Genomic DNA, 125,280 nt, shown 5'->3' on the forward strand with positions numbered 1-125,280 from the left:
CACCAAATCTTGTTCAGTCGACACCAAATCAAAGAATGGTTGTGAATTTAAGAATGATGTCTGTGGTGTGAAACATTGAAAGCTAAAAAAAACAAAACTGCCCCGCCATGATTTTAATTTAAAAATAATTTCTATGCGACTTGAGGGGGTAATGAAATGGAAAATGTCAGTTCCACTCTTGACCATATGGTGGCACTCTTCCAGCTTTAAACAGCTCCAAGGATGTTTCCCCATTGGGATCAAGCGCTGCCATACCCACTGAACAAAGGCGAGCTCACGCGGTGATCTCATCCTCCATATCATCAGGTGATATATCTTTTGTTAGGTTCCAATTTACACCATGCTTCTTTTAGCGTTTTCATTGTGACACCCACTAAACCAAGAGGGGCAAGCATTCTAACCTGCATGACAAAAAAAAAAAACATGAGCGCATGTGGTATTGATTCCTTAAATTACTTATTCGTGTCTGATAAAAACTGCCAACACAAGCAAGTGATGAGGCAACATGTTGCATGTTATATAATTATATATTTTTTTATTCTTATAATTTTTTCTTTTTTTCTGGAGAGCTCAGTATTGTTCTCTTTTTATTTTTTTATTATTTTTTTATTTTTTATTTATTTATTTTTTTTGTTATTTCATTATATGACATCATGACATTAACAACTCGCCATTAGCTAATGCCAACTGTAGAATCAGAATGGTACTTATTGTCAAAGGCTAAAACCCCTCTTGCGCCTGCCTAGCAGGGGCCCCCCGCCCCAGCCTCATACCACACCCACTGCGTTGACTGTCAGCAGCACCTCCCCTCCTCGGCCCTAATGAGCCATCTCCTGGGGCAGGGCTTTCCTCCCGCCAGGGCTAAAGAGACCATCATGTTGCTCATCTAAAGACGACACATAGCCATGACTTCCACCTAATTGTGTGCTCGTGTAGGCTCATTTGTTTTCCTCATTAGAAAGAAAAAAAATCCACCATAATTTGCCCCACCCCTCTAACAGAACGGCTGTGAGCAATTTGGAGGAGCAGAGCGCCTCTGCGACAGAAATGCCCCAAACAAAGGCAGATTTCCAACAATGCATTTTCTATAGCGCTTGTCCTCATAAGAGCTGCAGCCTATCCCAGATGATTTGGGCGACAGGTGGGGTACGCCACCTGGACTGGCCAATTGCATGTCAAAAGGCGGACTTGTAAAATACAAGTCACATTCACATTTTAGATGCAAACACACTCATCTTACACAAACACGAACAGGCACACAATAAGGATCTCCCCTGGGATGGTTTGGGCGTGTGGTGAATTTCAAAGTAGTAAACATCAAAAGCAGACTGCAGGTGAAGAGACCTTTTGCTGCCACATTGAATATTGATGCAGGAAAGTTATGCAGATTGTTTATTGATCAGCACAACAAGAAATGGGGTAAGGATGAAAAAAAAATCCTGTTTGGACAGCTCCACCCCCCTTAAAATTACTTATATTTGTTTTTTTATTCAGAAAATTAAAGAACATAAGGTGGCTTGCTTAAGCGTGTCTCTTTATTTTGCATAAAATGGATTCCATGAATGGCATGGTGAGTGTTCAACCCTTAAATCTCACACAATTAGGGCCTCTTCTCAATCAGTTATCCTGACTGTGACATTACCCAGTTGGAGTTTTCCTTGAGCATATTAATAGTATCCTGTTTATCTGAACTGAATGTGCTTACAGCGGAATCTGTAGCATTTCCATCCTATGCGCGTCCAGATCAGGGAACTATTTCTCTTAACGGTGCCAACTACTGTAAAACTGCTCAATTAATGTACATGGTGATTACATGTAGCTCCCGGGGTCATACAGAACATATAGAATACACCACCTACTGTCAAATGGAACAAAGATGGAAATTAATCCCAGTGTGTTTAATCATCAGACTGTTTTACAGCCTTTGGATCATTCATAGGGTTCAGACTTAATCATTAATGCTGTGCACAATCTGAATTAAATTTACTTAAAGCACATTAATTTGAATGTTAATGTAATATTCACAATATAATTTGTGTCCGCTGTTAGACCTGGAGCATCATCTATGAGGTAAAATCCAATTTGGTTGAAAGACTTTGCATTAAAAACAGTGCAAGCAAAACTGTGACATGAAATGTCAAATTGGGGGGGGGGGGGATTGGGCAGCTACTGGCAATGCTACCAGCATTAAGCAGTGATCTAGGATGTCTTGACCTTCTGCTCATCCAAGCCGCCCAGTATGGGTATAGTGCTGGCAATGTGCCTAAACCATGTGGTTAATCCCTTGATGAAATGTAAGTGCCAGATAGACCTACACGTTTGGCTCGGTAGAGGAGTTTGACAGAGGCACGTCTTGTATGCCGCATTTTTCAAGAAGTGCTGTCATGATAAAAATGGAACAAAAAAAATAAATGAATAAAGAGAAAGACAACAATACAGTGTTTTTGCCTCAGGTGAGACACTTGTTACTGCTTTAATATGACAAGAGAAACCCTGAGAAGAAAAAAAGGGCTTCTCAAAGCTAAAGTAGCGTGCCCTCTCCAAACTGTCACCACAGACTTGATTCAAAGTATTGTTAAAATCAGTTTTTCTTGTTGGAGGTACTGAACCCCATCACCGAACCCTTTTTTATTGAAAAATAAAAAGGGATTTTTAATTCAAGATAGGTATCGCGTTTGCTGGCGAACACAATGAATAGGGAGAGTAGTCTCTTCACCTTGAATTGAGAGAGTGTTGAATTCTTGTATTCCCCATCTCCATGCAACTTAAGGAAGTGTTCATTTAGTTTTGCTAGACAGCTAGTTGTGCTGGACTACAATTGCTCAACTTGGCATTGAAAATCATGCAGTTAGGAAATGACACCCATCATTCAACTCAACTCTATAGAAGAAGAACCAAGACGGAGCAGCAGATACAACAAAAAAAGTAGAGGCCCCAGAATTGAACTTGCTAGCTTTAGCACCCAATTTCGCAGCTCATAGATATCCTAAGATATGTATAAAAGAAATGTAAAACTATGTACTTTTGAATTATTTTTGTACTAAACATTTAGTCACATGCTCAATTTTTATGGTTTCCTAAGAACAAAGGGTGGCTCAACTTGCCCCCATGCCAGTGTGTGTCAAATATTTTTTCTTACGCCCCACCCAGGAAGAAGATAGACCCCCAACCCCTCAATCCCACCCGTCCCACCTGAACTGAACTCTCCGCCACGACTATAAATAAAATAATATCATTCATCTGTGAAATTGTTGTAAGTTCACCTCTGCAGAGAAGCTAATCGTCCATGTGTACTCTCGCCACCGCCACCTACTGTAGTGGATGTGCAATTACTCTTTATTCTAGTATGGGTGGGTGGGGGGTATTTTGGGTGACCCCCCCCCCCCCCCATCCCCTGGCATCACACCCACATCAAAGCATCCAAAGAGATTACTGTGGAAGCTGCCATATAAGTAAGTACTTTACATGAACTGCAATCATTTGTGATCGTACGTACAATATCGTGATAAAACCAAATGGTGAGCCTTCAGTATCGTTACATCCTTACTGGCAATAATAAGGTATTTTAATGGGAAAAGCTGGGGTTGCCTGATGAAACTTTAATTTCGGTCTGCGATAGAATTGTTAGGAAAAAATTTGGCCCTGGTTAGACCAACATGCACTTCCAATTATACTTCAGAAATTCCCCCCAAAATATTGCTGTAATACATACAGCCCAAAAAAAAATGAATATTCGCAGCAAAAACAAGTTTGTGGCATATCCAATAAATGCCACCCCACCAGAGTATAAAAAGGTCATTGCACCCCCATTGAAGACAATTTGTCCAACAGAATACTGATATCTTCGGTAATGATTGCAAAATACAGCAAGAGTCAATTAGTGGCTGCTTTTTTTTACAGACGCTGTGTCTGTCCGTACCTACAAGGGACGTGTAAGGGATGGAGTGTGACTGAGCACGTGGTAGGGGGAGATTAGTACGACGGTGTAATTGGCATGCAGGTGGAGTGCACGCTTCAATGAGTGCAGCAATATTCTTGCAGCAACCCTACAGACGAGCAGGTGGCATTTCATCCCTCCTGCTCCTCTGAGCATCGAACGATGTCAAGTAAGCTGGCCCTTCTCGAATCGAGAAGCACACCATGCACACGTCTAACACTACATGTATGTGTTCAAGCTAAATCAGGCTAAATATGAAGTAAGATGCAAACACGGAAGTAAGATGCAAACACGGCAGCTTACAAGTTAATATTCGCTGACTTCCTTTTTTTTCTGGAGAGCTCAGTATTGTTCATTCGGTAATTTTACCGATTTGACATGTCATCATCATTGCGCTCTTTTTTTTTTTTTTGGATGTGGGTGAGAATGTGTATGTGCGTGTGTGCGTGCGTGTGTGCGTGCATGCGTGCGTGCGTGCGTGCGTGCGTGCGTGCGTGCGTGCGTGCGTGCGTGCGAGGTACCTGACTTCCTGCTGCTTTAGCATTGTGGCTTCAGGTGATTTTCTTTTTTCTTTTTAAGGGTTAGCTACCAAGTCACCTCCTCACACCTCCAGCACCTCACAGCAGTCTAATGGAAAAATAACATCAGAGAAAAGACACTCAAGCCTTGAGGGATTGAGAAAAGTATTTTTGTCAAATATACAAGCACAGCATATTTTCACCATCATCTTTGCTTTGAGAGCATGAACATTGTGTGAGCACATTTTAAATGCACACCTCCACTGCCAGACATAATCTAACACCTTTAATCCTGTTTATTGTCGTCCCTACAGCCCCCACCCCCGCCTCCCCCGCATTGGTTTTCAGATCACAGAGTGACACCTGACCCAGCGTGTGCCACAAGTTAACACAAAACGTGATGTCAAATGGACAATTTTGAAGAGAAACACATAGAAGAAAGAAAGTCTGGGCCGAATGACAAATTGTTAAAACACTTTTGTATCCCATTTATTGCGAGTGAAAGAAGAACATGGGTGACATTATGACTGTTCATTGTATTGACGAGTGATATTGAGATGCTTTTGAGCCTCCCTTGTCTGTGTATAGCTAAAACCAGATGTTTGAGATTTTGTTGAGATCCAATTTTTTGTCCTTTTGGATCAAAAAGTTGAATTCCCTGTTTGACAGTTACATGTAAGTGGTAAATTGTCAGTTCTTTTGATGGTATTCAGGCCAGCAAAGACGACCGTGAAGGCCATGAATGCAATGCCGCTGAGTGTTATTTTCTTGTGCTTTACTCCGCTCCCAGTCTCGTTTGTGCGCAACTCCCACGCACACAAAAAAATACTTTCAGACATAAAGATATTTGTATGTGGGTGTTTGTATATCATGCCTTTAAAATGCTAAGGAATACAGCAAGTAAAGTCGCATCACCTGTCAACAAAGCTGACAATGATGCAGCTTTATAACAGAGAAACTGCAGGGCAAAGGTATTAAATTTCAAACACTATAGCGGCGTTTTGAGGCCATTCACCTCAAATGTAAGACATTTTTAGGACCTACAACATTATAAATAGCTAGCTAAACCAACATAGTGTTGTTGTTAGCTTGCAGTTAAGTTAACATAGTCAATTACATTTATAGCATGTCAGGGTGTCACTAAAAATAAAAGTATTTTTTTTAGCTCACCAAGCTAGCTAGCTTTTTTGTTTCAGTTGCCTTTTCTGGAGACTGATGGAAGTATTTTAATTAGGTTATTGGTTACTCTTTGTTTGTTCCAAAAGAAAATGAGGCACTCATCTGTCAGCATCAGGTGGAGGGTGCACATCAAAATCACTTGCACTAAAAGCCAAGGTCATGACAAGCCTGATGTCGTCCATATTCCATCTTCCACAAGGTCATGATCCTGTCAATGTCAATGACAAATGTCAAAAGTCAAAATTTTGCTCACAGAGCAGCGTGTGATTTGGATATTGAGCCATCTGTATATTGGCCATAAGGGTCATGAACAAGACTGTTTTCACCCAAGCAGCGTCTCACTATGAACTGCTTTTGTACATAAATTCCAGTGTTAAACATAAAACTGTCCAATAAAGCGCATGAAAATGCAAAATAATCACTCTCCCTTTGCCCCCTTTTGATCCATCCATTTTCCGAACCGCTTATTATTTTGATGTCATGTGAGGTGCAGAGTTTGGTCCCAAAGGCAGACAAGACACTGAAGTTGGGAAACAGTCTTTGTATAAAAAAAAAATAATAATACAAAGTAACAACAGTGAGCAGCGCTGGATTCATGGAAGCAACCTCAAACACATGGATGAACCGCTTGCATGCTGTTGATAAAAGAAAAGTGACTAGTCACAAACTAAGAGTGACTAATATAGGCGCATAAGAACTGCATAAGAATTGACCACATTATCACCTTAACTCTTTGACTGCCAGACGTTTTCAGAAAAGGGATGCCGTGGGTGCCAGCCGATTTAAGCATTTTTGACTGATCTTTCAAGGTCCACAGAAAATTATGTGTTTGGACTATGGAAACAAACATACTACCAAATGAAAGATTGGACTCTCATCTTTCATCAGAAAAAAAAGTTTGTTTCTAACTTATTCCGTTTTTCAGTAATCAACAATAGAAAATGGTTAGTTTCACCGCTGTTTTGAATAAACGTCTTTTAACGTCTTTGGCACTCCTCCATAGGATTTTACTAAACGTTATATAACGTTTTTGGCAGTCAAAGAGATAAATAACATAGTAACTTATAGGCAACTGACAACATCAACATAATAACTAAATGATCCAACCCATAAAACACAATCATAACAAAACATTTTCTTTTTCTTGGGCATGATAAAATCAAGATTTTTAAGAAGTCGCTTCAGTAATATGGTGGCAGCTCCACACTTCTGTGTTTCCATACAGCTTGGTCCAGATGAAAGAGTAATGGAGCCTGGCGTATGGGAAAGATGCTAGCCGCGCAAAAATAATAAGTGGGATTCACCGCACATCATTTCACACACACACACAGTGGCTCGGAGCAGTGGGAAAATGTTAAAAATGTTGTATGTGCACTTGCAAAGCCATGCATTTACACAGGCTCAACCTTTGCTCAATAGGGAGGGAGATAGTGCTGCGACCCATCCATGAAATGAACCATTTCAGAGACGTGTTTGCTTAAAGGAACCAATAGAGCTACACACACCTTGGGTTACAATTTCAGTTAACCTCAATGTGAACATATGCAACACGGCAAAAAGGGCATCGCTGTTCCGAAGACACAGCAAACTGTACATGCTGAATTTTTTATTATCTACACACAAACCCACAATTACTCATTTCTTTATTTCTCCATACCTCAGCAGTCATTCACTCAGTGGAGCCCAACATCAGCAGGCTTGAAGTTACAAAAAATATTGTTATATTGCTGTCCAGTAGTTTAGCTATGATTTTGAAGATCAAATGCTGCTTGTCAACGAAAAGTCTACTCAGCAATTACCCAAAACACTTCAATACACAAACATAAGAGCTGACAGTAATCAGCCATCAGCCGACCGTGCCCCATCACCAACACGTGTTGGTATTGCGGCACCCCATTAGATATTCGACTGAGCCAAGACATGTGAAAGGGTCAGTTTTACTATGCAAAGGCTGTAAAGCTCATTTTATGGTGACTTTCATGAGCTCCTTGTCTCTCTGACACTCTTTATCCACTTAGTAGCAGACAGAGAACAGCTCCAGCACGACCTCTGATCTCACTCGCTTTTGCATGGAAGTCCAGATGGAGTCCAGGAAGTTCAGGAAGCTCAGTATGGGCTTTGAAGTCTACTGCGATTAACACATAACAAGACATTTATCCTCTCCTTTGAAAAAAATAACACTTTAGACCAACTGGGTACAATAACTGAACTTTGACACCCATTGAGAAGGTTTCACTTGGCAGCAATCTGGGAAAAGGGCTACTCATTAAAACTGGCTGCTGTCCTGTGAATTTATAGACCTTGCAAAAAAGACGTTATTGCTCACAAATGTGACTAATGAGCACGAGGTGAGAAGTGAAACTTGCTATTACATCAAAGTAGCAGAGAGGTGCAAGTTGAGCAGGTCAAGTCCAGGGTGAAAAGAAAGAACGGTGATTGAAACTGCCAAGGGAAATTTGAGCTATGGGTTTGTGATTAACGCTGAAAGGACAGACCTGGGCCCTCTATCATTTAACGCCTTGTCTACCATGGCCCCCAAATGTCTGACTGCTTCATCAGAGCTCTTTGTCTGCTAAGAGAAGCCCGTTTTGTCTTGGACTCTTCTCCAGAGACTGCAGGAGCTTTCTCAGTTGATAATTTGTGGAAGCCTTTCAGACTTTCTCAATGGGAAAAAAGAAACGAAAAAAAGACGAAATCTGCAAATCTATTGTGGTATTTGGTGTCCATATAGCCCTATCTATATTAGTGCTGTCAAAGTTAAAGCGTTAACTCATAAAAAACGAGATGATCCTTTAGCTTGACAGCGGATTGTTCCGTTAGAGGTAGCACAGGTTGTGTTTGAGCTATAAACATAACTGCATGCACTAAAGCAAAGCATTTAAGAAATGTTTGCGTATGACATTCAGATTATTTGTTCATATCAAACTACTGGGGTCATTTTTTTTTTCATTTTAAATCATGCTAATAATTAACTGATAAGAAAAAGTGGAGGATGAGAATGTGCAGTGGATCCATTTTTTTTTTAGGTCTCCCTAATTTGTTGGAATTTAGATGTTTCTGGGGTTGGTGAAAGACTCTGGTTGGTAATGTCTGGTCGGTGCTGGTTTTCACTTTCCTTTCTTTTCTTTGATCCTTCCTCGGGTCTCCTGACAACCTCACGACTCTAGCTGGATACTGAAGTATTCGGTTTAGGTGAACGGTATGGGATTTTTAATAGGTTTTAGGGGAACTAATGAGTACACACTCACACGCACGCACACATGCACATACTCACCCACATACAAAATAAAAATAATGAAAAAATAAAATAAAATAAAATAAAAAGCAATGATGATGACATGTCAAATCGGTAAAATTACCGAATGAACAATACTGAGCTCTAAAGGAAAAGAAAAAAGAAAAAAGAAAAAGAAAAAAAATTTTTTTTTGAAGACGTCTCATGACTGTAACATTAAAGGTAGAAAGAATTAACACATAACAGGCGCGTTTCAAATTTGGCGGGCAAAAATATGTTGATAAAAAGCCTTTTTAACTAAGTGATTAATCGTGATTAATCAAAATTCAAAGATGTGATTAACCTCATCAAAAAAATGTATCGTTTGACCACTCAGATAGATAGATAGATAGATAGATAGATAGATAGATCGATAGATAGATAGATAGATAGATAGATAGATAGATAGATAGATAGATAGATAGATAGATAGATAGATAGATAGATAGATAGATAGATAGATAGTTAGATAGATAGATAGATAGATAGATAGATAGATAGATAGATAGATAGATAGATAGATAGATAGATAGATAGATAGATACGTCCACACCGCTAATAAAAACTAGACCATACATGACACGTTTAGGACGTTCCCATATTCTCATTAAAGTAAGTGTAGAATTCGTGTGCTACTATTAGCATTCTCGGCAGAACATTAGGCACACTCACACACACACACACACAAAAGACAGATCCTGTTAAAATGTTCCTGAATGAGACAGATTAAAAGGCCATTTTGAAATGAGTCAGGGAGCACATTAAATCTGAATGACTTCTCCTTTTCATGCTTTTGATAAAATGACTTGCAACTTGATAAGAGGTTATTGGGGTGGTCACATCAAAAAAGACAATAACTATTGTATTGCCTAGTTCATTTTTTGGAAAAGGATTCTTGAGTGACGATTTTCAGTGTCATGGAGAAGTTCTTCCACGCGCTCATGGTAATGAGATGCTATGAACATCCAAAAATAAAGGTATACTTCATGCTTTTTGTGTCACTGGTGCACATGTTGATTGTTTTTATCACCCGCGTACATAAGGCTCAGACACCCTTTTCTGTTCTCCACCCGGGAGGCCTGGTCCTCCCAGTGACCCCAGTGTACCCAGTCAGACTAAACAATGATGTCGGGTCACCTTTTCATGGCCTAAGACAGATGGCTGGCTGGCCACCATGGCCAAGGTCACCCCACCTCCCTCGAAGCGCTCCGTGCACCTGCACCCCAATGCACCGCCATAATCTTTATTCCTATACAGCACCTAGCACATGCGACAGCGTAAAACCTCCCCCCAAACACAAGCAAGAGGAGAAAATTGGCATTCTACTGGTGTATCAAGGCACTCCAAAGCATCCAATCTGGATAAAAAAAATACACCACAACCACCTCGGGTCAATAAAAATCCATTAGCTGTATTCAAGGGCTTGCTGTAATTTCAACAGTCTTCACTAAAGAGGCCTTTATTAAAGAACATTCTAGACACACAAAAAAAATGGGAAAACAAGCTTTCCCGACTAACACAGCACGAGTTGACTTGTGATCACTTGCAACAGAGCATTCAAAAATAACCTTGGACAATTAACCACATGCTGCATCACTATGCCCAAAGGCAGACTAATATTAACTGCTCAGATGTAGTAGTCTATTCTGGTACGTTCGTGTGAAACTGTAAAAAGGAATATGTTCATTCAGTTACTCTCTCACATTCATTTAAGATGTTTGTTCTTATTTTCTCTTGTCAAATTGAATCTAATTTAGTTTATATTGGTGAAACTTGGTGGTAAAATAAAATTCCAGAAACACAAGATGACTGGAGCTGGGATTGAAACCCGCAACCACGTTATCAACATAAGGAACATAGTAACTGCATAAGATGACAGCATAATAACCGCATGAGCATACTACACCAACATCATAACATAATGACCCCACCCAAAACGCAATCAAAACTGAGTACATTAGTCGTTGGACAGATCAAACTCAATCTCATTGGAATGGCATGAATAAAATAAATGTACTTGATTTTCTTCAAATTATGTTTAACGCACGAAAACAACTAATTTAATGGAAAAAAATACACCCATTCATTTTCTGAACCACTTATCCTACAAATCATGATTACTTAATATACGTTAATAGTAAGATCGATACTACTTTTTTACAGACCAATACCAGTTCTCAACCCTTGAGAGGTCACCGATACCAAGTAACAATACCACTAGTACTTTTGATACATAAAATTTCCTGAAAAACAATGACAGATCAACCCTTGAGAAGTCACCGATACCAAGTAACAATACCACTAGTACTTTTGATACATAAAATTTCCCGAAAAACAATGACAGATCAACCCTTGAGAAGTCACCGATACCAAGTAACAATACCACTAGTACTTTTGATACATAAAATTTCCTGAAAAACAATGACAGATCAACCCTTGAGAAGTCACCGATACCAAGTAACAATACCACTAGTACTTTTGATACATAAAATTTCCCGAAAAACAATGACAGATCAACCCTTGAGAAGTCACCGATACCAAGTAACAATACCACTAATACTTTTGATACATAAAATTTCCCGAAAAACAATGACAGATCAACCCTTGAGAAGTCACCGATACCAAGTAATAATACCACTAGTACGTTTGATACATAAAATTTCCCGAAAAACAATGACAGATCAACCTTTGAGAAGTCACCGATACCAAGTAACAATACCACTAGTACTTTTGATACATAAAATTTCCTGAAAAACAATGACAGATCAACCCTTGAGAAGTCACCGATACCAAGTAACAATACCACTAGTACTTTTGATACATAAAATTTCCCGAAAAACAATGACAGATCATTTTAAAGAAAGACTTATAAACGGTACACCATTATAATATTTTTCCTTGAAATTGCATGAAAACAACAGCATATTTCCCTTCTTCTAATTTTTTAGTTCCTGATCGTAAAACCGGCCACAACATTGCCCATCCCTCTGCCGTATGATGGATCCTTTGTGACAATGACAATTCATATTCTGAATCCGAATCTAGTTAAATGCACTCACTACAAGGTGGGCCAAAGAAAAAAAAAAGACAGCAACATATAATGGCAAATACAAAACAGCCTCATCATGTGTTAAATTATTCCTCCCCGGCTTTATCCCAAATCAATTGGCACTTGTGTCATTGAAGCAATGCTTCACAGCCAACCCCCAGCCAGGGGGCGAGCTATTGACGAGAGGCTGTGATCCATGACACAAGCTACCTGTCACCGTCACATGCGTCCCTCCCTCGGCTATTCAATAGAGAAGAGCATCAGATCAATGTTGGGAGACATCGTCCTCCCTCTGCAAAACTAATTATCTGAGCATTTTATACCGGCCAGGCACAACCACGCTTTGTTTATGCAGGTTGCAATTAGTAAGATGGTCAATAAAAACCGGGGGTTGGTCCCCATAAAGGTGGAACAATGGCAGAATGTGAAGTTATGATTGCACACGGGTGCGCAGCATTTTTGGTTAAATATTCGCGAGTGAATGTCCCCAAGTTTAACGCAGGAAGAGCAACGTGCAAAAGTACGCAGATCTGCTGCATGAATTGCTGCCAAATCTGCTGCTGCTGGATCTTAATATCACTTCCACATGCACAATTAAGTCACAGTGAATATTTATGGCAGCTTTAAAGACATCTTTCTCAGTCCCCCAGGTGTCACAAAGTGGCTGTAATCAGGATTCAGAGGTGTGTCTCCCTCTGTCGATAACGCGCTTATCTATGGAGTCGTAAAATCCGCCGCTCCATTCGGCTTCTTATAGTGTGCTGGAGCAGCAAAAAAAACTCACACTCGCAGGCAGCCGATGACATTTCCGAGATGGTGTCTCCCGATTGTGGCAAATCAATGGCTACCTAAAATGTTCTTAAGCCCTCCCTAAATGAATTGGTTGTGTATTTTTGGGGGGAAAACTATCTACTGTATATTAGGGGTGGGAATCTATGAATGTCTCACGATTCGATTCGATTCCGATTTTTGGGTCTGCGATTCGATTCAGAATCGATTTTCGATTGAGAACTATTTTTGATTCAAAATGATTTGATTGACAATGATTTTTGCTTCAATCTATAGATGTGCAAGGAATTGTGATGATCTACTGCAGTCTGACTAGCTACAGCTAATTAGCGCGCTACTCGCGGCACTTTTATCACTCAAAAGAACGTCTCCACACTGCAAAAAAAAAACTTTTATTAGAATAACTTGATCGTGACTTTTTCCTTCTACTCTCTAATGTGGCTACAACTTAACAGGGTATTAGGCCACGTGGAACCACACTGCCCCTCAGTGGCCAAACTGGATACAACATGAACAGCGCTCCAAATAAAGGCACACACAGACAAAGGCAAGACAGTATAAATTAATTTAAATAAAATCGATTTTGGGACATTTAAAATCAATTCTAAATCGTTCTGAAACATCTATAGCCGTCAATGGCAGTGAATGAGTTAATGTGAAGCTTAATAAAATATTTTCATAATTCTTCTGATGAAACATCGACTTAAAACTACTTGAATGGCCTGAGGGTGTTTATATCAATTTTACCGGCGCTAAGCCACTTTGAGGAGGATGGTTGGAACACTGCCACACAAAAAAACTACAAATGTGCTGCTGACTGCTTCACGGCATACGTCAAAAGCGCCCCCGAATGAAAGGACTGTCAACGATCGACATTGGGCCGGATTTCACTCGTTGGAGTGAGCTAAAAAAAAAAAAACGACGAAATGTGCTTGTCCTCATGGGAAATGTGGTCTTCCTTCAGGCATAACATCACCGTTTTTGTCCATATGATGTCGCCATAATCAGCGTAAACTGAAAGCTTGTTAGCGTTGCTTTATCTGAATCAAGGCAGAGTGATTAAAAAACAGACGGTATTCTTTGATGTTTTCGCCCAACACTTTGATTTTTGTTAACCTTGTTAACCCTGAAAATGATACCGGTTTATGTATAGTTTTTTTGTTGTTGAAAATGATAGACTCTTGAAATAAAAAATAAAAAAAGAGAGCAATGATGATGACATGTCAAATCGGTAAAATTACCGAATGAACAATACTGAGCTCTCCAGAAAAAAAATAAATAAAAAAATCCTCCTCTTTTTCTAATCAGTTAATTACTTGCATAATTTAAAATGGAAAAAAATGACCCCGGTATTTTCACATGAACAAGAAGAAAGAAAGAAAAAAGAAAATGATAGACTTACTTTTTGCATACAGTTTTTTGGGACACTGTAGACAATGTGTACATATATTTTTGGTTAAATTTATAAAAGTACTTCATGTGTTTGTGTACCATATTAAAATACTAACTGTAAAAAACACTTTAAGTCTAATGATGACTTTAACTTTGACACCGTATTGTATTCCTTTTATATCTGCCTATCCATGAAACCTTGTGACGCCCCTGCGGCAAATAAACAGATGAAGAAAAAAAAAGTAAAAAAAAAATGTACGTGCTGTTTAACAAATCTAAAGTGATGCGAAGTCATGTCCATCAGATAACGGAAGGACGCCGTCTGGGTGCCTTTTCACGCCATCACGATTTCCATGTTAAGAGTGGAGCGGCGAGCTACGAAATGGTCCTCCAGAGGGCTGCCGGTCCAGGGTCACCAGCTTGCAGGGCCTAAAGAGCCGCTCATTGTCGTCCTTTGTGTGCGCTCTTATCTTTAATTAAATTAAAACCTTGATTTCCCTCAGCTGAGAGTTGATTTCCTTTTGGTACAATTACAGCGCCGCGTTGGTCACTGGCAGATGATCCGTCCGGACGTATTGATCCCTGACCGTCATAGCCAAGCAACATCTATTACCTTTATCATGAGACGCTCGACACGAATGACGAACAACAAGCTCTGCGTGTGGATGCTAATCACATATATCAACTGTCCGATATTCTTTAGGGTTTAGGCTATATATTTTGTACGTTAATTAGTAAATAATGAACCTAAATTGAAATCTAGAAACACTACAAATGATTATGTAAAATCGCATATTGATATGTTGAGATCTGCCATGTGTAAATTTGCAATGTTAACAACCGAAGCCACAATCCTCTCATATTGACCGTGGAATGTTAAATCAAATCAATACCATATCAAGGAAGATTTGATGAACTCATCGTACAAATACATCATCGTTGTAATGAAACCTATAAATGCTAAGAGTTACTTCCACTTTCACTATGCATCGTTTTTATGTTCACCACACTTAAAGCCAACAATCTCAATTCCTCCCTTTCTTACTTTGCTCAGACCATTATACAAGAAGATCAGAGACAAAATCGGCGTGAGGAAAACAATGTGACAATAAAGTCAAAGCATCGCTGCATAGACTCGAGCTGTGTCGCAATGCAGGGGAGGAGGCGGCACTTGAAGGCTGAAGACGTCGTCAATATGACACATGAAAGTTGTCCATCAAATACGCCTACCTTTTTCGCAGGATATATCACAATTTATCCATATCTCAAAATAGTTTAGGTGCAACTGCTCACATCTTAACATTGAACCAGCAATGTAAATATTGACTTTTAGCTCACAAGCAGATATGTTAACATTCTTACAATTGTATGTTCTTCATATGTTGTAGGTGCAATAATCTTTATAGAGATGCAACGATTAAGCCACAACTAATCGATTATCAAATTAACTGATACATTATTTAGATTTTTTATTTTTATTTTTTGTCCAAATACTGTGAATTTCAGTTCCTCAACAGCAAATATTCTCTGATTTCTGTAGTTCTCCATGAAATCGGACTAATGACCTTTATTTTGAACCCAAATAAAACAATTGCTTTTACTTTGGAAAACAATCATCAACATTTTTATCAGATTTCCTCACATTGCAGACCAAACCAGTAACTGAATCAATTTGAAACAATGTCCTATTTATTTGAGAAAGGGATAGAAATTTAAACTTTTTTTTTCCGATTCATTAATTAATTAAAGAAAAAAATCGACAGACTAATGAATGACTAAAATAATTGTTAGTTGCTGCCCTACATTTTTTTTGTGGGCGACCCGACCAAAACTTTGACAATTGCCTCGTACCTGGTGATTCGATTCGTATCACGATTCATAGGTCACGATTCGATTCGATACCGATTAATCCCGATACGAATCTAAAAATGTATTATTGTGATTTTTTTTACCTAAAATTTAGAAAATACTAATCAGTAAAGATTTTTTATGAAAATGTATTTATTTATCTGAAAGTTCAGGCGTATAACTGAGCCACTGCATTTAACAAACAGGTTGCAGTCTGTTTCATGTTTGAACAGCACTGAAATTAAATATTAAGGCTCAATGTTCCATTAATAGAACATTCTTCCATGCTTAATGTGTGAATCCTAACCCTAAGTAAGATGTTTTGTTAAATATTCCCATAAAAATTGATGTTTAAAAAGGTAGTAGTACTTGCGCTGCAATATCGCGATTGCCAAATCAATTTTTTTCTAACACCCCTATTGTTCATGGTAGCAGGGACATGGAGGCTGTTCATATTAAGTAGACAAATAACCGTTCACATTATAATTAGTGTTGACTAAACGCGTGTTGCCATGTGGAAGAATGAACTTGGTAACAGTTTTGCATATTCAATTTATAGACAATCTCAAGTCTATGACGAATGCCTGTTACTTTGTTTTTAACCTTCCTCCTCCAAAAAAAAAAAAAGACAGTGAGTGAACAGTATGTGGTTAGCGGACTAACTTGCACTGCTCTACAGGCATGCAGACAATTAGGAAAGCCTCCGCGCTTGCTATTATAGCCTGCAGCTAAACTGCTGGGAGCAGGAGAGTGGTTCTGCCTTTTAATCAGCACAGGACGTAGGACGCTCCCTTGTGTGACTGAAGCCCCGCCTGACAAACTCAAATGAGTCAAGAAAAAGAGGCGCTTTCTGTTTTTGTTGTCTTCTCTCATTTCTTAACCTTTCCCGTGCTGCTGTGGCATTCCGTCTCTTGGCAGAGAGGGAGAAAAGATAAGAGGAATATACGATTCCATCTTGGGACTTGACGAAGGATTCATTAGAATTGGTTTTAAATTGCAAAAATTGCTTTAAGACATCTGGGAGGATCTGTATCCCTCGATTAATTGTTTATAAGTGAGCCCACTTCATCAACTAAGCAAAAGTAGAACAAAAAGCATATTGCACAAGTCACCTGATAATCTCAAATGACTTTTTTTTTTTTAGTTGGTTGTCTTCCCTCACACAATCAAAAGTTAATTAAAACAGTCCATTTGTTTCGGAAGCCAAACAAAGGCTTTCCCATAAATTCCAACAGTTTCCCGGCTGACGGAGGCATCCTCCCCTTCTTCCTGCGGGAAGACGTTCTTTGTTCTGCGCGCCGGTGGAATCGTTGACGGCATCAAAGAGTAGCGGGGCGCTTCCCCGACCAGCGTGCTAATGAGAGACAACCATCCTGTGCCGGTGTGATTACAGCTGCTTCATTAAGAGGATAAGCTGCTATTGCGCGTGGAATCTCGGGCGCCGCCGCCTTTGGGAGAACTCGCGTTCGCTCAAGATCAGCTCTGTCAGCGATGAGCGGCTGTGCTAATACACCTCTCTGATGACTTTTGATCCAATGCGATGAACGCATCCTATTGTGAATGCTCAAGAAGATACGTCAAAGCGCATTGAGAGAGGGTGACGTAAAAATAACTACCCAACAAAGGCTGACAGAAACTTCCAAGCTCGGGTGCAAGTTTTGCTTGGGGTGAGAAAATCCTGAATGCAACAACGCTGACACTGTTTATCATCGCCTCCAGAGCTGTTCACTCAAAAACAAAAGGGGACTTAGTTAGCAATACATGTCAGGCAATGGAAAACTAACTGATGATGAGAAACCAAATGAGAGCACTTCCGAATTTTATTCCTTCACATTTGGTATTTGTGAGTTAAAATGGAAGTCAACCCAAAAATATTATTTACAATAATATGTTCTATGCAGGCCCACTAGTGTTGTGATTAACATTGTGTTTGTGGGCGGTGCTGGATTTCACTTTCCTTTCCTTTCTTTGGTCCTTCCTCGGGTCTCCTGACGGCCTCACGGCTCTGGCTGGGTTCTGAAGTGTTTAGTTTAGGTGAACGGTATGGGATTTTTTTAATAGGTTTTAGGTGAACTAATGAATACACACTCACACACACATGCACATACACGTACTCACCCACATACAAAATAAAAATTTATTTTAAAAAAATGAAAAAAAAGAGAGAGCAATGATGATGACATGTCAAATCGGTAAAATTACCGAATGAACAATACTGAGCTCTCCAGGAAAAACAAACAAAAAAAAACATTGTGTTTGTGGAATAAGATAAGATCCACTGATTGTCACACCCATCTAAGTGGGGTGAAATTTGTTCTCCGCTTTTGACCCATCCCCTGAGGGAGCGGTGAGCAGCAGCAGCGCCGAGCTCAGAAATCATGTGGTGATCTAACCTCCCAATTCCAACCCTTATGCTGAGTGTCAAGCAGAGTGGCAATCGGTCGCATTTTTATAGTCTTTGGTATGACCTGGCCGGGAATTGAACCCGCGACCTGCCAGTCTCAGGGCGGACACTCTAACCACTCGCCCACTGAGCTGGTCGGATGGGAATAAAGCAGCAAAATCCACACATTTTTATCCATCTCAGTGGGCGGCCATTTTGCCTGCACTTGAAATGACATCACAGCTGCTCAGGATTCAAGTAACGACCAATCACGGTTCACCTGTTGTCTGAGTTTGATCATGCGACATTCACAAGCTGAGACATGATTGGTCATTACCTGAGCCCTTGAAATGCGACGTCATTTTCAGTCGACAGCGAAATGGCCGCCCCCGTGATGGATTAAAAATGGGTGGATTTTGCTGCTTATTTCATATTCCACAAACGCAATATTAGTCTCAATGGTATCTTTAGACTAGTTGGGCCGCATACAACACGTTATTAAGGGTTTAGTTAATTTGGACTGACTCTTTACGCGGCAAAAGCCACCCGTTTTTATCCATCTCCAGGCGACAGCCATTTTGCCACTAGCTGGCGACTGAAAATGACATCACAGTTGCTCAGGGCTCAAAAAACGACCAATCACAGCTCACCTATTTTCTGAGTTTGATCATGTGACATTCACAAGCTGAGCCATAATTGGTCATTACCTGAGTCCAGAGAACTGTGATGTCATTTTCCATTGACAGCAAATAGCAAAATGTCCGCCCGCTGAGATGAATAAAAACAGGTGGATTTTGCTGCTTAATTCATATTCCACAAACACAATAATAATCAAAAAGCTGTGCTTAAACTATCAAGGACGTATAGAGCATATTGTAAAGAAACATTTTCTTTAGATTGACTTTCAATTTTGCCGCTTCTGCCTTTACAGTTTTTCCACAGTGCATATACAAGGTTATTGTTATGGATTATTCTGTAAAAGAGGGAATTCTAATTTATTGTGGTTTATGGTTAGATTAATTGGTTGACCTTTATGGGCACATACAAGCAGTGAGGAAAAAGAAAAATACACAAATGTGATAATGTAGCCGTTTGAAATGTCTTCAAATCGAATCATTAATGATTATCAGATCAAGCTTGCTGACCTGGAATAACTGCAGTGCACGGAAGAAATTAAATGTAGCATTTTGATGTGGAAAACACAACAAAGCTCTTTTCTCCCCCCTGAGTGAGGGTGAAAGATTCACACCTCCCACTGAGCTCAAATTATTTGAGTTGCATTAGTTCTCCCATAGAAATTAGCAATGTTTTATGGTAATTCCGTTTGAAAAATCCTGTTGCTGAGAGAGATAATTACCTCAATTATTCATTAATTCTCATACCCAAGATGCATAGGGCACAACATCCCATTTGCTCGGGGCTGTTCTTCCCCACAAGTGGAAATAATTGAAATGTGGCAGATGTTTAATTATTGCTATTTCAAAACACAGACAACCATAATGAAGAGTCTATCTTTCCAACATTACCTTGTATGATAATCGCACATTCATTCACGCTGTGTGGATTATTATTTTTGGTTGGAATGAACGGAGCAGTTGTGAAACGATTATAAAGGTGGTGATTAACAGCAAAGAGGCGAATAACCAACGCCTCCAAAGCCAAGAAAAGCTGAGGGTGAATGTTTCTTATGAAGACAATGTTAAGGAAATGTATTACATGTCACAGAACAGTAGACCACACACAATATTATATCTCACACATGATGATGTACGATATGTGCAAAAGCGAGGTTACATGATGGATTGGTAGCCGCGTTGCAGGAAGACTTTTTTCCAAAAGGGCACCAAAAGGAAACGTGCCGGCCTGATATGATCTGGAATTCTCTTAATAACAAGAATAAGCACAAGGGCACAAGGCTCAAAGGACACAATCTATTATTCATTTGGTGATCTCATGAATAAACAATGAGATTATCCCACCCTATAGGTTTGAAAACGGAAGCGAGAAAACTACTATTATCACTAATTTTGCACTGTAAAAACAACAGTATGTTCACAAAAGGTCATATTAATATTTAATTTCATTTTAAAATAAAAACGAGGTAAAGATGTCCTGTCATCTCAAATAATCCTGCACGGAAAACCCACATTGACCAAAATGTTGACTCAATGAAAAATGGGCTCACATCATCAGATTTTTTAAATCATAATTTTAATAAGCTAATCATAAAAACATAACTGCATGCAGAGAACTGATCGTGTCTGTGATCAACACGTTTTACTGTTATCTGTAACTTTTATAAAACAACTGTGATATCTGCTGCCATAAACTGTTTATAAATTTAAATTAAACATAGGCCTTCATACTCTATAGCCTCAAACTTGATACAATAAAACCGCATCATCCATTGTAGGGTATTGCGTGACCTCTGACCGGAAATGGTAATAATTTGTTCGTGAGCGTAGGAAGTGTAACCTTGTCTTCTTACTGCTTCACATAGCATCCCTTGAAAAATGCACACAAAGACAATAAAGAAGACATGCTCGACAGTTAAGAGCTCTTATTTTGAAATGACAGGAAGTAGATCAATCAGGAGGAGACAAAAGGAAGAGGAAGTAGCAATTAAGCCAGGGAATTTAGCTGCTGTGCATTCATTGGTTCAAGGAACTCCCAAAAATGAAACTGTTAACCAAGTGGAATATGAAGATCTCATCGTACAAACTGCAGCGATAACGCTTTTGAGATTCAGTTTGTCTTATTGTACACATGCTCATGCTATTTTATGCTGACTTGTTTAAAATGTTTGTTGTATGTTACACTGGCTTTTAGTTTTGTATGGTAATGCTAATGGGCAATGCTAGCTGCACGTATCCTAGTTTATTAGCCTAGCTAATGCTAACATGCGAAACTTCTATGACTTTCAAATGTTCAAATGTTAGCTTAACGCTATACTCTAGCTATTGGCTTATCAATTAGCTTATTGTGGTCATGTTAGCATTAAATGCTAATTCTCAATACAACACATTTGGAGCCATATCAGCCTTTTAGTTCAGCTTGTGCTTCTGCCATTTGGTTATGTTAGGGTGACCAAACGTCTTCTTTTGCCTGGACATGTCCACTTTTTTACATCCTATCCTTGGGGCGAGGGGTTATAAATTCATGAAAAGGACCAGTTTTCATTGTTTTTCATAAGAACCATTAGCATGTGTTGAATTTCTTTGGCTAAATGGAAGTGCACCGTGTTGTGACCGAGACTCGTAGACCGCGTGCTCCCAAGATCATTGCGAGGGGTCTAGGAGGGGAAAGGCGGGTTTTATATGTACTTGTTATTATTGTTATATATTAAAAAATATGTTGTTTTTTTAAAGAAAAAAGCCGGTTAGCTTTTTATGTTAGTAAAACCTTACTTCTTGAGTGTTTAAATAAGGTGCTGAACTGCAGCAGGGAGGCTTAGAATTTTAGCTTACTGATAGCGTAGCGGCATGCGTTGAAACAGTTATAAGGTATAGCATATTTGAGTAAACTTTCATTTAAGTATCTCGAGGCCGAGTTTTGCAAATTTTTTGGTTGGGCTTTAGATGTTCTGCTGTACTTTATTACCTAGTTATATTTGAGAATGGATGGTTATCTAGAAGAGTGAAGGACAGACACTCACACATTACATTAAATACATTGAAGTCAGCTTTATGTATCATACACTTCATCACGAGGTCACCAACGCAACATTGTCATCTTCATAGTAATTGGCACTAAAAGACCTCATATAGGTGTCCATCTGGCTTTGCGCTTGCGGGGGCAGATGCCACCGTCCGCCCTGGTATCGAGCTCTCAGCCTCCCCAGGCTGAAGCTGGTCGTTTAATTAAAACATACCAGGACTGTTGCACGTGTGCCACTTTCATTAGAAGAGCAGGTTGGGCCCAGCATCAAGTGATGAGCCTGCCGGGACAGAGAGGAGGCCCAACAGTACTTTGGTACAAGGTGGAGGGACACATAGAGAGAAACCGCCATTGATTATTTCATGCCCCCGCCCCCCAAAAAAAAGAATACAAATTAGCACTTAGCATGCACTGATCTCCACAATATCCTTCTGTTTTGATATAAATCAAGAAATACAACCATCAATATATCATCACTACAACGTTTCATGAAGAAATTGCTGGCTTCAAGCTCTTCGCATTGTGATTGATTACAGCGGAACCACTGAACACACAGTCAGGGAGCTAGTCGACCTCAGGCTTGTTTGAATTCCCAAGAAAAAAAATATTTTCCAGAGTGAGTCTGTTGGCATCAGAAAACTTTGTGTTTAGTGATATTTTCACACTGTAAACAGTTCAAGCAATTGTAAAAAGACTAAGCTATAATAAGTCAGATTGACCATTTAGCCTTGAATGTGTTATTTGATTTGTTAATGAAGCAATTTAGGCAATATAATGTGAACTACTTGGTTGCAGTGTGGATTTAGTCTCAATTTGTTTCAAACTTTTTTGTATCCCAGGCTAGTTTTACGTAAAGCAATACTGTATGCTCTTCATTAATGATTATATTTAATGGGAGCCGTGTTACTGTCATTAACAAAAATCCTGCTTCACAAAGATATGATTTTGGTTTGGTTGCAATTTTTAAGTCACCATTGGTTTATTTGTGAGCCTTATGTGGCCATATTACGCAGAGCGGGATTCGTTGGGACCACTGGTCTAATGAACAACAGAATTTAAAATAAAGAAAATAAAATGGAAATTGTTAATCAAGGAAATGTTGTGAGAAGTCTTTGGCCAATTGAAAAGTAGTATATAAATGGGCGAGTACTGATACCAGCTCTGTACCTTATTCAAGGTATCAGTACTCGCAATAGTGGTCGATACAAACATCGGCTGCACTCCTCTGGCCATTTTACAATGAAGAACTAGAAATTAAAAGAATAGAAAATTGCCGATCATTTCATGCAATTTTAAGGAAAAGTGTAACATTGGGATTTAGTCTTTAAAATTTTCTGTCATTGTTTTTTTTTCTTTTTAAAATGTTTATGTATCAAAAGTACTAGTATTATCAATATTTATATCCGTGACTACTCAAGTATATAAAAAAAAGGTGTTAATTATAATGGTTTTGTATAATGTTTTGTTCCACCTTTAGGCTGTTACAATTATACTGTATATTCCAATATATTAGCTAAAAATCAGAAACCCCCTCAACCTTGTCAGAAACTCTTGTCTCAGCTCGTTCTCAACTACACATGCATAAAAACAAACTGCTTTACGTCTGCTATTCGACCCTAATTAAGATCCGTTTTCATTTGTTCAACAATTCGTTGGTGCTGTTAGCTTGTCAGTCCACACATGGGAAGCGAAGGCGTTCTGTCATGTTTTAAACATTTCCATAGCAGCGACAGCCACATGTATAGTCACGCTGTCATGCCCTGCAGCTCTCTGCTTCGCTCATTAAGAGAGAACATCCTCAATCCGCTAGAGTGGCGGGCAAACTGCTGTAGTGGATGCGCCGTTCGAAATTGTAACGCAATTCTCAACAACAGTTTTTTAATTTGTAGCTACGTTTTGCACGTGTGTGAATCAGAGAAAGATGATCTGGCATTTGCATTAAAATGCTCAGATGAGCAAATGAATTGCACATGGGTTGGCTTTATACTGCAAGTGCATATGGCAAGAGATTGGGTATGTGGGGTTTTCTCTGGAGAATACAATTACGGCCCACTTTACACTACAGAATCTTCTTATGTCGCATTTATGTTGAACAACACGTACTTGGGTTTAAATGAAGCATGACGATGGTCTGTGTTATGAACATGCAAATGTCCACCATATGCTTTGGCTCGTTCCCGTTGGCTATCAAAGGGAAATGAGAGAGAGTCTATGTCCCTTGTGTTCCACTTTTAGATTTGTTTTAAATCCACTTGGCTTAAAGAGATCACTCCTAATTGGGATTGTTGTTTATTTTTTTTTATTTGGCACATAGTTGGTGCATCTTGTTAGCAGAAGCGCACTTGCCATGTACTATATGTGCAACACTGCGTTTTGGTGTCCCAATACTCCAGTAACACTCCTTCAGTTGAGCAACTGAGGTGCTACTGCGTCTACAAATACCATTTAACAAAGCCTGATGAATATTCAGAGTTCTCTCATCCGGGCAGGAAAAACCCTACCAGCTATTTTACAATAGCCCATAATTAAGCAACCTTGGAAAAAGAGGTCTAAAGTCCACTGTTGACGGAAGCCCTCGAGCTTTTCATTAACTAAATTACTGCATAGCTCAAACCTCATTGATTACTGCTACAGGGCTTTAATGTACGTAGATACATGGCTGAAGGTGTGAAAGTGACACGCTACAACTAATTACAAAAACGTATTTAATGGTAAGTAAATCGAGTTTTTTAGTCTGACAAAATACTATATAATAAAGTATGAAGGATAAACATTACACCTCAGTTTGAACGCTGTGATGTTACGGCTGATTTGTGGCTTTTCTTTATAATCGCGACAACACATTACAGTGAGACTAATAGACCACATTTTACATAGCCTACTGTATGGCATTATCAAAAGAAGATACAGTATGAAGATAAAAATCCCATGTGGTTCTCTTAATTTTGTGCTAAGAGCAGAGGTTGCACATACTGTATCTGATAACTTACTCAGAGATCACTGGGATCACTGAGTTCATGTGTGACCGCGTCTGTCTTAAGTTAGCTTAGCAATTAGCATGTCTTCTCCATCTTTTCTCATCATGCCTTCATGAGAATTGTCAGAATTATAGCGTATTCGTCGACTTGTAGGTGATAATAACTGACACAGGAGAGAGTCCACAACGTGTTTAGCCACACTAGTAGCTTGCTAACTAGCTTGTCGACGACCCCATGCGTAGGTGACATAAGCGTGTTGCGGTAACGCTAACGTGTGCGTCCAGCCCAACGAAGCTTTCTTGGAAAGTCTCTGCAGTTCGGAAAAATTTCAAAACTTGTGATTCTCAGCCTTGTACCAGTCATTAAATTCTTCAATGCCGTTTTTTGAATTAAGAAGGGAGTGAGAATGCTGACGCTAGTACTGCACTGCATCACAAAAGCAAAAACACCACTTTGAGACATTAACCTTCATGGATTTTGACTTTCACAATAGGTGGTAAAGCTGAGTAGGCATCAGTATTTTTTTGTGAGCACATAAACTGTTTATTTCTGCTTTTATATGGCCGCATTCAGAAACAACATCCAGGCTTTTAGGCAACATCTGCGCCTCTGTCTGACCACCGTTATTTTTGTTATCAAAGGGAGCAAGCGGAGCAGCTGTAAGCGCACAGCACCTTTTGTGACATTTAATAGTTGGGCCAGTCACAATATTGCCACCACAATGACATTCAACCTTAAGCTCCAATGTTACGATAGCCCCCCCCCCCACTCCACCCCAACCCAACCCCTCGGTTCCTCCCATAGATATGGCACAGGCGGCTGGTTGGCACAAAGCTGCTGTCAGACTGCCACAGCAGAATCTCTCTCCCTCAACCAGCCGATGGGCTGCAACTGACAGGACGAGCTCCTCGGTGCCAGACAGCTCGACTCGGCGCAGTAAGAGAGCCTTCAGCCAGTGCTGATATATTCCGTGGCCCACTGCAACAGATGGAGATTTTTACAGGTGCCGTTTGGGGCAAAATTCTTAGCTTGAGGGGACAGCATCTGGTCCATCACAAATTGGGATGGTGTACCCCGAATCCCCCCACCTTCCTTCACAATCATAATCAACCTAAGCCACACCCTTTATTGCAAAGCGGTGTGTAAAAAAAAGAATACACAGCATATTATTTGTTGATTTATTTTGACCTCTATTATAGTTCCTAACATCATCAGAATCAACAGCTATCTGCAGTTTTTCGGGTTATTCACAATCCCTCCACCCCCAAAGGGAATGACACAGTGTTAAATCTAATTTCCGCAACAACATGAGGCTCGCAGACCACTCCCCAATCCTCCATCACTCATGATGCACTCAATAACCTTGGACTCATATTTCTCTGCCGGTGATTTAACGACTTGCAAAATTACACTGCGGCTGGTTGAGCCCGCGTTGATGTTGATATCTCCACTCTTTACTGTCCCGTGTCCCGTCAATCGGCCGCCGTTATTTATCGTGACTCACGCCATGACGCACGAGCGGCGCCCGAGCTGCCATTCATCTTCCCGTTAAATATAAATGTGCCAGGCCGGGTCCACATCACGGGCGCAAGGTGAACTACGAGGTTTTGAACACTGCAGCCAATGAATTACGGCCGTCAGTGAGTTGCTGTGAAGTTGTGTCACTGGGCGCCTTGCAAAGGCCTGACAGGCTGTAAAAATGAATTTACACGTGCAAGGCCGTTAGTGTGGATAGATTAGTGTGATGCTTGAACCTCCTGCTGGGTGGATTTATGTGTTTGTATATTACAGAATGCAACAAAATTACCCTCATGTAAATTACATAGAAATGCTTAACCAAGGAAAAAAATGTCTAGTATAATACTTTTTACTTACTTTAATTCACAGTGCCCCAAGTGTTAAGTTCTTTGCATGAAATTTGGAAAAGGGGGGATAATGAAATCTATATTTGAACAGTCTCCGTGCATTTTAAGCAGACTACGGGAGACTAAGCATGCATATTACAATATTGTTTGAATTATTAACAATTCAGTTTGTCTCTGTGGATGAGAAAGGGCAAAAGTTACTTGAAATGTTAACTGTATAAAAAAAAAAAAAAATCCAAAAACAAATGTCTGGTTCGATGTTATTGTCTCGAATTAGATTTCTTGAGTAATTCACCACAGATGAAATCCGCTCTTGATCTGGACCCGGACACTTTTCTTTACAGACACACGCTGATTAACCGGTGCAATTATGTAGAGCACGGAGGACAGATTACAATGATTAATTATTAAAATTGCCACGTGAGGTAAGGATTTTGGACCCAAACGTAGGTAAAACACGAAAGTTGGGAAATAGAGAGTCTTTATAAACAAAAATATAAAGAAACAGAAAGCAGGGCTGGATACAGATGGCCTCGAAGAATACTCTTGACGGACAAACCTTGACTATGAGCCTGACACAATAAAAGCCTATATGATCAAATTAAGGGACATAAGGGACATAGCAACTGCATAGCAACTACAAAATAAGAGTGACTAGACAAACCAAGAGTCACTAATATAGACACATAGCAAACTGCATAGCAACTGATCACATTATCATCATAAGTAACAAGTAACATAGTAACTGCATAATGATAATACATCCACAACACAATAACTCCCCGTCCTGCATAAGCATGATAACTTATCATGAGTGTGGCATAGTAACTCCATAACACAATGACCCAACCAAACATAGTCATAACAAAAATAATTTATTAATGTAGGTTATGAAGTACAGTATACCTTTATTTAACCAGATTAAAAAATCTCTTTTACAAGGGTCACACATAATTAAAAGACTAAACTATATATACAATAAATTTAAATACATTTTACAAAGAATATAAGCAGAAACTCAAAATATTCTTATGCATATAATTTTATTCCTCTTTCTTCATTGTTTACTGTATTTAATTCCAGTTTCAAGCACTCACGGATGCCTTGTGCGAAAACCAGTTTAGATTTAAATGCAAACTTCAGTTAACATAAATTTGAAAACTGCTTCATTAGAATTTTAGAGTTCAGTTTTGGAAAATCAACAAACATTTACAGAATTGTCTTCATTTCGTCAACAGGCAAAATATCTAGGACTCAATAATAACGCATGCTACACATGATGGTGTTCCGAATTGAGGACCCACTGTTGCGTCTGCGTCTTCCAAACAATTATTCCACATGAGAGAACATATTTTCAATACATGAAAAACCTTGTTTATCATTGGGGTACACCCCATTTTACTAGGAGCATTTTTCCCCAGCTAACCCTCCCCAGTGAAGATTTATTCACAAACTAATCGTAATTCAGCCAGCGCCTGCTCCTGCATGGTAATTACTCCACGCCGCACACTTCTGCTAATTAATTCGCTGGAAATGCGGCTGAGCAGCACAGAACATATGAACATGCAGAGCTCATCACATACTGTAAACTGTTTACATGAAGTAAATGAGTTTCTCATCAAGCAGCATGATTCAACTGTATGTACAGTAAATGAAATAACAACTTTGTTGTTTTAGTATTATCGCCACGATTCTAGATGTAAAACCAAATATTTAATTTATTATCATCGTTCAAAAAAAAAAAGTACAAATCAGTCCAGTTGTGGTCCTATGAAAATCTCTAGCAAAGACAATGGCAGTAAAATATCTCGAGTCCTTTGTAATGCACGATGACAACACGCACAATGAGATTAACGCTGATATGACGGCAAGACAATCATGGCAGACAAATGGCTGGTAATTCAATCACTGGTGCAGGACATGTCATGTCAGCCAGTCGATTGAGTGTGACGGGCTGCGGGAGGTGCTGGATGACTTACATTGACATAGGGCGCCCAAAGTGCTGATGCATCATTGTGTAAATTGGGATGAGAATGGTCTAAAGGCCTGGGAGGTGAACACAATACACTAATGCTGATGTGAGACAACATATTCTTCAAGCAACGTGTGCCACAGCACTATAAATAAAGAAGACGCGTGTGGTCGATTTGCCTGTCTGTCTGCATTTGTGACCCGCTGCGGCTAAAGGATCCGCATGTTGCAAAGATTAGTTTTGTACAGACGCTCCCCTACTTACGAACATTCGAGTTACGAACAACGGTACATACGAACATGTCTGCGCGCATGCGCGCATGTCAAAAAATGTTCGGAAAGAGATGCTGTAAGTTAGATTTTTTATTGCGCACCTTTTTCCGAGTACTGTAGTGCTTCTTTCCGCCGCTAATGCCGACGCTTGGCGCTGTGAGAGCTCACCCAGCATTGGAGGCTCAGCAACGTGTCGAGGAGGAGGAAGAAGAAGAAACGCCTGTCGCTCATAGATAAAGCCATCGCACTCTTCGAGCAGCAAGACCCAAATATTGAACGTTGCACAAAGGTTGCAAATCAATTGAATGATGCCATACAGTGCTACCGCATCATTTATGATGAAAAAAGAAGAAAACTGTGCAATCGTCGTTAGATCGCTTCTTTCGGCCAGTTTCTAGTAAATCCTCCAAGGAAGATACTCATCAACCCTCATCATCTTCTCCGCGACCCTCAACTTCTTCCTACATTGAAGTTACGGAGGAGGAAGTAACTTTTGAAGCCCATTCCAGCGACGACGAAGAACCTCTCATGATATAAAATCCTCCTCTTCCTCCTCCTCCTCTCCTTAAGCATCGAGTACATCTTCCAAAAGTAAGTTAAACTTAATTTTATTTATCTTATTACGTACATGTACATACTGTGTGTGTCTCTCGCTCTCTCTCTCTAACATACGTAGTACAGTACTGTACGTATTCTCTTTAAACATAAATTATAATACAAAATATAGCACTGAAGCAACTTACGAACAAATTCACCTTACGAACGATCGCTCGGAACGTAACTCGTTCGTAAGTTGGGGAGCATCTGTAATTGCCACAAAAAAAGAAGAAAAAAAATTTTTGATTTGGGGATTTCACCAAATTTTTATTTCCCAGCAGCCCAAACGTTACAGTTGTAATGTTCCTCACCTGTAACGTCATTTCACAAATTATTTATATATATATATATTTATATATATATATATTTATATATAACCAGTAAAAGTTGAAATACACCAAAAATAGAGATCATCTTTCATTAACGAGTCTATTTCTCCTTTTAATTTAATGTATTTATTCACTAAATGAAGTCGCCATACAATCACGAGGGAGTTAAACGCAGTTTTAGTGAGCCGGGTTAAAGTGGAAAAGTTTTGAAATGCCTTGTAATGAACTAATATAATGCAAATAATAAAATGTTTAGATCACTCCTTGATTTGTCAATTTCATACGACATCGATGAAAAGATGATACGCTACATCATCGAAGCACCACAAATGAACCCTCTGTCCGAGTTATAACTATCACCGCCAATTTCCACTTTATGCTAGAAAATGGATGGATAGATTTACAGTACTTGAACTGTCGAACACAAAATAAACAAAAAAGAAGAATTGCACAAATAATAATGTAACAATATAGGGGGGAATGGGGGGAATTTGTGCCAAGGGGAAAGTAATTCCGCCCCTGCTATTTAGAAAACCATAGAAGAAGTTGGTCATGTGACCACATATTTTTGAAGAGACATCCATTTCGTTCATCCTGTAAAAAAGGGAGACACATACAGTATACGTTCAAAAAAAACATTATTTTACCCTCCAAAATAAAAATTTCTATGATCAAGGTTTTTTGATGGCTGTGTTTGAACAATTATAGACAACTTTGAAAACAATTCACACATGTTTTAGTGCTTTAGTAATTTAGCTACATCAAGGGTCTATATGGTTAGCATGATGCTGGCTCAAAACAGCTGGGGGGTGCATTTTCTTCCAAAATAGTGGCCTTAGGTTAAGTTGTGCCAATGGTACAACTTTCCCTAAATTATGATTATTTACTCTATATTACTTTATTGTATATTATTATTGCTGTAAACTGTATTCTTTCATCTGATTACTAAAAGTATGTGCTATTTTTTAATTTTAACTCTTGAGGAGTTAAGCAGTGAAAGAGGGGAAGAGATAAAAATCTGCAGGATGGCCGAGGAAAAAATATATAGGGATAAGAAAGAAAAAAATGGCTCAGGGTTACACCCCCGCCCGACCCCCCCTCACCAAATCCAGCTGCTGTTCATTAAATAATTAAAGTCCGACTAAGCTGAACTTTGATTTAATTGATCTGGGCAAGGCCGGTGGAAAGAAAATTGATGGTCCACAATGTTTGGATCTGCTTCAAAACATTCGAGAGGATCAGTGTGTGCTGAGGATTTATTGAACACATTACAGCAGTAAGCAGTACCAAGCGTCTCCCACCAGCGTGACTAATACCATCACAAAACAAAAACCTCTGTTTGTGTTTGCCCAATTACTGCTCAGACACAGTGATGAACCGGGTAAACACTGCTCGTTCTCCATGATGTGGCGAGCACACACGGCGCCGATCCGAGCGAGTCATTCGAGCCCCGTTAGCAAATAAAACGTGTTCTATCTGGTTCTTCCCAAGGTGTGGCTGAGATCGAACTTCAAAATGGAACGCTCGACAGAAACATGTTGAGCTCAATTGAGCTCTTCCATGGATTTGATTTTTGCTCAAGAACACACAAATGTGAGAGTACACAAAAAACAGAAAGTCGGATAAGAGTGGAGGTACAACGCGAACGGTGCGGCATGAAAAGAATGGGATTAAAAATAAAATAATAATAAAAAAAAATTGAAAAAAAGAAAGAGCAATGATGATGACATGTCAAATCGGTAAAATTACCGAATGAACAATACTGAGCTCTCCAGGGGAAAAAAAACTTAAAAATAAAAATAAATAAAAAATGAAAAGAATGGGTTGCTGTGTGTGTAAATTGGTTGAGGCTGCCTCCTCTTTGCCAGATTAACTCCAGAGGGCAAGGACGCATAGGAGGGTGGGAGCATGTGGGTGGGGGTCTGACTGCAGTCCTTTCATCAAAGGACTTTTTCCCTCTTCTTTCTTTCTCGGCATGCCAACCAGGGCGAGCACTTCCATTCCATGATTGCACGATAGAAAGGAAATAGAAGCACGATGTACTACATGGGATTCATATTTTCCTTACATTTCCACTATTGACCATAGACCAGCTGGAAAGCGAAGACCCCCATAGAAGAGAAATGGAATACCAATGAATGATATGCATGATCCCCCTGTGACATTATTCTAATAAGAGTCTCTCTGTCCTGCATTTGAATGTGCTCTGTCCAAGGCCTATGGCGAGGATGTTTTAATCTGTTGTGCCTGGCCCGAGGCCATGAGAGCAGCCCTGGACCCAGAGAGCTACACGTGGGTCTTCTGACGCTCTCTTGCTCGTCATTGTCAGGCTGTCACATCCCTGCCGGCCTACTTCTGTCTCCCTCTCTCCCCTGAGTGGATATAATTACATTAAGGAGTCAATCCAAGCTGCTGCAGTAGCAGACCACTAACCCAATGCATGTTTTGGTATTAGCACATCCTTAATCCTGGCCTCGAGACCTATGTTCATGAGAACAAATCTATTAATTCCATGACTTGACTTTTGCCTGTGTTTTCCAAATATAACAACAAAAAAATGGTCCCACACAAATTGGGACGTCAAGTTCTTAGATTCTATTTTCTCTCTTGAAAACAAATAAAAATTATTCGATTTGACGCAGCGTGTCAAAGGAATGACTTGGGGCCAATCACAAGAAGGAGTCATGCCATATCTACGATGAAAAAACTCATTAAATTCTGCATCCCCATGTGTGTGGTTTCTTTCAGCACACTGCGATAGTTTGTTCTAGCCTTTTCCAGAGCAGTCTTTCGGGTGTGCTGTCTCAATTTATAAACACAATTATATGCAGAATGTGCGGATATATTACATTTTTTACGCATTCTTGATGTGTTCAAGCAAACAAAACGTGGCTTTTATTTTCCTGGCAATTTTTGAAGTGATGGATTGCTTTTCTGTAAATCAGTAATGTGTTTGTTTGCCTTCCACAAACACTTCCAATTCCATCACTTCAAACTTAGTTTTGCGCTAGCGGTTCTCTGACAAGTTTCCTATGCTGAAAATAATCTGAGCTAGTTTATTCAGCTATGCCTAACTGCCCAGCTGTGATCAAAATGGCTCAAAACCATCAATCAATAGTCCTTGAGAGAGTCTCTGAATTGAAGAATACAACAAAGAAATGTTGAGGTGATTTAATTTGGAAGATTATAGATTTATCCCCATTCTCTCAATCTAAAAGTCCTTCTCAATGTTTAGAGGTTGAAGTTCACCATTGTGATGTGATTTGGGAATATCCTCTCATCTTAATAATTGCTTTAGCAACCAACCTGCACTTGTAATTAAATCACTTTAATATCGGCATTCGGCAACCGTTAATCAAATTTGGTCAGACGTGGTTGCACATTGCTCCATGTTCTCTTCATTGCATTACAGGCTATCATTTTCAGTAAATTCACCATTATTTCTCTGGCCTTCAAATGGATGATTTCCTGGTGTGGGAATTCCCGGAGGAAATCAGAACTGATCGGTCATGAAACAGCAATCCAAAGAATGGCAACGTCAATAATTAGCCAAGCATGTACTATTATTATTGTTCTCTTTTCTTTTCTTTTTTTTTACAGTGGTAGTAGTAACTGAAACAAATGTTTTTTTGTTACAGGCAGAAATAGATCACCAAGTGAACTGGCGTAAAACTACAGTGAATACGTTTAACTTAGCTCAACTTATAATGGCCTAGTGTTATTTGGTGGCTAAAATTGCCGAATGCAGAAAAAGACTTTGATATTGTACTGTAAAGTATTAAAGTCGTCAGCCTTGTATTAGATCATGTGTCAAACTTAAGGCTCGGGGGCCAGTTCTGGCTTGTCACATTCATTTATGTGGCCTGCTAAAGAAAATCTAGCTTGTCAGCTACTATGAAAAATCTGTACCAACATGTTAAATTGTCGTTTGTATTATTTATATATGATGTGTGATGATGTGTATTGCTGCTGGTAGTGGTAACGCTGTAAATTTCTCCACTGTGGGATAAATAAAGGTGTATCTTATCTTATTTTTCTGCCACTAGATGGCATTATTACATTTGTTAGACTTTGGTGACAGGTCAGTGCATTTTTGTTTTCATATTAGGAGCTATCTAAACTTTAACATGAAGTAACTTAAAATTGTAAAATACAACTTGACCCCAGTCTCTATAAATATATGCATCATTATTAGATTTATTACTGCTAAATTTTGACGTGGACGTGTCCGCTGCGTTGCAACTGGAATTGCCTAGTACAAGCATTCCAAGTTCCATTAATCACGCGTTAAAAAAATCAGTGGCATTAAAGGAACTTTAAATTAACTCAAAATTAACGCAACACAATAATTTTGACACCGCTAATAGATTACAAAATAATTATAATTTTCACCTCATTAGAAAAGGATCATCAACTTCACTGATATTAGAAAAAGAGAAAAAAAATCTTCGAGCAGCATTGCTGAAAGGAATCTTCACTCCTTTCAGATAATCTTATATGTATCCATTCCCTGTCTTTGAGGGTTGAAACTATGAATTTTGCAGTGCTTCTCTCAAGACAAAAGTGGCACGTTTGTGTTGGTAGCCAAGGTACTGTGCTGCCCCCCAGAATTCACTGCAGACCCCCTGCAAAGAAGCTCATCTGAAGCGGCTCTGAAGAAGAGAGGAGATGCCTGCCCGCCTCATCCAGGCTCGGCTCCTCCATATTCATGTGTCGATTTCAGCGAGCCAAGCTCAAACACTAGAGAAATAAAAAAGGAAAAATTTAACTCGGGGCAACTCTTTTTTTTTTTAGGATGTGGGAGCATGTTTGATTTTTGTACGGGAACATTGTCGGAAAAGAAATACTACAAGAAGTATGTTCTTTGCTGTTGTACTTTTATGATTTCAATTGTCCGTCAATCAGTTTTCTATTCTATATTATTACTGTTAACATTATTTATTTAAGACTTGCTGTCAGGCAACAGTGCTTGCTTGCAAGAGTTTTCTCCACGTATTCTGGCTTCCTCACACATTTCAAAAACAGGTTTCAACTGGCTCGAAAATGGACCAGCCGTCCCGAAGTTCCCACTGGCCAGTCCGCCCCTGGGTGAGGCACATTTAAAAACTGATGAGAGATAAAGTGAATAATTAGCACGATGTTACAAATGTCCTGGCCTTGTGAGTTTTTGGCTAATTAGATTGGCATTTTGAGTGTGCAGCCAGCTGAGGCTGCATTGTGAGCTGACCGCGGCCCAGCTCATTTCCCATTAGCGGTGATCTCGCTTAAATAGAGGAGTTTATGACGCAGTGCTATCGTGTTCAATATGTGGCATGAGAATACACATGATGTTCACGTGTATCGTAAAACCAAAGTCGTAAAGGTTCCCATTCGACAACATTGCAGATGGTTAGAAGGTCTTTTGGAGGAAACAATGCGTGTGCGCGTGTTCCAAAACTATATAACAAGACAACAATAAAAAAATAAAAGAAATCCCCTTGTTGACGAAGGGGGTGTTTTTCAATTGTTTTCCATCTAATGCCAGAGTCATTCATTTTGCATCAAAGCCATTTTGCCAGTAAGTGCAAACACACAATTGTCACATGGCTCTTTTTGAGTTATGACCGACTCTATTAAAGAACAAACTAATCATTAAATCAACAATATACGATATGTCTGTCGAGAAGTGTTTGTCTTCTTGACTTGTGCCAGTTGTTATCGTGATACTTTCTTCATCAGAACATTTGGAGGTTTTATGGTGATGTGATTTATACTGGCTTGTGGCACGTTAATGATGCCAGGGAGCCTTGCCTGCAATCCATATTCATGAACAACTGTGTTTGTGGAGCCGTGGCGATGGAGGGAAGAGGGGGGGGGGGGGGAGGCTGCATGTCCGCCAAAAGTCTCCCGAGTGCACAGCCTGGATAGTCAAGGCATTGGGTTCACATGCCTGCAGGCACGGGCCCACCTGTTCATCCACGCTCGTCACATTCCCCAAGAGAAGATCAACATCAACCAAAAAAGATTTGGAGTTTTTTTTTTTTTAGAATGTAAATGCCAAATAAATTTAAACCTTGTTGTCGTGTGCAGCAGTTGCAAATAGCAGGCATGGCCAAGTCAATTTAGTAGCAAGTAAACCCTAAAAAAATAACTAAGAAAACGAAATTGGTTGCAAATGTACCCTTTTACACACTGGTCCCGTTGGAGGCAGTATATTAACAGTTTAAAAATATCATATCGAAACTATAAGCGAAACTGAACAGAAACGACGGAGAGAACCGTGTTGTGTTCGTCAGCTACGGTATACCCCATAAAGGTTTTGATTAGGGGTGTCAAAATTAGTGCATTAATTTTGAGTTAATTTAAAGTTGCTTTAACAGCACAATTTTTTTTTAACGTGCAATTAATGACCACGGCGACCGCCCTTTACTTGGAAAGCCTGTACTGGGGGAATTCCAGTCGCAACGCAGCAGACACATCCACGTCAAAATTTTGCAGTAATAAATTTAATAATAATGCATATACTTGTGGAGACTGGGGTCAAATAGAATTTTACAATTTTAAAAATGTCCAGAATTTAACAAGATACTTCACATTAAAGATTAGATAGATTAAGAAAAATGCACTGAGCTGTCACTGTCTTACAAATGTAGTTATGCCATCTAGTGGCAGAAAAATTACCTCAACACAAATCAATATCACACTCGTTTTTTTTACAGTAAAGTACATATTTTTAATTTTAACGCAAATTTATGAATTATTATGAAATTACTGTATCAATTACTATAAAATGCAGCCATATTTCTATTAGTTTAACATTTTTTCCAGTTATTTTTTTTGTACATTTAGAACAGATATAACATTTGTAATTAATCATGAGTTAACTATTAAAGCCATGCAATTAATTATGATAGAAAATAATAATTATCACTTAATAGTTTTGATTATTTATTTATTTTTTCCTAGAAAACCAAACAACAAACGTCATCTAAGGGCTAAGGCCCCAATTTCTAAGCATCTGACCCCTTTTCCCTTCCATAAGAAGGTGGACCCACGTTACCATGAGTGCAACATGTGCTTACCCCACCTTTGTGTCGCAATGAGTGAAATTGAGGTCCATATATCGTATTCATCATGGGAGATCAATTAAGTCACTACGAGAGGTGCTAGCTATCAGCTAGCTCATAAGCTAACTGGAGCTCATTTTGGCCTATACGAATGGGCACGCATGTCGTAATGTCTCAAGAAATAAATGCCTAAATTCACTTTAAAAGCTGCACTAGCTAGTGGGTTGGGAGCCTGAGCTTTAGCCTACTTAGCTAGTGCACTCATCTCATTAGCAATCACGGAGTCGAGCACAAGGCTAGTCCTCACGGAATGACAACCATTACACTTATAACTTCCCCTTAAATTAAATGTGAGTTTATTCTGTCGGCTGCTCCACTGAGTAAACTGTCTGGGTCAGAATCATTTTACTATCCTCATGCATATGACTAGGCAAAACTTGTTTTTTGTTAGTGATGGAGAAATGAAGCTTCATGAAGCACTTGTGATCATGTTTTAGTCCTCTAGAGGGCACTCTTGGTTTAAAGATTTAGTGGAAATGTTATCAACTAGCCTTTATCATTAAACTAATCATACAAGTACTCAGTGCCTCAAAATGCATCATCCCTTTGGAATTCTGTGAGCACCACAAGTCAAAATCATTAGATGTTTTCTCACAACAGCTAACAAAATACAATTATATATAAAACTAAGGGGGAAAAAAGGATTTTACAAGAGCAGTATTCAAAGTTTGCGGTTTGACATACAGTCTTGCAACCATTTTTATTCACACAAAGTTACTTACACATTAGAGTGCAACAAAAGAAAGTGTAAGCCAAATTCTGTATATTTATGAAAAACTAAAAGAGCGTAAATACTACTGTAACACTTTTACTTTTACTAGCCTTCCCCCTCTTGGCCATCATCCTCATTCTCTTGGGCATCCATACGCTGCTCTCTGTTTGGCCAAAGGTTTTCATCTACATCGCAGCGGATATTTTCCTTTGCAATGCTGCGAGGGGGAAAAAAACGGTGTGAATGTCTCAACCATCCTCTACACTGATCCCCTGTGATATGATGGACTCATGTTGACAATTGAACAGATGATTTTGCATATTATGACTTACACACTGAAATCCTGCTGACATGTTTTGTGCTAACTGTATGCTAAATGTACACAAACATTTGCACAGATCCACTGAGGCAATTGAGACATGTACGAATACAATGGCAATTTGATGTAAGCAATAAGAAATGCCATTCAGTTGAAACAAATAGTAAGGTAGTTTAGAGATTTGTCCATGGTATTTTGAAAATGTCATCTCAGTTTCAAGAAATGTGCCAAACCTATGGAGAAAAACTGTAATATAACACAGTGAAAATCCAACACATCTAAAACACTGCCATTATGCATTTGCCTATTCAAGTACTTAACAGCAAGCAATTTAAAACCATCATTCATTGCAGTCTGGAGAGAAGAGAGCTGCACGTCCTATTAGCAATCATGACCTAATCAATGAGCTGTGCCTTAAAACGGCTGACAGCTAATTACGAGGGCAGCTCGCTGTGTGCCATTCAGGTGGCCGGTCGGAATTAACAAAGGACCAGGTAATATCTACTGAATCGCGTCTGTAGCCAAATGAAGGCAGAGAAGGCGAAGATTACACGGACCATGTTAGGCAAGGCCTAATTTGTTCCTGAGCCAATCATGGAATGAGCTTCATTCGTGTTGCCATGGCGCAACATACACTTAAACACAATGGACATTACCTTGAGGAAATTGGCACGAGGAATAATCTCCTTGCTGCTATTTTGAACGATGTCTTGCTGCTTCTTTTGGAAGCAGGGCAGAGTGTCGTCAAGGACGTTTGTGTTTCGTTCAATCCTCGGAGGTGTCGCCAATTCGCTTTCCCAAATCACGAGGGCCAAAGGCAAATTACTTTCCGGTTCGGTGGTGGGAGCAGACCAGAAACATCCACTAAATATTAAAACAGTTGTGTTTCTTTTAAAAACGACAACTAAAGCAAAAGTTTGAAAAGTAGGCTATGCATGATTATATTTCTCCCTGATATGAATACCTTTGGGAATCTGTAGAAATTTTCTTTTCAATTTTGTGCTCCATAGAATCATATAGCGCAGGAAGGAAATAATTAATAGCAGCATCCTGTTGTATAAGTATCATCCAGGGATATTTACGCTTGTTCTTTATTGCTTTCTAAATTGCCTACTGCAAATGCAGAAAAAATAAATTATTATGAAAGAGGTAATCAAATATGTCATTCTGTATTTAATCAGTGTTTTTAAGAGAGTGAATTTAAAACGAAGGTTGCTCTTGGAAAAAAAGATGTATTGAACGTCTGTATAAAAGACAAATGGTTCTATTTTGCCAGTTTTAATGAGGCACAAAACAGACATGAGTAAGAATGATGTTAGCTACTACTAATTCACAGGGGGGCGGGCAAAGTATCCTCTCCACCTTTTTTGGCTTAATAATAGAGAGGCTGATTGTACCCGCCTACCAACCAACTCCAATAGTCAAACACAGATGCACACTTCCTGCCAGACGAGCCACCATCAACGTAACTGTTGCCACGGCGCGGGGCTGCCAGCCTACGTTTGATTAGGCAGTTATCAGGATGTGATTGGCACCCGCGTGGCTGGCGAGGCGAAGGAGGGACCTAAACATTGTGTAATTAACCTCTGCGCTTGTATGTATTCCACTTCAGGCATCGCGAACACTGACAGCCTCCTGTCAGCAGCCTGCACCAATCAAGTGTGGAGCAAGGAGATAGGGGGGGATACAAAGGCTGGATTTGCTCTGTCAGCACTGCAGTGTGCATGAAATGGTCTGATGAGACAATGCGCCGCGTCTTACTGTGCACTAACAATGAAGAAGAGCCTTCAGTGCTGCAGTGGATTGTTTAAAATCACGAGTGTAATGAAAGTAACTCAATGACAAAGTGAGCAAGAGGGCACGGAAGTTTAGCAAAGCACATTTAACGACCAGTGATAAGCAATAAGAATTGGGTTGAAAACTGAAAAACACAAAACTGAATTCATCTTTTACGTGTGCTGATACAGATATCACCCTCATAAGAAGAAGATATCCCTCCAAAACCCGTTCAACATGTATGATTTTGATCATGAAAAGCCAGGCTGCGGTCCTCCTTGCTATGACTGGGTTTTACCTATGTAGAAAATGCGGAGGCGGCCGCCACCACTTAATTTGCTCGCCGCCTCCAGCCTGAGCGACTGATATCTCTCAACACAGCCGCAGCGCTCCAGCTGTGTTGCTTGAGCAACGCATTTTAACTGCAGTTGCAGCGTTGTGCCATTATGGAGGCGCTGTATCAACAGCAGTACACAGGAAAGACTAGAAATAATAGCCGAAGAAGAAACAGTTTTTTGTCAGTAAGTGGGGGCTTTAGGACCCAGATGCGGGAAGGCAGAGGTGCAGTCCAAAAAGAGGTTTTAATTTCTAATCAAAAAAAGCTAACTTCAAAATACAAAATAAACTGAACTAACAAAACATGAAGCTAAACATGACAAAACAACTAAGGCGAGACTAACAACATGACATGGATCCTGATAAGGCAAAGAGGTCAGCGTGACGTGGCGAAAGACTTACGACAGTGGCAACAATGAACCGACACAGACAGGGGGGAGACAACCGACTAAATACACCAACACTAATGACATGACAAGACACACCTGGCTGAGGGCACTGATTGGATGACACATGAGGGTAATGGGGAAAGGTGGACACAATCAGGGTTGCCACAGACACCACACAAGGAAGGGCAAGTGACCTGAAACGAGAGGAGTCAGACTTTTCACAATAAAACAGGAAATGACACGACAAGGGGAACACACAAGGAAAACAGAGGCTAAACATGACAGGGACTAAACAAGACTGAAAATAAACATGACATTTTTTTTGTTTTGCTTTTTTAACTTTATTGTACCGAAGAAGAAACAGATCACGGCGCAACCATTGCACACGCCCACTTCCTGGTTGCGAAGCAGAGGACCAGTGGCTCCAGCCATCTACAAAAATAAAACACAGTATATACAATAAATATTATGTTTTTTTACAACAACGCTGAACTATATTTACAATTTAATATGTACTAGTGGATGAATTTTTAATAATTGTAGTAAAAAAATATATATATATATATATTAAATGGGCCATCTAATTAAATAAGCTTTCAGCCAGCCACGGTACGGAGCCTCACCCCAAAACCCCCCCCCCCCCCCCCACCCCCCTCAGCATCACTAAACACATAGAGGAAGAGGCCTCAAACAGAGTTGTCATGATGTTAGCTAGCTAAAGCTAAAGCAAAATACGTATGTAAATGTATGAATGTAACTAATCACAAATGATTTGTCCCAAGTTGGCCCCATTTCCCAGACCACTACTTTTCTGCCAGCTGTCCTCATGACAGCAACCAAGGATGGATGCGCATTGGTGACTACAAAATTGGCAAGATTCAATATATGTTCCCATTGCTCAGTGGGAATATTCAGTAAATTATAGATCTATACATTCTGCAGTGTATCTTACTATAGGGCTGCACAAATTATACAGTGTAGAATAGAAGCAGCTTCATAATGCCATTAATGCATGCAGTCCATGTTACTTCTGTAGCAATTGATCCACTTGTTCTGTTCAGGGTCGCACAGTTAGTTTTACCCATGAGTTGACCGCAACTTCCTGGTGTCCTTCAGCTATGTACCGTATATGCGGGCCCCTTCAAGAACCACACCGCCAACAGATGGCTGTAACCACTGCTACTGGGAGCCAGCAAAGAACCTGCCCAGTGGCCAGTGAAACCTAAATATTCAGCAGGGGCTGATGAAGAAAACTCTTCAGACAAACTCATTAAAAAGGTCTTCTCCCTGACGCATGACCATCTGTTGGAATTGCTTTCCTGTTCACTTTCACTACTCAATTAACAGCTATATCTCAGCAAGTCATTTTTTTTTTCAATCCGGCTATGGGAATAATGGATTTTTACGGAAAGTCATCTCCTGAGTGCAATTTGCTGATCTTTAAAAAAAAAGAGCAGAAGAGAAGTCTCATTAACCCGACTGTAGCGTACGCTAACCCTCCTAACAACAGGGATAATCAAGGACTTTGTTCAATTATGTTGAACCTTTGAAAAAAAATTGAATATTCATAACTGCGTACATGCATCATTATTCTGAAAGCATTTCAAATGGCCTTTCTAGGCTGAGCAGCAACGTCCATCAGTCCTCCGCAATATCCAAACAGCAAGGTCGTGCTCATTACTCTTTGACAAGGTCAGTAAATGGTAGACTGACCGCCATTATAAACAACCAGCGTGCTTGATTTGCACACTGAAGTCAAGTCTCAAACTTACAGTATGTGAACAAAAATGCATTTATTGAAGGTCAACAGGCACGACATTAGACCTCTGTCATTATGATACACATCAGGAAGGTTACAAGTGCCTCAAATAAAAATCAAATATCAAAATTTATAGAAACATGGTCTACGTATATAGAATTTTTTAACCTAATGCTGGTTACTTAATTCTGTCTGTTAGCGAGAGCCACTACATCGTGATAACTTACATTGATGTTTCTGCATTTGGCAATTTATTATTATATTATATTATTAGTATGGGATTTTTTTTAATGGGCTTTAGGTGAACTGATGAATACACACACGCTCGCACGCACGCACACACACACGCACATACACATACTCACCCACATACAAAAAAAAAAATATATATATATATATATATATATATGTGTGTATATGTATATATATGTATACATATTTAAAAAAAAAAAAAACATTTATTAAATTTTTTTAATTTATTTGTTTTTTTTTAAAAAAAAAAGGAGAGCAATGATGATGTCAAATCGAATGAACAATACTGAGCTCTCCTGAAAGAAAAAAAAAAAAAGGAAGGTTACAAGTGTTCATTACAGATTGTTTTAATTATCTCATACAGTTAAATCTTCAGTGATCACTGCCCTCTAAAAAGGCCATTTTCATTTTTATGGATCACTTTGGTCTGATTGATGGCCTGTAGCATTACCTAAGCCCAGTGGCATGTTGTTTGGACTCATATATGTGCCACCCAGCCTGAGAATACACAACATACTGTATGTTCTGTGTGGCTTCAGGAGTTCTTGAGGTTTTTCCGTGTGGGCGCAGGACTCGACTCCGACGCAATCTGTTTTGGGGTTAGAGGCGTCAATAGTTACGACCTCCCTGAAGCACGACCACATCTCACATCTCTCGCCTGGCCGCTGATAATTTAGGGACTTTACTCCACGCCAGCTTGCTTTAATTACTGAGCATAAGTGGCAGCATTTGGTCAGGTTTATGGGTCTTCTTCAAAGAGCAAGCTAACTTCAGACGCACCAATCTGTGGGACTGCAAAGCTATAAATCCCAAACTGAGCAACCAGCACCACTAACAATGCCTCAGGCTGATGCGGGGCAGAGGAGCAGGACTGAGATTTTCCATAAAGACCCGTTTTCCTTTTATGTACCTGAAAAACAATGAATGCGCAGTCGGACAAGAAGTCTTAGGGCTACTTTTAAAAAAAAAAACACTGTAATAATGGTTTGTTAAAAAACAACCCCAGCAAAGAGATTTCAGCATTCACAGTCAATGAAAGTATTTCTACTGCTGTCAAAACATTTTACTCACATACTTTTTCATTGTTCGTCAAACTTTGACTTTGTCTCTCTTGACGCATCTATGTTCATAATATAGCCCATTTATATGGGAATTATTTTTTTTTCTTGTAATATTGAATTATATATTACGCCGGAAACGGGAACTGGTACCCGCCTCTTGCTCTGCTGGGTCAGTTTTTGGTTGGATCATTCTGTCACGTTTGGGGTGGAGGACCCAAATGCAGGGAGGCATGTAATAACTGAATACAATTTATTTAACAAAAACACTAACAGGGGAACTGGGTAAAACTCTGAATAAACAAAACCAACAAAGTTATGAAAAGATCAAAAATCTAAGAAACAACAAAACACAGGAGTGGTGACATTGGAAACATTGAGCCTTTATATACAAAAACAAAACAAAACAACAAAACAGACAGCTGGGTTGGATTCAGATGGCCTTGACAAAAACAGTTGACGAAGAAATCTTAACCAACCTTGAGCAGGCTGGATGCAGACCACAAAATGACAAAGCAGAAGCAGCATAGGAAACCTTGACATGCTGAGAGAACCTCAGTTAAGAGACCTTGACGTATTAACAAAAGTATCTTTCGGTAACTCTCGCTGCCTGGCAATGCACAATTCTATATGGCCCTATAAGAGTGACTTATATAGGCACATACACCCTAAAAACGGATTGGTCAAATTGACCCCAAAAAAAAGGTTAAATTTGACCAATCTAGCTGGTAGTTATGTGTCCGACAGATCATTTGGTTAAAACAACCACTCTAGAATGGTAGGTGTTTTCAACCAACATATATTGGTGATTGGGCCAACCGATACAAATTGGTCATTCTGACCAAGATATTGTTTAATCTGTGTTTAAGGCTGAAAAAAATCTTTGGTCTGACCCGGCCAGGGATTGAACCCAAAACCAGCCTGACCTCCCAGTCTCAGTGGAGATACCCTACCACTAAGCCACTGCGCTGGTCACGCCTAGAGATCTATCTAGAGACTCATTTTCATTTATAAACACTATATTGTAATCCCATAATAATTCATAAATGCATTTAGAATACAATAAATTGATACAATAAATATATTTCCAAGAGATCTAGCTAGACTTACTTTCTATTGTAGCCAATTTCATTGGTTGTTTAGCTAACCCCCAAAAATTGGTATGCCCGTAACCACCCAGTATAGTCAATGTCTGACCAATCTATTAGGATCTAGGCCAATATGATCTTAATCTACTAGATTGGTAGTTTTCATCACAAGGAACATTCTTAACTGCCTAAAACTTGGCAAAATAAGTGGCTAATACAGCTAAAACATCATTATTACATTATTACCTTAAGGTACATAGTAACTGCATAAGCACGTAGCAGCTAGAGCGCCATAATCACATAATCATAAGAGACATAGCAACTGCATAAACACATGAATACATAACACAAGACCCCCCCCTCCTTCCCGACTTGCATGAGCATAATAACTCATCATACGGGACATAGTAACAGTACAAGCAGAATACATCCATAACATCATAACACAATGACCCAACCCAAAACACAATCATATCAATAATGCTATTTAAATGCATAGCCTTGGTCCTCATTCTGCTTCATAGACATCAGATTATGCACAATCACGAGTGCCAGAGAAAACTAAGGGAAAACAATTATTTCAGATTTGATCTAACATGGAGAATTTTACGTATTGTTTACTTTGTTTTAATTTTATGTGTTGAGGGGCATAACTCCATTACAATTACATTGAACCCAGAATTGGGTAATAGGAAAAAACGAACACCTAAGACAAAAGGAGGAATATATTAAATAACCTGAGAATTGAACGAGACTGCTGTAGAATAAAAAGTCAAGTGTGAGTAGATCCAACACAGGTCAGCGCTAGGTTGAAGGAAAAGGATTTTAGATTGAGGGGTAACTCCTGACTCTTGCGTGAACTCATTTCTGTTCTTAAACAGCCAGCTCCCTGCAAATGATTTGAGCCCTGAGGCGAAGCGGGCTGCGATTCATCAGTCTAGCTTAGACTAGATGGTCTGACACAGCCCAACTGCAACTGTTTGCACTCAGACAACAACTTCTCAAAAGCAACACCATGAAGTGATAGCTAACATGTTTATCTAAGTGTCTGTTATGCCACTACAGGCTGAAAATGGCTTTTATAAAGAAGGAAATTCACTTATGTGACTTATTTGTAAGAATTATGTGAAAGCACATTGGATGCGTGCCAGCAATGTTTGGATCATAACACTACTTGGCGTAATCCACTTTACAGCATATGGTGACCAAACATCCTCTTTTGGGAGGATCAACCTTACGTCCTATTTGGTCGTCCAGGGGTTTTATAAATTCATAAAAATGTCTGGTTGGCATTGCGTGGCTAATAGAAGATAAAATACACTGTGTAACTGAAACTGGTACCAAAATTTCAAAGCCTGGGGGATATGGGAATATGGTCACCCTATCATAGCATATATATTTACTTCAACCAACAATTCCGCACATACAAATGTCCCTCCTTGTTCATGAATGAGGTCGAAGAGCAGGTTACTTTGTTTGCTTAAACAAGTAACCACCAAACAGTTTGTGGGTGAGCTGGGGTCTATTGCAGCTCACTTTAGCAAATGGCAGAATGCAGCTTTTTTTCTGATGAATTTCGATGGTATTACCAAGTGTTGATGCGCAACCAAAAGCTGTATGTGAACCAAAAACAAAACCAACAAAAGTCTGGATCATCAGTAAGAAGTATTTTATTCACAGATACTGTAAAAGTAAAACACAAGCTGCCGTATCATACATTTATACACAGGGTTTGAAAATCCTATACAAAAACAAAGATTTTCGAAAATATGGGTTTCGATATGAAATATGACCTTACATAAAATAATTTCTTGGAAAAAGGTCTTGGTTTGGTACTATAGGTTTTTCATTCATAAGCCTAAACCCACATTAGTGAAAAGTGAAGCTATTGTAAAAAAGTTGAATGGTAAAAATGGAGTAGAAATCATTACAAAAAAAAAGATTAAAAAATCTCATGCAGCATCTTCAGAGAGGGCCTGAGAGAGAGAACATCTTTGTTGAAGAAGGTAAACAAATTCTATTATAGATATAGAAAAAAAAATGCACCAGAATACCATACCAAAAAAGTTGCTTGTTCTTAATCATTTCTAGTGATCATCTTAGATGATATACAGATTGCTAACTAATATCTGCTGCATAATTTCACTGGAAACAGCAATGGTGGAGTCAGTGGAGTTGTTTCATGCCAGTTTTAAATGCATTAATTAAATAAATAAAAAATAAAATAGTCCAGGGCAAAGAGTCCAACATCTGATAGTTGGACAGTTTCAGTAAAAAAGTGGAATGCATAGAGCTGAGGCTCGGCTGGAGCAAATTAACAACAAAAAATAAACAACAGACTTATTTGTGCTTTATCCTCTGTGCCTCTTTTTTTATTCATAATTGTAACATTGTCTAGTTAGATCCCCATTAGTCAGTGTAACTATTAGTCATGCTTTTGTTGTTGTAGGCGTGTATCGAAAACCATAACATGCGCACATGTGGAGGCACCAAAGAGAACTAACACTAACTGTCCATCACAGTGGCTCTCTGATTGATATGTTTTGGTTTAACATCTCGTCTTGGGCACCCATAACAGATCATACGCAACTGCTGCTCTGCCTTGGTGCATCCACTGAGACTCATTGTGATCAAGGCAACTGGAGGGACAAAGAAAAAAACAAAAAAACATTCACTTAACCTTGCAGTATTCTGCAGGCAAGCTGGCAGGTGATGGGGGATGACAGTAAATGCATCGTTAATGAGAAAACACAGTCCAGTTTGAAGATCTAGAAAACTACAAAAGTGAACATAAGGCGCAAGAGGCTGAATGAACGTGATGGAAATGCTGACTGAGGTTTCAAACAAGAGAAAAGGCAAAATCTGGGAGCGCAATAACATTAGCTTATTGCTTTTTCTTTTTTTCCCCTCTTTATTTCTACCCTTTCAATGAGATATTTTACACACCACATAATCATAAATACACTTTACAATGCAATATAAAATATTTGTTCTTAAAAGCAATATGTTTGGGGTTTGCTTAGGTTTCTCGAGATGCCAAATGAAAAACAATGACATGAAACTTTTTTTTTTTAATAAAGGCACTTCCGGGTGTTCACTGACTCTTGAATAAGAGTATGTGATGGCCACTGCTATGCATTTGTGCTCACAGTTCGTTTCACTGCCTTCAAACATGTCTTGGACAACGAGGCACTCTAGCAAAGTGGTTACGACTTCCTGTTTTCATGCAAAGACGCCCTCTTGCCATCTAGGCATTCTTCACTGCAGTAATATCCTTGAAGTGGTTGCTACATTTCACCATCCTTTCACTTCCTCGTTTCACCACATCGACTTCCATTCGTCCTCAGACTTCAACTTCCCGCGGTTCCTCGTGAGCGGCGGTTGCCTGCGTGCTGATGTCGAAGCAGGTCACCATCATGACGCGCGACTTGCACAAGTTGACACAAAACTCCAGATCCTCTATGACACGCTCCAAGACGTCCAAGTACTCCGGAGACTCTTTGTCCAAACTCGGGTCCATGTCAACTGTTCACAAAAAATAATGTTGGTAGTTCAGATGTTGATATAGCGATAAAGCACCGGGTATGGCAAAAAAATAAAATTAAAAATACTTACACTCTCCTGCCCACTTGTTGGGATCCATCATCAACCGGGCCTTGGTGTCCTCCAGCTCCTCCATCAAGACCTCATGCTTCGATTTCAATTCCCTTACTTGCTGTTGCCTTCTCTCCAACAACTTCAACTTATTATTAAAATACAGCAGGCCCTGGGGGGGAACATGAGAATTGCTTGAATACCCATATTAATGCAAAAGCTCAATTAAGTTGATATACAGACATCTGAAAGCACTACAGCCAAATGTTTTCTCACCTTGTCAACATCATGAAATGGTTGCTGAAAACGGTAAGAAAAAAAAAAAGTTACAACGTTGAACATGATTAATCATAATATGTTTTGGTGAAGAGTGCTAATCATTTTTTATTACTGAAATGCGTCCGCTAATTAAAAGCAAATTTAAACGTAAGAAGTTAAGACATCTCTGCGTGGCTGTGCTAAACCTATGGGAGCAGTCAATGAGCCACAGAAGAGGAGCTATAAAAGGCAATCAGCAGTGAGTGGTGAGCTGATCGAGCCTCGTCTTCATTGCGCATTCTTCCTCACTCTTGCCGTCACGAACAGCCCATATATCATTTAAAGCCTGTTAGCAATTGCCTCCAGAACTGTTGACATTACTGAGGAGTTAAAATTCGGGGCTTGTAAGATCTCTACACTGACATTTCCACTCGGGGATTTGCCACTCAGCTGACTGAAGGTCAGACGTCTGAGACATGTTATTCCTGTCTTGGTCTTTAAAAAGAAACTGGGAAGAAGTGTGCTAAAACATTCCCACAACTTGTTGTCGATGCAAAATACTGCTAAGGCTTAGCAAGTGAGCGTCATGACAGCCAGACGCGACGTGATCCGTGACAAGGTCAGCAAGATGCAGCGCGATGTAAACTATGTCAGGAACGAGCCGCCACGCACCTCTGCAGCCTGCTCCTGACGTCCTCTCTGAAGACGTTCCACATCGTCGATCTCATAGACCTTGATTTCAAAAGGCTCTTTCAGTGTTGGGGGCAAGTCGACCCACTGGCCTGCTGCCGTGCTTACTTTCTTCCCCAGGGAAGAAGTATCTGGCAGGGGCGCTGGAATTAGCCGTCTTCTCTGGAAACCTAAAAAAAAGCACGTAAACGCAAACGTTTAGTATGTGTTGGGGGTCTGTGGGTAAATATTAGTGGCTGGTTCTGCTCCTTCCCAATTCGCTCAGCGATGTCAGGGAATTAACTCTGATTGGACTAATATGACGTATTTAGAAAATAATGTAAAGAAACCTTATATAGCGCTTTATATTACTCCATACGGTGTCCAAAGCATTAAAAAAAATTCAGAAAACATATTCTGACGCATTGCTGCCACATTGAAAAGTCGTTCTTATAAGTTTCGAGGAAGCTTGCGTTGCATTGTGGCCAATGGTAGAATCTGGGTCGGTTATTGCACACTATGGGGTTGTTAAACATCCTGAATGATGGATGGTTTAGCCTGCATGCTACTTGGTACACTAGCTAGCTAGCTGCGAAGATCATAGACATTCGCAATAGAGCAAGCTATGTATTTGGCTCCAAAAGAGTTCATTAAAACTCAAGGAATTCTTTAGCAAATTTTTGGTTTGTTACAAACATCAGACGTAGCTTTGATACAAGCCACGTGTCATTTTAAAACCGTGACTTTAACATATAGATAGCATCGCGGCACTCCCTGTTCTACAGCGGGCTTGTTTGAGTTGTACCTGTTTTACTTTACTTTTTTCTAAATGATCATGTAGCATATCAAAATGTTTTGCGCAGGTTGGTAACTTGTGCTGTTGGTGCTTGAACTAACAATGTGATGAAAAAAAGCCCCGCGATCAACACGAATTTATGTTTGCTTTACATCAAATTACCGGAGAAGATTTACCCTTAGAGCGTTTGGACTCCATCCATATTCTATTTTTAGATTCGTCAAACTGGCATTTCCAAATGGTTTCAGTCAAAAGTGCACTCGCGCTCAACCATGTAAACAAAACGCCGGTTCCGGTGACGTCACACCATTTGATCCGAGTCTGCAAATTATGATTTGATTTTTAATTTTCCGCACCCACTCTAACAAATGTCCAAATTACCACCCATTCATGCGCAGAACTAGTGAATATGTATGAGTCACAAATGATGCAAAGCTGGTCTAGAGCCGGTGGTTGCATATTTATAGGATTTTTATGAGTTACTATGTTGCAGGTTCACAAACGGGAAAATATTGTTGAGGGCTATGCTTAAGCCTCGTTTAAGCCCTGAATTCCAATGTTTGTATCTAATGGTCTAAAAAATGGAACTAGGTCCCCCGCGCTCATGTTCAATTCATCTAACTTGATCATCACACAGTTTGAGTCGTCTTTTTGTGAAGCATTCATCACCGGTTTCCCATATATACATGAATAATTCATGGAGCTGAATCGGAGGGAAGAAAATACAATGAAATACCAATTTGCAACAGAATAAGAAAGGATAATGGAAAGGAAAGGATAAAGAGCCTTTCTCGATAATGGAGCATGAACATCAGGCTACATTGCTATGGTAATATGTTGGTATAAGTTTACTTTCCTCAACATGAGTAGAACAGTGTAACTGATTTTAATGAGTTTCTCACCAGTTGCTCTCTTTTTGGGATATTTGGAGCTCCTTGCTCTCCCCGAAGATGACATTCCACTCTCACTCATTGAGTCATGGGCAGAGGAAGCGCTCCCCGTGGCTTCACTGTCACGAATCATACTCTCGTATCCGCTGCTGCCGCCACTATGATAGAAGAGAGCGGTGCGGCCCATTGCTGGAGGCAACTCCCCGCTCAACACACTACTGTTGTCACTGCCGTGACCACTGCTGTAACGCTGGGGCCGTCTGGGTGCCGTAATCTTGCTATATGGAGAGGGTAGCATAGCAATTGGGGGTTTGTCCTCACCCACATTCACACCACTGTCATTACCACTGTCCGAATCTCCGGAAACTCTCACGTGCTTGCCCGATATGCCACCTGTTGCCAGTTCGCTCACACGGCTGTTGGCGGCTCGTACCGCCTGCTTTGTGCCCATAATAGTCCCTCTCCCAGGCTTGCTATTGACAGCGGCTGTGGTCCGAGGAGCTGATGTTCTGCCTGACGGAGGAAGGTTGGCATTGGTATTTCTAGTCACAGCAGTGGCCAAAGATTTGGTGGAGGAACTTAGGCCTTTGGAACTGTTGGCGGATAATGAGCGTGCCTTACTGCTATTGAGTGATCCTAACGCTCGAGGGTTTCCTGATGTTTTGACCTGGCCCGTTTTGCTTAGAGTTCCTCCACCTGGGGATGACGGGCAGGTAGCGATAGGAGAACTTGATGAATTAGGAATACCAAATCGAGGAATAGATTTACCAACTTTGCTGCTGCTGCTGCTGCTGCTCCCCAGACTTGCTCCACTATTTTCTCTACTAAGCCCAGCTCGGGGGCTGGACAGAGACAAACTGTCACACCTCTCCAAGGACATCTGACTACCATAGTGATGACCAGCTTCACCTCTTGTTCCTCTTGACTTCAGACTTGAGGTAACTTTGACATTGTTATGGTCAGCTCTTAGGCTGGAGGTTTTTAAATTAATGGAGTCGGCTCTGTGACGAACCTCAAGTTCATCTTCTGAAACCCCTGCTCTTGCCCCAATGTTCCTTCCCGCCTCCCCATATGCTGACTTTAAGGCACTTTGGGGTAGAAGGATCTTGGTCTTTTGGTCAAGACTGGACTTTCTTACTGGCGGCGCAGGAGGGGATATGCAACCGGGTCTGGGTAGATTACTTGATTTCTGTGAGTTAGCCTTGTTGTTTTTCCCAAGAGAGGAGAATTTAAGGCTTGTTGCTGCTGCAACATCTTGGTTTCCCTTGTAGTCCGTTGAGGAATGGATGACGGGCACCGTTCCAAGAGTGGTGGCACCTCTTCTTAGCTGAGGCATTCTGCTGGGAGGATCAGATTTCTTACTGGCAGACTTCTCACACCCATCAACCACCCTTTGGGATGAGGTAGACCCATGTGCCTTGGATGGTCGCGGTGCACTGTTACAGTTGTTGGATACTTTGCTTGAAGAGATGCCACTAGCAGGGGTTCTGACAAATCTGCTTGTGGAGACAATTGGTTGACCTTGTGGGAGGTTGTCTGTGCGCTGCCAGGGATTTTCCTGCTTGGCGTCTTGCCTCAGTGGATCTCTGCTGTTGCTGCTACTGCTACTACTGGGGATGGATGAGGTAGGTTTGACCTTCCTTGGAAGACTGGAGTGAACCATGGAGGGACTCTGTGAAAGTGTGGAACTAAGTGAATTTGTTTTTGTTATTTTACAAGGTAATCTGAGGGATGCTTTGGTTGAATCTGGAGATGGGGGGCACTTTGTCAAGGAGAGTTTGCTTGAGGCAGCACTGTCACTGTCCTGTTCAGAAAAACTAAACCCACTGTCATTCAAGGAATTCTTGGCATCTCTAGTTGTTGATACAGAATGGAACATGTCAAGGGAATCAAAATGAAAGGTGGCTTCTGGTCTCATGCTCTTGTCTGGTGGCAGGAAGACATCAGAAGACTGAGCCCCTTCGCTTTCCAGGGTGCAGACGCTAACTTCGCTAAGCCAAGAGCTGACAGATGAACCCCTACTATGTACACACTCCGTTGCTCCTTCCTGTAGCGGTGTGACCATTTCAACATTCAACTCAGCTCCCCCAGCAGATGATGTGTAGGCATCAAATTCATCATTGATACTGCTAATTATGCTGACAGGTCTGGAGCCAGAGGCAAGGGCCTGAAGAGAACAATCACTGTTAAAGCTGATAATGCTGGATGGCCGGCCCTTATCAACAATACCGCCTATAGACAGCTCCTCTACCACAGTAAACACCAGCTCGTCTTCTCCATTCAGCTCCACGGGCTGCTGCAAGGTGACAGTAGCTCTCAGGATGTCCCGATCAAAATACCTTTCCTGCAAGGTGGAGCTCACCTGGCAAACCTCCATTGGCGCTCGGAGAATTGGGGCAGCACAATGATCTCTCCTTTTCACGGCTTGGTGGCTCATTCCTACAGGAGGCATTCTGGTGTTGGATCGTTCCACCTTTTCCGAATTTTCCTTGCGAGAGGCTTTCTTGTTGAAGTAGATCTTCTCCCTTACAACTGGTTCAGGATTAACTGTTGTAGCAATTGGCAATTTTTCAGCATCAACACTGTTTTCTGAAACCACGTTCCTCTCACCATCAGCACTGGTTCTGCATACATTTGGAACACATTCTGGTGGTTTTCTTTCTGCTGGTATGCCTTGTTTTTCAGAAATGTCCACTTTAGATTTAGCACCAGGACTGAAAAATGGCTGTATGGCAATTGATTTCGGAGATTGTTTGGGTGAGGTGCCATCTTGGTTGCAAGTCATACTCGCAACAGTCTTTGGTGAAACAGAGCTTCCGCTCTCCTTAGATTTGTCCATCTTGGGGCTCGCTTGGTTTCGCTTGCCCTCACCAACAAACGCTGTAGGTTCTTCACTACCATCTATACATTCCAGCCTCTCTTGCAGCTCAGCAAACGTGTTGCATTTAAAGAATTGGTCTCTGTCTAACGGACCCTCCTTTGCCGTCCTCTTCTTGTTCAGGGAAGGAATGATGGGAACAAAAGCAGGTGGGCCTTCATTGTCACTGAGCTCCCTGTCTGAGATCGCAGCTCCTCCAGGGCCCACATAAATGACAGTATCGCATGATTGCTCACTACTGGAGGAGTAGTCTGGGTCACTGAGCAGACAGGGTAGATCCGGGTCCAGCGCCACAGTCCGAGGATGGAAAGGCCTGAGGTGAGGTGGTCGACGGACCCTCCCTTCTTCACAGGAACTTTCCCCTCCAGACGAACTGGATGCATACTGGAAAGGAAACACAAGCACATTAAACAGGGTTCCTACAGCTAAAGGCAGGTTACATTCAAGACTTTATAGGACATTTTACTTCCATTTGAAATTAGATTTAATACTAACTTCACAATGTTCCTAATTTCCCATGTTGTCCAAAGTTGCTACAGTACATAAATGACATGCTTCTGCTCCGAAATGTCCCGACTAAAAACATATCACTGTTAACATTCTCTAAGACTTTCCGAAAGATTGACTTGATATATTGCAATGACAAGATTCACTTTTTCAGAATCGGTTGGAACCCTGTTAAAGGATGTACTGCACTAAGACTACAATCTGATCTTTATTTAGTTGATTAGTACTGTATATTAATTCCCTCAATACAGTCAATCTTAAACCAAGATTGAGGCAAAATTCATTCTTCTGGCGTTATCAGTCAATGTTTATCCCAAGGTTAAAGGTGCACATCAATAGTCACACAGAAATTAATATCAATAAAATGAATTGCTATGGTTGGACTACATTGCAATCATGCCTGGCACTGTTACAGAATAAATTTATGCTGTCATTGCACCTAATTATCTGGCGCATATATTTCCCTAATACAAAGAAATGCATCACACAATGCCTTAGGCAGTGGTATTGATTACACGATTATGTATTGAGGAGCAGAGAAAAACTACCTCCGGAGTTACTGCACTGATAATCTTTCATTTGGGGAGGCATTTACACATTAATTTACGTAATAGCTCCAGAATTACAGGAGGAAGTCCTATTTAAAGAATGAAATTGTGGCATGGATCATGGAAGATCTAATTTCAAATCGCATTACATATACAGTATGATAGCAACACTAACTTAATGTTTAATTACAGTTATTCTGCACTGATTAGTTATCCGACAACGGATAGTGACTTGTTGCATAATGTAAACATTCTTTCAAAAATGCACCATTACTTCCTGGAATCTCATTAAGAGAATCAGTCCATTACTGCCACTATCAATATTTAGATTGGCAATGAAATGATCCTAGTACCTTTGATTTCTTTTTCCTCATGCGATGAATGCGGGATGCCAGCTGGATCGTGGTGAGTGAGTCGGCATAGTTAACCGGAGAATCAGAGATGTGGGCAATCATGGTGGTTCGACAGTTGATGTTGCCAAGGGACTCTCTCAGCAACATTGTCAATTTGCTGTCCCTACAGGGGATCATTATTATTAGAAAAGAAGTCATAAATTCCAATGAAAATAAAGTGAGCTGACATAAATTTGAGAGCCATTTGGAATTCATTTTGTGACATCAATAAATCTTCAGCTGTGAAGGCTGGCGTCAGAAACTAACTTCACAAACTAAATGAACAGAAGCACGTCACAGCATAATGGAACACGCAAGGACTTGCCTGATACAATGACATATGGAATGAACTTAGCTTAGCGTCTGTGAGTAAAAGCGGGGTCTTACTTGTAAGGTACGTGTTTTGCTCCGTTCGCCAAAGCCATGATGACATTTCCCAACGCATTCAGAGAAAGACACGCTCCGCCCCCTCCGTCTCGACTTTTACTCAGGACTTTTTCACAGCTCCCTAGGTCGATGAGGTGTAGTCTGCTCCGCCCACCTGTCACTAACGGGCAAATGGCAGAGGGTAGAAAAGAGTGAGTAAAATGCTAACACATTTGCAAAGTTCCTTACATACTTTTATTTGAGGTGGGGATTTACCAGAGGTGGGCGTGTCACTGAATTTTAAACATCCGTCATTCGGCATTTGTCAACAGTCGGGACACCCTTCCGTCATTGTCAATGTTTCAAGCCGAACCGTCAATCCATCATTCGTCGATTGCTCAGCAAAATGAGCGTGTCGATGTTTTCATCATTCGAAGTGGGCATCCGTCAATGTTCCGCTAATCGTCAATCCATCAGCAAAATGGGACGTATGTCATTGACAGATTGCCAAATTTATTGACGGCTTGACAATTACATTGACGGATAAAAAAAAACTTCCGTCAATGCTAAGTTTGTCAATTTTTCGAAGTTTCCCGTCAATCGTCAACAAAATGGGCGTGTGTCATTGAGAGATTGACGGACTTTCCGTCAATATTGATGGAATGCCCACCTCTGGGATTTACGTCAGTTGACAAAAGGGCTTTTTGATTCATTTTTCTTGTTGTTTTCTGTGTTCCTTATTATAGGTTTATGCACAGTATATCCCCAGGTTATGTATATATATTTTTTTATCCAAATTTCTAAAACATTTGGGAGACCCTTTGCCAGTGAATTGAACAGGAGCTGACACTAACTTCCTCCCTTGCCGCTCTTCTCCATGCGATACTGGTAGATGTGTAGCGTGAACAGCATGTGCGAGTTGCGTCGCTCCTCCTCATCTGCACTGGGCCGGCTGGTGCTGCGGGCCGATATGGCGGCATCCAGGAAGAAGGCGGCCTTCTCAGCTGTCGGGGCATGAAGCTCGCTCTGATTCTGCAGCTGTGAAGAGGTTTGGTGGGGATGAGGGTTTCAAAGAAGAGGCAATGGTGAGCAACAGAAAAAGATGCTTGAGAAAAAGAACAGCCTAGAAATAGAAGAACAGGAGCAAAGAGGGATAGTGGTTAATTGGACCCCAGCACACATTTTTGCCCATTAGATCCGGTCTCAGTGGCAATTAAAACGGCAGGTATGTGCACAGAGGAAGGAAGATTAGCAAAGATAATGTTGCAGCAGGAAGCAGAGGTAAGCCTTTCACCATGGATGATGATGAAGTTGGACGTGACAGAGAAAGAGAGGAAATATGAAAGGAACCTCCATGTGGCTGCTAAGCGGAAGGAGAGCTGTCTTTGAAGTGAGGGCACGTACACATTCACCCAAACATCTGACAGCAACACCTGTGAGTGGCTTTTCAAACCGACACCATCCCCCAATAATACTCCTATTGTGCTTAGAAGTGCTCGCGCACACGTAATAGATGCTGGTGGATGCTGACAAGAGAGTCAATGCAAAGGCTAGTTGAAAGCATCAATAAGGCGCTGATGGCTTTGGTGGAAATGTAGAGCACGAGACATGCTAGAGTACAACTGACAACAATAGCTTGGAGAGACAAAATCAGATAAACCCAACATATGTGAAGGTGGATGATCATGAAGGGAACATTTGCCAACAGAGATGCTGTAAAACCTTAGCGAAGCTACAAATGTTGGCCGCTTCTTACTTGAGTGCCACAAATGGGATCCTCTCTAAGATGGATGCCTGGCGACTGGCCCTCCTGCTGGCTCCCCGTCGATGCTTCGGACAGCAGGTCCTTCAGCTCCTCTTCTTGCCCGAAGATTTCCACCGCAGACACCCGGACAGAGAAGCGTGTGCCCGTCTTCTCCTTACGTTCGTTGATGAGTTTGAAGAGCCAGGAGATGGCACAAGGTACAACACCAAAGGTCTGGGTGGAGCTGTCTTGGCCAATCATAGTGTACGTCTTGCCTGTGAAGAGTAAAAGTAAATCAATGCCTTAAGAATCAATGCCAGAAATTCCAATGGAGTATTACAGAGAAAAAAAAATTGAATGATATTGAAATATTAATAGAATGTCGCAGTGTACTAAAAATGACTGTATGTGGACAACGCATTTTTATTTTTAGTTTTAAATAACTTACTTTAATTTCCTGGATCCGTCGTCGTGCACTGGCCAACGACAGAACCCAAGGTGATATTTCATTTTTGGTGAAGTTTTATATCCATCCGTTCTCTGTCGTACCAGCTAGCAAGCACTAAGCTATCCTAGGAAGGTTCATCTCTCCGCTCCAATGTCCAACTTTGCAAGTTTTAAATCCATTCGTTCTCTGTCGTACCAGCTAGCTAGCGCTAAGCTAACCTAGGAACGTTCATCTCTCTGGTCCATTGTCCAAGTTTGCAAGCTCCCTTCATGCTTACAACAACAAACATATGTTTAGCCTACACTGTATGTGTGTGTATGTAGGCCTATGTATCTTTTATGTATTTAGTGACTAGATAAATTCAGTGCTTAAGCAGTGCAGTCCATGTCATTGTTCCATGAAAAAATGAAAAGTTGAAGTGATAAAATCAGATTTGTTTGCATTATTGTTGTAATCTGATTTATGATTTGCTGACTTATGTTTATGCCATCCATTTTGGTAGAATTTTGAATGCGTAAAAAACGCTAATTTAAGTAGATAAACAAACCGTCTTTCATATTAATTCATGATTCATTTGCCTTTATTTTAGCCTAAATGTAACCAAAAGACCAAAATATGCATGCATAATAAATTATTATGATACAGATTACTTTATTGCTTGTGTTTATTAAAAAAATTAATGGGAAGACGACCTTGAAAAAATACTTGTATAATAAATGACAATTTCGATATTAATCATCGCCTTACCCAGCTTAACTTGTCCGAAGCAGAAGATGCACCCATCTGCGCCATTCGCCACTGACTGGATGACCTCCGCTACCGTACCTGAGCACACCTCAGCCTATGGGAAAACATCCAGCACTCAAATCAATTTACAGCCACATAGGCGCCAACAATACATCAACAAGCAGCCTTTTAAATGAACATTTATTTGGCATTGGTTAACCAAATCTAGTGAACAGCTTCAGTATTTTTCATTGCTCTGGTGTGTATATGCATGCTTTAATGCGTTACTCATTTTTTCAATTTGTTTTAGTATAGGCCCTCTGGGGCAGCGCTTGTGCAGCAGAGGTCCCCCGCCCCTTCCCATACATCATACAGCAAACAAGATCTCTAACAGCACAGCAGCTTGCTGATACAGTTAGCCACCAGCAGTGCAGTCCCAGCGGCACCGTCTAGCATGTTGGCCTCAGCTCTGCAGTAAAAACGTTTTCGGCTTAAACCATCAGCAGCTTACTTAAGCAAACACTTGTTCTAAAATGATGGAGGATCTCACTCCATTACAGCGATGAAGTCTATTTGAGTTATGATACTCTTATTTGCACTTGCATTTATTAAAAGTTCCCTGCATTGGAGTAACAACTGATGGCGTGAAAGTGCTTCACCATATTGTAAACATGTATCTGACCCTTTGTCTTTCATGTCAGTAGGTATGCTTCCCAAGGACTTAGATTAGATATAGCAGCGAGGTTAGATATAACTGGAGTGGATTCAAACCATTCCCAAGAGGGCTTAAAAGGCCCAGCTGTTAGGCCCACACTGGTAAAACTGCCCCCTGACCCAAGAGTGGCATTTTTTCCCCCCTAAGCCCCTGGCCACTCCCTGTCGGTATTAAGATGTTCCTTTACCCTTGAGAGAATAAAGCGTCAAATGGCACCTTCAAAAACAATTCAGAGACACAAAATTATGTAAAACTGCCAATGTGGAGTAAACATTTTTGACAGGCAAACTCATTCGAACGTATTTGCAAATATGATGAAAGTATGTGTAGGCTAAATGCTAAAACATAGCATTTTTTTCCCATTATGCAATGGGATATTGACTTGCCCATGCGCAGTAATTAAAAAAAAATTGCATTTATTCTACATTATACCAGTATATTTGAAAATTAAGTAAACATTGTTTATTTGTCATTTTTATGGTTTTACCGGTATATTATTATGTCTGCAGTGCATGATTTCTGTTCAGCATTTCCCCCCATAATACTACGGTGCAGACCTGTCTGCAGAAAGAAATTACAGGGGGGGCATTACATTTTTTTGGGGGGGGCACACTTAGAAATATTTTCTGTCACTTAAAAACGTCAAAAAAAAAAAAGTATAGTTATGTTTGCATTTATTCAACTCAAAAGTTAATTTGCAAAAAAGCTGATCACTGTCAAGAAGGCAAAGTTTGGTGGAGGGCCCAGTCGCAGGGAAGCAGGGCAAGGAGGCGGAGGTGATGTACAAAAAAGGACTTTATTTTCTAAAAAAAACAAAAGCGAACTCCAAATAGCAAGAGAAAACAAAACGTGGGGAGGACAACAAGGCAAAAACTGGTAGCATGACGGGAGGGAAATGAAAATGAACCGACACAGACAGAGGGGAGACAGGAGACTAAATACACACACGCTAACGACACAACAAGACACACCTGGGGCAAGACACAAGTGGCTGAGGGCACTGATTGGCTGACACGAGGAAGGGCAGGATTACACTTAAAAAGACCAAGGGAGACACACAAGGAAAAACAGAACCCAAACATGACACTCACCATTTCTGTAAACAACTGTCTGAATTTATGACTCCGTGACCCGGCCCCTCCTATCTGGGATTGGCTAGCAGTTGAATTCATTTGCTTTTTAGATTTAGGGATGTACGATATGGACAAGATGTCATATCTCTATTCTTCTATTCTATTCTGGCCTTTGACTCAGTAAGAGACTTTGCATCGTTTCAGTGTTTTATGGTGCCTTCTGTATTTTTGCGTTAATTTATTGATACTTATTTTATACACTTATTCACTTCCCTATGTCTTGTTATTAATTTTTTTTATTAATTGTATTTTGTGTTCAACTCACATTGTACTACAACTGTGCTCAGTGATAAATAATGTTATGTCCCAATATAAGCTGTTGTTGTGTTTGTGTGCCTGCATGCTTCCCTTAAACAGAAGGCGCATTGGCGCAAGTTTACGTGACTGATGGGAAGAATAGGTATTTGGCGAGACCTTTTAAAACAGCTAGGACCGGCACGGCCGACTGCCAGGGCGGGTACGGACCCCCAATGCCAACCCATGCCGACGGGTCCTCTACGGGGTATTGACTTGCGCATGCGCATAGCCCGTGGCACCCCTATGAATAGAATAATTTGAAATATACAAAAAAAAAAACTTAATTTTCAAACATGCTGGTATAAAGTCGGACGAATGGTAAAAACATAGCATCTTTTTTTACTTGTGTGTGCGCAAGCCAATATCCGATGTGTTTTAGCTTTTAGCGTAAAAGTATGTTTGAAAGTATTTGCGAGTACGTTGAAACATAATTGTAAATACGTTCAAATGTACTTGGAAATAAGTGTACATTTGGACGTACTTACAAATATGTTCAAACATATTTAAATACATTCAAATTTATTTGCAAATACGTTTCGACTGTATTTGTGAAACGTTTTTACAAATGCATTTGAACGTATTTGCAAGTGTGTTCAAACATATTTGCAAATTTGAACGAGTTTGCCAGTTACTCCACATTGGCCGTTCCACGCTTCTGTCCACAAAGACACATACAGTACAGTATGCACTTACTTGTGAAGCGTCTTGGGTAAAAACAGCATCGAAGGCAAATATCTTTGGGACAGCAACTGTGGCGGAGCGTCTGTGTCCTGAACTTGAGTGCGGCGGACTGGATGCGGGATCGTAGAGGGTTACCTGCTTTTTCCTGCTGTCCACTTTCAAGAAGGACTGAAACTCTGACGAGTCCGTTGCCTCCAAGGACGGACAAATACGCATCATCACTTTAACCTAGAGCCCAGATTGAAACAAATAGCAAGGGAGACAAAAGGACTGGTTCAATTATAAAGCACGTAACAAAGCGTGAAAAATGGCCAGGCATGACTACAAAGAGCAAGAAAACATTTTCAGATTCACCGCAGAGGGAGAAAAATTACAGGCTACATTGCTCATCTTTTTTGCTTCAAGTGCTGACAAAAGAGAATAAATTACATAGACATTCTGAATATAGCTCAGCCTCCGAAAGGAAAGCTCAGTGCCACATTGTACATTAACATCACGTCATCTGTATCAGAGTTGATGGACACCAAAGGTTTCCATGGAAACACTCAATCCAAAATTGACTGGCAAACCCGGCAGGTCACCTTAATGCCTAATGGTGTCAGCGCGAGGCGGCAAGGTGTGCATTGAAAGTCAAGGCGTAGAATGCTGCACATGAACGTGTGTGAAGCAAGTGCCATGCGAGGGGATTAGCGCTCCAGCGGGGTGTTTTTCTGGACGAGGGGAAGCTCGCCAGCATGGGAGTGCACAAGCATAATCCCCCCCATATCACCTACTCACTCTTCCTACTTCTCACCTCCTTCCCCTCTTGCTGTTTGTGGTTGGAAAATCTACATGAACATGTTCCAAACAATATTTTTAAGGTTCACATTAGCACATTGCATAGGCCACCATCATGCCTGACCATGCGCTCTAAAAACAGGTGGGTCAAAAGTAACCCAATTATGGGTCAAAAATGGACCGATCCACTTTATGGGTCAATTTGACGCAACTTTCTGGTTTCTGGGTCACACTCTTTTTAGAGTGTATTCTATATCACCAAGATCCACCTAATCACCATGGTTACAGAAGGTGAGCGGGTGCCAGTTTAGTATAACATGCAGTAATTCCTTCTTCTTTTTTTTTTTTTTTTTCTGGAGAGCTCAGTATTGTTCATTCGGTAATTTTACGGATTTGACATGTCATCATCATTGCCCTCCTTTTTTATTTTTTATTTTGTATGTCGGTAAGTATGTGTAGCGTGTGAGTGTGTATTCATTAGTTCACCTAAAACCTATTAAAAAATCCCATACCGTTCACCTAAACCGAACACAGCCAGAGTCGTGAGGCCGTCAGGAGACCCGAGGAAGGACCAAAGAAAAGAAAGGAAAGCATGCAGTAATTCCTGTTGCTACTGTGCTGCACGATTGAAAAGTATACAGTTTATGTGGGTGTGGTCCCACTTGTGCAACACAAAGAATTAAAACTTTTCAGATATAGAAAACCCTGCATTTGGGTTTTAATAGAGACTCTTGTGTGTCCTGTAGATCAGAGGTCCCCAACCCTGGTCCTCAGGGACCGGTATCCAGCCTCTTTTCCATGCCTCCCACAGCCAACACAGGTGGAGATCGTTATCAGCCTTCTCCAGAGATTGCTGATTAGCTGATGATATGAATCACCTGTGTTGGCTGTGGGAGGCATGGGAAACAGGCTGGATACCGGTCCCTGAGGACCAGGGTTGGGGACCTCTGCTGTAGATGGTAGTAATATATGGCATCTAACCAGATATGTATTTAAATGTAGTGGTTTAAAGGTTAACGTATAAAAATGGGTGGTTGAGTCATATAATGTTAGGGCAATATTGGTAATGAATTAAAAAAAAAAGAAAAAAAAGAAACTGTTGAAAACAACAATAACGCAGCTAAATAATTAACCAAAAAATGGTAAAGACCATCACCAAAAGACATTTTCGTAATAACGTAGGAAGTAAAAAAAATACACCTGAAACAGTCCAGATAGCACAAGATGACCAACTACCATAAAATCCCATGAATAACACACACCCGTGAATAATACGCCCAGCCAAAATCACTCTAAAATATATATTTTTTTGTGTACTTGTTTATAATATGGTCCCCTGATTTGCTGGCATCCTTTATAATCAGAGTTAATACTATTAGTGAATAAAGATTCAAAACTTACTAACAAAGTGTAAATCTTTTCAAATCAGGTTAAAAACTAGTAAGCCCGTAACCCACTGAGGGGCGAACATTTGCGATGCTAGTGTTTGTTCAAGGTCGCGGCGTTAAAACATTAGCCTAACGTCTGGCGAACGTTAAAAGTGTTTCTTGTCGAAAATAATTTTTGAACATGTTTGAAAATTTAAAATGTCCTTGCAAATGTCCGTGGAATGTATGAATGTTAGCCGTAGCAAGGCGGAGTATCTGTGTGTGAATGGGAGGGACCCAAGTGGAAAAGTGAGGTTGCAGGGAGTAGAAAAGTAGAAAAAACGGGAGGCAGAGCTAGAGGTGGCAGAGATGAAGATGCTGAGGTTCTCTTTGGGAGTCACCAGGATGGATAGAATCAAGAATGAGTACATCAGAGGGACAGCACATGTTAGAGGCTTTGGAGATAAAGTCAGAGAGGCCAGACTGAGATGGTTTGAACCAGAGGAGAAATAGTGAGTATATTGGCAGAAGGATGCCGAGTTTCCAAATGCCAGGCAGGAGGTCTAGAGGAAGAGGAGAGAGGAGGTTTATGGATGGAGTTAAAGAGGACATGAAGGTAGTTGGCGTGAGAGCAGAGGATGCAGAGGACAGGTTTAGATGGAGGCAACTGATTCGCCGTGGCAACCCCTGAAGGGAAAAGCCGAAAGGAAAAGAGGAAGTAGTTTGAAAAGGAAGTTTGGGGAACCGTTCATGGACTTAGAGGTATCAAAAGTGATCTAGTATATCAAAAATGCTGATGTTCTGACCAGTTTGGCCCATACTTTGGCCTTTAACCCTGCATAAAATGTGTCTTGCTGCTATGGTTAAAAAAATATATATATTACCGCACATTCAGGCACCAGGGCTCTAAAACAATGCGGCTGGAAATACCTTTCTTGCAAAGTGCATGCTTTCCACTCAGCTGGGGAGCCGTTGCCATGATTGACGTGTGCATATGTTGAGAATATTCCGTTTGCCTTGACATTTAAAGAGGGCTTCCACATAACTGTAGCATCTCGCACGTAGGCTACCAGCTAAGCAAATGCCTGAGTTATATTTATGTTGGCAGAGATCACATGTTTGAGGCCACAGAGGAATGGCTCCACTACTTTCACACCTCAGACCGCTGTGCTAATGGCCCCTGGTTCACTGCCCCGAGATCCCCCAACAAGTCCATTAGTGTGGTTTGGCAATCCCCAAATCAACACTGTGCCTAAGTCGAAGGTAAGATGTTGACCCACTTTTGCCATGACACAGTGGAACAATTTAAAAGAGGCCTTAGCAAGGAGAAAGTTACCGTCTACAGCTACTATTATTACAATACATAAGCAATTGACAATTGAAAGACAGGTTGGCACATAGACAGAAAACAAACAAATGCAATCGCTTTAGAATTATATCCTATTTTAACACACTTCTAACAATGCCATAAATGTTAATCACCTCTTTGGAAACAACCCCTTCGGGTGCACAGATGCACAGTTTACCTCAGTTTTGGGTTTGTTTACAACACAGACTTAGTGTGTCTCCCTGGGAAATTGAAATTCACAATAAATGGCCCGACTGTCTGCATACCTGGCACAAAAAAGCAAGCGCTTCCTACCCAGGTGGGACCGAAATCTTGTTCGGGGACTTGTGATTTATAAATACAGGACGCCAGCTCAGACAAACAATAGCCAATAAACCACAACGGAAGAGTGATGTGTTTACACAGCTTTCTTTAATGACTGCTCCATTGCTACCAGTTTGCTTTTCATAGGCGCACATGGAACTAGAAAACCTGTTGTTGATGCAACTAGAGATTTGCAAATTGTGGTAGTCTTTTGTCAATGCTGGTTTCACAAATAAGTGAAATCAATACATTCCTGCAGGCTTATTAGAATGATCAAGACTTTGAGCCACAACAAACTGCCTTCAGCATGTTGTTCAGTGTGTCTCCAGTCTCCATCCAGCTTTCCTCCCTCTTGTGTGTTGTGTATATTTACCTCAAGCACAGCGATGAGGTCATGTTTTCTCAACTGCGGACTTTTTTTTTTACTTGCTAGCATGCTACTTCCTGGTGTGTTTGTGCGTAGGAATACACAAGTCCCACTGCTTCACAAAACATTGAAGAGGAGGATTATCAACTTATGATCATTCTTTTATACTTTATTTATGGGATCTTAATAATAGCAAGACAAGTTTGACAACACATTTTTCAAATGACTCTGCTCAATTCCTTTTCTGTATAAAAAAAAATGCTAATTGCTAAGCTACAATAGTTTTTGGGGGGCCTTATTAATGCGTGTGATGGTTTTAAATGATTGTGTTTGGGCTTGGAATCTCATATTGTGCCACTCGCTATAGGGGCATAGGTAGGAATTATTTTATTTTTTTCCCCCTTTGCCTTTTTCTCATCATCTTGGTCAAACTTATTTTTCATGTTTTTGTGACAGGTTGTGACCGTGAAGACAAATTCATTTAGTGTTTTTACATACTTGGCCAATAAAAATGATTCTGATTCCGATGTCGGTGTCTTACCTTTCCCATCCCTGGGTTCTCTTTCACTTTGGACACGGCACGGAGCAGGCATGGTGGGGCAGGAGGGGGCGACACCTGCAGGATGCCACTGAAGTTGGTGGGGTAGATGGAGGGCTCCTGTGGGTGGAGCAAGGAAGGTTGTTGCTTCTTCCGTTTGGAGGACAGGTTCAGCTTCTGAGCTGCCCTGCAAGGAAACAGGAAAAACTACTATAACATCTGAAAAAGCCTTAACAGACGCAAAGATAGTCAATTGAGTTTGTACATGTCTAGCTTTGCACTTTCCAATGGGTTCTGCTACAAGAGACAAAACATATTGTGTAGTAACCAGAAGGCCAACAAGTTTTCTCATTTCCCCAAGAGAGCAAATTCACAAGAATTCATTACCAGGAAAAGATGCTGTAGTCATGTGTCTTTTTCAGAGCCTATTCTTACATTTTGCCACCCTCAAGGGACTATCTTTGTGTACTATTGACATAGCTGCGAAGAGCATTGATTTTATCTGGATCAAACAAACACAGAGGTGGAACAATAACGACAATTGGAAGCCTCTCCTCTGGGGCAATTACAACACATAATATCCTCCTGTCTTATCATTCAAAGCGGAACATGCAGTGTTGCTTGTTTGTTTATTTATTTATTTACTTAGCCAAACCAAGTAGGCTAGCACCAATAACACTGGGGAACACAATTTTTGATGAGTTAGGCCTGACTGCTGTTTTGAACTATTTTTGGGTGCGAAATCCAAAAATGATCGGTTTTCTCTATCATAAGTTTTTAAGCTATAGGATCCCCATTTTCTTAAAAATATTTTTAAAAAATGATGATGTAAATAAAACACTAAGATGAAATTGTTACAAGCATTGAAAACAAAACAAAAAAATAACCATAAAACAAAATAGAGTTTACAACTGTATACCGATGTTTACAAGGTTAATCTTAATTCCTACTATGATAACTTTGTTTGCCGATATTGATGGTACTATTGGGTCAGTTAAATTGGACCTCTTCTTACTACAGTCTTACTACAGCTAATTAGTTTTGCTTATCTGGAGGGTAAGCTGTAGAGAAAAAAACTTGACATGTAGGAAAAAAAGATTTTAGTTTTAATCATCTTAAAAATGTAAATCAACAAAAAATATATGTATATATTCCATGGTGTAATAGGGAGAATAATATATAAGTAAACCGTATGTGTCATAACTATTAAAAAGAATCATGCTGAGAACTATTACCTTAAAACTGATGTAACATAAGCCACATTTTGGAAAGTCCTCTAATTGCTGTCTGCCTTGCAGAAAGAGTCAGACACGGCCAACTGTCTGGCCCATCAACTTCTTCCTGTCTAGCTATATCTAAATTCGTCTATATTCCCCGCAGATCCAGCAGAGGTATATCCTAGGATCAACTAATACCCCATCCGGAAATGCAAGGTCACAGAGAGAGCAATACTTCCAAAATTCACTCAAATTGTATGTACTCTAGTTGTTGTTGTGAGGCCACATGGGAGAAGCAACAGACGTGTGTATGAACGCGAACAAGCAAGCCCCATTAGTGCTTCTCAGGGCTCCTCGGCACAGGACTGGGCAGGCCACTGCCAAAAACACAGCCCCCTCCCTGTGTCCTGGAGTGACAACCACCACCGCCCCACTCCCTCTCAACACTCCCCTCATCCCTCGTCTCTCTACTGTACGCCCCCCCCTGCAGGGCCGGCCCTTGAGCACAATCAGGGAACATGCTGCCGGCTGATGGAATAATTATTGCATCCAAGAGGGCTACAGGAGACGGTTCTCCACGGGGAGTTCCTGATGTGTGATAGCATGCCGGCTGGATTGTGCGGGTGAAAAAAGGATGGCGGTGGAGGTGAATGTGAGGTGAAATGAAAGAAAGGTTGAAACTACACCATACTCTGGCACTCCGTATTCTGCATCAGCTATAAGCTATGCCATCATTCATCAAAAAGCAACAGGAAACACAAAGATGTGGGTACTGTATTGATTTATAATTGTTGTGACCAGTGTGCTGTTTTTGCAATCTAAAGCTAGTAACCATGCGCATCAAAAGAGCTTCACAAAAAAAGTGATTTATTGCTTTTTCACCCAACTAATGGACAGGAAACGCAAAATGAAATGAATGACTTGTCACTCATCTCTCTTTCTTGGCCAGCATCAGTCAATGGAAAATAAGCTGTATGGATAGGCTCGGGAAGCTAGTCCACCTGTTCACTCCCAACACTGTGGCAATGATGCCAGTTTGTGTGCAATTTGGAATAAATGATCAAAGGAAGTCAGACTGAAATGGGTACCGATCTACCGCAAATAAAATCAAGTTAGAAGGAATGCTGTGATGAATACTTACAGCTCTTTCCAATCCATTATCTAGAGTACGCTCATAGTCAGCAAACAGACAACTGATAGAGTTCAACTTTGCAGTCCATGTCTGTATTGTCAGCATTCTCCATTACTTGTACATTCGATATGCCGCCACAGTCTGGCGAGAACCGAGCGAGGCGGGGCCGGGGTCCTTTTTACTCCGACGGCAATCATAGAGGGTCCACCTGATTTCACAGAGAGAAGACGATGCAGAGAAGGAGAAAGGAGGAGGAGGCGACCTCGTAACTGAACGGGGGCGGAAGCGCAGGACAGAATGGGCAAACAGGAAGAGCACCCAGTGTGTGAGGCGGGGGGCAGGTAGTCCGCAGGGCTTCTTAGAAGGAGGAAATGAGGGGGGTCAGGATGAGACTGAGCGTCCCCTCATTTCACGCACCACTAAAGCACTTCTAAAGATTTCCATCCCTCTGCCCCCGAAAAAGTTCCGCCGCCGTCCAAAGATTCAAGAATCCAGCAACAGTCTCCACACAGTTTTGCTCTCCGCCCCTTCACTCACATCCATTCTGCATTCACATCACCGGCTGCATGGTTAATCCCCTGATTCCAAAGACCACGTCCTTCCCAGAGTCTGTGTTGTTGACGCGCAGGAATCAGCATGCCTGACTGGGCTGCAAGATTTCCACCTACTGGCTGACAATGAGGAGAATTCCTACTCTGCCTCTCGCTCCTTTTCTACTACCGGAGAAATTCTGGCAGTTGTCCTGCTATGCCTCTCTCTCCCTCTCACTCTCTCGCTCTCTTTTCCCCAGCCCATCCCCTTTTCCCTTCAACAACCAGACGGAGTGTCAGCTCCCTCGATTGCCGGCTGCTTGCGGCGCAATTTGGGAGTACTGTTTTTCTCTCCACACACACACAGGCTCCTATAACCCCGACGCGCGCACACGCATGCAGTGCACCCTACTGCACGCCAGATGAATACTTAATGCACACAGGAGCCCTCTCTTCTTTTAGGGTCCCACACTTCAAACAGATTAGGTTAGTATGCCTACAGTACATGCATGTGAGTGTGATAGTGTGGTTAGTCACTACATATATTATATGCACGTTTGTATTTTGCCTTTTGTTGCAGGATGTAATCAACTAGGTGTTATTAATCATAAAGACTAGATGCAGAGATACGCGTCACCTAGATGGATAACCTGAATGAGCCACGTTGCGACTAAATGAAAGCGAGGCAGTGAGCGAATGACATCATCGAGCGACAGATTGATGCTGGACCGTGAGAATGAGTGCAGTCAGTCAACGGTCAAGGGTAGGGAAAGGAGAATGAAAGCCAGCGCGTGGGCGAGAGCGCCCTGTATTCCCCGGGCTGCCAATTTAGCACGGAGCTCCCTGGGCCGCCGACCAAGCAGTCTTGTTGGAGAGCGCCCGACAGAGTGAGTGTGAGTGCTGCCAGATGAAAGAACATTCAGCACAAATACACACTCTCGGCACCTAGCCCCTTCTGACACAGTGGCCCTTTTATGAACTTGGATGGATTGACTATGGAAGCAGAGAAGGAAAGAAAAACAAAATCCCAACCCCTGCCTACCTATTTGCCGAGCACAGAATTGTAATGAAGCGGTTTGATGTATCGCGTAACCTTTAGCTTCCTCCAAGCCTCCGCACGCTTCTCTGTGCTGTTTTGTAGCGTGTCCAACTTAATTTGCCTCAGGAGCTTATTTCAAAGTGCAGGAGTCGTCGCTCCCCTTAGCTTTGCCACATGCTTCCAATTCCACTGTATCCTGTTGGGTCCTGATTGCCAAGCATCCACATGGAAGACAACTCTAATGTGAACATTGGTCACACTGACAGGCTAACCATTCATTATTAGACTAATGCTTCTCCCCTTAGTGAGGTTTCATGTGTTATATGTCAAGATGACGTCATAATTGGGAGCGGCCACATTTGGAAGTGCCCTGATAGCATTTCAGCTTCATCACTGTCTCCTACTGAACATACCTCAAGGACAGATACTGATTGCTGCATATAGAAATGACTCAAAAGAAAGAGGGATGTAAAGAAAAAATCCTCTTTGTTCAAGGCATCAGATTGTGCCCTCTCTTGTGGAAGGAGTCACAGCGGGAAAGAAAGGAGCCGAGAGTGCTAGCCGAATGGCGGTATTTGGCCTACCCCCTTTCACAGCTTCACTTTTGCCTGCTATCAGTAATGACACCAACAAGCTTTTCAACCTTTGTCAAATTAACAAGAGAAATTCTTCAGCCCCAGACAATCATTAGTTGCTAGCACCCGTTTCCTTGTTTGTGCAAATGTGTCTGTGTTCCCCACGCCAGCTGTACAGATCTTCAGGTAAGCCTTTTCTGGAGATAATTACCATGTTGGGCACATTTTCTATCCTTGACATTTCCTTTCGGCGATTCTCCTTTTTTTTTTTTTTGTCCCTTTGTAGACATGCAAGGCTCAGATCAGTGAGAGCGATATCAGACTGTGAACAACACACGCTCACAGTGCAGCTGATTAGCTGTCCAGCATGACTCTTGGTGAATGGAGCTGGGAATTCTGAGCTGCAGCCAGCCTCACAACTGCGCAGTGATAATGACAACAGCACAATGATTCAGCCTTGCTCGCATTTGGAGACATTCCGACGTTCTACTGGCTCACAAAACCATGTTGTTAGCTGGATAGGCTGCCAAAATGCCATATCAGCAGATGCTCAGGATTGACTGAGGAGGATGTGTGCTAGTATTTCAGGTGAGATGCTGTGTTTTGGAGAATCAATAGGAGGAAACTTCCCCTGAGCTAAAATCACTACACACTGTCTTATTGATGGGCTGCCCTTGACTCGATCAAACGCCCTTTTGGCCCAAAGATGTGCAAGGGAATAACATTAAAGTAGCACAAAATAAACGAGAGCTACACACAATGCACCATGCTCAAACAATGCAGACTATTGGCTCTTGTCCAAATGTGGCACATTTGCATATCTGTGCTAGTCTACAAACGGCCATGATGCCACATCAACTGTAACATGACCCAACCGATGCTACGCTTCAGTGGTGATTCAGCATTCAAAAAAAACATGTTCACACATTCATAATGTAGATACACCCAAGATTTTGTAGCAGCAAGGAAGACCAACCAGTAAAGATTTACATGGAGCAAATAATTGAGGTTAATCTCTAGTGCCTGGACTCGTACATCAAATGTGCGTTCACATATTCGTTTACCATTTAACAACCGAATCCTGAATAGATTTGAACGGAATGCACCTTTGCCGAAAAATACGTCATAGTCCAAATAAATGGGAAAATCCAATTTGTTCAAAATGGTAAATGTATATGATATAGCACACTAGACACACCATATGTTGTCCAAAGTGCTTTACCAAGCCTCATATTCACTTTTTTGAAAACTCATCACGTGTACACATGTGGCCGACACTGACACAGCCTATGGAAAGGTTTTCTTTTTTAGTTTAAAATAACTTACTTTAATCTCCAGGAGCCCTGACCGTACACTGGCCAACGCAGAACCCAGGTTGCCTTGTCACTTTTGGCAAAGTTTTAAACCCATTCATGTTGTGCCTGTCTTAGCAGCTAGCAAGAGCTAAGCTAAATTAATCTCTCAGGTCCAGCGTCCACGTTTGCAAACTCCCTTCAAGTTAGGATGGCATCGGAGGCCAACAGCAAAATAATGATAAAGGTGTTGATACTTGATACACTGCCTGGATGGACTTTGTGGACTGAAGTAATGCTCATTATCTGGCTAAATATTCCCGTACACACCCAATTCACTTCCACGTGTCAAATCTCAAAGTGCACACCGCGCATGACACTATGCGTTCCCCATATACGTACATACATCATACGTATGGCCATTCAATCATTCCTGTGACAATAATACACACGACAATATGCTATTCGTCATTCAAAAACCTGAAGCGTCATGAAGACCAAACGTTTAAAGTAATCAAGGAAGTGCATGGCTATGGGTTAGTCAAAACAAAGCATGAGGTTTGGTGAGCTCTATGATCCTTCTTTGAGGGCTCACCTGCAATCATGAGACCACCAGTATAAATATTTATTTTCTCACTTCCTCTTCCTTTTCCTAATTCACTAAAAACAAGCAGACCACAACTTCATAAACACAACCGTTCATCCTTGAGTGTTCAACAAAGTGGCAAACATCTGCTATTTCACTATCACAAATCAACGTTTCGCCAACCAAGAAAAAAAGAACACATCCTCCTTCTAATCATTTTGACACGATGGCAGCCCAGATATATTAAAATGGAAAGGGAGAACCAACATTCTTATCTGTTGCTGAGTGAATCTTATCACTCGCAAGCATGGAAGATTCTAACTGACTGCCTGCCTGTTTTCCTGCAGCTTGTGCATAGTCTCTCATCTGCCCAGTGTCAGTTTACACAGGAAAAAAAGCCCAACAGCTCCAGGCTAAGACTTATTAGAAAGAGATAAATGAATCCCAGTTAAAGCGTACAGTGAGGGATGTGATTTTCAGTTAGCTGCGCAATATCCTGCATCAGCACATACCAAACATGTTGCGCCAAGGTCTTTAAGAAGACGTCTTTGTTTCCACAAATATTTTGTCCTTGTCTGACGGTGGACACCAAATGCAAAATGGGCCATTTTATGTATTGTTAAATGATGCCTGTGGATATTCGTATTCATCCAGGTCAATTTATTCTAAAGATGCGTTCAAACAATCATTACAAAAAAATTCAGTTGGCGACTCATACATTCTGCTGCATTTCATTTTATTGCTTTATGGATTGATTTTTTTTGGGGGTGTGTCTGCGAGACTTCCTGCTCCATCGCTATTCACCAATCAAACAGAGACTTGGTCATCACATGACTGCAAATAGTCTTTGTGGGCTCACCAAAAGTGACTAATTTCTGCGAAGAATGGCTAAAGAAACACCAGCTCACAACTCCTTGAAGAAAGAAGAAATAGTGTGTGAAAGCTTATATGTATATTTTGATTGGCTGTAATCTGTGCCGTTGCTACATAGTGCAACTGCAATTCTAATTCTGAATCATCCCAGCCACTCATGAAAAGTAGTTTCCAAAGCTCACACACCGTGCAGCAATTCAGTCTGGTTCCTCCGCATCAAACGTTCAAGCAAGTTTAGACGTTTCGAGCGTTTCGCCTCTTATCCGAGCAGGCTTCATCAGTTCAAGCAACAGCCTAGTTAGGAGTGGGCTGCTGCTGCTCTAACTAGCCTGGAAGCCAAAACATCTTCTAAAGTAACCAGAACAGTCCACTTGCAATGTAATTCAGAATGTTAAATGATAACAACCAAGGCTTGCACACCAATCACCACTGCATCAATCCCTGGCCAATTAAGGAAGTACATTTGATTTATACCACGTAACTACAGCACACATTTGTTGCTTATGAAACCTCTGAACATTGGTGAATATATAAAAACAGAGAGGGGACATGATAAAAAAGAAGTATGCATGAGAGTAAAATGATGAATAAATCAGAGATTATGATGATGGAATATAGGAGAAACAGTTCAAAGACAATGACTTTTACGATAAAATGAAGAAGAAAAGCCATGAGAAAGAGCAGATGAGTCTTCCCCTGTAATGGCTCGGTGCCAGTGTGCCTCCACCAATGCGGCACTAAATTATTTTATGCCTGAGAAGGAAAAATTGATCATTGAAACTTTGACACAGCCACCTTGGAGTCTTATTTCCCCCCTTGAAAATGGTATTCCCCAGCTGGCCAAGAATAAATTGAACATTTGGTGCAAAAACTCATCAATATTCAGTAAAACCTGGTTTGGTGTCATGGCAGATTAAACTAAGGGAAGTTCAATCAGTCGGATTAACAGAAGCTTGTATTAACATGGCCATAAGACAAATGAAGAATATAATCACATGAGGATGAAAAGGACACAAAAGTTTTTAAAGTGTGCAAAGGACAAATGTGTTCTCATGGGGGAATGATTTGAGTACTTAAATGCAGCATGTAACTTTCTGGCTTTTGTAGGCGTTTCCTGCCTTCCTCTTCTCGTAAAGCCCCTGCATCCACACCAGGACACAAAGCTCTCTTGACTAGACAACCATTTTAATGAGGGCTTAAGACCACTAAATGAGGGACATTTGGGGGCAAAAGTCAGGGGCTATAGTTCTATTTACAGTTCATTTTATTGTTTTCACTAATATGGCTTTAACATTAGGTCATGGAGGAGTAGACAAAGAAAAGGGCACTAGCTCTGTAGGACCCAATTGTCAGTTAATTTGGATGAAGGAGCCAATTTAAAGCCGCAAAGGAAAGAATTGGAAATATCTGTAATGAGAGTCAAAGATAAATCCTTAGCTTTTCACTTCCTTTAGTTTGAGGGTAAACAAATTGTAGTGCTGTAAGTTAGTTGATATATGCTAAATGTTCCGCTATTAAGTGAAACCTGATTCAACATGCAGGGTAAAAAAAAAAAAAAAAAAAAGCCTCAGCGTAAAAATTCACTTTTCATCTGATGGTTGACAGATGATAATGAAGACGTATTCTACTTGGGTTGTGCAGACTGCAGTTTATCCCACCCACCGCCTCACCTTCACCCCCAGCCTGCCTGGCACCGCTGACAAAGATTAACAGCTGCTTTCATCCCTTCCTGTGCATTCACACCCCGCTCCTGCGCACCCTGCACCAGCTATTTCGGCGGCGCTGATCTCTGCGGCTGCAGGGAATCATCTGGAATGACTTCACACATTCGGTACACATGTTGAACTCGGATTCAACCGCCGTTCCCACCCACACCTTTCCTTGAAAACCTCAGGATGAGCTGCTCTGCTCACCTCGCCAATGCATGAGTAACATCTACGGTCTTGGGAATGTGTGCGGTTATGAAGAAAAACATGAAAAGGCAATATTTATTCCACATGAAATGCTTACATAGTTGTGTCTATCTAAGAAACTAATGCTCTGAGTGGGACATGAAGTGACAGCTTCTGCCCCACTTTGCTTTTTCATTAATCACTTATAACCAAGGAGAGACACCCAGTGGTTATTTATTTGAATGTCCATTTAAAGGCTATCACAACAAAGTGGCCCGTGGGCTGCTAAGATCCTTTCAGTGATTAATCAGTGGATCCAGAGGGCTGCAAGGCAGCAAGGGGAGGGGAGTTTGAACCTTCTTCATCTTTCATCTATATCTGAGCTAAAAGGTCGAGGATTCGAAAGGTGAAAAGATCAAGTGCAACATAGCAGATGCAGATAAAACAATGAATACTCAACCAAAGCGGAAAAAGCCATTATTAAGTCCAAAAGATGATCCTGTATCACATACAGTAACACGGGCCAAGCCATATAATATGTATGAGGATAATGGGATTTTTAGCATTTGCAGCCAGCTCTCACGTATTGGGTCGTGAACAGATTATGCAATAATCCTGCATTCAGAAAAGGAGAGGAGATAAAAGCTTTACTGCAACATTTACTTTGACACTGCACAATTCGAAAAAGCTTAGAATTTCTGAACAAGACTTTCCGCATTCTCAAAGGTAGTGTTATAATAAGAGTATATTTGCCTAAGAAGTATCCACACTAATGTACCCTCATTATTATTATTATTATTTTTTTCACTTTAATGTACCCTCATTATTGGACTTCAGGGTAATAGTTTGTACCAAAATAGATTGATTAAAAAAGGGGAAAAAAAGAAAGTTTCTCTTCTCAAGGGTCAGGTCTGCCCTGACAAAGGTCTTATCCTCAGTGGTAATCCGATCTGGGACTTTCCCATTGTTAACCATGTTGTGTGTGTTTTTCAGAGAGAAATATTTAGGGAAATCAATCGACAAGCACTGATTAGGCAGCTATTAGTAATTCAATGAGAACAGAAGGCCATGGTGACGCTGCATACTGAGCACTGATGCGTGAAAAGTCTGTCGTGAGCCATGTTTGTTTCTGTGAATGGTACCATATTAAAGCCAGGAAGTGCTGTGGGGATCAGAGGCCAATGGGACCTACTTTGCATATGCACACAATAGGTCATACAATTCCTCCAATGCATGTTGCCTTGCATTGGCTAAAGCACTTTGCACAACATTGTCCTGAAACACTGTCGAACTGTATGATAACAGTGCGGATTTGCATGACACCTGTCACTGACACTAAAACAGTTTGGATGGTAACACTTAGCCCCTGCAGGCATGCGATCTGATATTCATTCAGAGTAACCAGTTTGCATTTTTAGTGTGGGGAGAGAGACAGGGCAGTGAAGTCCTCGCCCGCTCTCAAAATGTTAGCTAAATAAGCTCTCCCAAAGTAAGATAATTGGTCACAATATAGCCGGACTTTGTTGGTCGTCACATCTAAGAGTTGTGTTGGCCAGCAAGTAAATGAGACAGGTTAGGTCATGTTGTTTTTTTTGTTTTGGATCCTATTCACTGAAGGACATTCATTAAAAAAAACAAAAAAACATTTACAATATTAAGATACCTGTGAGCTGTCAGAATCTTCCAGACTGCTTATTTCCATGGAGGAGTCCTAAGAGCTAGCAAGCTAACCTCCACCCGCAATATATAAGTAAACATTTTCGTTAATTTCCGTCCTTAATCACTCACAGCTTTACCATTTAGAAACCATATGGTTGATATCATGTATCAAAACTGCCACGTCTGTGATGAGACAGGAGGATTGACGCTAACTCCTATTCTTTACCTTTCCCTTGTTATAACAAACACGTGTGGAACATTTTGATCAAGCTAGCTGGCTAACTAGCTAAGCATCACAACCCCTAGCTGTGATGTTTGATATGGACTGGAAATGGTGCGGTGCGAACGGTTCGACCTTTTCTTCCCACTGGCCACACATTTAAATGTTTTTATCACCTCCACCAATATAATGAGACAAAGGCCACCCTCTGTTAGGAGACAAGTAAGTACAGAAATCCTCTTATGACTCCACATGTGAAAGGAATCTATCAGGAGTGCCATGCTTCAATCCTCCCCCTAAGGGTTTAGTCCACATGGACTAGGGGTGAGCACATAGCCTCACGTCAGCACTTCAGCTCTTTTGTTTGTCAGACATCCACCCTCTGCAGGCTATGTGAGTGGGCCAGACAGACTTACTGACTCAGAGGTTTATGTGGAGGAACAAGGGAGAGCGAGCGCTCACGCAAGCCGCGCCAAACACTGCGCCTTGGTTCTCACTTGCAGGTTGGTGGTGACAGGCGCAAGTGATACCCTGCTGGCCGTCACAATAGCGTGCATCAGCCTGCTGCTGCGGGGCAAGATACAATCACGCCATGTTATCTAAGCGAGGAGATCAATCACAAGTATGCATCAAATTCAGCAACAACGTAGAATCGAAATCTGAATTGGCTGAAAGAACGTTTTTGTTAGGTTTTGGTTGCTCTGAGTCACGCACTGCCCCAGTGTTGCATGGTGTTCCACAGGGAACAATTCTGGGGCCTCTGTTGTTTTCATTATATCTGCTGCCCCTTTAAGAAAACATGGTATTTCCTTCAGATCCATGTCCCGCTGAGCCAAAAAGACGTTTTCTCATTGAGGCCACTTTTGTCATGTCTGGAGGAACTTACTCAATTGAATTTTTCCTTGACATAAAAAGGCCAGGCTGGATATCCATTGGCATGTCAGCATGGGCAAAGCACAACTGGGCTTGGATGGAATCACATCTGTGTATTTGTTTTTGGCGCTGCACATTTAGCAGCCATTAACTCCACCATGCTGATTATAGCAGTACATTAGCGGCCAGTGTTTTATCCCATGGTGAAAAAAGATAAATACTGCAGAGCAAACAAACCATCTCAAATTCCACCCACTCCATGCTTCGGATTGCACAATTTGCTGCCCTGGGCATGTGTTCTCGCCTTCAACAGATTGATATGAATCATTTCTCATTTGTCAGGCGGTTTAGAGGTAGCTGTGTTAACATTACAGTAGCATCTGAAAAGAGAGCCAGCATTTCAGCAGTGTGTTTTCTGCTAAGCTATACATTCTGCTCACACTCTTGCCCCAGCGGAGGAATCCATCTTGCGGTGGCTTGACAACACAGCCATTACCCTCTCACCTCCAGGGAGCAGACAGTGTAGCCTCAACTATGCAAAACTGCACGGTAGAGAGGGGGGGGGCAAAGCAGATAGAAACATACTTTTCAGAGATCAAAAGAGCAGAAACAAGAAACTAAGGAAATATTACTTTGCAAAGATAACAGAGGCATAATACACACACGTTGTTGTGTGTGGACACAACTTACGTGACTCCCATAGTGTTCAATCTAATATCCTTCACCAGTCACACATCTCCGGTTCCTGATGCTGTTAGAATCGAGACTGAGACGGCTTTCCGAAAGACATCATTTACAAGCACATAGGTCCGTCGTGCTATTCCCGCCATGTGGGTCCACACTCACTCTATGGACCGCTGCACTCAACATAATCCGCCCCGCCTACTTGTCAGGAGTCATGATCTCCACTGTCAATCACACTGCAGCCAACCAACCTTTCTCTATAGACATCACACCAACATGAGATACGTCGATGAAGGCTACAATGACTAGTGAAAATATTGGGACATTTTGCCATGACACCTACAATAACAGGAAGTGGAAGCAAATATGTCTTGCTAGCAACACGTTTCTGGGAAGACTTTCTGTGCAATTTTAAGTGTGATTCGCTAGGACATTGCGCAATTCTATATGACAGAATAAGGGCCTATATCAGGGGTGTCAAACTCATATTAGCTCAGGGGCCACTTAGAGGAAAATATATTACCGAGTGGGCCGGATCGGTAAAATCATGGTAGGCCTATATAACCTAAAATGGATTTTCGCTATTTGCAGGCCAGCCCTGAATTGCGGAGTACTGTAAAATATATTGTCCCAAAAGAATAACACGAATGCAAATGGAACGCGGCATTTTTATGTTGGTCTATGTTTTATTTTATTTATTTATTTTTAAACAAACTGTAACTTAAAGTCGTATGTCAAATAATGACATCCATAGCAATTCTGTGTACAAGTTGCATTGTTCACATGAAGATTGCTTGTGAAATTACGAATTTATATGCATTGATTGTGGCCGGGTGATTAATTGATCAGACATTGCTCAGAAATGTATTCCTGTTGTGTATATAATTCATCACAATATTGAAGCCTTCTAACGCTTTTACAACTACACATTATCTCAGAGAAACAAACATCCTACCGCCTCGCCACTTCTATACACAGTTCTAATAGACGAAGAGATGCGTATTCCTCCATCAGACTAAATTACAGTCTAGTGATGTGGAGAGGCCTATTCAAATGTAGTAACTTCCACTGACAAAATGTCATATTTCATTTCTAAATGACGTGTTTCTATGGTTACTCGGAGCACTCAAAAGCACAAAAGCGAGTGTGCACGAGCGGCGACTGAATGGCCTCCCGCCACAAATACAGGAAGATTCCTTGGGTGCAAACATAGTCATTAGCAAACAACGCTCACCTGGGCAGCAGCTGCAAGGCAGGTACAATAAATACACTTCCGCCTGACACTCCTCCAGGGTCACATTCCAGCAAACAAGCATGTTTTGACTCTTGTTTGGAGTACTGTGCAAGCCACACACTGAGAACAGGCGTCAAAGAATACTTTAAAAAAGGGGTGAAACTATTAATTTTCCCTTATGCGCTCTCTATTGCAGATTTTCACCTATATCAGATGGGTGTGGAACGCATCCTCAAGATAAACAGGGATTCACTGTACATCATCTTGCTTTTGACAATGCTTAGTACTGTATGAGACTGAAAAGCGTCAGAAACAGATTTTAAGACTCTAAGATCGCGAAAGCTGTCTTGGGTAAGAATGAGCAGACTAAGAAGAATATATTGAAAACTGAGGATTCCGTTCCTCGCTGCAGTTTCCCCGCCGAGAAATCCCATGGGCCTTACGGGTAATAAACACACCTTCACAATCAGCAGGTGTTAATGGAAGAGGAATATGGGAATAGAAGCAAGCAGTTATTTCCGCAGTTTCCGAGCTCCACCTGCTTTCATTACACAGCGTTGTGTCAATATACTAATCATATGCTCCGTCACAAGGCAATCAGTGCTCACCGTGCTAGTCAGCTGAACACAAGGCTCTAAATTCATTAGCCCCACTCCCCACCTGTACACACACGCGCACACACAGTCACACACACACAATGATATGAAGCAGCCAGTCAGTGTTTGACCCCTGACTCTTCCTGTCTCCATGCAACTGTCGAGTCAGTCTAATTGGTCATTACTGACCCTGTGTCTTCTTGGCTTTTAAGCCTCTTTGCAAAATGATTAGGGAGGGGAACGGGCTTGGAAGCAACATTTTATTCCTCTAAAATATGATTCGGCCAATATCAACATGGAAAAAAATGAGGAAGTGGTTCAAATTTTAATGTTGAGTTGTCTTTGCAAAGAAAAATCCAACAATGTTCATTGTTTGTTTCCTCACAAAAGAAAGAGCAGCCCAACTGAAGCTAATTGTATTCTAATTAAAAATTCATTTGCAAGTGAAATGTTGTAGGTGAATGTCAAACAAATGTCCAAGGAGGCAGCAAGTGTTTGATTATTCAGCTTCACCATCCCGGCGCAGCGGATTTGCACACAAACCCCACTAATTGTATCTTTCCAGAACAAAACAGAATACTAATCAGATGTGGGTTTTTCAATCAAGTCTCAAACCTAAAAGACACTAATTTCTTTGAATTGTTTTTTTTTTCTCATCATTGTGAAAACACAGAGGAGGTAAATTCTAATCAGCCTTAGGGTGTTACAACAACGACGAGGAGGAGATAACGATTACAATAATATTTTGGTAGTTTGCAACAGCTGCAGAGGCTCAGGAAGCTTCAAATCAGCCACAATGCATCTCCAACACCCTTTTCTGTATGTGTGGAATGTTGTTCATAGCATCGTAACACTTCTCCGGGCCAAGTTAAACACCAGATTCTTGCCAAGCAAATTATCTTTGGGATCAAATAAAAGGTGGGACCTTTCATTGTACTTCCATCTGTACCTCCTCTAACCCACCAGGACCTGCTGCAGCGGAAAAAACAGATTCACCTCACCCTCTTTTTTTTCCACTGTGCTAAGTCCAAACTGTCTGGGCGGCACTTGCTCATGATCATAATCTTTTTTGTGGTTTGCTCCAACGAAAACATGACAACATATAAATCAGTGTCAGGAATCAACCCTGTGTCATGCCGAACTGTTGTCCCGGCAGTGGTCTTATAACAAGAAAGGGAGATGCGCAGGAAGTTAGTAGACCTGGACTTCCCCTGCACAATCCCTTCTGATTCCAACTGGAGAAAAACTAATCCCTAATTGGTGATGTCCCATGGGCTTCTTGTCACAGTTCCTTCACTGCTTTTCTCTCCCTCAAGTGGTGCAGACCTGCAATAGTCCCCATGCGTCATTCTCAGCAGGCTTGCCTATTGCCAACATTCATTAAGCATGCAGCACCCCTCGGAGAGATTGAGGCTGGGAATGTATGCACTGACCAACCTGCCAGGGAATCTGTTTGTGACAACGCAGCACACTAGGGTAAGTATTCGCCAGGATTGTTGTAACAAAAGAACATAGCGTATTTTACAGACCATTAAGCGCACTGTAGGCGCAATATCAATGAACGGGTCTATTTTAAAACATTTTCATACATACGGCGCACCGGGTTATAGGGTGCATTGTCTTCACAAAGAACTGTATGTTAAAGAGTTTATTCTAATTGTGCTGTATGTTTATTTGTTTAATTTAGCGCTATTATGTTAGGTTATGCAGGTAACTACACGGGGGTTGCTTCGATTGGCCGGCAGACGAAGAACTTGAATATCACTAGTCAATCTGGTTCATTGGCTAATGCTAAATGCTATCTTTGTTGACAGTACAACAGCTGTAAACAAAATAATGCACTCAACATTATCCAAACTTTTTTGGCCCGATCACGGCGGCTATTCAAAGCTGGCTTTGTTGTTTACCCACACATTGGAACATTGGAAACATGCTCAAGTGTTTGTCTGACCGCGACGAAAGGCAAGTAGGACTATATTTCCCATGATTCTTAGACACGAAAGCAGGAAGTATTTCTAGTTCCAGTATGACGAAAACATAGAGGCCTGTGACACAAATCATATCACATATCACAAACTTATAAATGGAATATCAATAGGACCCTTGAGGCCGAAGCCAGTGGGCAGCCATCTTTCGTTGCCACTGTTCCTGACAAGTTCTGATATTTTACCACTGAAAACACTTAGCAGTACATGTTTTATGCTAGGATCCCTGTATGGAGTAATGAGACCCTCTCAAAAAACGAACTTCACTGTTTATATCAACGAATGAGAATATATGATGCCAGTATCATGAATCGTGACTGACAGAGGTTAGCTTTACATTTCACGGTGAATTTTGACCTGATGGGTTAATTTACTTATAAGAGAAAATTTTAAATGGCATTCTTACCGATGAAATTAGAATTAGAAACTAGAATTATTGGTCCAACCGTATGCTACACACCGTGGCCGCAGTAACAAAATAAAGTGTAAATGCTGCAGAAAAATCAATGTATTCAAGTTAAGCGAACGTAGCGAATGGCAACGTAAGACGGCCAACGGTGGCTTTACTTCTCCAGACGGCGAGAAAGTTTTATTGTTAGTTCATATAAGTTCATGGTGACCAGTAATTGTGTTATTACTTTGGCTAATGCTAAATACTATTTTTGTTCATCGTTGAACAGCTGTAATTTGAATTGGATGACGAACTGAAAAGCCGATATCCATCCATACGAAAATTGGCACAAGGAAAATTTAATGAATTGAAATGTCTGTTGTGGTTCGAAAAATACAGTAGTCTTGTTCTGGAACTCACAGCCACGAAACAGCCTCGTTGAATAGCCAAAGCTCCAGTTAAAATAGCAAGATGGCAAATGTTTGAAAGCTTTCAAAATGATGAAAAAAAACAAAACAAAAAACAAAGGCACGGAAATTAAACATGAAATACCTCAGGACAATGCACAGCTTAGCCTTAAGCCCCTTCGTGAGACTCTCCCTCCTCACACCAAATTATATAATTCTATTATCCATTCATGAGCACTGGTGCCTGTAAACCGAAGGTTCATTTAATTTTGTGATGGAGCGTGTCACACTGCATGCCGTCATTCAACCATGGTCACAACATCACGCCAACGCCATGAACCACCATCTTCAAGGGCAGCGAGTCTGAGCAAATCTCAATTTTTGCATGCATGCGTGTCTTCCATGCACATTTTCAACAACAGCTTAATCTTGTCAGTCAACATTTGGATGACAGTAGGGGGAGGCGCTCACCTGATGAAGAAGGAGGCCGCTGCAGATGAAGAGGGTGTGATGGAGCTGGACGCACCGGTGATGGGGGTAGGGAGCCCCGTTTGCATGGGGCCTCTGAGGCGGCAGGGCGTCAAGGTGCTGCTCTTGGTACCGCCGGTGCTGCTGGTGGTTATGGTGGTGAGCGGGGCCGCCGAGGTCATGACATCTCTGCCGGCGTCCCCCATCAAGCTCTGGGCCTGTGGGCGCATAAACACTGAGCAAGGACCACAATCTGCACCTCCTTCCACTCCATTTACTCCCCCACTCTGCTGAGCTCTGCTACAGATGGACGGACAGATGCCGCAGCCAGTGTCGCTTAGCTGGAGTCAGCAGCCTTGACTGCTGGAAGCGAACAGCAACAACTGTGCCTTTCATCGATTGTGGCCAGCCTATGGGGTGGTTGTGGCCTCTAGTCTACTGTAATAAAGTAATGACACGCATTATATTTAGCAAATATAATTAACTTCACTAAGCTCTACCTGGCATTGTACTCATCAGGAGCGACTCAAAATGTGACTGATCAAAAACCCTTTAGATACTGCTATTATAGCAATCCGGCTGTTTTTTTGTTGTGTGTTTTTTTTTTTGGGGGGGGGGGATTTTTCTCGCTACTTAACTCCGCTCCTCCACTTTCAGAATCCATTGGAATTATTTCAACTGGAATGCCTTGAGGTTGGATCGTCTAAAATCTGAGTGGGGTATTTCAATATTCCCAGCAGTCTGGAATGTGACATAAGACTATGATTGACCACATGTGGAAAAAAAAAATACATGGAAATCCCTCAATACACAAATGTTAGTTGTATATTTGAGTTTTTATTTCTTTTGTTGTTTTGGAAATTAACGCTTTCAGGGACAGTGGTCGCTACAGTGGACAGCTAATGATTAGCAAGCCCACGAATGTAAACTTGAGCCTGGAAGAAGGAGGAAATGTGCCATCGCCATGCTGGTTCGAACCTGGGCCCGTGCCAGGGAAGTAGGCCCATTACACTTTGGCATGAAAGGCTGCAGCACTTCACATTCAGCCATGCAGGAAGCGGACCTGTATGGCTCATCAAATGGTTCACAGATTGAGCCTATTAGATATCAGTTTTACAAATCATCAGGCCAAACTTTCACAAGCACACAGGGACAGCTGGTTACAAGTGGAGTGCATCAAAGTATTCCCCCTGGTGTTGAGAATGAGGACTTGAGCCCTTCAGCCAAGCTGCTCACTGCAGCCTTGGATCCGGAATGGCTACTTACTCCTGGAGAAAAGTCCAATTTATCTCCTGTCAGGTAATTAGGCTGCGTCAGTGGAGCTTTTTGCACTTTTCGAGTCAGTAATGAGATGGCCTTCCACCCTTTAACCCATGTCTGATGTTCTTTTTTTGGTTTGCCAAAGAATAGCAAAGACGAGGTGTGAGACAAAGTGGGGGGGAATTTGCCATAATGGAAAAGGAAGGCTGTGCGAAAGAGTGGCAAGAAGGAAACAAAAAGACAAAAGACTTCTTGAGAGTCAAGTGTAAAGTAAGCAGGGCTGGCTGGTGTCCTTTCAATGGTGTGGCAGCAGTCTTTTGTGACCTTCGATCTCACTGGTTAACAGATGATCACTGGCCAAGTGAAAGAGGTCCACTTAATCTGGTCGGTCACGCTCCCTTGATTTCTGTGGCTAATGGAAACGAATGGAGGTGAGACTAAAATACCGATGAGAAAAGTGTGCAGAGGTTAGGAAGTGGTGGGGGGAAAGAAAGAGGGAAAAAAAGGAAGTGGTGGGGGTGTTAACATGTTAAAAGTAAAACATGGCTGCTTTTCTCGAATGACAGAAAATCTTTAAAGGGGAACTAAACCCTTTTCGTGGCAAGAATACATTGTATGTGCTAGCACTTGGCGAAACACGGTACTCTATGTAATACTGCATTCGTAATAAGAAACAGAACTCATCAATGTCAGGGGGCCGCCATGTTAGGCGAAATTGCTCTTCGGAAGTGATGTCATAACTACAGAATTGTTTTTGCCTGCTAAAACATACATTTGGGTAAGCCTTGTTTGTTAAAAATGGATTGCAGGAATTCAACTGTGTCCGGCTGTCAGCATTAACGCTCGTGTACATTTTCATTATCGCCGATTAAACTGCATTTAAAAGTAGACCGCCGGCTGTCGCGAGTCAACCAGGCACTCACACCTAGCAGCTAGCAGCTAGTTAAAAGCCGCTAACATCAGTGACTGGCGCTGTATTATACATTTCTAAACAATGACAGTATAATTTTTGCGATTTTTTTTAGCACAAATAAATTAGCCGCCATATCAGTTGACGGCTGGCTTGTCTTGTCTTTTCGATTGGAGGCTAGCCTGACTGCAGTCAACATAAGATAGGAATCAATATAAGAGAACAGCGTCTGTGTGTCAGGCGTGCCACATTAGCTGGCTATATAAGTGGATCTGACCAATTTTTAGCTTGTCGTTGTTATATATTTACCAATTTTGTCTGGTTTTGTTGGTAAATAAAGTAGGCATAAAGAGCTGATAAATATCACATTCTTGCTAACTCACACTAATATGGCTGCCCATATCAACTAGTGGATGTGAAGAATAGATTTTGAATAAATAGTTTGTAGATATAGGTCAACATAATCAGATAAAGAAGATATTCACATTTAAAATAAACCAATACGCTTTGAGAGCTACAAACAAAAAAGGTAATTGTACAATTATTTCTTTACATATCAGGACAGAAAACATAATCCTTTTTAATCAGTTGGTTGTGGTTTGTGGCTCACTGCATGCATCCATACTCAAAGCTACAGATACGTGACAGTGGCACCAAGCAACTGCTGGGCCAATGTCAAAATGAGTCAACAGCAGTTCATGATTTTATAGTTGATGAGTGTGATAACTGGAATTATAACAGTAATTAAATTTCTGAAAATGTCTTACTCTTCTATACTGCTAGGAATAGCTTGGTAGCCTATATTAGGTTTTAACTCGTGTTTTAAGAGAATGTTGTCCTGATAGCTCGAAAATAAAAATCCTGGGCATCAATTCAAGACAGCCAACTTAGCAGTCAGTGTGCCAAGAGTACCAATTCAAGAGGGGCCCAGATAATTTCAATTCCAAGGACTGCAACAATTATTCCAGATATAAGGAGGGTTCTTTCCCAACAGGGAATGGCAATAGATCCAAGGAGTACTAAAAAGAGCTCAGTGTGGAACTGCTCTGGCCCCCCTGGCTTATACACGCACAAGGATTTCTGTGCACACAATACACACAGTGAGTCTATACTTCTTTGTTTCCACAACACTTCATGCCCTCCTCACCAAAGGAGCCAAGTGGGAATTGTGAATTAAAGCTCTTGCCTTCAGGCGCAGTGGACCACAAGAGCTTCTGTGGGCTTTTTGTCATTCTGAAAGATCTGGTTTTAATGAACGACAGATACTAGAACTAAGAACCACTAGGTCCTTTCTGTGTTCGGGACCCCTCTTGAAAACCCTGCGTCCCAACCCTTAGCTATATAATAAACTTGACAGTAGCAGCCAGAGAAAAACGTGTAAATGAATTATTCTCACTCATAAAGTACAGCATGAGAAAACACAACAGACCTCCCTGACAACAGACCTGTCGAGCACTAATCCACCATGACTACAACATTATGGCGATGATGTATGGTGGACATTTGATGTGGCCTTGTGGTGGAAGTCAGAAGACAAACGTTTTAAGTCATTCACTGCCAGCCCAATTTAAATGGATCGTGACGTCTATAGTTGTCGATGGCAGTGAATGCTTTAAAATTACAATGAGTCTTATTGAATACCAGAGGTGAAAAAAATCCACATCCACAAATTAAAAACTCTGCCACAGTTTAAATTTCGGGCCATTCAAGCGGCAGGTAAAGAAGTTCTGTGAAGTTTGCCACCTCTGATGAATACTAAAGATTGAGAGGCCAGTATTCTTGCAGACAATTAAACTGTTCTTTATTCAAGACTCACTTGTGTTCTCAAGAGAAAAAAAAACGTTACCGCAGCATTTTATGCTTATTTTTTCTTTACAAAACCGCTGAAAAATTCCCCTAATGTCGCTTCACTCTATACGTAATGAGCTTGAGGCCCAAAGGCACAAAGGAACTCTTAAGTGGTCAGACTTAAATTAACAGATAATGGTGTTTTCTGCCACTCAGGAATTAAAGCTTGTTTTACTGTCATGCTGCCTGGTCTTTATGGCGTCAAAAAGAGTGAGGTATTTATAAGGACAGGCACATAAATGACATACCGGTTTCGGCTGAGTGAGGAAGTTGTTGACCCTAGAGATGCTCCAAACGCCCTCGAGGTACTGCTGTGCTTGGATGGTGACAGAGCTCAGGGGTCCGGTGAATTGCCCTCCTGCCACTGTCACCTGGACACTGGTCTTTGGACCTGATGGGATTGAGGAGTTCTGGGACCAGCACGGCCCTCTTGGCTGCTCCTCCAAGGGCAGGATTGAGGCATCTTGGCCTTTGGACAGTTGGTTTGCATGGATGCTGGAGGATGACGCAGCAAATCTCGAGGGCTGCGGGAGAAAGGAAGAGGCGGGCAGGGCCGGCATGTCGGGGCCGAAGGCGAGGACGGGAGCATTGAGAGTCTGCAGAGCCTCCTGCTTCAGTTGATGGAGAGGCGTGAAGCACACCTGACAGCAGGTGACAGCACCTTCCTTGCGCCCAGATGTGTAGAGCTGCTCGAATAGAAAAGCTGCATAGCCGGTGTCCTGTAGCAAGAAGAAAACACACATAATAGGTTTGCTGTAACTCTTTGCACAAAAAAATGTTCATGTTTTCTGGGAGTGTCTGTGTTCTGTTACCACACTCTTAAAAAAGTTGGGTCAAAAATAACCCAAATTGGGTCAAAAGGGAACTAACCCAACATTTTTGTGTTATTCAATTTAGCCAAAAGTTGGGACAAATGAATAACCCACAAAACAACCCATATAATTGGGTTGCTTTGTGGATTATTCATTTAATTTGACCCAACATTTTAGGTTAAATAAGTCTTGGGCCAGTTAATTTTTGACCCAACTCAATTGGGTCATTAAATAAACCCAAAAAGTCGAGTCACATAAATAACCCATAGAACAACCCCAAAAATTGGGCTGCTTTGTGGGCTTTTTAATTTAATATGATCCAACATTTTGAGTTACACAATTCAATAAATTTGGTCGGTCCATTTTTGACTCAATTCAATCGGGTCATTCAATTCCCAAAAAGTTGGGTCAAGTGAATAACCCACAAAACAACCCCAAAAAATGGGCTGCTGTGTGGGTTATTAATTTAATTTGACACAACCTTCGGGGTTATATAAATCAAAAAGTTGGGTTGGGGCATTCTTGACCCAATTTGGGTTATTTTTAACACAACTGTTTTTAGCGCCATTCTGTGCCTGTTGATCAGGCAATGTGTATTCTGAGGAACTAATTAAGGCCAAAACAATCCAAACCATATGAGATGGCAAAATTAGGCTCAGGTGGATTAGCAGAACAGAAAATCCTCATTCAAATTCTGTCGTATTTAAATGCATTTTTGCTCTGCTTGAAATTGAGAGTGGCTCATCTTTCGACAGCTTTTTGAGGCAGTGTCCAGTGAAGTTTTGTCCTTTTACTTCAGCAACAAGAGGGTCCCCTAGGGTGTTCCTCTCTGCTGGCGAGGAATGCTGAAGGAAAACAACAGCTGAAGTGAATCTGGCACCCAAAGCTATATAATTTACATATGATAAGTGTCTCTGCGTGAAAACAGATGAGAAGCCAGCAAATGTGAAAATAAGCACCTCCTGTGAAGCTGGAGGCACACCAAGTCGTCAGCCAACTATTCAAATTCTACCAGAGACTAGAACATGCATTTGAATGCAAACAAACACACATACAAGAAGCACACTCACACTCAGAGTCTCTTAAGAGGCATAAAGGGGCATCGGGCTCTAACCCGGTGGAGTCATGGCCTAAGACGGAAGCCCACAGCACAAACATAAATGTTTATGAGGCCTTTGCTCTGTAGACCCTCAGAGGTGATCAGGAGTGAGGAGGAAATAATAATCCAGTGCCCTAATGCAATGCCACTTAATACATCAAACCCAGTAGACACCTAATACATTGGACCCAAAAGGCGCTACAATATAGTGAGCAGCAAAAGGTATCTAAAAATATGAGTACGCTGAATTAAGATTATTAATAGAGGCAGTCCAGCATACGTGCTGTGACTGTGACTGAAAATCATGCTGTTCCTGATGATTTACTGTGCTGACTACCTGCTTTATTCTTGAGCAGGTGGAAGTAAATTCCAAGCACAACCAAGAAACAGGATGTAGAGAGTCACATCAATCCTGTCTACAAATGACAAACTGGGCCTGTGGCCAACTCAGTGACAGATTTAAAAGAATATGGAATCAAGTGAAATACTATGGACTCAATATTCATGCCTATAGTGCAAGTCTGGCGGGCTGCACCAAGTGTTGCTATTTTCGCAGACGCACACAGCTTGGTGCGGTTACAAATGATGCGCCGATGAGGGCGTCTACACAGCCAACTTGCTTTACAGCCAATAGAACCCGTTCCTCCTATTTCCTTTATAATCGTTGTGGAAGAGGTGCATAGTGACATTGCGGATGCAGAGTCCGATGGCGGAGGCACGTGGTGGCCTGGGCCCGGCCGGGTGTGTTTTTAAACATAGTTGTCATGTTGCCTGAATGTCAGCCTATGTTAGTGCTATGTTAGTCCATGAAAATGCATAATGTACTTGTATTTGTTATTTATTTATTTGTATGTTTAATGTTCAGTGTTTTGAACAAATAAATGTCAACATAGTTACTTAGTCTTAGGCATGAATTTCACTGTTCTGTTTCTTTTTCTACTTATCGTGTACAGGTCTGTAACTGACATTTGCTTAATTGCTGCCAAGTGGCAGAAAGCTCTATTCTAACTCATTGACAATTGTAACAGCTCCAATGCATTGAATTCATAACATATGCTCCGAAATTATTTTATGCAGCCCACTAGTTGGTGCTTGCAGCCCAAAGTCGGCATGCGAACACTATGGCTGCATGGTTGGGAACCACTTATTTAGACATGTTAGGTATGAACTTATGGCCACCCCTACACGAGTCATGGTTTCACCCTGACCACCCCAATGAAAAATTTCTGGCTACGCCCCTGGCAGAGTCCATGCAGGAGGTCGAAATGTGCCAAGTATGTTTATAAGGAACTGAAAGCAGACCTCCACGATGGTGCAAAGTCACAGATGACCACTTTGAGACTGCCTTCCTCAACAATAGTATGTGTCCATGTATGACCCCCCCCCCCCCACCACCCTGATTGCTGTTTAAAAAAAAAAAAAAATGATAATAATAATGCGGTCAATGAATAGATTTGTAAACTGAATCAAAACGTTCGATGCATATGGATGCTATTGTAATATTTAAATGTGACCGCCTCGATCCCACTCACCAAAATTGCATTACACTCACTGCGCCAATATTTAGACGTTTCCAAAAGCTGTCAAGTTTAGTCTACTGTCAGCTACCAAATAGTTAGGTGTGACAGGTAGTTCCCAAACAAGCTACACAAGGCTTGTGCCGGCACGAAAGCAAAATGTGCCCGTTTTTACACTTGAGCGCACCTGTACGGACTTTGAACCTTACATCTAGTCCTTGATAAAAGCTAAAGAAAACAGCACAGCCACCCCTTTGACTACGGTACATTGCTTCCCAGGCAGGAAATTGAAGCCACGTAACACTGTCCATCCATCCACTCTCACCCTTTACCCTTCGGCAAACCCCTTACCCACCTCAGGGCAACGGTAGATGGAAGAAATCAATTCCCTTGACGCTCTCCATGCATTGTTAAGTGTTGATTTAGGAGAGCTAATAAAACGACACACAAAGCTGAGCCCATCTGCTATTCAGTGTGGTTTTGGGAGGTTAGAGAGCAGGCTTCTCCTGTAAAACTGTCTGCGAGCTTTATGCCGAGCCGAGTGAACAGAGGGTCAGGGCCACAACTATGTGAGGATGATGGCAATGATGATGGCGAATGATGAGAGAATGATAAAACTGAAGGCCACGCTGTCTATGTGCATAACAGTCAAAGGCAGTGAGGTCCACAGTCTTTGCATATGAGACCATAAACGCGAGGAGAGGCTGCCTTGTTAACTACCCATGTGATGCATTATTGACAGGTGCAAGTGAGTATGAAGAGCATCACGTCTTTGGAGAAGAACGTAACACAAGCCTTCAAAGCATTCCTGTTGGAGAGAAAGTACGGTGCTACGCTGGGTATCTGAATCGACAACCATTGTCGGTCCAAGTGGGAGATGGTTTCGGTTTTCAAGCCAGGCTCACTCGCATGGGTGCGGACAGAGGCGGTAGGCCAGGTTTGCCTGGAGGCTCGTGGGTGGTTATGTTGCTTTACTGCCTGTCAGCACTGATCTTTATTAAACTCTGGGGACAAATGTAGTCAGATGCCGTGGCCTTATTATGGAAAGGAGGTTGGTTGACCGCTGTGGGGGAGAAGAAAACCTGCCTCTGTGAAATAAACCCTGCACAGCCCATCGAGACCTAAGTTTGTCACCGTCTTTGATGAAAACCAGGGCAGAGCATCTAACTGGATGTGTCTCTGCAGGGTTGATGGAGTGTCATTATACACACCGCATTCCCACAGGCGGATGGAAACAAGTTCAGCCTTTTGTGAATGATCGCACAGCCAGATAGACTTTTACTAAAATGCATCCGTTCCTTTTAAATGTGTTGTTTAATGTTGGTCTGATGTGGAGTTGACTTAAATCACAAGAAGGTCACGAGGATTTTAAATGCATGAGTTCCCTCACTCACTGAAGGTCACGCTTCATTGAGGCTAAACACACTCTGTGAAAAAGATTCCGGTTGAGGCCATTTCCCTCCATTGCCCACGGTGGCAGAGAGAAAAATGAAGAAAAATTGTACCAATATAAATGCGTAATATAAAAAAAAAAAGTCTTGCCCTATGCGTGATTTATTTTGTGAGTCCACATAGCACACTCTGGCCAGAGATATTCCACAACTCTATTGGCAGTACCACCTCACGACACTAAATTAAAAGTTTGACTATTTTGACTACTAAAAGATGACTTTTATTTTGTCAGTCTTCATTCCTTTACAATACATATATCCAGTCCCATTTGAATAATTATTACTAAGCCAAAATTGTTCTGATCAAAGTTTACATTCACACCAGGTCAACGCCTTACTTGACAGATTTACATCCTACGCTTTACTTTGAAACAAGTACATTTCAGAGTAACAACTAATCTGCCACATTACTTTTTTCAAACAAGTAATCAGACTACGGCTACTTTTACAAATTCTTTGTAACTGAAGGATGCAGCAGAGAGCAAGAACTGACAAGACCTAAATAACCAGCACACACTTCTCAACAACGGTGCCTTGGTAACGCACGTATTTTATTAAAAACTAATGGTATGATAAGGAATAATAAAATACAGGAGGACACCTGATTCCTAACACTATAGTACCCACTATAGTCACTATACAAATAACTATATATTATACAACATGTATTAAAACTCTGGTCCTGAACATAGTGAAATGCATTGTGGGAGTATTCAAATCAACATCACATCTAAAGGAGTGACATCATCGTTTTCAGCACATTGAGACGAACAGCTTCCTTTTGATAAATGGCAAGAGGAAGGAGAGAGATTTACATTTTCAAGATGCAAGTACAACCACTATTTTGAGTTTGTGTCCGCTATAAACAAAATGATTAAGGTTGTTCAGTCGACAGTGTTATCTATGTAGCTTCAATAGCACTATGTAAAAATAATAATAATAATAAACTGATCACAGGACAGCATGCATTCACAGTCACACCAGATTGTGTGACAGCAGGTGGTCCACAAATTTAAACATTATATTCATAAACAAATAAATATTGAGTTTTGGTATTGAAACATCAATAGTTAAATATGTCAAGTAAATAACACTGCCTTTGTTTTAGAAATTATTATTTTATAAAAAAAAAAAAATTAAATAAATAAAAAAACAAAACAATATTTAATTTTTTTATATTATTATTATTATATTTTTTAAATTCTAATAATTATGTTAAGTCAAAATAGCTTTTTTTAAATATAATAAACAAACTGTTATTTAAAGGTAATTATTAAAGTAACATGTAATCAAACTTAGTTATTTTTTAAAGCAAGTTATCAGTAAAGTAACTATGTTACTTTTTCAAGGTAATTGTAGCAATACTGCTCAGTACATAATAAAATTAAGACCACATAGTGCTTTCATCTCCTTGTTTTGGTCTTCTCTCGTGCCCTAAAAGGACAAGACTTGAACCATCTTTGTTTACTTGGCCTAAGACGCTGTTGACCCTCACCACACACACACTAAAGTCCATAAGTCTCAAAAGGAACTGACCCCCATTAAACCTGCAGGGGCCCAGACCAGATCCTTTGCTGGGGACGAGCGATTCCAGCTGATCGGCTTTCCCACAGGTAACCGGGCTCCCCGTGACAGCCATGTGGGAGAAGGACGAGCACAGCTGCTGGTTTTGCCCCAGGTGGGCGCAAAGCATTAGGGCAGATTACATCCCCAGGATAAAAGAAACACATCCAGCGGTGTAATCCCTCTCTGCTCCCACCCTTTGCCCTTCCTCAACTCACCCCACCACCTCTCCCTCTCTGACCGGCTCTCCAAAACAGACGACTCTGTTCAGATCCCCTCAAGAAAAGCAACGGGGCTGGAAGGGCCTGCAAGCACCGACTCTGATTAGATATCAGGTGAAGCTTTTAGTGGCACAGTCGTTCTGTGGGATACACACCATTAAATTTAACCACTGCCTGCTTGGAGGCACGCAACACAATGACCCAGGATGTCACACTAGTGTGCTACTCTGCCGACTGTGGGAACGCCTTTAGTGGAACACAAAGCTGGACGGCTCTGCAAATCACTTCAAACACATGTTGGCGCCTCGCTTATGACTGGGTGAGATTACACAAATCTGTAATAAAAGTGACTACACAACCATATAAGACCGTGAATCATTACGACCACCCTTTTTTCTCCTTTAAATCCAATGTATAGCTATTGTGTACTTGCTGTAAATTAATATTAACCATGCAGTTGCTTAAATCACCACAATCGTAATTTAAAAAAAACATGTGCTTATTTAGGATGTCAGATTATCTCAGTTGAAGCATTTGTGATGGAGAATGTTGCAGAATCAATTCAGCGCGTGACTGCATGCTAACTTACAAGATAACAAAGTATGGGTGATACAAACTGAAACGACACAATAAATCAAGCCGAGCAGTCTTTCCGCGCCCCCAAGACAAACAACTTAATACTTACAGCATGAACAGCACGTTGCAGTCAGTAAACTTTTCTATGACAGAACAGGAGATCACGTTGTTACTGCGCGAGTATTCCCTTAAATGAACAGCCCCTTCTGAGAGCTTCAGGCATCTGTTCCCTCGCGCGGAGCGTACGGAGACAGATGTCAGACTGTCTTACCCGTGTGATTTAGGCCTCTCCTCCCTTTGACCGTCAAGGAACTGCTGACTAAAAATGCAAATAGGCCTTACCCTTTCGTGACACTTTCAACACACGATACAACCACCTATCCACTAGCGGCGTGCAGTCAAGGCCTTCAAAGCTTTCTTTCCATGTTGGCCCAAACGCTATCAAAAGCACAGACCTATATTTACAACTTCATCATTTATTTCCAACAGTTGAATGTCTTCATTTCATAGCGTGTGTCATGATTGCGCAACTTATAGTAATTTTGTGAGGTGGTTTTGTTGTCAGATTTCAGCTTTTTAGCGAATATTTTGGTAATCTGATATTCATATAAAAATAAAAAAATATATATTTCTACTTGGTTAATTAAAGAATAATTAAAAATACAGAACAAAAAACACACATTTCCACCAACTGATTTTTATTTTTAGATAACCATCAATTTTTCTTTTTTACTTAAATTTAAATTATGCTAAGCCGCACACTTTTTTCAACTTTTGAAACAATAGATAGATAGATAGATAGATAGATAGATAGATAGATAGATAGATAGATAGATAGATAGACAGACACCACTAATAAAAACTTTGTTAAAGTGGTCAGCAGGAATGGCAACTGTCTCATGTTGTCAGTATCAAAGTGTGCTGAATAATTTACATCTATTAAACTGTTTTTGAAAAGTTATTCAGCGGCTATTGTCAGTCTATGTGTTAGCAGCTAGCAGTTAGCCGCTAGCACTAGGAGCTGATGCTAAACACTGGAAACAGGCGTGGTACAATACAATGTCAGCACAATTAAGGCTTTTTAGTGTCCTTAATTGGCGATTGAAAGTGATTTCAGGTCGACCTTGAGATGTTGTCACAGTTTGTGACAGCAAAACAGCCCAAACAGCTGAAATCACAGTTCCTTTTTTAACCAATCACCACTTTGCGTCTAATCCATACAGTGAGGTTGTCATTTCTCTGTTATCTGATTGGTTCAGCTAAATTAATCCCTTTGGTTGATCTTCAAATAGGATGATGTTGGACATGATTAAAATTTCATTTTTAAGGTTCACTTAAAATGAAAGATTAAATAGGCTATAGCATTTTCTTGCTTTTCTCGTGAAATGCCTTTGTCATGGAAGTATTATTAAGAGGTGAACTGAAGGCCCAGTCCCAAACCTCACCGCCCACCTCTGCTTTCCACAACATCACAGCCACACATTCCCCAATAGTCAAAATCCTAACCTTTTCCTCAAGTATCTGGAGTAGTGTAGCATTTGAGTTACAGCAACAAAAACAAAGTTTTCACTTGTGTTGGTTAAACAATGAGTTAGATCAAGCGCTGCGCATGTCCATGTTGCCAGCACATCCATCAGCAGGGGAGTACTGGTAGCTGACCTTACAGTAAAACTGTCATTACATAAAAATAAAAAATTAATTGACAGGACAAAGCTCTAGTGCATGTGAGTGTGCTGTCCCCCCGTGTGGCTGTCTTTCTACACCGCACCCATCCATCACTCCAGCCTTTCGCCACTTGGTCAGTTAATTACGCTTTCCTGTTCACTCACGCACATAAAGAAAACAAGCCCCGTCCACACTGTTTGGACAGACTTCCATTCTTCCTCACTCCCCCTTGCCCGACCTCTCTCGCTGCCCTCGGCAGGATTTACTGTCTCTTTCATCGACTTTCAAAAGGGTAATAGTAGTGGGTGTACAAGCCACTTAAATGACATCTGCTTAGCCGTGCCAAAAATACCCCAACATAAACTATTTGCATCGAAAAACATGCTCCTCTAATTGGAATGACTGCTTTTTGGTAACGTGATGTCTCTAACAGTAAGTTATTCACCCCCGCCAGTGAGATGTGAAAACAAGTCAAGATGGCCAAATGTAATAATGAAAGATTCAACAGGCAAGCTGGAGAGACAGACACCAGGTGTTGTTGTAAAATGCAGGTGAAAGCGAAGGGCAGACATGGAGAGGGAAGGCCTGTTGAGGGTGGCAGCAGGATTCAAAACCTTTGTGCAAATTCTCATAACCTACATAATGAACAGCAGGGATTCAGATGAATCTTTTTCATGTCAACAATCAAAAAAAAACACTATATTGTCCGTGCATTTGGAAAGTCCTCTGAGGCCGTTTCCAAAGCAAACCGGGATTCCGTATTGTAAACCATCCACTGGAGCTTGTTAAAAACAAGAGCCCACTTTAAAACACTCACCACAAAGTACAGAAACCAGACTCAAGAGTTTCTTCCAAACCGGTGCTTGAAATTTCCTCCAGTGATGACAGCCACCTGCCTCTTCTCCGTCTCATCTGTCACACCAGAGAGAGAGAGCGATGGAGTTTGCTTTTGTGGGGGGGGGGGGTTGTTCTGACTCAGACAGAGCACTCCCACTTTTCTACATCTTATTTAGAGAGACAACAAGCTGCTACTAATGCAATGAGTCTCCTCTGAAGGCACCCTCAGTCATATAGAGGCGTAACGTGTAAGACTAACCCACACCTAAAGAAGGTGTTCACGTGATTCATCATTTCGGAATCATGCAAAAGGGCTCACTCGAGCTCAAAATAAATGTGCTGTATCTCTAGCAACATTCTTTACATCTTTGGATGGAATAAGTCTCTTTCGACATCAACAACTTCAATCGAATCTGTCTGTTTTAGATTAACATGTCAGGCTGCTGAGGAACATGATCTTAAATATATAGATTGTGGTTTAGTGCTTTCTGTTCTCATTTTACATCATCATTACAGCATTTCGCTCGACGCGGAAACACCGCATAGCCACAGTCGCAGTCATGATAACATGAGTGGTCAAAAAGTGATGACATGGTGAAATGTTGAGTATCCTACAATATTGAACATGTTTGTTCGTTCATTGTTGGCATAGTATGATGTTGAACTATTTACAAGTTATTCAAACGTATAAGTAAAATGTAGGCCAAATGCTAAAAACTTTTTTTTAACCAAAATGCCACAGGCTAATAAATACCACAATTGCACATGCGCAAGTCAATACTCCGTATGATTATGAGAAAAAATGTCATGTTTTTAGCATTTAGCCTAAGTTTTACCATTATGTTTGAACGACTTTACGAAATACGTTTGAACGACATCACCAATACATTCGAACATCACCCAGCCAAAACTGTTTACTTCACATTAGCCGCTCTACACTTCCCTACTTTGCCAATCGGTTCAAAAGAATAACAATACAACAAAAACACTTTATCAGTATTTTCAAACGACTTTGTAGTGCGTTCAAACAACTTTACCAATACGTTTGAACGACTTAATCTAGACGTTCAAATCACGTCGAAAGACTTTATCAATACGTTCGAACAACCTTGCAGTACGTTCAAACAACTTTATTGAAACAAACATCTTATCAATACGTTTGACCTATTTTTCAGTATGTTCAAATAACTTTATGAACGCGTTGGAACAAGTTTGCAGTACATTCAAATGATTTCATGAAAACATTCAAATGACTTTATCAATACGTCCAAACAGCTTTGCAGTTCGTTCAGATACTAGCTGACAAAAGATACACCAAATATAAACAACACACTACGTGAATACTAGTGTAAATCACTGAAGAACCTCCCAGGAAACAAGAAACAGAAAAGGCCCTCGTAGAATCTGAACTCAGTCGCAATCCACTATTTTAAAAGATGTGCCACAACTTTTGACATTGCGGACATGAAATACTTTGGCCCGACGCAAATTACACGTTGACTCGGCTCATTCTATGCCAAGGTGAGCTGCGCGAGCACGTCGCTAGCAGTCATTATCTCACAGAGTGACATGCTTTGTGTGACAAAGCTGCTGCCTGTCCACAAGGACAATGGAACAGCAGAGTTGCAAAAGGCAGAATCAATCTGGTGCAACAGCCAACTGCTTTAGGTACAGGGAATATGAATTCAGAACTAAGACAATTTTCACTAATAATCCAGATTTAGGCTAGGACGACTGGGGGGGAGGGGGGGGTAACGCAAAACTGTTGTCTGTTCATATAAATGACACCCTGGTTATAATGGAAGAGAGAGAAAATAACACATACAGATAACATTAACCAGCTCTTACTTCTTGCTAATTAAGACGTCTAGACACATTCAACTGAGACTCGTGAGATAAGGAAGTGGGTGGAGCTACAATGGTGGAGAATAGTGTTCACTAATCCATTTAGTGAATCTGAATTTTCATTCAGTATGCCGGAAAATGCGTGGCTTATCAATCTTGTTCCACATGCACATTTTGCTACTTTTGTCTTATAGGAACAATAGCATGCTGTCAACACATTTCTATTCCAAATATTTCCCCAAGGTTACCAAGGTTACCGTTTCTCTCATGACAGGGACATCAATGTGTCTTCTATTGTATTGTAGGTAAGTAAGTAAATTAATTAATTATTTTGTGCTGCCAAGCGATTACATTTTTTAACTAATTAATCGCAGAATTTTTCATAATTATAATTAATCACGATTAATCACATTTTCTACTTCTGCTTCTACCTTTTTCTTCAAAACTTGTAACTGATATTTATTTACCGGAGTAAAATCTTGGAATTAAAGTAAAATCATCCAGACAGAATCAAATAGGCCGTAACATGAAGTAAATAAAACTGAGTTTACTGAGGGATTCTTTATTTATTTTTTACGCTTTAAGGGAATTTTAATTTATCTCCATTGTTAACGCTTTAATTTTGATAGCCCTAAAATGAATAAATAATTTCAGGAGTTCAAGGCTCCAGAGCTATGACGTCATGTGAGATTGCAGCACACAACAGATATTGTGTGTACACACGCACACACACATCTTTATGTAAAGCAAGTTTGGGGATGCGCATTCATGCATTCTTGTTGCTTGATTGTGGGACTGAGAAGTCAAAAGGTAACTAATTGTGCGACTCATGGAGGTCAGCATCAGACTGGCCTCCTGCTCAAGCACTGGAACACCACAAGGGACAGCCAAGAAAAGACAAATGAATCCTCTCCTCCCTGCCAGTCGATGGCACACGTCATAGCATAAGCTTCTTGCTGTGTGCTGAAGTCGATGTTTTTGTTGACATGTCTGATATTATTTTTTCTTCATCCCATCAAAAAAATAATAATAATAATAAAAAAAATCTTCATCCCTGACATATTGCCTCTAAGTCAGTGAGCGCTCAATTCCACAGACATTGTTGGGAAAACACAAACACTCATTCAAACAATAGCATTCTTGTGCAAGCAGCTGGCTCTTTTTTGAGACTTCATAAAAGAGCTAAAAGTAGCTCTGCCTTGTCTGACTCCTGGAATTCCACAACTCTGAGTTGAACAGTTAATTGGAAGCAAAGCCGGCTTCGTTCCTCAAACAAATCTCGTACACGCATTAACATTTCAAGACTTGCGTGTGACCAAAAGAAGACGCTGAGGACGTTTAACGGCTGTAATGTATATGGCAAGTCTGGAGTGGCGCTGTTGCGCCGCCACAGGCAGTTAACGGAAAGCGTAGAAGAAGAATCAGCGAAGAAGATGAACACTTTTTTTCCCCCTAACTTTATTGCAATCTACAGAACAAACATGGCTTCGCATGTATCGAAACAACATGAAAAAGACGAACGCAGGAGAAGTGACAATGGCGGGTGATTCAAGTACAACGCCGCTTGTTGAACGTGGGGATAAAGAAGAAAAATATTTTGCTGCAAAAGCATAAGCAAGCAGTCACGCGAGAATTGGTGCATACGTCATCAATCTGCGACCATTACGTCATCACTGGAGGGGTATCCTGCATATGGTGTCCAGACGGGAGCGTACGGGGCGCGTTTTGAAATCATTCCACTCTGGAAAGTTTAAAAGTGATCGGTTTCAAGTTCCGAAAAACCGCGCCGTCGTGTGGACGATCTGCCTAAACGGTAAGAAACTTGTGAGGATACATTGAAACTGGCTTTCGTGTACACGGGGCCTGTGACTCAGGGCAGAATAGGAGATGGTTATCACCTGTCAATAATTATCCAAGTGCTTAATGTGTCAGCCTGTGCCTTCTCTTTTAGTCACATCACAGCAGATGTTTGGTTTTTTACCTGATCCGCCATGAGCACTTTATATACTTCTTGAGCTGCACTGTTAGCACATTTTCAGTCTGGAATGTGCTCAAAATTAGCTCTGTGTTGTAAGTCTAACGAGGGCGGTATTGTGATACAATGATTGGAGGTCTAGGGATCATCCAGAGAAAAGGAACGTCTCATTACCATGACAAATCAAAAGTCCAAAAGGATTTCCTTTCTTAAACAGAGACCCCAATCATGCGAGGTCGTCAACCAGGTGGGGCATCTCCCTCACTCCTCGGCCAGCAGCTGCTGTTGTGTTTTGGAATGAAAAAAATAACCCAGACCTTTGTCAACCATGCTTTGTGAAAGTGATAAAAATAACGCCACGGCTGCGGGTTACACCCCAAACCTGTCTGTTTTTCCTGACCGGGAGGGTCACTGTCAGGCAGCTCGAGCCAACACACATCAAGGGAAGCACTTTCCTAGCCTCCATTTTCACCCCTGACGTTTCCTGTTTTGACAGGAAGCAAGCAATGATAACACGGCCACACAAACAAGCAGCGATTGCCTGCAATGCGCTGCTTGGGACATCTATTTTCTTTAAAGGACCTCAAGTCCAAACCCAGGTAGAAGACGACCAAAATGACTGAACAATCCTAATTTGGATCTGCACCAGAACCTTTCACCTTCATAAGTACCCACATCCTGAATGTTGGAATTTTATTGGATATCTCTTGCAATGTTGAAAACTATTTTAACTCATTCATTCCCAGCCATTTTCACTGAAGCAACCCCCTTCGCTCCGGGCTGTTTAACTGGATTTTGACTGATTTTGCAAAGCCCGCAGAATATTGTGATCTATTGCTATTAAAACATGGAACCTACCAAAATAAAGATTAGAGTCTCTCCTTTCATCGGGAAATAAAGTATATTTCTATTTGTTTCCGTTTTGCAGAAATTAGCTTTAGAATATAGCTAAGTTTCATCATTAATCCAAAATCTTTTCAAAACAATGGGGAAAAGAGCTTTTTGCAACATGGCCTTGGTTGATCTCTTCTACTCAGCTGCCACCTGCTGGCCGTTTTTTGTAATAATTACCATTGTTTTAAGCGACCTCTTCAGGTTAGAGGTTGCAACAAAGCCTTCTGTATGCTCCAGCATTAAAAAAAAAAAAAAAACATTAAAAATGTATCAATATAATTTTTGGGACCAAGGCAATATTTAAAATAGAACGTTTTTATATGTTTTTGGGAGCAAAATAGTTAAAAATTCTGGATTGCGCTTTTGAAGTTCCACATTTTGAGTGTAAGCATACCAAAATCTTGGTGACACTGTTTTTTCTGATACTGATGTTGGCTTGCTATCAAATTATTTGTCAGGGGGGATGCAATGTGTACATTTTGTTGGGTTGTTTTTTTCCTTTCTTCATGTTTCTGAAGGTGTCCCTCAGGGATCTGTTCTAGATCCACAGTTGTTTTCTGACTATATCAATGTTCTCTGTCAAAATGTGTGCGTGGTTTTTTTGTGTTTTTTTTTAGATTTCCGTTATACCCGCAGTCCTTCACATTGGTTTATTTTTGTTTATAAATGTATCATTGGGCTCTTCCCATCTTACTTTTGTGCATATTTGCATAAAAACCAACAGCTCTATGGTTTACACTGTCAAAAAAAGCGTTTGTTTTGTGCACCATGATAGAGCAGGGAAAACAGCACAGAATACTTATGACTGGGAGAATTGAAATCTATTATAAAGGAAAGTGAAACAAATGCTATTGGTCAATGTGACTGCTTCTTTAATTGGCAAAAATATGTTGTTGAATTACATTAGATACTGTACATGATTCGGACTATGTGTTTATATTAAGATATGTGCTTATTGTGTGTATGATTGTTGCTTTTTATGGTAACTATTTATTTGCTTCGCTATTGGCCAGGTCACTCTTGAACCAACAGTTGTAGCCAAGAAACTGGAAACAAACAAGTCAAGGGACAAACCCATATTGAAGAAAACATAACCTCCTTGGTCAGGGTAATAACAAATACGGACACCACTGTGACACACAAAGACACATACTGTATATCAACCGTTCTTCATGCCAAGCTTCAAGGCTCGCTCTTGTGCCAGTCAAACACAGTGACGCACAAAGGAAGGCAATAAAAACAGACCACCAAAGTCACGGACACATGAAAGCTGGTGCGCCCGCCGCAGGGAACCAAACATGCAGTTGTGCGGACGTGAGCCGAAGAGCGATGTCACTAGAGGAGGGGGCCCGTGCTTTGAAGGCCAAGGGAGGTGTGGATGTTGACAGTCTTCTGTCCGAGGCCCTTTTTGGAATTTGGCCCTTTTATCTAGGCAGGAAGAACACTGTAGTGAGACACAACAAGGATGGCGGAATGGGGCTATTAGAGATGCTTTGTTGATGGCGAGAGCACCTCAATTGAACAAACCGCGTTGATTGCCCCCTCTGATCCCCCTGCTAGCTTTTGTTTATGAGCTAATTAAGCATTGTGGAGAGACTGCGGGAGCCTCTATCCACTTATTGTACCGCAGCGACTTTCAATGGCTACTGTAGGGCTTTTACAGCACCTTTCATAACTTAACGACTATCGAGATCTAGCGAGGAATCCCCGTCTAAATTGACTCTCGGTGTGTGAAAGCCTGACTGTGTGCGAGGAAACACTGTGGTCCAGAAGGTCAAATCCAGTTCAAACGCAGTCTCCGGCGTCCATTTCTGGGGGAGTTCAAGTGTGCCCTGCATTCACCTCACCAATGCCCTCACAAAGACACCAAGACATAAATGCCCAGCGTGGGACGAGAGGAGCTGAGGGGTCAGCGGATGGCCAGAAGGAGTAGGAGGGGACGAGGTCTCACTAGACGCATGTGGCAATGACCGTGTGAAAGCAGTGAACACTGTGGAATGCACACAAGGAGGGAGGGACATTTCGGACAAAAAATGACTCTTTGAGCAATCATACAATTTCATCCCCGCTCATGAAGTTCAGACCAAGGCTCAGAGGCTTGTTGTGGGACTTGCCCTGGAAACTGACGCGCTGATTCAAAGTGCAACTCGTAAAACGCTGCGTGCAAATAAAACCACACATTCAAGTTTGTCCACATAATATACTTTTACAGTCCGCTGGCTGGCTGTCTGAACTTGCAGTGAGAATGCCCTTTTGCAGCTTTGGCCTCTCAAGTCGCATCTGTTAGAGGTCATGGCGAGACGGGGAGCTGGGCCAACCTGGCTCCAAACACTGCAGCCAACACCGGAATTTATCAAGGATGCCATGCACAGGTGTGCTCGCTGCGCTTCTCTCTTCTTCATGGATCGTTTAATTCGAGAAAGTATTTCCGTGTTGCAAAGACATGTTCAAAGACATTCTGCGGGATGCGTTAATTTGGAGCACTGGAGCAGTAAATAACTTGCCTTATTTTTATGTTTCCCAGCAAAGCATTAGCAGTGAGCTAGTGCCAAATAGCCTGAGGTGGGGAAAGTACTCAAAAATTGCACACATAAGACTGTTAGAATTTTAGAACAATATGACTCAAGTAAAAATAATAAATAATTACTTGATTAAGATTAAGTACTGAGCAGAAAAAAAATACTCAATCAGAATGTTGTGTTTAAACTGGTGGGGGCATCCTCTTGTGGTGATTTTACGATCGTGAACTAAAGGCCTACATGTCTGACAGATGCCCAATAGCCCATTAAGATACAATTTGAAGCACGCAAGCTTTCCACCAATTACTGCCAATTATTATTTGGAATGAGCAAGCAGGCAGCCCGGCGGGCAGGAGCTAGCTGGAGCGGCTAGCAAGAGTAGCTAGGAAGGCAGTGTTGCCAACTCCCCAGTAAGGAATGAAGCTGTTGGCTGCAATTTGCATGTAAAAGTAATGGACGCTGTAGAAGACAGAAATAACATCGTGAGAAAGGCGGAAACTGAGTCAAAAGACTTTTATGTAAACACCCTAAAGACACCAGGAAAAGTCATTAGATTTGTCATTTGTGGCTTTTGACCCAAAAAAAGTCACCAAGAAAAGTCTTTGGAAAGTTGGCAACACTGTGGCTACGAAGAACTCGCTACAGCGGCTAACAAAAGCAGCTAGCAAGATCTAGCTGGAGCAGCTAGTAAGTGTGCCTAGCGGGAGAAGCTAAAAAAAGCTAGTGACAGCAAAACAGCTGGAGACAGGCGGCAGAGGAACCCGAATCAGTGACGAACACCTTAATGTCCCAGCTGTGGAAGATCAGCGGCGGTTGACAGAATTGGGTCCGACACTAGCTACACGCTCGCACCATCAGAGGCTAACTGTGTTCTTTTCCTTCTGTTATCTGTAGCAGAAATATGGCAGGGAAACATGTCAGCATCCTGTAAAGCGTGTTGCGATCTATGTAATATAATTAGCGATTAATGGACATTTTTCCAATTCCAATCAAATTGTTCCACCCCGGGTTTTGTTTCTTCAAGCTCTACTTAAATGAGCCACTTTTAAAACTTTCTTCTGTGTTGCAAAAAAATCTGGACGAAGTCGCACAAATCTCGCTTATTGCCACGTTCATCGGACATCGCTCGGCTTGTGCCATGAGCTGCAAGTTCCCACAACAACTGCTTTTATAGGCCACGCTGTAGTAATAGTGAGCCGCAAACGGCGAGGATGGAGCGGCAGATTGGGGCTCATAAACAGAGAGGTTTAAGTTTAAGTGCCTGACACACACGAAGGAGATAAAGTGGCCCAGAGCTCTCCGGTAGCAGAGAGTGACATCATAAAATAGAGCAGCAGCAACAAGATGGGAAACATAAAGGATAGATATATTAATGGGAGTCACTTCATGGAAGGTTTATTGTGCGAGCATCCGCCGGGAGTGGCGACCAGTTTAGGGTGTGCATCAATTCTCAAGGATCATCATCTGTTTAATGTAAATATGAATCTCATTAGTTTGTCCACATTCCCTCAAGCAGCAGATGAATTCAGCATAGTTTGTGCTTTCGAAAAATTATTTGGGAGATTCCTTATTCTTGCACATGCAGGACAACGAGACAACAAAACTATTTCAGCAATCGCATACTTAAAATGCGTCTCTAAGTCTGAAACAGCAGGACCAAGTCAAAGACACACGATGCAGCTTTTGTAAGCCCATTGACTTTTTTTTTTGCTGGAAATAAATTGTTTATGAAAATCCATACAGATGAGTATGACCTTTTCAGCAATCTGCCTATGGAGAAATTCACAATTTTTGCTCGAGAATAAAAATGACTCTGCTGTCATTTTATGGACGCATTGCTATGCTATTTCTTCTCAAATGTCAGCATGCAAATTGCAAAGCAATTGAAATCAAATCACTCAAGTAGTGCAACAGAACAGCGCAGTGGAGCGTGCACTTTCTCTAGTAGAAGACGTGCACGCTCGCAAATAAGCGATTTATGAAACGTTTCCTCCACCGCAGAGGTTACATTTTCATTATGGATTTGACCTTTTTAACTTCCTGGATACATTCAGTCTTTTTGTGTGCATAGATTGGTTGGTATTCATTAATAGGTGTGCTGGTTATATTTTTGGGTGAAAAACATAGAACACAAAATAATGTCATGAAATTATTAATGTAATTTTTTAAAAATCCTTATCATTTCTAAAGAATGGAAAGTTATTAAGTAATGAATTTTTATGCAAATGCAAATGGTTCCTATTTGAAATTTACTAATTCACCTTGAGAACGAGTTTCAACATTACAAAAACAATATTCATAAAATACCTGCGAAATTATCCCAAATATAATTTCTACACTTGCTTGACCGATTCAAACTGTTCCAAGACAACTTTAAACCGTTCAATTTCTGGTGTTTTGCCATACCCAATGGGGTGGCCATATTGGCCAGAACATTAGGTACACCACGGTTTCTTGTGTGTAGGCGTCCCCAATAGGGCGGCTACATTCCCAGTACACAACAAATACAATGTTTAGACGTACAGTATGCTTACATGTAAACATGCACACTTAAACAAATAAGACAATTCGCATGAACAAAATTCTAAATGTCTTCATTCAAACCATTCAAACTTCAAAATGTTTAGCTCATTCCCAATCATTCAATATCATTCCACATCATTTAATATAATTCCAAATAATTCCACAATTTTTCATTCACTCTCTCAACCTTCACACGCAATTTCTCCAGAAATTGTATTCTCCAGTTCTATAAATGAGTCACTCTTAAGAGTTCAAACAATGTCTAATATCAATTTCCCCATGATGCTAAGCCCTCTAGGGTATCAGAGCACAAAGTGATTCGCATTCTCTATTAAACGGACCCCTGTGAGGCCTGCGTGCTGGGATGAGGATATAATACTGACTGCAATAATGCAATCATAAATTGGTCGGCAGTTAAGCTGAAAAAGATGGATGACATCTGAGGCAGACTGGAAAGGATGGCGGGAGAATGCGCTTGGTCTCACGCACGTTCAATACGCACACTCGTCCAGCTGGACACTCAAGCATGAAATGAACATGAGCGGCGTGAACTTTGACTGGCATTTTTATGCGATGCCAGGATTTATGGAGCCTTGTGTACGTACTGCTGAATGAGCGACGGACTGAAAACAATAACCTAACTAATTTTGCTAGAAAATATATTCAGTGAACCCAAACTATCTGCTGTGCAACATACAAAGATCTCTTCATCATTTACCAATCAATTAAAATCACACGCCCGTGGGGGTGATTAAAGAATGACATCATTAGGTTGGAGATGAGTTCTGTTCAACCAGAGGTAGGCGGCCCCCAATACAGAACCAGAACATGCCAACTCATGAGGCCTGGGAATGCTCAACAAACCCAGGGGAGTGTTGCTGATGGATAGATTGATAGGTGGAGCCAGATATTTGCTACCACAACATCCCCCATCAACATCAGAAAAACAGACCGTTGCTTGATGGACGACTGAATAACAATTGTATTACGTGTATTCTTTATCTGATCCTAAGTAAGGAAAATGCAATCCCTTCTCTGTTCCTTTGGTTATGAAAGAGGTTATTTTTCATGGCAGCTCTTTTTGTTTATTGGTAGGACCATTCCAAACCAATTTCCACAATCCTTTTGTGCAGCAGGGTGGCATTGGCGCAGAAAGTGCCCATTGTGGTGTGCACCAGGAATCTGGATTTTTTTTTTTCTCAATTAAGTTAGAGCACGTTTTCCCTTAAAATCAGATGAAATGAATGGCAATTTTCTATTATGTTTTATAGGGCTGGGTTTAAAAAATTAAAAAAATTATTAATTGAATCGATTCGATTTTCTTTTATGACATAAAACCATAAATTGATTGATTTTAATAAATGTTATTATATACATATAAAATTAAATTTTACAGAAAATGAAAATAGAATAATAATCCCTTTTTTTATTTGCAAAATACAAATTAAATATTATAAAAACATGTATGAAAATGCAAAAAATTACGGATGTTTAATACCAATAATGCCTTTTTTTCCAGTCCGATACCAGTACGAGTACTCAACTCTTTAGTAGTCAATGATACCAAATGGCAATACCACTAGTACATAAAATTGAAGAGAAAATAAACCTATTAATCCCAATATATCATTTTTTTTTCATTTTAAAATTGCATGAAATTCATGAATTTCTATTCTTCCTTTTTCATTTCTAGTTCCTGATCATAAAATGACCACAAGAGGGTGGCTACCATCGCGAGTACCGATACCTTGAAGCAAGGCCAGCTATTTTGTATACCTGATATCAGTACACACCCGTCCCTATTTTTTTTAGCATTCCTCCATTAATTAGGCAAGCGTTTTGAGGATAAAATTCAGTATTTTACAAGAAAATCTCTGTGAATGTTCTGAATGTTTGTGTTTTCGTGCCAGTGACGGATCAAGTTGATGTTTTCCTAAATTGCTTCAAAACACCATTAATCAACAATCAATTCCACATAATTCACAAACTTAAATTAACATTGGCCACATTTGGTACTAAATCAAATCATCCTTGGCATGTTATATTCTTATTGATTTTTAAAAAAAATAAAAAAATCTGTTTTGATACTTTCTCCACTGTGTGCACTGTGAGGGATCAAAACCACCACAAGAGGCCAAACAATGCATGGCAGCCCTCCGAAGTGGTGGGATAGAGCTCCATTCACATCTGCCAAACACCAAAACAAACACCACAATTTCAAGTCCACGTCAGGCCTCGTACCCCCCGCTCGAGTATTTGCCTTGAGCAAGGGGAGCCACGCCCGGAAAGCTCCGTTTGCCGTCTGCATATCCATCTTGGCAGGCGTACACAACGCTGGCGTTCTCTTTCAACGCTTCACTATAAGCTGGGCGATTTGTCTGCTACCACAAGGCCTGCTGTCATTGGAGCACGTTTTATGGAGCCAGCAAAAGATTACCTGCAGCGCTGTGCTGCTTCAACGTATGTGGGCCAACCCTAGCGCCTTGAAAATTTATCATTACTATGTTTCTCCAATACTCTGAATCAGACTCAATAATGGACTGTCTTCCTTCATAGTACACATCTCACTTCACCTTGATTAATGAAGTGCAAGCAGCCCAGTGTCGGAAAAAAGCAAACATACCAGCCCAATATTGAAAAGTCATCCTTATTAATTCACTTGTAGTTGCACGTCTTGTTGTATTTTTCGACTTTGCCCGCTGACATTTCGGCTTTTGTTGTGTTCACACTGTAACGTATCACCTTGTCAGCCCGGACCGCGGCGCCATTGTTTGGTTCCAGTCTGGCTCTTTGTTACGCATGATCCTGCACCCGACAGCAGCAAACACAAGCGTTATTATGCAGGGAAGGCCTTCTTCCTCAAGCACGTTAGCAATGACAAAAGAGTGAGGAATACACGTGTTGCCGCAATGTCCACATAAGATGGTGTTTTTTGTAAAAACACACAACAAAACACATGCATAAGGGTGAGACCACTCCATGAGTAATTCAAGTACTTCAATTAAAAAAGTGCTCAAGAAGTTTATTTATTTATTTTGCAGCTAAGCTAACCAAAGCTAACACTCCGCGAATGTGGTGAAAAGGCCAACTTCAAAATGAAATCTTCTCAGATACACAAAGACATCAGTACCTTGGTACGTTTTTATTTTGAAGTTGATTGTGGTAGCACTTCTGACTGGAAGTTGGATAGTTGGAGCCCAAAATAAAAAGCCATCTCTAAAATGCCATCATCCTGTAATTATCTTCAATCGCTAATTAAGGACGCTAAAATACTGACATTGTAAAAATGCGGCACCTGTTCCTGTTGTTAGCGGCTAGTGGCTATGACCTAGCCGCTAAGCGAGTGCCACATTATAGAGTTCTTTTCAAAGTCTGTTTAATGAGCGAAAATGACCCTGAACACTTTGATGTTGACAGCCTGACACAGTTTGCTGTTGCTGGATAGCAAAAAAAATAAAGAGCAATAAAAAAATGGGATGGAAGTCCACAGGAAAGTTATTTTATTGCTACCACGCATCACGATCAAGCGTACAATTCTGTACGCGACCGTTCAAGTCCATGGCATAAAATACACTGACGGCAAAATGAAAAAGTGTTGCATAACAGGCATAACAAAAACAGAGAGGTGCCACCTTGTGGCATGGTGCCATATTACGGATTGTTACAAGTTGCACTTCCTACTGATCCATTTTTAACAATATAAAGTAGTAGTGTCAAAGTTAAAGTGTTAACTCATTGATTAATCACAAAAATTGATCGCATTAATCACAGATTCATCACAGTATTAATTTTGACCGCAGATGATCCTTTAGCTTCACAGCGGATGGTTACGTTTAAGGTAGCACAGGTTGTGTTTGATCAATAAACATAGCGACTTGCATAAAAGTAAATTATTTAATAAATGTTTGCGTATGACATTCACAATATTTGTTCATGTCAAACTATTGTTGTTGTTGTTGTTATTAATTATGCAAGTAATTAACTGATAAGAAAAAGAGGATAAAAGTGTGCAGTGGATAAAAAAAATGTTGAAGACGTCCTCATAACAAATGTCGAAAGAATTAACACATAACAGTTCCTCTTCAAATTTGACTGGCAAAAAGATTTGATAAGTCTTTTTAATTAAGTGATTAATCGCGATTAATCAAAATTGTAAGATGTGAGTTCTTGCACTTAATGCTGGTTTGCTGTGCAGCAGTTTTAGGCCATCTGTGAATGGTCATTTATATGCATGAGAGCCCTTTAAACTGGAAAAATGAATCACAGAATGTGGTTATTTTTAACTGTTAAAACCCATTGTCGTTGGCTGCCATTAAAAATTCAATAAAATACTAAGATGTACATTCATTCAATATATAGCAGATATCTGCACACATTTTGTCTACATGTAAAAGTGCATTTTCGTCATTAGCAACTTCATGTTTCTATGTGGCCCCCCAGTAGCGTTGATGAAAAATTGTGGCCCCCTTCATCATTGAAATTGCCCATCCCTGACATAGAGGTTTGAGGTGTGACAGGGTCAATTTAATTTCTGCTAAGATGAAATGATACAGGTGGGTGATGGCAACAATAACCAGTTAACCACCCGGATTTGTACCTTTTACACGTACAGTTTGAGGGGAAAAGAGGGACAAACAAATGAGTCAGTCGATTTATTACTTCTGAGTGTATTCATGTAGCAATTACCGAGCAAGACAGATATCAACTGCACACTGTATCCCCATTTCAATTACAGTTGTACTGTGAAGATCCAAAGTGGGCTCCAATGCTGAAAAATGAAGAATATTTAAGTATTTCCCCCCCTGCAGAACTGCAACCACCTGCTTTACTCAATAAAAAGAGTGTTCACCCCACTGAGCCTTTAATTTCATGCTACTCTACCACTGTAGTGTGCGCTTAGTGAAGCCTACTATTTGACATTTTTAATGCTGCCTTAGGTTTGCTACCATTACCAAGACCTTTGAGAATGGTACCATATATTAGGGCTGTGGGTTGATTAAAATTTGTAATTGGTATTCATCGCATGAGTTCCATAGTTAACTCGTGATTCATCGCAAATTAATCGCAAATTTGTTCAAAATGTACAATAAACATGTAAAAAAAAATAAAATAAAAAGTTTTGTTCAGTGCTCCTCCACCTTTCTTCTTCAACGGACAGGTTCATCTGATTATTATTATTTTTAGGGCAGGTGTATTAAAAAAATTGTGGCATTAAAGGAACGTGAAAATTAACTAATAATAATAATAATAATAATGATAATAATAATTAATAATAATGAGTATATATATATATATATATATGTATATATATATATATATATATATATATATATATATATATATATATATATATATATATATATATATATATATATTAGTGCTGTCAAAGTTAGAGCATTAACTGATTAATTAATCACAAAAAAATATCGCATTAATCATGAATTAACGCAGATTAATCGCACTATTCATTTTGACCATAGATGATCCTTTAGCGTGACAGCGGATGGCTACGTTTAAGGTAGCACAGGTTGTGTTTTAGCAATAAACATAATTACATGCATTAAAGTAAAGCATTTAATAAATGTTTGCGTATCACATTTAGAATATTTGTTCATGTCAAAATATCGGGGTCATTTTTTTTCCATTTTAAATTATGCAATTAATTAACTGATTAGAAAGGATGAGCGTGTGCAGTGGATCAAAAAATGTTGAAGACGTCCTCGTAACGTTAAGTGTCAAAAGAATGAACACGTGACCAAATTTGGCGGGAAAAGAATGTTGATAAAAAAAAGCCTTTTTTTACAAAGCGATTAATCGTGATTAATCAAAATTCTAAGATGTGATTAATCTGATTAAAAGATTTAATCGTTTCACAGCGCTAATATATATATAATATATATATATATATATATATATATATATATATATATATATATATATATATATATATATATATATATATACATTCAGTCAAAAGATATATAAGTTCAGTCAAAAGCCACATTCAATCATCTCTGACGATTACCAGGAACACAGAGGTTGAATATCATGCCTAAGGAGAAATAATTGTGGTGCGCTAAAGCACTCCCAAAAAATGGACCACATGAAAATGTAGCGGGCAGCTGCACAAAGAGTAAACAAAAGAATTTGAGTGGAGAGGTAAATTGGCAGCGAGCAGCTGCGGGATTTCACAAATACAACACCGCAGAGCAGTGGAGATCCATGACTGATGTCTGAGGTCTGCGCACCATTTGACACCACATTATTGCTCCGCGCTCCCACACAGACACATGCCGTAAAACACAAGTCACACAGCGACCACGTATGACGCCAAGGGACTCGATTCATTGTGGACATATTCTCTTTTAAATCTGCTCAACTTTTACCACCGGAGGCGTTTTTAAAAAAACTTTTTTTTTTCAACCCCCTTCTCTGACACAGGCTGGCAGTCACTTGGTCCTTTTTGTTTGCCAACCTGGCAGCGTTCACCTGTTCCAGGCCATGAAAGGCTGAGGCATCAAAAATCTGCCACAAAGGCTTGAGAGTTGCTGGGCTAAGGAGAGTTGTATATCTCATCCGCCTGCCTGAGAGTTAGAGCAGCAGTCGCCTTCTTTGCAACACTCCCTTGTAAACACTTGTGCACGAACAATGTCATGTCCTTGCTGGATTCTCAACCATGGCAACCGCATACTGTTGAGTGACAGCTATTGAAATCTGTGTGTGGGAAGAGAGGCATTGATTGGGAAATTACACTACTTTTCAGAAAAGCGAAATTACAAGCAAGTCTTCTTTTTTTTTTGCCCAGTAACATTAGTGGCAAGTTTGATTCAATTAATTCTTCAATAAACTGTCAACTGTGTTGTCCTTTGGTTTTCTCTTTTTTGAGAGAAAAAAAACCCTGGTATTTCTGCTGCTTTCTGGTATTTTACTAATTTGTAATAAAAAATATATATAAAGGTCATGTGGTTTATTAATTACAGAAGACATATTCGTCCAGAATAAATTTGGACATATTGCGCATACATCGGCTGTACTTAGCAATTGTCATTAGCTGTTTGTTTTTCTTAGTTTTTACCCAACTCATATTTTGATTAAAATGAGGTTCCTGTGTGTCAGCTCAACCTAATTCACATTCGTAAGACCAATAAGAGCCCTGTAAGGTCTCTGTTAATGAATTAGTGTGCTGGTGGAACTACCAAGATTCAACACTGCATTTATATTCATGAAGGTGAGTTTATGAGAGGCTGTTAAACACAAACGCTCATGTAGCTAAAACGCTTACATAAACACATTTTCATGTGAAAGCAATCACTGGACATTTTGGGGAATAAACACTGGTGTTGGAGCTGATTGAGACGATTTTGAGTTAAATGTGAGTTCCTGATGTTTTGTTGGGTGCTTCGGCCAACAGATGTGAAAAGCATCGTTAGAACTGGGAGAATGTTCATAAATGCCTGGATTCATCATTCAAACTGGAAATATACCACAAACTATAATCACAAAATTTTAAAAGGAAAGTCAAGTCAAAAATGTTCTTTACAAGAATATGTTCTACGCACTCTCACTAATCTAATGTATAATTCTAGTTTATATTATATTTGTGAAATATGAATTAATTAGAAATTCCACCCGTTTGGGTCACCTGTTTTCCGGGTTTTGGTCACATGACATTCACAAGCCGAGTACTTTTACATTCGAGAACGATAGGAAATCGGACTTTTCCGACCCGCAACCAGGAAAAGTGCACTGGAAACCCTCTTTGAATTGGAAGGTCCGACTTGCGCAGTTGGAAAAAAAAAAAAGGACCTCACTGACCATCTTCAATCTGACATCACTTAAAATTGATGACCCCTATATTTTACACAATTATGTATCTCTTATGAGTACATTATTTTGGTTAAAAAATAACTAACTTCATGTTACCCAACATGTTTTGTACAAAATGTCGGAACCAGAACAAAGAATTTATTGTACTCAGCCATCTTTGCTGTTTACATTCGCCTCAATTGTTTTGAGGTCGGAACTGGAACAATTCGACTTCCCACCTTCCTCGAATGCAGCATAAAGCACTTGTGATGTCATTTTCAGTCGACAGCAAGCGGCAAAATGGCCGCCCCCTGAGATAGATGACAACAGGGGGATTTTTTTCTGCTTAATTCATATTTAATATTAATCAGGGTACGATGTTTATACTGCACTAATGGGAGCGCATAGGACATATTATAAAGGCCATTTTTTACTTGACTTTAAGATCAATTCAAAATACGCTTAAATATAAATGTTTTACAGATTATTTGATTTTGAAAAAATGCTGAAAAAAGTACTTCACATGTACAATAGATGCACAAGCAACAGAAATGTGTCATATCACTTCAATATATTTCTTTTTCACCAATTTCTACTTTCATACTAGCTTTGGCTCCACCTTGTGGCATCCGAAAGCATCGTCAAAAGCGCAAAATAACAGATACAGTCAGTATAGTTGTACTATAGGTGCTTTTATCTACAAATAGCTGAACTTGGGTTCCACGGGAGGGAAAAAAAAAACAGAATAGATGGATTTATGTATAGCAAATAGGTGGGAGTTAACTGTACATTTATTAGTGTGAAGCTAGTGCTGTTGATGACTTTCGCACAAAGGCTACCTTTAGCTTCCCCTTGCCCTCTCAAGTTACTTCTTGCAACTAACCTTCTTTCAAAAGAGAATGTGTGAGCCTCTGTCAACATTGGGACCGAGAACTTTGAGCTGTTCAGGCTTTGGCCACGGGCAGCGAATTAGTCCAAGCTGGTCGTATTTACCGCAGGCGACAGGCTGCACACAAACCTAATCACCTTTTGTGGTCACTGACACACTCCTGACTTTATTTCACGGGCTGACTGAGGACACAGAAACACAAAAACAAGAACCAAAGCAAGAGTTGGCATGCGAGGATTTCAGCCAAGCAACCACAAGGTCCTGTCTGCAAAGTCTGTGATTACTGCAAGGCGCTAATTTGCTACTTTGAAGTTGGAGTTTTACAGTATATGGCCCTCTTTCTTTCCGTAATTCCCGGCCACCGTGTCCTGCCACAATAAGCTTAGTCCACAATTATTGAATCCGCTTCTCTCTATTGAAATAATGCCCGTAGGTTTTAATTATGCAAATAAATGCGGATGAATTTCCGTTTGATCAGGTCTGGGTTGGGGCGGCGGGAGGTTGTCTCAACCATTTCTGCATGTTTTCAATCATCTACTGTTTGGGTTAGTCTTAAAACAAAGATATAAAAACAATTCCATGAACCCTCAAATTTGCATAATATTAAATGACTCAAAGGCCCCACTGGTTGTATTAAATGGGTCGCTCCCTGCAGGTAACCACCAAGTGGAAGCAAATAAATAATTGGGGACACAGACTCACAACAAAGAAGATACCGTTAGTGCAGTTTCCCCCCGGGTCAGACTAAATTGTTATTGTATTTAGTGCATCTATATCAGAACCGAGCTTGAGTTCAAACACAGTGGAACCTTCGTACTCAAATGGCCCAGAGGCCATACAATTTGACAATTTGCTATTCAACCACAAAGTTATCTTGCATGTTGTAACACCCATCGGCCATGGATACCGCAGCGGGTCAGCAAAAAAAAAAAAAAAAACGGGAGAGCAACAAAAGGATTGGCAGTCCACGGATTCACTTGATTAAGCCGAAAGAAAAACAATGGGCTCGGCACCATCATGTGTTACAATGACCGTCGCTTTCCACGGCATCAAAAGAAAATATTCACCACCAAAAATAAGAAATTCTACACATGCACACAAAAAACAAATGGTTGTTACAATCTCATGTATCAATGTCACGAGAATTTACTGGAATGTAAGAAAGTGACACACATCTCTGTTCAAAATGGCTAAAACAAATCATTTGTTAGTTTTAAAGGAAGTCAAGTCATTTCTTTAAAATACTGTATGTTCTATGCGGCCCCACTAGTCTAAAAACGTTATATTCAGATTAATGTTGCATTTGTGGAATATGAAATAAGCAGCAAAATCCACTTGTTTTTATCTATTTCAAGGGGCGGCCATTATGCCACTTGCTGTCGACTGGAAATGACATCACAGGTGCTCAGTCAGGGCTGAAGTAACGACCAATCAGGCCTCAGCTTGCGAACATCACATGACCAAACTTAGAAAACAGGCGAGCCATGATTGGACGTTACATGAGTCCTGAGCAACTGTGAAGTGACGTGATTTTCAGTAAGTGGCAAAATGGCCGCCCCCTGAGATGGATAAAAATGTATTGATTTTCTGCATAATTAATATTCTACCAACACAATACTAACCAGAATGCCACTTGTGGACTATAGGGGTGCAAACAACATATTGTAAAGACATTTTTTGACTTCCCCTGACACTCTTTATGAATATTCACCTACACTGCACTACTACTGTATTCAAACAATAAGGCTAGCCAGGGTGGGAGAGAGAGGAGGGTGGGCAGGGATGCCTGGGGACCGAGCCGACTTCCTCTTCACAATAACGGGTCAGCCAGCGGATGAAGAGGGAGGGGCAGGCACGACTCGGGGTAAACAGTCTCCGCTTTCGTTTCGCCGCGACAACCGCAGACACAACGCCAAACTCCGACCGGTTCCAGCAGGTAGTCGCCAATGTAGTAGCCCATATTGCCCCCCCGTGACCTTAAACCCGGCAATGGAGGAAGCAATTGGAAGATCTGTGTCCTCACTATGAGGGTCAACAGGTGAGCAACTCAAACTCACATAGACAAAGGCTTCATTATGCATTAGGGATTTGATGACCGTACTGAAATGAAAGCAGCCTTCCATCAACATTTGCCACCCCGGAATTAAGGCCCAATTTAGCTATCAACAAGTGCAAAATGGTGATCTTCCAGCAGGCAGAGCACCTGGTGGCCACAAAGTGCTGTTGAAGTATCCTGCACTAAAAGGGGTGGTGACTTCCCATGGGAGAAGAGCACTCAAAGGGAGACTTCAAGTGTTTTCTTACCTGATACCTAAATATGGATCTGATATGCACAAAAGTAAAGACCACACATGCAGAAGTCTGGAATTTAAAGTCCAGGTGCCCCTTGTCCCTTGTATACCTGCCCCTCTTAGAACATCAGCTGCTATGGGATTTGGAGCGAAAACCATGAAGAGCTTGTAACCCAATCTGACTTTTGAGACTGCCTCACTAAAATGGCACAACAAAAGGCGGACCGTGCCGGGGGGCATTAGCAGCCCGTCACAACAGTGAGCCTATATTTAAAAGTGGTGGGAACTGCGCGAGCAGCCATACAGGAACACTTTCAATGCACAGTGAAGGTCGACTGGGACACAACTTCCTCCTCAGTCTACAAAGTAAGTGGCTGCTTTAGTTCAACCCCCCCCCCCCTCTCCCCCTCTAGCCCCTTCCCTAGACCCAACAGCAAAACCAAGAGATAAGCATTGTTTGGCCAAACAATGGCCCACTTTCAAAATCTACAAACCTTTTCAATTTGGCACCCGGGGTCAGTTTTTGAAGTTAAACACGGTATTAAACAACTCTTCCCTGTGCAGCTACAAATTGTCATAAATAAATAAATAAATAAAACAGAATCACATGGGGACTGACCAATACTGTCAATTTATGGGGGGGGGGAAAATAATAAAGTTTTCCGAATTTGAACACAGAAGGTCTCCGCCTGATAGCGTTGATATCATAACCTTACTTGGGTGGCAAGTTCAAAATGTACACATACAAGCTCAAGCTCAATCCAAGTGTTTGCACTAAAATGCTGTCCTCTAAAATGTTGTCTCGTTGGTACAGTCCAAAGGTGCGACTTTTGTGCGCTTGACTTTAACTGCGGAACATACACTACTCACTAAAATGTAGAGATTTTCAGCTTCCAGCTCAACGTAACCATCTCTCAACTTCGAATGCGCATGTACAACTGTGTATCGGCGTTTTTTTTTTGCACAACTGCAAGATTCACAACAGGTGTTTTATTCATGAATACATCATGATGTCAAAATATGAACAGCATGGTGAAGAGAAATGTTCAAATGCCAACTCATTTGAATTCAATTCATGGATCAAGCACCCGTTGTTAATTTTGCCAGCTCTTTGTTAGAGTGCAAAAAGCACTGAAACGTTTAACAGTTGGGCGTGCATTCAAAAGTTTGGAGAAGGTCAAATTGAGTTCACCTGTGAAGGTGCATTTCAGGCTCATAACCATGTCCTAACATGTGTGAGTCGTGTGTACATTTTTGGCCTTGAAAAAAATAAAAATACTATTTCCTTGCTGTCAAGCAATTTGCTCCATAAGATAACTTCTATCCAAAATCATAAAGTGTAATAGGAGAAAAACAAGACCTACCTTGAATGAGTTTTTGTCAGCTAAGGTCAAGGCCAGCTTTCTCAACTCGGAGACTTTCTTCTGACAAGTGTGACAAAAGCCTCCCTTCTCCTCCGTCTCGGGCAGAGAAACAGAGCCGGCGCCCTCTGGGGCAGGCCGGCTGCTGCAGCGCGGGTCGTCCGCAGAGAGGAGCCTCTTCCTGGGGGTGGCCGGAGACTCTCCAGTCGGGCATCCCTCCAACTTTAGCGAGGGGAAGGAAAGGATGAGTTTTTGTTAGTTTCACCTGCTATGGTTAATGACACATCTTGTGCATCCGATAATGAGCAGGTGTGTATTTTCCCGCGTGTTTTAAAATGAATTCAACCAAACTACATAGCCTTTTTTAACACTTACACTTGGATGCCCTACTTCGTCAGGAGCAAGCTGGCCGTCCACAGACGCATTCATTATACACTATTAGGCAATACACTTTTTCGACTTGAAACAAGCCGGTTCAAAGGTTGTGATCGAGACGTGGATGAGTCATATCGGCTGCGGAGATGGCTTGACGGTGACCTGTCATCTGTTGGAGTCCACTTTAAGGTGTCCGGAGGAGTTTGCCGTGCAGTGCTGGGGAGGTCAGGAGCGTGCTCGATGGTGCGCGAGAGGCGGTATTATTGTGTTGGAATGGGAGGGCTCAAACTCAAAGTGCAAACGAAGTAGCCTACCATTTAAATATGTCGCCTTGTTTATTTTTCAACATACTGTATTGTAGTAGGAATATTTAACACCACCCCCCCCCCCCCCCCCCAAAAAAAAAACTTATTTTTCTCTCCCCTCCTATTTTTTTAGTATACGAGTATATATAAAAATTAAAAATAAAACTCATATCTCCAAAATACAAATAACAAAATTATATCACAATCAATTGAATTTAGTACAATGTCGTCATTTTATGTTCACTTTTTTTCTTTACTGAAGTTATCCAACGTGACGCCCAAAATGTTCACTTCAGTGCCTGTAAAGGAGCACAAACGTTATACATATTTGACGCTACTCTGGCGCCACCATCTGGCAAACCGTAGTAATATCTCTTCACCCTGATGGTGGCGCTGAAGTGAAGACCGTGGTTAAATATTTCATGAGTAAACTTTCAATATTTCATGGTGAGGATGAAATAGGGACAGCGGCCTCATGAAACACCGAAGAACCGCGGTGCCCTCGTATGGCCCTTGTAAGGTCGACACTAGCTAGATTTTTTTAACCCCCCCCCCCCCCAAAAAAAAAAATCATATTTAGACACATTTTATTTATTGGGTACTTTAAAGTAACCGCCAGTGTTTATAAACAATGCAAACATTTGCAAACATCCATATTAATCGCATCCAGTGGCTATCACTTTTAATTTGTAATTTAAATTTCGTATACGTTTTATTGTTTATCACATACTTGAGTTAAAAAGCCAAATGTTTTGTGTATAAAATGATGCAAATTACACAACGAAACACAAAAGCTAAAGTTTGGTGTGATCATCAGTGCTACGAGTTTGAGATTTTGAACCACTTGCCGAGCGTTTTTTTTTTTTAACACATCTACGCCGTCGATATAGTCTCTGACTCAAGGTGTTTTACCTTCTTTTTTCTTTTCAGCAGGTGACTGGTAAATCCAAAGATGATGTCGGAGTCAACGAAGATGGTACCCAGGTCGATGACGCCGGGCTCGGGCTTGCCCCCTCCGGAAGAGCCCGGTGAGTTCGGTAAAGCCATGCGTGGCTGCAAATGTCACCTACAGTTATATCCCACTCGTCCTATTACATCCCTAGCGCCATCTAAACCAGAAGGTGTTTGGATCCCGCCAAAAAGAAGGAAAAAAACTCCACATGCTATTTTTAATCCAGGAATCCACAGAACTGGTACATAATAATCTCTCAGAATTCCGTGAAGTGAAGCCGTGCAATCCATATGAGGCACTCCCCATCCACTGGGACACTTCTAGGACATCATCTGAGAAGGACCCTCCACTCCTCTTTGCTCTCTTGCCTCCCCATCACCCTCCCTTTAACGCCACTCGCTCTCTCCCTGCTCCCTTTCTCTCTCTCCTCCCCTGTTCACGACATGCAGCGCTCCCGATGCCAAGATGTATAACCATGACATTCCAAGCAATAATCACTAACAACACATCCCTGTGATATTCCCCATAGCATTCACAGGGAGACCGACAGTGAGTCTGTGCGCAACCAAATGACCTCATCTCGACTTATTTAATGGTGCCATTTCTCTTTTAATAGTCTTACAGGATGCAATGTAAATATATCCTTCTGAACAGTGCAGTACAAAGACATATTGCAAAGTATCTAGTGATGATTTTTCTTCATGACGCATATAAACTGCAGTGATAAGAAGTGATTGGATTTGAATTGATTTTGATATACAGTTGCGCAGCATGTATTCAACCTAATCAGCATTACTGCCTCCGAATATCCGCTCTCAACGATAAAACTTTAGTGTGACCCCTGTTCATCTTTAATACAGCAACTGAGAAGCCAATAAGACCTCATGATTGCGGATCAATATTCAATGAATAGCCTTCACTTCGGCGCTTCCAGCAGGTTTGAGTCTTGTTATCACACAGATTGAACGGTTGAGGCTGTTAGGCGGCGCTTGCTTTGGTCCAGTGGAAACAATAGACCTTGTCCAATTTTTGGGGTATCAACATCAATATGGATAGATGTAATTTGAGTAAGAAAAAAAATAGTTATTAATTTATGAATTTATTAATTTTGTCGGCTTTTCTGACAGATGTGTTCTCTTGAAAACGTGGACATTTTGATGTCAAGATGCTGAGATGTGGCCACAGTTGGACTAGAACATATTTTTTGGTATGTTTCAAAAACCATTTCAACTAAACTCTTTCTCCACCTGATTACTGGTGATATTTATTTATTTATGATATCATAATTTACATTACAGTAGAAGAACCTTTAATTGTCTGCCTGAGGGGGAATTTAATTCACGCTACAATTTGTTCATGCTAAAATGTTCCATTAGCCTAGATAACATGTACGCAGAACAAATTAACACTCCAGGTAATGGCAGGTTTAATATCAATGAACAGAAAGCACAATGAATTGTCTCCATCAAACAGTCACATTTTCTTTCCTTCTGTCATTCAAGTCTTTTGATGGGTTTGCGAACTTGATCTCACCCTGGTACAGCAATATCCAGAGACCCTCTGTATCTTAATCACCCAGAAGGAATGCACCGAATATGAATCCGATCTCTGGAAATGGTATTTACAAATCTCCTAAGAAGCAGACTATTTGACACAAAGTTGTACAAACAGTACTCAAGACTTTTACTCGGGTACTTGGTATCAAAGAAATCCAGTCTGCGTCAAATGTTGCTTGATGACCGGACATGATTACTAACGTAGACAATCTAACAGGATGGAATACATCAGCCTATTCGAATCCAAATTGAATTCAATTCCACTTCTTGCAATTCAAATTCACCCATTGAATTGAATCCTGAATTTTCAGCCCAGGGGTCTGGTCTAAAATATGAGACCCCCAAACCATCAGACCATGTGCCAAAAATAATAATACAAATAATATTGTGGGTTTGTGTGAGCAAATTTGTAAGCAAATTTGGTCATCCAATTTTGGACTCCATTGTCATCATAAGGTAAAAGATGATTAGAAAGATTTATATTCTCATGTAACGTCAACAAGCAGGTTGAATAATTGATATTTTAGGGTTGAATCAATTATTGCAGCAACAAACAGCATGTCTTGTCCCTGTGTGACAGCCAAGAGTACACACTTATTTGTGAGGGAGTGGAGGCAGGGCTCGTCACTAGGCCGATAATTACAATCCATACTAAAGATGATTTACCACGTCCGTCACTCAGCTCCACACCCCTCAGTGGAGGAGGTCTGGGCTGGGTCTCCGCTGATGAAATTCCTAGGAGGGAACCCCTCGGGACTTGAGCTGCTACATCTGCCGCCTTGTGCACGTACAGGGAAATGGCTCAGGGCATCTCATTAAGGCCTTTCTTATGTCTTAGACATGCTTGTGAGACCTGCGGCTTTGGCACCACAGTGCACGCACGGACAAGGCTTTGTGAGAACCGTTTAGCAAATATTGATAGTTCTGCCGCATGGAGGGCATCAAAGGGAAAGGAGACAAGGGGGATCATGGGTGCACTGTGCATTCATGAATGATTTATGTAGTATTCGTTGGGAAAAGGGTATTTGGATTTTCTGATTGTCTGATTTGGGTTTCCCACCACACAGGTTTGGTTATAAAGAGCAACGTGGGTTTTAATAACGAGACTGTTTATTGGTCCTCCAGACAAAGCCACATTTTCCCTACAGTACAAATCAATAAAAATCAAGTCATTATTTTAACTAAATTTTTCTCAAGATGAGAAGATAGCGGTTCATAAAACTTTATTAGACCCCAATTCAGTTTAATACATCTTTATTGCTTGGAAGGAGAGTCTGAATTATATGCACATTTAATTTTAGATATGAAGCAAATGGTGATAAAATTACATGTGGATTAGAAGGTGGCCAGAAGAGGGCGCTGTTTTAAAAGTTTGATCAAGTGCTTGTTTAGCTGCAATTTTGCAGCTATATACAGGCCATCTGTCATACAGGGGAGATGTACGGTGGCCCAGCATCTTTTAGGGCCAATGCAGTACTATTTAATTATCATTTTCCTCCATTTTACCCCAAGAGACCAGCTCACAATTTAGATGTAGCAGCGCATTGATTTCTAGTGGGCGGGCCAAGTTAGTGGCCTAATAAGAAATAAATACAGACAGGTCAAAATATCTGCTGTTTTTGGGGTAGCCTACATATAATTACAAGTACATTCTGAAAATATTCCCATTGTTTTATTGCAGAGTAATCTGAAATGTTTTAACAAAAATTAGGGCAAAATTAGCAACAACAGTTAATTTTAGTGGAAAAAGTGCAGTTTGTGTTCTGTCCTCACAGGCCACATTGGACCCCCTGACGGTTCGGTTCTGCCCCGCAGGCCATAGCCTATATTTGACGGACGTGGATTCGTGGATTAAAAGTCCTTGTTGGCCATCTGCTGTTCCACCAGCGACCTGTTGGTGGTGTCAATGTCTATGATACTGTGATCAGAAGAGAGAGTGAAGAAGAGCTTTCTCCACATTGGCGTCTGACTTTCTTAACTGTTACATCATGCTGCCCTTTCATATAAAAAAAAAAAAAAAAGTAAAAAGAACACATTTGTTTCATAAGATGGTAGATTGCAAAAAGAGAAAATAGAAGTAATTTGTTCTGCCAAGTCATTGATGAAAAATCAAAGTGAATCAGTTTGGATCCAGATATGAACATAATCTTTGGTTTTACTTTTAAGTTAAACAAATGACTCTTATGAATCGACTAAATTGGGTGAATTGATTGAAGAAACACAAAAGGATGAATGACTTCTTTCTCACTATTCGAGATTCCAACCACCATCGTCAGCCGTGTGTCGTTAGAACGGGTACCGTGTGGCCCTATTGTGTTTCCGCAGCAATGCTCACACAGGTTGGCTGTTCACCTCCACAGTGACTCAACAGAGACCAATTATTTTTAATGACTTGTTTTAA

At 40.8% G+C, this 125,280-nt stretch overlaps 1 protein-coding gene across 5 annotated transcripts; it reads right to left on the reverse strand.

The window, feature by feature from the left end:
• Positions 1 to 46,486: 46,486 nt before the first annotated feature.
• kif26ab (kinesin family member 26Ab) lies at positions 46,487 to 121,688 on the reverse strand. Of its 5 annotated transcripts, none has more exons than XM_077555830.1 (16): positions 121,284 to 121,688; positions 119,695 to 119,913; positions 88,096 to 88,566; positions 83,833 to 84,047; positions 66,180 to 66,363; positions 61,489 to 61,704; positions 58,672 to 58,765; positions 57,489 to 57,751; positions 56,587 to 56,770; positions 55,754 to 55,913; positions 55,328 to 55,490; positions 51,054 to 54,303; positions 49,359 to 49,546; positions 48,705 to 48,728; positions 48,450 to 48,600; positions 46,487 to 48,359 (listed from the first exon to the last, which is right to left on the reverse strand). In XM_077555830.1, exons 1-16 carry the CDS (start codon positions 121,416 to 121,418, stop codon positions 48,178 to 48,180), a joined length of 6,099 nt encoding a protein of 2,032 aa, XP_077411956.1. In that variant the 5' UTR covers positions 121,419 to 121,688; the 3' UTR covers positions 46,487 to 48,177. The 5 variants fall into 5 exon arrangements, with proteins under 5 accessions (XP_077411956.1, XP_077411962.1, XP_077411970.1 ...); XM_077555836.1 differs by lacking the exon at positions 121,284 to 121,688 and adding an exon at positions 120,067 to 120,319; XM_077555844.1 differs by lacking the exons at positions 119,695 to 119,913; positions 121,284 to 121,688 and adding an exon at positions 97,569 to 97,653.
• Between the last annotated feature and the right edge of the window lie 3,592 nt (positions 121,689 to 125,280).

Source organism: Vanacampus margaritifer, chromosome 1, assembly GCF_051991255.1.
Source record: "Vanacampus margaritifer isolate UIUO_Vmar chromosome 1, RoL_Vmar_1.0, whole genome shotgun sequence".
Lineage (NCBI taxonomy): Eukaryota > Metazoa > Chordata > Actinopteri > Syngnathiformes > Syngnathidae > Vanacampus > Vanacampus margaritifer.

Excerpts from the sequence above, each read along its gene's own strand:
- kif26ab (XM_077555830.1), bottom strand. The coding sequence starts at position 121,418 with ATGGCTTTACCGAACTCACCGGGCTCTTCCGGAGGGGGCAAGCCCGAG. Across the intron at positions 66,364-83,832 it reads GCGGCCTCCTTCTTCATCAG|GGCAGCTCAGAAGCTGAACC; the intron begins GTGAGCGCCTCC and ends GTTTCCTTGCAG. Across the intron at positions 48,601-48,704 it reads CATTTCATGATGTTGACAAG|GGCCTGCTGTATTTTAATAA; the intron begins GTGAGAAAACAT and ends GTTCCCCCCCAG.